The 140,159-nt window shown below is 47.4% G+C and overlaps 9 protein-coding genes across 15 annotated transcripts in view; 4 read left to right on the forward strand and 5 right to left on the reverse strand.

Annotated features, from left to right (window-relative positions):
* Positions 1-2,400: 2,400 nt before the first annotated feature.
* LOC120734777 (cullin-9) lies at positions 2,401-30,337 on the reverse strand. 4 transcript variants are annotated; one of them, XM_040033731.1, is made up of 45 exons: positions 30,136-30,337; positions 27,553-28,248; positions 25,743-25,897; positions 25,039-25,644; positions 22,574-22,715; positions 22,312-22,502; positions 21,787-21,973; positions 21,490-21,702; positions 21,221-21,413; positions 20,820-21,021; positions 20,553-20,743; positions 20,282-20,478; positions 20,050-20,198; positions 19,884-19,972; positions 19,569-19,674; positions 19,271-19,498; positions 17,659-17,749; positions 17,018-17,189; positions 16,831-16,936; positions 16,657-16,752; positions 16,411-16,586; positions 15,852-15,979; positions 15,298-15,483; positions 15,027-15,053; positions 11,036-11,178; positions 10,776-10,958; positions 10,534-10,691; positions 10,261-10,459; positions 10,016-10,187; positions 9,779-9,924; positions 9,551-9,677; positions 9,264-9,469; positions 8,928-9,184; positions 7,097-7,214; positions 6,761-7,009; positions 6,540-6,680; positions 6,303-6,467; positions 5,671-5,834; positions 5,491-5,584; positions 5,290-5,364; positions 4,901-5,011; positions 4,697-4,814; positions 4,483-4,616; positions 3,775-3,866; positions 2,401-3,689 (listed from the first exon to the last, which is right to left on the reverse strand). In XM_040033731.1, exons 1-45 carry the CDS (start codon positions 30,275-30,277, stop codon positions 3,467-3,469), a joined length of 7,944 nt encoding a protein of 2,647 aa, XP_039889665.1. In that variant the 5' UTR covers positions 30,278-30,337; the 3' UTR covers positions 2,401-3,466. The 4 variants fall into 4 exon arrangements, with proteins under 4 accessions (XP_039889665.1, XP_039889664.1, XP_039889667.1 ...); XM_040033730.1 differs by having other exon boundaries at positions 15,027-15,056; positions 30,136-30,336; XM_040033733.1 differs by lacking the exon at positions 30,136-30,337 and adding an exon at positions 29,001-29,805 and having other exon boundaries at positions 15,027-15,056.
* Positions 30,338-33,161: 2,824 nt separating this feature from the next.
* On the forward strand, positions 33,162-45,520 carry LOC120734798 (synapse differentiation-inducing gene protein 1). 2 transcript variants are annotated; one of them, XR_005696116.1, is made up of 5 exons: positions 33,162-34,190; positions 35,202-35,836; positions 38,100-38,237; positions 43,195-44,680; positions 44,871-45,520. XR_005696116.1 is itself a non-coding variant. In XM_040033786.1 (4 exons), the coding sequence occupies exons 2-4, from the start codon at positions 35,285-35,287 to the stop codon at positions 43,351-43,353; spliced, it is 849 nt and encodes a 282-aa protein (XP_039889720.1). In that variant the 5' UTR covers positions 33,162-34,190; positions 35,202-35,284; the 3' UTR covers positions 43,354-45,520. The 2 variants fall into 2 exon arrangements, 1 of the variants encoding a protein (XP_039889720.1); XM_040033786.1 differs by having other exon boundaries at positions 43,195-45,520.
* Positions 45,521-52,006: 6,486 nt separating this feature from the next.
* Positions 52,007-55,496, forward strand: LOC120734804 (cystatin-F). The gene is made up of 4 exons (XM_040033796.1): positions 52,007-52,231; positions 54,429-54,607; positions 54,751-54,870; positions 55,291-55,496. The coding sequence occupies exons 1-4, from the start codon at positions 52,186-52,188 to the stop codon at positions 55,372-55,374; spliced, it is 429 nt and encodes a 142-aa protein (XP_039889730.1). The 5' UTR covers positions 52,007-52,185; the 3' UTR covers positions 55,375-55,496.
* Positions 55,497-59,680: 4,184 nt separating this feature from the next.
* On the reverse strand, positions 59,681-67,086 carry LOC120734789 (adipocyte plasma membrane associated protein). 2 transcript variants are annotated; one of them, XM_040033761.1, is made up of 9 exons: positions 66,995-67,086; positions 66,568-66,684; positions 66,170-66,285; positions 66,003-66,095; positions 65,052-65,171; positions 64,664-64,838; positions 64,339-64,473; positions 61,830-62,022; positions 59,681-60,819 (listed from the first exon to the last, which is right to left on the reverse strand). In XM_040033761.1, the coding sequence occupies exons 1-9, from the start codon at positions 67,084-67,086 to the stop codon at positions 60,610-60,612; spliced, it is 1,251 nt and encodes a 416-aa protein (XP_039889695.1). In that variant the 3' UTR covers positions 59,681-60,609. The 2 variants fall into 2 exon arrangements, with proteins under 2 accessions (XP_039889695.1, XP_039889696.1); XM_040033762.1 differs by having other exon boundaries at positions 60,610-60,819; positions 65,052-65,168.
* Positions 67,087-70,286: 3,200 nt separating this feature from the next.
* On the forward strand, positions 70,287-74,198 carry LOC120734790 (girdin-like). The gene is made up of 2 exons (XM_040033764.1): positions 70,287-70,849; positions 71,139-74,198. The coding sequence occupies exon 2, from the start codon at positions 71,643-71,645 to the stop codon at positions 72,867-72,869; it is 1,227 nt and encodes a 408-aa protein (XP_039889698.1). The 5' UTR covers positions 70,287-70,849; positions 71,139-71,642; the 3' UTR covers positions 72,870-74,198.
* A 1,021-nt stretch (positions 74,199-75,219) lies between these two features.
* acss1 (acyl-CoA synthetase short chain family member 1) lies at positions 75,220-98,021 on the reverse strand. Its single transcript, XM_040033744.1, has 14 exons — positions 97,493-98,021; positions 92,733-92,829; positions 85,880-86,079; positions 83,236-83,411; positions 83,007-83,159; positions 81,814-81,961; positions 80,669-80,806; positions 80,421-80,513; positions 79,145-79,257; positions 76,840-76,966; positions 76,634-76,761; positions 76,330-76,393; positions 75,975-76,096; positions 75,220-75,691 (listed from the first exon to the last, which is right to left on the reverse strand). Exons 1-14 carry the CDS (start codon positions 97,794-97,796, stop codon positions 75,503-75,505), a joined length of 2,052 nt encoding a protein of 683 aa, XP_039889678.1. The 5' UTR covers positions 97,797-98,021; the 3' UTR covers positions 75,220-75,502.
* Positions 98,022-98,200: 179 nt separating this feature from the next.
* On the reverse strand, positions 98,201-102,565 carry LOC120734783 (zinc finger protein 136-like). Its single transcript, XM_040033749.1, has 5 exons — positions 102,408-102,565; positions 101,647-101,791; positions 101,465-101,526; positions 101,335-101,389; positions 98,201-101,061 (listed from the first exon to the last, which is right to left on the reverse strand). The coding sequence occupies exons 1-5, from the start codon at positions 102,534-102,536 to the stop codon at positions 99,605-99,607; spliced, it is 1,848 nt and encodes a 615-aa protein (XP_039889683.1). The 5' UTR covers positions 102,537-102,565; the 3' UTR covers positions 98,201-99,604.
* Positions 102,566-103,564: 999 nt separating this feature from the next.
* On the reverse strand, positions 103,565-107,724 carry vsx1 (visual system homeobox 1 homolog, chx10-like). 2 transcript variants are annotated; one of them, XM_040033779.1, is made up of 5 exons: positions 107,193-107,724; positions 106,890-106,965; positions 106,030-106,153; positions 105,419-105,614; positions 103,565-105,225 (listed from the first exon to the last, which is right to left on the reverse strand). In XM_040033779.1, the coding sequence occupies exons 1-5, from the start codon at positions 107,599-107,601 to the stop codon at positions 104,933-104,935; spliced, it is 1,098 nt and encodes a 365-aa protein (XP_039889713.1). In that variant the 5' UTR covers positions 107,602-107,724; the 3' UTR covers positions 103,565-104,932. The 2 variants fall into 2 exon arrangements, with proteins under 2 accessions (XP_039889713.1, XP_039889714.1); XM_040033780.1 differs by having other exon boundaries at positions 105,434-105,614; positions 107,193-107,723.
* A 27,250-nt stretch (positions 107,725-134,974) lies between these two features.
* Positions 134,975-140,159, forward strand: part of entpd6 (ectonucleoside triphosphate diphosphohydrolase 6) — an 11,659-nt gene continuing 6,474 nt past the window's right edge. Inside the window, 5 exon segments of the mRNA XM_040033758.1 lie at positions 134,975-135,102; positions 135,667-135,955; positions 137,262-137,338; positions 137,660-137,803; positions 138,385-138,460. Of these exon segments, the coding sequence (XP_039889692.1) occupies positions 135,697-135,955; positions 137,262-137,338; positions 137,660-137,803; positions 138,385-138,460 (556 nt within the window). The 5' untranslated portion in view covers positions 134,975-135,102; positions 135,667-135,696.

Below are 140,159 nucleotides of genomic sequence, written 5' to 3' on the forward strand. Positions count from 1 at the left end.
ACCGGCTGTTCAAACCCCCACAAGGCTGCCCGCTGGGATTGAAATGATGGGACGAGGCATGAGTTTCTCAAAATGGGCTCATTGAGTCAGCACGGATAAAATCTTGGAGAGGCTACGGCTGCTGTGAATACTCAGAATAAGACTTCTGACTGCAGACTGGATACATCTCGGGGAGGCACACTGCCATGACTTCTCAGAATTGGCTCCTTGAGCACAAGAAATGACAACATCACGGAGCGCAAGTATGGCGAAGCTCGCGGCTCTCCAACGGGAGATTGAGAGACCAGTGTTGGACTGTAGAACTGCTTTGAAATTCATATGAGCTGTTCGCACTAAAGTAAAAACCACCATCACTTCATGTGGAGACCCCTTCGGTGTCAGCTGCGGTCTCAAGGCTGGAGCCGAACAACAACACCCTGATAACGACTGTGTTGAGTCTGTTCCTTCCAATTCCATGCAAGGCCACCTGGGTTGGCTGGCAGACTGTTTACTTAGCCTGGCAGGGCGAAGGACACTGTCTCAGCTGAACTCTGGACACGCCCACACATACATATACACTGATATGCACACACTCATCCCCCCTCCCTTTCCAAACGCCTTCGATGCTTGTGCCCTCCTGGGAACACGGCGGGTCTGAGCCTGCGCTGGAATGGTAGCGCTGGGCAGGATGGCTGCTGTGTTTGCTTCGGATGACTCCTCACCCCCCACCCGACCCTGTTGCTCGTCACGTGTTCCATAATGTTGTGCTGTGGACATTTATGTGCTTTTTTTGTGCAGAGGAGTTTTTTTGTTTCCTGTTCTCATAGGCTGTATCCCAATTCAGGGTCTGCAGCCTTAAAGGCCGCATTTCAAGGCCGATTACGTCACAACGGCGCGCCGAAGGCTGTCCCAATTCAAAGGCTGCTCGAAATGTGGCCCTGAAATGCGTCCTTCATTTCCCTGAATTTTAAGGACGTGGCGGTGTAGACTTCGTGGCCCAACATATCCCAGAATGCATAGCGCGGCGATGGGTGTGGATGAATTAGCAGAAAAAAACGGCGGATGAGGGGCGGCCAAAGAGTAAACTTTAAGTACTGAATATTATGTCACTTATTTATGTGCAAATGTTTAATAACGAAGAACATTAAACATTACTGTTGGCCACATGTCGCCTCTGTCAGTGCGCCCCAGGGTGGCTGTGGCTACAATGTAGCTGCCATCACCAGTGTGTGAATGTGTGTGTGAATGGGTGGATGACTGGATATATAAAGCGCTTTGGGGTCCTTAGGGACTAGTAAAGCGCTATATAAATACAGGCCATTTACCATTTACCAAAGTTATGTGACATTAGTGACGTTTGTACTAACTTGGTTTTAAAGCCTTTACTTTAAAATATACGCCGTCCAATAGCTGAGCTTAATCTTACAGAGAATGATCAAAGCTCATGTAGAAACAAACTAATGAACAAAAGATTTTCTCCTTCATTCTGTCAAACAAAGCTGTATGACACGTTTCCAGTGGTTAGTATCATGGTTGCTAGGCAACCTGGGCAGCGCAACTGAGGCTTTTTTTTTTTTAACTTTATTGACAAAGAACAGTATCAGCGCAACGGAGGCTAGACCGTCCCATTACACAAGCCTCGCACTTCCGGCCTTAGCGGTCTTTGAGTACGCGGCCCTTGAGGATCGTTGAGGCTGCGTACTTTAAGGCTGCAGACCCTGAATTGGGATACAGCCATACTGTCCTCCCAGGAGCCCAGCATGAGTAGAGGTCTCTTTTTTTCCTCGGCCCTGAAAAGCTTAGAAATATGGTATCTAAGCAGATTCTTACTCTGGATGGCATTACCTTGGCCTCCAGTAACGCTGTGAGGAACCTTGGAGTCATTGTTGACCAGGACATGTCCTTCAACGCACATATTAAACAAATATGTAAGACTGCTTCCTTCCATTTGTGCAACATCTCTAAAGTTAGAAATATCCTGTCTCAGAGTGACGCTGAAAAACTAGTTCATGCATTTATTACTTTAGTAATGTTCCATGAAACAGACTTATTATGCAAGTTTTCCTCAGTTCTCATATATTAGGGTGCAAATACAGCAGAATGCTGATGGGTACAAAACAAGAATGGCACAAAAAATAATTACAGAATAACAGTGAGAGTGCCGAGTATCCTAACCCTCTCTCTCTCACCTCTCAGGACACTGAGATGTGGATCGTGTGGTTAGTGGACGACCTGAGGAAGTCACGACCTCACAGGTGAAACCTGTATCATGAGATTTTACTCTCTTACATTCTCTCTGCGTGATGTGGGAGGATCCTTGGTGTCCTCACAACACTAAAGACTGACAAGCTTTGAGGTTAAAGTGCAACTGCCTGAATCTCCCCCATCCCCCCCCCCAAAAAAAATACACTGAAGACACAGTTGGCATGTAATCTAATTACATTTGAAAGTAACTGAAGAGTAGCAGAAAAAGCTTTTATTTAGTTTTGCTGGCTGAAGTCGCTCGACTCCAATAAAGAAACCAGAAAAGCATCTCAGAACATCAATAATATGAATATAAGATCTCTCAAAATTACAGCAAAACTGGAGCTCAGGCGACATCCCAGAATCCCGCAGGGCAGGAAGTCGTCCAACAGCATCAAACGGAGCAGGGGACAGTCTTTGCTTAGCAAATGAGAAGCGATCGCTCGTTTATTGCAGTGATACATTAGAGACCAGTTCTGCTCGACCCATCAGAACCATCAGCATCGATTTTTTCAGATGCATAGAAACCGCAGACTCTCAGAACACGTAAAAACCTCCAAACACGGAGACAGGAAGTGAGTTTCTTCACTCGCTAACGAAGGCAACGTCCGTCAAACGCAGAACCGAAGGCAGAACGCGATGAGGAGGACGAGCGAGAGCCGGACCGGCAGTCCGACTCCGGGTCGCCGTCCGGTTTCTCACCTTTACTCTTCAGGAAAACAAACATATGATTCAGGTGCGGAAGCAGGACCGAGGCCGGCCGGAAAACAAACCAAAATCAGAGCCGGAAGCTCCAATCAGAAGTCGTAAAAATATCACGTGAACTATTTTTCTGAAGGGAGGAGAAAAAGGAAAACCAGCGTGAACTGGTTTAAACTGGTTTAAGTCAGCACAAGTTAAACTGGGGTTAACCAAATTAAAACAAAGACCTTTGAACTAATCCAAACGGGCTCGTTCTAGTTTTAAAGAGCGAACAAACAGGAAGTGGTCACATCAGGACGTAGAAATCTTTTTTTAAACTCAGAGCTCGTTCCTGATTTTGACCCTCGCCTGCTTCCGTACTCTGAATGCAAATACAGGAAGTGTGATACAGAAGTGAGAAAGCGGGTGCAGCTGTGTTCGGGATGAAGGAGGACGTCTGTCCCAGCGCCCTCGCAGACGTCCTGAGGTGGCGTTGGATGGCGGTGCAGAGGGTGCGGGGTCACGGCAGCACCTGGGTCGCCCTCAGGCTCTTAAACCCGAGTCAGTCGAAGGGGCTGAAGTCCCTCTCCAGGTTCTCGGACTCGTCGTCGTCGGAGAAGAAGTCGTCCTCGTCGATGTCGTCCTCGTCGTAGTCCTCGTGCCACTCTGGGACGTACTCTTCATCGTACTCGTCGTCGTCGTCCTCTGCTTCGTCGCCGCCCTCCTCGCCCGTGTAGTTGTTGTTGTCAGAGTCTCCGGAGTGGGACGCCCGGTCCGACTTGGACCTGCGTGAGAGAGCGCGCGTCAGTGTGTGCACGTGCTCAGTACGCACCTTCAACCTCGCTTTACGTTGCAGGAGGCGTTACTCACACTTTGTTGGCGTCGGCGTGGTTGGACAGGTTGGAGGACTGAGTGGACTCTGGTTCCTGGCTGCCCTTGGACTGGTATCCAACACGGAAGTCCTGGAGACAGAAACAGGAAGCAGTGCAACGATGACATCACAGAACATCCCATCGCATTTTGTCAAGAGGTCAGAGCAGCGCCCTCTGAAGAAACAGCTAAAGAAGCTTTTATTTTGATAGGTTTTATCGTTGACCGAGGCTGCTGACTAATGTGGTCATGACACGACAGCGCGTGGAGGCGGAGCTCGCCGTCACAGCTCTGACAGTAAACGCTGTCGATGGTTTACGGGCCGTGTATTTTCTGAGAGTAGTGAAGGCGTCTGCCTCAGAAATAAAGTTGAGAGTGAAGCGACTTTCGCCTGCGCCGTTCTTCACATGAAAACGCCACCGCAGGAAGTGTCAACAAATCTGCAGCACCAAACACGCTGAGCCACCGCCGTGGCGAGATCTTTCTAAAGCGTTGGATTTAATGTTAAAGACTGAAAACGTGCACAGCTAACTTTTTACAGCGTGCATGATTTTCACTCCGCCCACTGCAGGAGCATCTAAGCCTGTCAGAGGAATCAGCTCCGTGATGCGGGCTGAGGTGCGTTCCCAGTTCTGTCATCAGAGCCGTGACGCTCGTCGGCTCACCAGCTCGGTCTCACGTAGACCGAACTGGTTCTGGAGCGAGTACCTGGGTGGAGTGCTGGAGGATGGCGAGGAGGCGCTCCTGGATGCGGCGGATCAGCTCGAGTCCAGTGTTCAGGTGTTCGGGTTTCAGCAGCCGCACGCACGAAGCCAGGTCGGTGCACTGCAGCAAAGTCTCCTCTGAGGAGAGAAAACCAGCAGACACACCAGTGAGACCAGTTCACACAGGCCTGACAAGGATCAGAGGATGGGAGCCTCACCCAGCAGGATCTGCAGAGCGTTGGTGTGCAAGTCCAGAGCCTCGGTCTGCTGCTCCATCACGTCCATCTTCTCCGTCTCCTGGTTGTAGTAGCTGTACACGCAGGAGTAGGCCAGCACCTGCAGACAGAGCGGAGGGCACGGTAAGGACACGCTCCGACCTCAGCGGGAGCGGCTGAGGAGGAGGAAGACGACGGGGACGATACCTTCCGAGCCTGAGCGAGGACTTTACAGGCGTCGATGACGAAAGTCAGAGACTTCATCTGCAGAGCCTCATTGATGGACGACACTTTGTTCTCCAGGTTGATGGCAAAGTCCTGCAGACACACACACAGACACCACCCGGTCTGTCAGCTACGTCACTGTGTGATTAAATACAGCGGCAGCCTTAGCCTGGAGCTTTCCACAGTATTTTCAGAACCCCGACCCCTGAGCTGGGCCGGGGGTTTCAGCAGATGCAGGTGTGGGGTTCATTTGAAGCGCCTACATCACCTTGAGTTATCGCATTGACAAATTTATACTTATGCGCTCTTCGTACTGACCGCACGGCCTGTAGCGGGCCACAGCGGTGCTCTTTGATGGTCTGTAGTCATACCTTGGCCTGATGGTGGAAGGTGCATCTCTCGTTGTAATCCTGGAACTTCTTCTCCTGCCGCGCCGCTTTACTCACCTGCAGACAGATAACACCTTTAATGCCAGCAGCTCACCACAGCTGTCCATAAGGAACACAATGTTCACACTGTTTGCTGTTCTGATTGGCTGACTTGTGTAGTCACATGACAGCATGTGGACCAACCATGGCAGAGCAGTTGTAGTAATCTTTGTGTGTTGGTTTCCATGGTTTCAGGCAGCGCCAGCAGAAGCCATGGTTACATTTGGCACAGGTCATACTGAGGAGAGAGGTCATCGACATCACCGTTACCAGCACGTCTGTGCGCGTGCGTGTCTGTGTGTGTGTGTCTGTGTGCGTTCGTACTGCAGGCAGCCTTCGTTCTTCTCGATCTGAGCCTGGCAGCTCGGGCAGCGTTTGGAGATGAGCTTGGCGAGGTGTTTGCTCTGAGCCTCCATGCTCATCCCTTCGTAGTAACCGCCGTCGTCCATCCACTGGGACATGTGACTGCAGCTCGCTGGGTAGTGTGCCTGCAGGAGGGGTGGGGGGAGCGGTCGCATGTTTACATACCTGGCCTTTAAACAGTTTAACGCAGCAGCGGTCACCCGAAACCCAGGTGCTGCGACTCCAACACACAGACTGTATAGAGAAGATGGACATGCACCCACTGGTTTCTGTGCTTCGTTTGGTGCGATGAGCAAGAAGGTCACCTGATTATGGAGCCGCTCACTCATTGGCTAACGGGATTTGACTGACAAAGCATCCGCCAACAAGGATGCTCTGCATAATCTTCATGTTTTATTCAGTTAGACCTGGAAGGACCAGATCAGGTGACCAGGAGACTTTAGCCAATCAGACGTCAGGGGAGTTGCCCCCTGCTTGACACTAGGCAGAATGCAGGTTTAGGTCATCTTTTTATACAGTCTGTGGTAAAACAAGGTTCCCGTGGGAACTACAGCTTCACCTATAAACTGAAAGCATGTAAGGTGACCTCTGACCTCGGGGAAGTTGCAGCTGAAGCAGGAGGACCAGCAGCACTTTGAGCAGGTCGCCATGCTGCCCGTGTTCTCCTTGCAGAGGATCTGATCGCAGCCCTGAGGGTTGGTGCACCACGTCAGGTTGGAGCAGCACTCCACGTAGCCTCTGAGCAGGGCGTTCTCATACTGCGGAGAAGGAGGAGCTTAACACCCATAGACGGGACAGGCAAACCTGAGGGTGGTCAGGTGGTGTGTTACCTTGGCGATGGTGTCCTTGTCAGTGAGGACGCTGAGGAAGAACTGGGAGGTGGGCTGAGCCTGGCAGTCTGTGATTGGACAGTTGCAGTTCATGATCAGGTTCTGCTCGATCCTCGCCGTCAGGTACTCCTGCCAGCACGACTGCACGACACACACACACACACACAGTCAGACTCACGCCACGCCCACAGCAAACATCAAGAACTGAGAGCGGCGCTGACCCTGCAGCAGTAGTGCATGCAGCTCAGCGAAGGCACCAGCTCCATGCCGCAGCTCCACGGGCTCAGGCACACTGGGCAGGTGGAGGCGGGGCTCGGCGGCGTCTGAGGGTTCAGGAACTTGAGTCCGGCAGCCACGATGATGGCGTCAGGGTCGTCGGTGTACCGCTGCACCAGCAAGTCCACGTTCCACTTACAGTGAATGAGGAGGTGCTCGGCCCGGTCCAGGTCCAGACTCAGCGTCCCCGCAACCTGAGAGGACAGAGAGGTCATCTAACGCACCTGAGGGGGTGGAGACTACGCCCCATGAACCCCTGACCTCACTATGCAGCATCTCACCTGTTGAACCGTCCTCTGCATCAGCTGACGAACTTCATCCTGCGTCATCGTGCGACCCATCGAGAAAAGAACGGTATCAAGAACGCCATCCTCGAACCGCCGCGGCACAGGCACCAGACTGCAACACACACACCTGAAACACTCACACGCTGCAGGAGGACTCTTTGATAATCAATGAATACGATTATTTTTTAGTTAATGTATCAGTTTCAGACTCTCCAAACTGGTGTTTTTACTTTGAAAACTCACCTGGTTTAATACAGGTAACACTGACTCACTGCCCCCTCCTGTGGCACACAGTGGTATTGCACCTCGCTCACATCGGTGTTTAACATTCAATCTTAGTTCAGTTTTTATTTCACAGTGAAGAAAACTGGGAGTCATTTCGTTGAATGACTAACAAACGTAAAAACCAAAACGCCTCCAGCTCCAGACCATTTAACAGGTGACACCGAGACAGCGCCCCCTGCAGACCAGTCTGTCAAATTTACACTGTTTTAAAAAAGTAAAGGCGTTTGTGAAGGTTTACGTTCTTTTGAAAGTCTCCGTCTCTGATGGCTCCTTTGTAAAGAGTACGACTGTTTGTGTAACCTGTGCTGGGACAGGAGTGTGCGCCTCCACCGACTGCATGGCAGTGTGTGTAATACCTGTAATCAGCATGTGCGCTCCTCACGCTCATTATTCAGTTTCTGGTCCTGACATGTTTTGTCTCATTGTTATCGCCCTCACCGACTCTCATAGTCAGAGGAACGTGGAAATGACCCACGGTCTGACAGCAGCAGCGTCTGTCCATCGTTTCATTCTGCCGCCTCTCTCATTCGCGGCGCTGTGAACCGTAAGGGCCGGACCAGAAAACGTGCAGCTGATAAACAGCTGAAACCAGCCGCTGCAGGAGAGCAGCTCAGGTCCCGATACCCTCACAGTTTAACGTGGACGTGAAGCGCTACACGCAAAGCCTCATTTACCCCACGGAGCCCCGCCCTCAGACACTGACACAGGTGCAACTCTGTCTGTGAACCTGGGTTGAAGAAATAACAGCTTCAAGACAAAGCTTAAAAAGTTTGACATCATAATGTGCCAACCACACAACGTCATGCGCCAACCTGACAGAAGATGGCGCTACGCCTGTTTTTAAACCCAGGTTCACAGCCAGCGTTACAGCTGTGAGAGCCTGAGGGCTCCGTGGGCCTGCGTGTAGCGTTTCACGTCCTCTTTAATCCAACGATGACTTGTACGCACAGAGACGAGCTCTGAAGAATCACTGCAGCTCAGTTTGATCCTCATCAGTTTATTTGTCAAAGGTTTGCTCGTTAATCAGCATTTTAAATCAGAACAAACAAAATCAGCGTTTAAACTTCATTTTCTTCTTCTCTTTAAAGTCGAGTTCGGCTTCGGTGTGATGTGAACAGATGTCAAAGGTCAAACAATATTTACAACATCGTGTCTGATCCGTTTCAGCAGCTTTGTTTCACAGACGTCCGATTTCTGATCAATCGGCCGATCAGATAAACGTCGAGCCGATCAAGATCAATCGAAATTTACAGCCCATTCGAGTCTGTGGCCTCGTTTGAGGCTGGCAGACCGCCGCAGGCCCCAGCACCGCCCTTTTCTACAACTGCATTCCTATTGGATGATAATAAAGACAAAGTGCTATAAAAAAAAAAAAAGCTGACGTGAGTGAATAAAATAAAGTCAAAGAAGAAGAAATGAGAATTCTTCTGGTTCAGAAACGCCGTCTGTAAAACAAAGCGCTCTCCTGGCTAAGCAGGGCGTGGCTTAGCTGAGACTGACAGACTGAACCCACGTGTGAAGTCAGAGGTCGCGGTCACACCTGATGTCGGCCCGGCTGTCGGAGGTGGCGTCCTTCCCGATGTCGGCCCGGCTGAAGGAGAACTGGGCCTGGCCCTTCTGCGGCGTGGATGGGTCCTCGGGGACGAACTCCACAATGTGCGGGTTCTCGTCGTTGCGGCGGATGCAGCCCTTGCTGATGACGTGCATGATGCAGGACAGGACATCGCTGGTGCTGCAGCTGAAACGGCCCGAGCCCGGCGAGCGCGACGCCTCCTGCTTCTGACACGAGTCCAGCACCTGAAAGAGAGCGGCGCAGGTCAGAGCCTTGACATGCCACCACGGGCTTTTATTTTGAAGGAGGCAGGCAACCTCTGACCTTGAAGACGAGGTTGTCGATATGCATCTCCTTCTCCTGCTTCATGATGTGGACGATCAGGCAGTAGATGTAGTTCCTCTTCCTCTCCAGTGTGCCCGCCGCGTCCTCATCCACGTTCAGATACGTCTGTTTGGGCAGCAGCCACACGGACGCCGGCGCGCCCTCCTGGCTGCGAGACGCCACCTGCTCGTTCAGCTGCAGCACACCTGATGCAAAGAGATGCAAAGTCAGAAAAGACGGACAGCGGTGCTGACACACGCCGTGTGCGTTTGTGAGGCGGGTCTGACCTCGGGCGGGGTCGTCCGGGTGACTGCAGGACAGCGGCCCGCCCTCGCCAATGAGAGGCAGCAGAGCGTGCAGCAGCACGGTGGCGGAGAGGCCGCTTGCCTGCAGCAGAGCGTCAACTCGAACCTCCTGCAGACGCACAGAAACACAAACATCACACGCACATCAAACTACGCACTCACTCCTCCAATGCCACAAACGCGGCGGGCAGCGAGACCACGAGGACCTACCTGCTGGCTGTTGAACTGCAGCAGCACGAACATCTGCAGCGTAGAGACGTGCAGCGTCCAGCCGCCGAACTGCAGCTCGGCGTGCCCGAGCCACGTCCACTGCAGCCGCCGAGGCTTGGAGTGGCTCAGACCATATATGGACTGACCTGCAGACAGGAAGTAATATCCGTCAGTTAGCGTGAGGTAATACTGGTTGCTGTTGGAAATAGGGGTGCTGATGTGGGTGGAGGTGCTCACTGTGGGTGTAGAACTGGGTGAACTGGTTCAGGTAGGAGCAGAGCTCCGGGGGGAGGTGCTTCGCCGGCTCGTCCAGGTAGCAGAGTGAAGAGACGGCCCAGCAGCGCGGCGACAGAACCAGGACCTGGACCTCCGCCTCCTCCTCCAACTCCGCCCACTCCTCCTCCATCACCTGCAGAAACAAGGACACACAATGAGACCCTGCAGGCAGCGATGGGTACCTGGGGGCGGGGCAGACATGCAACCTGGTCGTGCTCCTGCAGGCTGCGGTCCAGCTGCTGCAGCCGGTACAGGTGGAACTCCTGCTGCAGCTCGGACGACTCGCTCAGGTTCTTCAGCATCTGCTGCGGGAAGCGGCTCGGGAAGCAACTGCCGATCTGCTCCGCCACGGCGTGCTCCAGCCACACGTTCCCCTGAGCCAGCAGCCGGTCGCCCAGGTAGTACCTGCACAGAGCGCGAGACGGTGAGTGTTAGAGACGCGGGACGCTCGGCGCAGCACGGCGCTCGTGTGATCGCACCTGTAGAAGTGCTCGAAGGTGCTGGCGAGCTCCAGGCCTGACAGGAAGAGCATCGGCTCCAGAAACTGCTGCAGCCGCTCCAGAGTCTCCACACAGCCGGATGCCATGCCGCTCGCCTGGATCATCTGATCGATGTACTGAGCGAAGCGCTCGCTCACCTGTGTGCAGCAAACACAACAACGTCACACCATGCACCGAGAACACGAGAGCTTGGACGGACGCGCAGCGGCGCAGGCACTCACGTGCATAGCTCTGAGGATGGAGAGCTGCAACAGGGCGGCAGAGAAACCGTGCCGCAGGGCAAGGACGAAGGCGGTCTGCTGGCCAAACAGCTCCTCCATGGCGTTCTTCAGCCGAAGGTAGAGCCGCCGATATCGCTCCACGAAGTCCGGCAGAGTGCAGCTCGCCTCCAGGAACTTCTTCACCTGAGGGGAAAGAGTCACGTTTAGCTCATTAGCATCTAAACCCTCAAACAGGAAACAACACTGAACAGCTGACTCACCTGGCGTTGTACCACTCCCTGCCAACAGAGGGCGATGCCCGCGATGCTGCTGCTGCTCTTCACTTTGGGTTTGGCTGAGGACGATGAGGAGGAGGAGGTGGAGGCGGCTGCGGAGGCCTCTTTGTTCTTCCCTTCTTTACCATCTGCAAGAAGACGACATTTCAGACGTCGGATTTGGGGAGCGCACGCTCGCCGGCGATGAGTGACGGGGAGGTGAGATGAGAGCGCGGCAGCCACAAACGAAAAGTGAAGCCGAGCGTCGGTCCTTCTTTTCCCACTGAAAAGAAACCGCATCAGGGACTGCGATGGGAACAGGAAGTAAACAAAGAGCGGCCCAACTGAAGGAAAACGAGATGGAGGACGGGCGCGTCTGAAGGAAGCCGAATGTTTCAGTCGGTTCAGATGAGGACGAGGAAGGTCGCTGGGCGCCGCCTGCTGGAGGCGTTTCTAACAAAAACGGGTGCTTTTGGGCTGCCTGTCAGACTCCTCCCCCAGCATCAGCAGCTACAAACATGTGGCAGCAGCCAGCAGGGGGCGACACCAGCTTCCTGCCCTCATGTGGACGCATGAAATGTCAAAGCGTAAAAACCAAACTAACAGGGTCCGACTGCAGCGCCTCCGCCCTCTCAGGCACGTTTTAGTTGCCTCTGCTGGTGAGGAGGGGGTACTGCACCAAAACAGAGCGCCACGCCACCGTTTAAAAACCGAAGGGTTCACTTTAAATCCGACTCACAAACGCACCACAAACAACAAGCTTCACCTCCTCTCAGTATGTTCTGATCTGACGGACAAACAACAGGCGAGTCTTTGATGTTTCCTTTGTGAGGTTTTAAACAGCAGACATGTAAATTCAATGCAAATATTTTATCTATTCGTAACACAGCTGTTCACACCGAACGCATCACTGTGCACAACGAATCTGTGGCATTTATTTTTCAGATCAAGGTTGATGTTTCAGATACGTATAAACACATCTGACCAATCAGATGTATAAACACATCGGATTGGTGCTGCTGCTCAAAACGTACGCCGGTGCTGAAGACAAACAGTGAAACCGACCCGTTTTACCTCAGACGCTCACCTACACCTCAGTGTCACTCAGGTGCCAACAGGAGCTCAAACTGCTGACATCCTGAACGTCTTAAAACCATCACGAACACCCTGAAACATTAAGAAACCAGCGTGAAACCATCCAGCTTCAGCTGCAGGATCAAACCAGGAACTGCTGCTGCCTGCGTATGAGAGCTGCATGAACCCAGAATCTGTTTCTTCCTTTTCTGGTTTAGTAAAGTTGCGACCAGCTCGTCATCGCTTCATGTCGATTCCTCTTTTGTTTTTGACGACGCGCTCGGCGAGTGCAGGTCACGCAGCCGTTCACATCCCGAAAGTATTGAATTTCGTGTCGATTTCATGCAACACGTTCACTGTGACGGCCTGGAGGTTCCCGACAGTCAGGCTGAAGCCTTTAACCCTCTGGGGTCCAGCGTGTAATTGGCTGTTTTTGACCACTTTTGATTCTACCTCTATATTTCACCTTTAAAAACTGTTTATCTTGCCTTGTTTGGTATCATCATTTTCAGCACCACCTCAGATATTTTTTGAGGTTATTTTTTCCATTTTGACTATATTAGCAAAATTGACCCACAAACATGTTTAACGAATCATTTTCATAACTTGAAATGCAAATAGAAATTGTACATTTCTAAAAATTATGCACAAGTTTTGCAAACAACAAAGTTATATGGTACTATTTACCTAAAAATGCAGCCGAGGTCTCAGGCGTGTTTTATATAACCGTTTACATCTATTTACAGAACAATCAGGTGTGCTGCATCAAAGAAGACGGCACACAAATTATTTGTGCCAGTCCAAAAAACTAGTTTGTGTTCAGTGTAAGAGAGGAGAACAGCACAGCCTAAACCTGCAGGTCTGACAGCAGGAGGTGCATCAGTCCAGTTCACACTGGAATCTGCCTTCGACGGCTTTTTTGGAGCAAATATGAAATTCAGCAGTCTAACTGACACACAATATAAAACAATGACTACACAACACACTAACTACAGCCTCCAAACACGCTAAACGTCACTAATCATTTTTTGATTGGCTGACATGGTAAACTAACACCAATAGGGAAGGGCTGTTTTTTTCTGTTTGCTAGCGCTGTCCGTGAAAACGCCGTTCTTCCCGCTGTGAACGGTTTTGTTCAGGAAAAAAACATCGCGTGTATTTTTTAATCATAACTCTGGTTTTACGTGGCCCATCGACACAATTCAAAAACTGGTATATAGTTTGACGTCTGCACTTTCGACTAGAGCTGGGCGATAGAACTTTTTCTCTATAGAAAAATTAAACTATTGTGATAGACCTCACCGCTCTTGTCCTCTTAAAAAACAAAAAAAAGAACCAATCACAGCCGCAGCGTCACGTCACGTGACTTGTTACGTACAGCACAAGTGCCAAGCCGCACACGTGTATTTGTTTGGGAAGCAGCCAGCGACCGTACTGCCCGGGTAACGGAGGAAATGAGTGCGCCGACTAGAAAAATCAACCGAGCGTGACCGAAGGTTACCGAAGAGAAAACAGATGATGGTTCCGATGCCGGAGAGATTGTCGAACGGAAGAGCCACAGAAGTTCTGTAGTGTGAAGGTATTTCTGCTATTTCAAGTCTGACAAAAAACAGAGTAGCGTGCACTGTAAATTGTGCCGAAAGCAAGTCTGGAAATACAATAAACTGGTGCAGCTCAGTCTCTGACTGGAAGCGCTGATTCGTCATTCGGCTTTTGTCAGACTAACGTAACTGTTACAACTGTTTGAAAAGCTCAGCTATACAACAAGGAGAGATTGAGAATTTCCTTTTAGTTTTAGTTTATTTGAAATTGACAAAAGTTAGTCAGTTTTGTCTGTTCTTCTGTAAAACAAAGATTTTTAGAATTAATATTTTGTTTCTAAGTGGAATTGACAGTTTAGTCTGTTTCGTTTGTTCTGTTTTCAAACTTAAACGCTTTAGCGGCTGCCTTTTGTGTAGTTTGCAATATTTGCCTTTATTTATCTGAAAAAGTCTCATGTTAAGCACATCTACCCTGTTGAACTTATTATGGGAAATAAATATTTAAATCAAAACAAGCTGCTGATTATTTCACATTTTACTTGTGAGCAACGGCACATTTAAATCTTACAAATATAGTTATTTGGCTGATATCGTGATAGATATCGTTATCGCCTGAAATGAAAAAAAAACATATCGTGATATGAAAAAAAATCGCCCAGCTCTAGTTTCGACCCAAGTTGAAATGGAGACTCCGAGTCGCTGCATTTTGTAGCTGTGTCGTCTTAAATTGGTCATGTGATTTTGACGCACCGAGGTGTCCGTCGACCCCAGAGGTTTAAGCTCCGCCCAATCATCAGCTCTGTGGGATGTTTGAATGCCGACAATGATAACTAAAAGGACGGCACGAGATCACCGTTTTTATGGAGACTGAAATCTTTTTAAACTCTCCCCATGAACGACCTGCGACGGCGTCCCCGTGGCCTGAATGGCGGGCGGTCACCCTCAGAAGGCGTCAGGTTGAGTCTGCGTTTTCTTTTGTTCGGGATGAAATACGACGGCGTTACGGTCCAACCCGGAGATGGCGGACGAGCTTGCGTTTTCCTTTTGTTTCAACGGCAGGAAGAAAAGTGAGATCGGTCCGACTCGTGCCGACCCTGACGTGCACTTTGACCCCTTGGACCTTCAAGCCCAGCTGTTTTTTTGGAGTCACAGGTGAGTGTGAAGCACGGCTGACATCAAGCAGCCATCATCGCCCTCACTGTGAGGTCACTTAAACTGTCCTCACAGTCACCGTGACGACGCCAGACTCAGGATGGCAGATCTGAGACTGCGGCCGAGGTCAGATAAGAACGCTCAACCTGATTGGCTCAGAGAGGAGGAGGGAGGAGGAGCGCAGCTGGACCCTGGAACAGACGTGGCCTCTGAACTTTGCTCTTACTTACTCTTCAGCTCTTTGCTTCTGTTGAGACCTTCTGGAGACAAAATAAACTCCTTTAAGTTATTAACATCCACAAAGGGTCAAAGGTCAGCTTTTAAACACACATTGCTCCTGAAACACAACTTCCTGTTTGTATCATCAAAGATCCTCTGACCCCGACCACCACTGACACCTAAAGACAAACTAATGCACTTTAATCCCAGGATCAGACAAACCCAACAGGAAAAACACGAGGAAGCTATCACAATAAAAGCCACGAACATGCGCCGACTCACTGGATTTGACGGGCGGTTTGAGCTCCTCGCCGTCCACTCGGCTCGTGTCCACGTGGACCAGCAGGTGCGTGAGCCGCCTCACTCGGGAGTTAAAGATGGTGGCCCGACTCTTACAGCGGCGAGGCGCCTCCGAGTTATCCAGATATTCACTGAGCAACCAGGACAGAGGGCTGCACGCAGAGGATTCTGGGAACACACAGACATCGCGCCGCTTTAACGAGGTCATAAAATAAAACATTAGAATTCAATAATTAATAATGTCATCAACGAGGACGACCTGCGGCTGTAACGGGACAGGAAACCATGTTTCTACAGACACGAATCCAAACGCTTCGATCAAATCAACAAACACAGAAAACGAACCTCAAAATCTCCGACAGACATAATACACCAAGACAACGTGAACAACTACACACAAAAACCACAACAGATATATTCATGAAGACACCTGTGTGTGTGTGTGTGTGTGTGTGTGTGTGTGTGTGTGTGTGTGTGTGTGTGTGTGTGTGTGTGTGTGTGTGTGTGTGTGTGTGTGTGTGTGCGCGCGTACGTACCTGTGATGCTGTGAACGATGGGGGTGATCAGAGCCTCCCAGCAGGTTCGACCCAGGGCTTCGGCTGCCTCGGCGTCCGGCAGGAAACGATCGGCGAACATCTGCTCATGTCTTAGAGCGCTGTTCAGTCTACACACACACACACACACACACACACACACACACGTTTTTCCAGATACTTGTACTGGACTAGATGCAGTAATAGAGTATTTACTAGTACTCTAACAGTATTTTCAGTGAGTATTTGTACTGCAGCCGTTCACCATCACGACTGAAACGCCGTTAGAGCGGCTTGGCGAGTTTCTCGTGGTTGCGCAGACACGCTCACAACGAGCTGGACTGTCATTGGGCACGCCCACAGTCTGAGCACACGTGAACGGTTTGCATGTAAAACTTTGTGCTCTAACGTTTCCTGCAGGCTTCTGCGTCCATTACAGAAAACATCATCTTTGCTTTCTGACACGCCGTACTTTACAGTACTGTCACGTCATTTTAACAGTATTTCCTGCAGTACTTGTACATGCTAGAGAGCGGCAGTACTCTGTATGCAGTATTCATACTTGTTGAAGAGCTGCAACAACTGCGTCTTGTCCTCCATCACCTCCTGACACCAGGTGTGGGCCTTGGTGCTGTAGAACAGGTAGGTCCGGCAGCACAGCTGCTCCTTGAAAACGGGCCAGAACGTCGGCTTCGGACCGAGAACCTCGAAGCCGTGGACGCGGGTGTCGATACCGCCCTGTGACAGAGAGGGAGGGGTCAGCGAGAGCACGGGAAGCTGAAGGAAGCTGACGTGAACTCTGTCTGACCTGCTGGCACCGCTTGACCCTGATCTGGACGATGGGCCAAAACCGGGTCATGTTCTCCAGCAGAACCACGCGGCTGGCCGACGGCGGCACATTCACCTGCGGAGACGCAGACGGGACGGGTGAGGGAATGCTCGGAACGAGCGCAGCACGAATTGTATGGAGACTCGCACTCACCGTGTTGAGCTCCGTGTTGATGTTGGTGGGCTCGTCTCCCCCCAGGACCAGAATCCGGGCCGGCATGTAGCTCGAGTCCTCGCTGGCCACCAGGATGGCGAGTTGCCTGAGCGGAGACACAGACTGTCAGGTGTCAGCGTTACCCAAGTGGCGGGAGGAGACAGCGAGGAGCTGGGGCCCCGCCTACCTGATGATGACGCCTCTGTGCATGAAGATGTTGATGAAGTGCGAGCCGGTGCAGCCGTTGGACTCCCAGTAGGTTTTCGGGTTCTTGTCGGTCAGCTTGTTCGCTCGATGGTGATTGGACGACACCTCCACCTTCTCCCAGCATTTGTCCTCCTTCAGCTCCACGCTGGACCCTGGACGCAGCACAGACAGTTAGAAGCACACCTCCCCCAGTGCGCCAACAGCCCCTCCCACTGCAGATCTAAGGTAGAAAAGCACCACCGGAAGGCAGCGTGAAGCGGCTCTGCTCACGGAGCTCAGCGAGCTGTGAAACCAGAGCGACGCCGATTATCAGCAGCCTTTGAGGAAACACACCACCTGATGCCATCCTCCACCTGTGACACTCAGGGCTGGATTTAAATCTGCACCAACAATAACACACACTGTATATAAAAGATGGACACCTGTTCTCCAACCTACGGTGAACACTGAGGGGGCGGCTCTGACTGTCACACTGCATGCTCATTGGTTACTGAGACGTCAGTCATGAGCGAGCTACGCCCGTTTCGCACGGCGGCGGGTGGCTGCCACGCCTAACACTCGACCAGGATTGGACGTTCACTATTCTTTTGTTTTGCGGTGAAACGTCAGGATTTAACCAACCTTGGCACAGATTCCTGAGAAACACGTCGAAGAAGGGAATGTTGATTGGCTGGTGGCTGCGGCGGTGCTCCTCAATTTGCCCCAGCACCATCTGACAGGAAACGGGAAGACGTTGCTTTAGAATCAGAACACTTTATTAATCCCGAAGGAAAATAAGGTTTCAGCAGGCAGCACGCTAATGGCGCATGCGCACTTACAAAGGAACCTTCTGACCTACTTTACACAAACATCACATTGGGGAGACACGTCAGAGGTCGGCTGATAGGAAAAAACAACAAAAATACATAACATGAGGTGAGAGGAGGAGAAAAAAAAAAAAAAAAAAAAAACCTCCACTCAGACTGAGAACAGTTTGATAACAGAAAAAACACCTCAGCACAAAAAGCACATGACTATCAACACACCACAGAAACACAAGACAAGCAACAGGGGCGGGTAAAGGGTGAGAGAGAGCCGGTGTAGACCGCGCATCCGGTTCTGCAGCATGTCTGCGCTGGTCCAGTCGACCGCCATCTTCCCCGGGAGGGCACAAGCATCGAAGGCGTTTGGAAAGGGAGGGGGGATGAGTGTGTGCATATCAGTGTATATGTATGTGTGTGTGTGTCCAGAGTTCAGCTGAGACAGTGTCCTTCGCCCTGCCAGGCTAAGTAAACAGTCTCCCAGCCAACCCAGGTGGGCTTGCATGGAATGGGAAGGAACAGACTAAACACAGTCGTTATCAGGGTGTTGTTGTTCAGCTCCAGCCTTGAGACCGCAGCTGGCGCCAAAGGGGTCTCCGCATGAAGTGATGGTGCTTTTTACTTTAGTGCGAACAGCTCATATGAATTTCAAAGCTGTTCTACAGTCCAACACTGGTCTCTCAACCTCCCGTTGGAGCGCCGCGAGCTTTCTATGATGTTTTCCAAACTTACGCTCCGTGATGTTGTCGTTCTTTTTGCTCAAAGAGCAGGTTCTGAGAACTCACGACCGCAGTGCACTTCCCCAAGATGTGATCCAATTTGCGCTCAAAGGTGTTGTTCGATCTAGCCCTTCCAGATGTAATCCAGTCTGCAGTCAGAGGTCTTATTCTGAGTATTCACAGCAGCCGTAGCCTCTCCAAGATCTTATCCGTGCTGACTCAATGAGCCCATTTTGAGAAACTCACGCCTCTCCCATCGTTCCAATCCCAGCGGGCAGCCTTGGGGGGGTTTGAACAGCCGGTTCTTAATTCTTCGATAAGTCAGGGCCAAGCCAGCTCCGATCAGCCAGAACCCTGTTACCATGGTTCCGAATAGGTAGATATCTTCAGCACTCAGGCTCACCCGAGCCCAAACTTCACATTGAGAAAGGGGTGTCAATTGCATTTAGGGACCAGTTGATCCAATCCAGAATTCCTCTTTTAGGTTTTAGAGAGCAGACTGTGAGAGAGTGTTCCAGGGAAAAGTAATACAAAAAACACCAGACTAGACAAGGACACAAGAGGCTAAGCAGGGAAGCTAAGGGAGAGGAGGAGGAGAAAAGTGCGACCGCCTTCGCTGAGAGCCAAAGACGAATGTTTGCGTTTGAATCTTTACGTTTGCTTTCAACCGAGCGAGGGTCGTCTCCAGGTGACAGAAGCCCCACCCCCGTGTACCTGGATGCATCCTGCGAGGACGCTGGTGGTCATCTTCTTGTAGAGGCTGGCGTACTTCTCGCAGTCGGTGATGAGGTCTCGGAGCTCGGTGACCAGCAGCAGGTTGGTGCTGTGCTTGTCCAGCGCCTTCACCAGCGCCTCCTTTGTCCCCAGGCGGCACATGACCACGGCGTAGTCTTTGTTCAGAGACGCCAGCCGGTACAGGAAGCGGATGAAGAGCTGCACCACCTGCGGGAGGAAGCGGGAGGTTAGCGGATGTTGGCAGCTTTACCTGTGAGCGCGCTCGGAGCTAGCTGACCTCTCTGTCATTGATGAAGGCCGTCATGGAGGAGAGGCAGGGCTCGATGCTCTCGTGCCACGGCAGCACGTCCTCCTGGTAGTTGTCCAGGAACTTGTTCAGGATCCTGCGGGAGCGTAAAGAGCCAATCAGACAAGAGCATCCTCATCAATATTAAACATATTACATCCACTCAGGAAGAAGCTGCACAACGTGACTAAGCTATAAACGTGGGCGGCGGTGGGAGTGCACACCCCTTTACCAGCACCTGTTGCACCTGAACGCAGCATTTTGATCAATCATCATCAAGGTGAGCAGGGTCAGAGGTCAGCATACCTGAGGATGGACAGCTGGACGGCCCGATCGCCTCGGTGCTGCTCAATCAGACGGACCAGGTCCTGGTAGGTGTCCCGACTGTGAGTCACCTGCACGGAGACAAGACCCGGGGTTAGAAAACACACCTGCGGCGCGTGCACGTGTGCTCATGCGTGCGTCACATCACCTGGCTGCGCTCCTCCTCCAGCTGTGAGGCGTCGTCACACAGCAGCTGCTCCAGCGTCTGGATCACCTCCTTGGTGGCCGTCATCTCCTTCAGACTGACGACCAGCATCTGCAGCTCCGTGTCCTTGAAGTCGAGCTGCTCGCGGCTCTCTGAGCGCGCAGGTTAACGAGCACGAGTTAAAATTAGCACAAATCTGAATGGACTTTGGCGAGAGTGATCAAAGCGCACGTACCTTTGCTCTCCAGCTTGTGCACCATGGAGATGTGGTTAAGCGCAATGATGGCGAGCATGGTCTCGGCGCGGGACAGACTCAGACACTTCTTCAGGACGCTGGTGACGTCGCAGGCGACCAGCTGCTCCGCGAGGCTCTTGTGGTTGGAGATGAGCATGATGATGACGAGTAGCCCGTTCCTCACCGACGGCACGCAGCTGCACAGAGAAGGCAGTGTCAGCGCGGCGAGCACACGCCGTTAACTGTACTCGCCGACCCAAAAGTCACTCACCCTTTTGTGGTCAGCATGAGGTCGATGGCGGCCGGAATGGCGTCCAGCAGGCCTCTGGATCCCTCGGGCGTGGCCGAGCCGATGCTGGCAAAGATCTCCAGCATCATCTGGGTGCCTGACTCGGAGAGCGGCGGGCTGCTGCCTACGCTGCGCAGGTCGTGTTTGCTGGCGCCCGTGATGACCTTCAGAGTCTGAGAGGGGGAGGAGCCAGTCAGGAATCATTTCACAGCAAAGCGGCAGATGAGCAATGAACAGAAGTTTTCTCACCGCCAGAGCCAGCTGCTGCACATGCACCACGCCCGAGAACTCCTGCATGCAGGACAGGATGGCTTTGACCCCACCCTCGGTGGCGAAGGAGACCCTCCACTCGTACTTGAGCATGAGGAGGTGGGTCAATCGGAGCGTGCTGACGACCACGTCTTTGGAGGCGGAGCCGAGCAGCTCCACCAGCAGCTTCAGCACTTTGTCCCTATGAGAGTAACACGCCGTCACCTTCTACTTCCTGCCAAACACTATCACAACCGGCGCCCGCCAGCGCAGCAGGTCAAGTTTTTACGGTAACGCCACAAAGAAATAAGGCAATCTGACTTGTGACAAGACTCCGCCCACATACCGAGGGTGAAGGTTAACATCGGGACAACACAGGAAACCGTTTGGCGGTGTCTCACCGTACAGTCTGGGCCGAGTCGCTCCTCGTGGCGTTCTTCTCCTGCGTCCCCTCCACCAGCCGGGTGAGGAAGAGGACGGCGGCGAGCTGCTGGGCGTGGTCTGAGCCCGACCCGCCCTTCTTCAGGACGTCCACCACCTCCCCCAGCTTCTCCAGCACAGTCTTCTTGCCTTGAACCCGTGGGTTGTTAAACACTGCAGGAAGAGAACACAGGTGAGTAACAGCTCGCTCCGATACCTGAACCAAGTCTGGAACAGGCCCCGCCCCCACCTTTCATCTTGTCCTCCAGGTCGTCGGGGTATTTGCTGACGTCCTCTGTGGGTAGGTCACTCTCCGTCTCCGAGTTGCAGCAGCCAGAATCCACAGGAAGCTCTTTCTTGGCCTTTTTGGAGACGGAGCCCATCGCTGAGGACGAGGAGGTCGAGGCAGACGAGAAGCCCTGTCCTCCTCCGCCACCTCCACCCAGCCCGGACGAGCTTTCAGCTGCAGAGACGCACAAACGAGCACAGTGAGACAAGGGTGTGTCGAGGACGCGCCTTACGACAGGCGTGTTGTTTGTTTTCTTACCCAGCAGCTCTTCGTCCTCTAGGCTGGCTCCGCCTCTCTTCAGGTAATGTTTGGTGAAGGCGTGGGAGCACAGCAGGTCGCCGAGGCACGACGACGGCAGCTTCTGCTTCAGGTAGTGCAGCAGCTTCTTGGCCACGTCTCCGGGCACCGACAGGCCGATGAGAGACGAGTCGTCCAGCTCCGCCTCCTGAGGACAGACGTGGTGACAATCAGGCTTTTCAAACCACAAACCCGGATCACATTTCACTGCAGACAAGCCAGGCGGCCGCCGTCCCGCCCTCAGGCTCAGGTTGTACCATGTGACTGGGAGGCGCCCTCGCTCACCGTCGCTGCGATAAACTCTGCAGACTGATTTTTATTTTCAGAGAATGTTTCAGCTTCTCGCGCAGCGACTCTTATCAAAGGACATCAGGTGATTTAGCGGCACTCTTACGTCACAGGCAGCTGACGGTCAGATCCTCTCACCGCAATGATCCGCCTCCCCGCGCTCTGACTTTAAACCTCAAAGACGAAGGGGTCTCCTACCTGGTCGTCGAGGCTCTGCAGCAGGACGCCGTTGACCTCCTGCTGCTGCTTCGGCTCCAGTTTCTTGATGAAGAAGAGGATCTCCCACCACTCGGCTCTGCTCAGAGTGACCGGCTCCGTGTTCAGACCCTCGGACAGGTAGGGTAGAGAGTAGAGACCGCCGGGAGGCTTCGAGAAGAAGGTCTGGCTCACTGAGAGAAGAAGAGACGTGCTCAGACTGCGGAGGAAAGCAAAGGAGCAGCGGACGGTGCTCGGCTCTTACCTGCTGAGAGTTTGAGCGTCTCTGTCAGCGACGAGGCCTTCTCCTGTGTCTCCTTCTCAGCCTGACTGCTGCTGCCGCTGCCCAGGATCTCCACCATGTGCCAGTGGACCCAGTAAGTCCTGGACAGGGAGTTCCAGTACACCTGAACACAGCAGAGAGCGGGTCAGAAGCAGGCTCAGGTTCACGCTGACCCGAGTGCAGTTTCTAACTCAAAAATAAGAGCACGAAATGTGGATGCACCTCTGTGTATTCCAAGTGCTTTTATTTTGAAAGTATTCACAGTATTAAGCAAGCAAGCAATTTATTTATATAGCACTTTCAGATCAGCTGAACACAAAGTGCTGAACACTTGACATGCCAAACATGATACATTGAACATGTTAAAGAATAAGAAAAACAATAATAATAAAAAAAATTAAAATGACATTTAAAACAATAAAATCAGCACATTAGATTCAAACAATAAAATCAGGGTCAGACTGTGTCATAAGCCAAGGAGTAAAAATGGGTTTTAAGACGTGTTTTAAAAGTGGACAGTGAGGGGGCCTCTCTAATGTGCTGGGGCAGAGAAGGCCCCGCCCCCTCTGAGCTTCCTCTTGGACCTGGGTACCTCCAGGAGCAGCTTGTCAGCTGACCTGAGAGACCTGGGGGGTGAGTAAGGGTGCAGAAGCTCAGAGAGGTAAGTTGGGGCAAGACCGTTTAAGCATTTAAAAACAAACATGAGAATTTTAAATTGAACTCTAAGATATACAGGCAGCCAATGGAGTGAGGCGATGATGGGAGTTATGTGCTCTCTTGTACGAGTTCTGGTTAAAAGTCGTGCAGCAGAATTTTGGACCAGCTGCAGACGAGAGAGAAGTCGCTGACTAACTCCACAATACAGCACATTACAGTAATCCAAACGAGATGGAATAAAAGCAACGATTACCGTTTCAAAATGCGGCCTGGATAAAATAGGTCTTATCTTTGCCAAACGCCTTAAATAATAAAAACTGGACTTGACAGTAGCCCTAATTTGACTGTCTAATTTAAAATCACTGTCCATCTTAAAACCCAGGTTAGTAACAACAGGTTTAAAATACTCTGCCGGGGGTCTCAAATCAATAGACGAGGGTTCACGAGGTCCACTGAAACCAAACAGAATCACCTCAGTTTTGCTTGAATTACATCTTAGAAAGTTTAGGGACATCCAAGATTTAATGTCTTCTAGAGATGCTAGAAGTGGCTTAATAGCAGTGGAAGGATATTCCATGCCTTCTGAGGATGGTTCCCAGGGGCTGTAAATATAATGAAAAAAGCAGAGGCCCTAAAATTGAGCCCTGCGGGACCCCAGACTGAAAGGCGGCAGAGGAGGACTCATACCCTGAAAGGTTAACACTAAAAGTTCTGTCACAAAGATAAGACCTAAACCATTTCAAGGCAGTACCACGAATGCCTACAAGATGGTGCAAGCGAGACATTAAATGTTGTGGTCTACAGTGTCAAAGGCAGCTGTTAGGTCAAGGAGGACAAGAACATCATGATTGCCAGAGTCACAGGAAAGGAGGATATCATTAAAATCCTTTAAGAGTGCTGACTTCATGCTATGAAGGTTTTTAAAACCTGATTGGAAGACCTCTAGGACACCATTCTCCTTTAAAAAAAATCCATCAATTGGCAGTGTACAATTTTTAGACAAAGGACAACTTAGAGAGAGGCCTGTAGTTAGCCAACACAGTGTGGTCCAGGGCAGGTTTCTTAAGCAAGGGTTGTACTATTTATTTATTTAATTATTTATTTATTTATTTATTTTCCGCCTTCGTTGTATATTGGTTTCTCTTCTTCTTACTTTAGCACCTTTGTGGTTCAGCTACCCAATTTCACTGTGCAAGAAACTGCACAATGACAATAAAAAGCTCTACGTCTACTACTGCATGCTTTAAATTAGCAGGGACTACACCAGCTATTAAACTGCTGTTTATAACAGTAAGAACAGCCTGGCCTATGCTAAGAAAATCTCCTTAAAAAATTGTGGTGGGACAGGATCATTTGGGGAACCAGAGGGCCTCAGGTGGCCGACCACATCCTCTAAATAAGAAAGAGTCACAGGCTCAAACTGGTTAAAAACAGCAGAGCAAGGGATCGAGACAGAGGGGTCGGACTCAAACCAAGCACACCATTGTTTTTCTTGTGACATTGCCAATAAGTTTGATGTGTCACATGGCCCTCTTCCTATTGGAAAAACAACAGTTATCCAAGATGGCCGACTTCTAAATGGCCACCATGGTCACCGCCCATCTTGAGGAGTTTGCCCCCTCACATATACTAATGTGCCACAAACAGGACTTTAATATCACCAACCATTCCCATGTTATTACGCTGTATCCATAGAAACGGCCCACCCTGTACACTGACAGCCAAATCTTCCTCTACACCTGGATGAAGCCCCACCCCCTACTTCAGCCGACCTATACGGGTTTCCTCACCTGTACAGGTGGCGAGCCGTCGTTGCTGTAGCGAAACTCTCCTTCGTCGCCGGCGCTCACCTCCTCGTAGTCCTCCAGCATGCGGACCATCATGCCGCTCTTCAGGTTGTCCTGGACGTACTCCACGTAGGCGGAGCGGCAGGTGAAGTCCGAGCGTGTTTTGAAACCATTTGCTTTCTTCTTTGGTGGTGTGGCGGCGGGGGCCGCGCCACCGGAGCTGGTGGTTAGAGTGACAGGGGAGGCACAGAATCGAGGCTGAAAAATGGACCTGAGGACAGGGCGGGAAGCCTCCTCCCCTTGATCCTCCCCGCTAACCACAACTCCCGTGAGGTGGGCAGAGCCATCAAGCGGTTGGCGGTTACGGTCCCAGCCCATCACTCGGACCAGCTCCGAGATCAGGTTGGCCATGGCCATGGTGAAGTCAAACTCCCGCTGGACACGGAGCTGCTCCGTCTGGTGGGCGGAGCTGCTGGAGGAAGAGGCAGGAGAAGGGCAAGTGTCCAGCTTTTCAGAGCCTGACTCCACCCCCGCCGTGTTGAGCTTGTCCATCAGAGACGTGACGCACAGGTAACGCTTCACCAGGGAGAAGAGCAGCTTCCCGGGAATCTGAACACACACAGTCAAGCAGGTTTACTGCAGCGGCGCCCCCTGCTGGGCGGGGCCACACAGGCACACCTCTGACAACATAAAGAAATGAGTCTTACCTGCGGCAGGTGAATGCCCTCGAAGGAGATGCCGTGCTCCTCGGACGACGTGGTCTCGGCAAACAGCTCCAGCAGCGTGTAGCGGTTATCGAAGTCCATGTGTTGCTCGATGCCGTCCTGCTGGCTCAGAGACAGCAGCACGTACGCCCGGCTGCCTGCGGGCGACACGGCGGGACACGCCCTCAGCGCCTGACACTACTCGATAACAGATCAATAGTCGTTCCAGGAGGCACTGGCCCATACGCACACATTTATACTTTAAACCATTTACACTGTCAGCAGGGGGAGGAGCCAGGAGGGTGGAGGCAGTGTTTAACAGGGGCTTAAAACATCTGATCAACTTATTGATTAACTGATTTTTTCAGACCGTGTCAGATAAACGCGGCATCAGGCTCGACCGCGTTAGCGCTCAAAGCTCTCAGCTCTGAGGTGAAGACGAACGAATGAGGCGGAGCTTTAAGAGACGTCGAGCAGCTGAACACAGAATAAACCTGAAAGAATCAAAGCTTTAGACAGATGTGGACCAGAGTCCATTCATAAAAACGCTCATTTTAGCCCGAGTGTGGAGCTGCTGCTGATTGGCTGCCTGCACCGACGAGTGCGTTTCTGGACCCTGACCGTAACAAGTGACAGGACGCACACTTCAACGTGGCGGATGTAGACAGAGATAAAATAGTTCGTCAAAAGCTCCAGTGACTGCTCGGCTTCGACTCCAGCTCTGACGTAGAGAGACGTGAGGAGCAGTGTTGCTTCTCCAAGCAGGAATCAAACTGTTCCACGCCTTTGTGGCGTGTAAACATGGCTGCTGTCCCTGCCTGAGGCCTGTTTAAAGGTTTGAGTCATCACCCCTCGACGCTCAGGCGGCTTCTCCAAAGTCCAGATCTAAATCTTAAGGCGACCACGATCTCGGCGTCTTAACGTCAGCTTCACGCTTCTGTCTTTGATCATTCTGCTAACCTCGGCCTGCACGCCTCAAACGGCCGACCGCGGTGACACAGTACTCTGAACGTCCTGTACGCGAGGGCTCGCCCAGTTTTTTCTCGAGTCAGCTGAACATTTCTGTTGCCACGGTGACGTGATGTAAGGCTGTCTGAGGGTTCACAAACTAAAAACTTTAGTCCCAACATCATGACCGCCTCTGATTGGACATTCTCCCCGCTGGAAAACGCTTCTTCTCCCGATTCACGATCTCGGCAGCTCGATCTTTGTCGCGGTTTCCCGCTGAACGTTCTCACACGCTGACCAATCAGCAACACCTAAACACTGATGCAGCACTGGAGCACGCCGCCGACCTCGCCGAGCTCTTGTCGTGTATCTGAAACCAAACCCACTGAAAAACACCCCTCTGCTCCGATTGGTCAGCTGGTCAAAGTTTTATATTTTACGCCACATTTTAGAGCAAGTTGGGAGGAGGAGGCGGCGTAGCCTCGGTCTATCAGCTGATGGTACTCAGCACAAACAGCTGTGACGCAGAGCGCACAGACGTCATTATTCTGATCGCTCCTCACGCTTCACTTCCCATTTCATTCATCACTTAAACTCCAGAGCGCCGCCGCCGCCCCAAACCTTAAAACACAACTGACCGTCACACAGGCAGAAGACCCAGTCGGTCCTTTTTTAATATTCTGATGATTTTATCTCCCACAGCAGCTCCAGCTGTTAATTCTGTCCAACTACCGCTGAGAGTGTAAAAGAATACCGGCGCCTAATCCACCTGAGGACTCTGAAACGAGCCTGCAGTATCCTCACAGCCCACCGGGGGGGAACTAAACCCTGTGTCCGATCACAGCGCTGTTTAAAGACTGCTTACCTGCGTCATGCGAGGCAAGCGCGCGCAGCATCTTCCCGGCGCTTCGCCTCGTCTGAGTCTCCTTGTTGCACAGCAGCTCCATCAGCAGGTTGAGCGCGCCCGTCTCCTTAAAGACGCCAACGAGCGAGCCAATGCTGGCGTAGGCGCTCAACACGTGGATGGTGTGCATGATGTTGATGGAGAAGTCGCTCTTCTTGGCCATCTGCTTCCGGGCTCGGCACACCAGGTTCTTCACGTCTTCCTTCATGTCGGACAGCTCCACCTCATCAAAGGTGACGTCGGACGGGAACTCTGTGCCGCTTGAAATGCCCGAGTCGGAAGCCTCGCCGCCACGCTGCTTCTCCTGCTGCAGGGGGCGCTGGGAGTCCATCTTCCTCTTGCCCAGCAGTGTGGGACAGTTGGCGTACACATCCTCTGTCGACATCCACATCAGGATGTTTTCCGGTTTGGTTTCTCCAGACACGGCGCTCACGGACCCGCCCACTCCGGAGCTGACGCCGACCACCACGCCCGCTTCGTTGGCACCGCCTCCAGAGGTGGAGCCATCGTCGATGGCGACGAGGCACCAGCGAATCAGGTATTCCGTCTGCCCGTCGTGGGTGCGTCGCTGGCGAATCAGCTCCTCGGGATACGCCTGCAGTTTCGGGCCGAGCTGGACCAGCAGGTTCCCATTGCGGCGTTCGCCAACCATGGTCACTGATGGGAGGAGCCAGAAAAGGAGAAGTGGTTATTCAAAGAAAAGAAGGTCGCTTATTCATGTTTCAGTAAACTTACTTTACTGCATTCTGATGTCAAGATGTTCTAAAATGACCAAAAAAGGGACTGGACTTTGGCTTGAGGAAAGTGGCAACCAATGATCTCCAAACCAAACTCCAGTCAGAAATCTGCAGATTTTATAATCGTTATTCTTTCGGGTCCTCTCTTTAAAACAATTACTCTGACTGAACATGTGTGTGAAGGAGGAGGACTTCTGAAATGAAAGTGAAAGAGTAAAATATGCAGGCCCAAAGAGAAATGCCTCAAATTTTAACTGTACTTTTGTGGCGGGAATAAAGTCATGCAAGACCACACCGAGTTTTATTGTATTCTAAAATGATCAAAAATGTAACTGGAGTTTGGTGTCAGAGTTAAAACAGTGTACAACCAGCAGGTCTTCTATGACTTCTCATATAAAGAAACTAAAATTAACCAGAATCCGACTAAAGTTTCATCAGGAGGCCACGAGAAAATGACATCACTTGAAGTATAACTCCGTTTTTGTTGAGAAAGAGGAAAAAAAGGAAAAGTTGATCAACCCAAAGAAAATCGTGAAAATAACTAAAAGGACCAGAAAGTGAATGGAGCTGTGGCATAACGACAAGTAATACATGTGACTGTAGTGTGATGTCAGCGGTCACATCTGCACATTTCTCACTGGATTCTGAAGAATGTGCAGAAATCAAACTCACTGGACTTTGGTGATGGGGTGAACTCCATCACTCTAAGAGGATCACAACTCCGAGTGGATGTTGGTGTGAAATAAAACAGATGTGACGCTAGTTTGATGTCAGGGCAAAATTTGTGGATTTCTGACAGGAGTTCACTGGAAGCACAAAGTCGGCTGGTTTCCAGCTGCGTTTCGGCCCTGGGACGATCCCAGTGCGTCTCCCCGCTGTCAGCTGAGCGTGCGCTCCAACGGCTGCTAGCTTCATCGGGCTACGTCTAAAACTTGGGTAAGAAGGGGACTAATTTCTGGAGTCACCCGTGCTCGCCGCTGCCCTGCCTTTAGCGTAGTGTCATTAATGAAGTCAAAGTGACTTTTCATTGCATTAGCTCACTGACAGTCCTGTAGATTCAGGAATTAGCCGGGCACTTGATTTTTTTTAAATCTGAACGCAACAAGCTAACACGGCTGCTAAGGCTAGTTTGCTGCCGCAGTTAGTTTCACCTTTAACCGCAAAAATCTGCGCTTTGTGCGCACTTTGTCAAAGCTGCGGTACGCTTTGTTGGTTAACCTGCCAGCTAACTACCCATCACACCTAACCAGCCAACTTTTACTCATGGTGAGCCATATGGACGGAGCACTCAAAATGTCACACCAAAGCCCGTGTAAAAAAAAGCTCAATTTAACCTTAAATCGCCCGCTGATCAAACTCACTCACTCTTTTTTGCTCTATATAATATTCTAGTAAATTCGGCGCCTCCAACTTCCCGTTTTTAAACACAAGTTATAATGAAGTCTACATCCACAGTCTTGCGCTCTGCATCATCGTCACCTCAGACATACTTCAGAGGACGAGCCAACAGTTCCCGACTGAGCCCTGGTGGCGATAGCGTGCCGTATCAGAGTGCCGAACCGAAGCTCGCCACCGACAAGCCCGCCACACGTCTCAGACACGGACGGGACTGTGCGTGTTTCTGCTCTCCGAAGAGCGTTTGTTCTGAATTAGCAGTTTTCTGAAAGGAGTTTGGTGCGCCGCTCTCAGGGCGGCTCAGGGTGGGCTATGTGGATGTGAACGGAGGGCCTCCGGCAGGAAAGCGGTTCCGCGGGCATCCACGGCCCGGCCCGTAGGACCAGCCGAGTGTCAGGTAAGTCCGGCTTACCTACTGCGTCACAGGCCTTCCCCCAGCTCTGAGTGCCCCCCCTGGAGCGCTGTTTTCGCTTCCTTCCTAAGGTTTCGTTTCTCAGCCCGCCGGTGTGGCTCTGCTCGCTCTCAGCCAGAGCTCCGCACTCCTGGATGCGCATTTGCGCACTGTGACAGGAACAGCGTCACTAACGGCCTCTTCTTGGACGCACGCGCCGACACTTTTCTTCTTCGCTGGGTTCAAAACTACGATTGAATGAGCAGCGCGCACCCCGCTGGACGGCAGTGAGACATCAGCCCAACGAGTCCAACAGGGAAGGCGAAAACATCAGAGAGGTCTGTGTAGGTGTAACTAACAGGTACACAGGTGCAACAAATAGGTAAGTGTAAGTAACAGTGTAAGCGCAGAGGGTCAGGTACAGGTGATATATATTAAGCTAAGGACTCAGTGTGACATGGAGGAAGGGCCTGGCTAACCCTTGCACATTAATATTATTATTGCTGTTTGGAGAGGAAAGCTCCAAAAACAAAAGTGTTCTGTTTTCTGGGTTACAGACATGGCAGTAACTCCTCCTGTCCCGGGGTCCTCCTCCGATGTACGAGCATCCCATTTCACGCTGATTAAAGATTAAATATCAGTTTTTAATTTCTTGTATTTTCTTCATTTTTCACTACCTGATGCTTTCCCCTCAGTCTGCAGGGAGGAGCGCCTGGAGGCTCACAGGTGTGTGTGCTGCAGTAAAGCGTCCACAGCTGCAGGGGGTGCTGACGTTTAATCTGTGAACTGCAGCAGGAACTGACCGAAGAATGAAAACAGGAAAGGAAGTTTGAAGTCAGCTGGAAATTTGGTTGTAAAGAATTTTGAGTGGTGAAGATAAAAATGAGTAAATTCAAGACAAAATCAGATTTTCATTTTGTTTCCAACATTCAGACCTCAGCGTGAGGGTGTGACTGTGGGCCCTGAGTGTGGTCTGACATGAGGTGTGCTGCATCTTTTCTTTTTTTTTTTGCATCTGTTAGATCTGCCCTGGACCTGTGAGGTGGATGAAGCTGTGCAGGTCTCCAGTGAGCGTGAAGGTGATGCAGCATTTTTCATTTGTGCTGATTTATGTTTCCCTCTGCAGGAGTGACCTGATGTTGTGATGTGTGGATCACTGAAGGCACTTTTACCTTTCAGCTGCTTCAGCACTTCCCTTTTGTGCAGCTCATATTCAACATGAGGACAAATCTTACACAGTAAAACACACAAAAACACTCCTGCTTGCTTTAAAAAAAAAGGTGGTGTGGGTGGAGCGGGATAACAGGGAATGAGGACTCCATCATTGCGTACAGCGCGCCCTACATCCTGTTTCGTTTCGGTTACTATCCATGAATTTATTTTGGAGCTTATTCTTCTGCTTTGATAAGTTCTTCTCACTCAGATGTTTGACGTTTTTTTTCTCAGCCTCCTCCAAAATTCTCTGCTTCATCCTGATCTCCCCTCCGTCACCTCCTCCCTCCTGAGGCTAACGTGTGGTCTGTTCCTGGACTCTCTGAAAGCAGCTGTGCTTGAGTCCCTGTTCAGAATAATCCTTCTTTACCTGACACCGGCCTCTCTGCAGTTCATCCTCTGTCTGAAGCGAGATATTTAACCCCTCCCCATTTTCCACACAGCTTACCTCTGATTGGCTACCCCACACAAACAGCAGTTGGGCGGGGTTTCAGCAGGTCCCAAGAGTTCAAATCCAACCCAAGATCTATAACACCAACGTTAATGAATTAACAACTGCGTGGAAACCTGACTCCGTCCCCAGTGCTTCCACTGGAGGTACGGGGCTCGGCAGCAGCAGCTGATCAGCTGCATCGATGACCTGATCCGATGCATTGATGACCTGATCAGATGCATCGATGACCTGATCCGATGCACTGATGACCTGATCAGATGCACTGATGACCTGATCCGATGCACTGATGACCTGATCCGATGCATTGGTGACCTGATCCGATGCACTGATGACCTGATCCGATGCATTGGTGACCTGATCAGATGCATCGATGACCTGATCCGATGCACTGATGACCTGATCGGCTGCATTGATGACCTGATTGGCTGCATCGATGACCTGTTCCGATGCACTGATGACCTGATCGGCTGCATTGATGACCTGATCCGATGCATCGATGACCTGATCCGATGCACGGATGACCTGATGCCTCCTCTCTCACGGCAGTTCTGCTCAGGTCTGCAGAGTCCTGACTGCACAAATCACCGGACATCTGGAACAAACCAGAACAAAGTGGAGATGTTTGTCCATGATGCACAAAAGCAAACCGCTCAGACGAGCTGTGACAAACCATCACTCATACCAGGTTTAATGGGACCTGATGAAGTTTTAGTGGGTGTACTCTGTCTGAAAAGTGTTTATGACAGAAAGTGTGGTTCATTTTAAAATGTCGTGTTTCCATGACGCCTGATGGAATATCTCACCCTGACATTCTCTCTCTTGACTCTTCCCTCGTTTATATTTTGTTTAGTCTCTACAAGATTGTTTCTGCATGAAAAGCAGCAGGTGGAGTTGAGACATCTAAGGCTACGTTCACACTGCAGGCGAAAGTGCATCAAATCCGTCTTTTTTGACCCTATGCGACCCATATCCGATCATGGTCTAACAGTGTGAACGGCACAAATCCGATCTGGGTCACTTTCGTATGTGGTCCTGAATCCGATACATATCTGATGTTTTAGAAAGCGACTGCTGTTTGATGGTCATGTCGCATTAAATCCGTCTTTTACGTCACTGACACAAGACAGACGCCATTATCAGCGCTGGAGAAGCGCCCGAGATTCCTGGCCATCCAGTGTAGATGTTAGTGAGACTGTTGGGAAGACAACGTTGGAGAAACGTGAACATTTTATTTGTACTGTTTAATCTGCAGATTCTGACAGAAATCTGCAGCTATCCTTTGAAGCACCGCTCCTCTAAAACAGCAATAAGGATCATTATTAGGCCAAATGTAGATAACAAAATAACTTTATGACTTAAAGCAAAATTGGGAAACGTAAAGTCCGAAACAAGACTTTATATGAAGACCATCAGTCAAAGAATACTGTTTGGTCTGGGTCTAAACAGAGCGCGTTGTGTGTGACGTCTTCGTTTTCGCATGCGGGCCACTTTGAGGGTTCACACTAGAGCGCATTTGCTGTCGCATTTTATTTGTAGACAAAAAAAATCGGATTTGAGCTTTAAGACCTGCAGTGTGAACGTAGCCATAGTTAGAATTGTAGGGCTGGCTTCCCTGACGACCAAAAAGATATCCAAGCACCCCGGATGTTCCCATTCCAGTCCCAGAAGCCTCCTCCTGTTCCAGGAGCTGCCTGGCCTCCTGGGTACTGGTGCCTGTGAGTGTAATCACTGTGGAACATGCATGAACTGAGTGTGAAGGAGATCTGGAACAGATTCGGTTTGTAATATTAGAACATCAGGACGATGTCTCCCAGCTAAAAACAAAATAAGATGGCAAAAATTCAACATTAATTGAATTTCTGAATTTTTTGAGAAATTCCTGGATGCAGATCAGGATCAACTCCAAACTAAAACCAGTTCTAAGTCCGAGCAAATATCTTCAGATGTTCTTTAGATCATTGAGAAAGATGTCCCACGGGAGAGGCGGAGCCTGCGATTGGTCAGCAGGTCTGACTTCAGGAGTCCAAACCTGGACGTTTTCAAGGACGATTTATTCAATTCTTCATGTTTGACCTGAGGGGCTTTAGGACCCTGTGGAAGAAGTCTCTGCTGACACACACCTCCTCTGTATTCAGCGCACATGCCTCTTCTCTCCTCCTCCTCCTCTCCACCTCCTCTCTGCAGGAGAATCATTCTCGGAGCGGACGGACACCTGCCTGCCCGCCTGCCTCTCTCCTCTTGCGGCTTTTTTGGAAATACGGAGCTTCGCATCGGGAACCCGCCGCCTCTCAGCCCGCTCAGAGCGCACCCAACGCGGCTGCGGGACGGCCGCGGGGGTCGCTGTCACGCCTGGATGCGCAGATGGATGGACGATGAATGGATGGACGGCTCTCGTGTCTCACCTTGGGAGGTGAGTATGTGCGCGTGTTTGTGTGTGTGTGCGCGTGTGGCTATCACTGTGCTGACGTCAGAGCCGGTGAGTGTCGGTATTCGGGTTTACGATGAGGGTTTTTCTGTAAACATCCGTGCGCGTGCGCGTGCGCGCTGTCCATGCACGTGCGCCTGTTGGTGGTGGGGGCGCAGCTTTGAAGATGAGCTTTATTATTAATGTGCTGTGGATTATTTGATGTGAGCCGCAGCTCACAGAGTCACAAATACACCAAAAACGTCAGGAACACCTCCAACACCACAGCCAAGGAAGCACCACAATATCTGAAGGCTGTAGGGAGGGAGGGCCGAGGCACAAAATCCTTTATTAGAGCTCTAATATACCAGGTGCTTCAGGTGTTTAAGGTTTCACACACGCTGCTGACGCCAGATATTCCAAACAGACCATCATCTGGTCCAAATATGAAGCAGCAAACACAGCAGTGCAGAAATGTCCCCGTATGTCAGATTGTCCTCCTGCTGATGGTTTCCTGCCAAAACATAAAAGGACCTCAGGTGTTTATCAAGGCATCTCATTGGATGCAGGATGCAGCTCAGCAGGTGAATCCTCTGACACACACACCACGTTTGCAAACACACGTCACACGGGTGCATGTGTCCGTGCTGTGGGGACAGCAGGACAGGCCTCTTCGTGCTTTTTCCTGGATCGGTTTCACAGAGATACCCCTCAGACCCCTCCCACTACCTGTTTGACCCACCACCCTCTGCACCACACCTTGGGTCAGTCAGGTCCCACACCTCCAGGCTCCCCTGGGCCATTCGGACTGTTACCCTGCCCACTCGCCACACCAATCTGAGCCATGTTCTGAGCGACCGTCACACACGGACCAGCGCCTTTCGTTGCACTTCCTGCGTTGTTCTCCAGTGTGTGCCTCTATCTCGTTTTGTATTTATTCCTGCTGTTGGTGTGGAACACCAGTACAATGACATCAATGGGCTATTCTATTCTATCTTCTCTTTTTCTATTTTCCAGCAAAGTTCAGTATGCAATGCCTGACCCTTGACCTCTGACCTCTCTGAGAGACCCCTTGAGGAGGAAACGAGTTCTGAGGAGAGATGGAAGGTGGAGGAGACGAGGAGAGCCGAGGAGAAGAGCCTGAAACCTCCTCCGGACTTGGGAGAGTCTCACGGAGAGGAGGAGGAGAAGCCTGCAGACAAAATGGCCTGATCAACACGCACAGGCTGGGGGCGGAGCCTCGGGAGGTGCTACTGTCAGTGTACTCTGCTCCTCAGTATCAGGGTCACGTGGTAGTGAGCACCTCCCCTCAGCAGGAGCACAGCAGGGGTCCTCCCCAGCTTCTGAACCCCAGCACTCTCCTGCCCCAGCATGGGGTGCCAGACCCTCGCCTCAGGCCGGCCCCCGGCCTCTTCCTGTGCCCGGAGAGTGTCCTGCGTGCCTGGGGGGAGGCTGGGGGAGGCGACTGCTGTGAGACCACCTTCATAGAGGGACTTGGACCAGAAGCCTCCTCTTCTTCTGCCGCCGCCGTCTCCACAAAGGAGGTGCTGCTGTTTGCTGATGGGAAGTATCTGGAGTTTTCTGGTGAGGAGGCAAAGATTCACACACTGTCCTATGACATCGACGATGATGACGACTTCCAGGAGCTCGAGGTAAATAAGCTCTTTTCACCTCATGTTCAAACACTCACACTCTGATGATGAGTTGGGGAAAACTCTGGCTTCAGAACCCCAAATCCAAGCACCGACCTTCTGATTGGTGGATGACCCACTCTGCCTCCTGAGCCCGAGGTGAGGGCAGAGGTCTGAAGAACGAGTGCCGGGACTCTTTTTCTAGTTCTGATTGAAAAGTGTCATCGACACATATTCACTGAGGGAAAACAGGCACTGCAGTTCCTCTCATGTCCACTAGATGCTGCTGTGAAACGTCTCTGCGGTAGTCAAAACGGGCTTCCTCGTGGGTGCTACCACACCAAGGAAGCATGGCTGAAACACCAATGTTTTTGCCATTTAAAGTCATTGCTATGACAACAACAACCGCATCACAGTGGAACGATGTTAACAAAGTTCCCACATTGATTAGTGGTCCAGTCAGATCTTCTCTAACAGAGGAAGAACCAGACATGAGAGCCACTGTGAGTCAGCTCGTGAGGCTTGGTTTGGTGATCAGTGAGCTCACCACGATGGAGGTCAGGGCATCAAATCGAAATATATATAAAATAGCGTGTGAACACAAGCCTGTCTGTGCTGTAGTAGGTGACATTCATGAAGCGCATCCAGCAGAGTTTGGAAATCAGCTGATATCTGCTTTCATCAGAGACATCAAGAAAATCAAGATTTAAAGTGTCTGCGGTGTTACTGTTATAGCTGAGCTCTGAAGGAGCTTTTGTGGCTGCCGGCTCATCGTCTTGGCTTAGTGATTTCTGGTCATCATCAGTCACTCACAGATGCTCTAACACAAAGTTTTTCAAGCGTTGCAGATGTTCTGACTACTTCAGACCTCCTGGGCAACAGCTCGTTGCTCCCCTTTGGGTAGAAACGTACATTTTTACTATTGTGACTGTGAGCTGTGGCATCCAAGGGGCAGAAACAGCTTCCTCTGAAGGGTGTCTGGGCTCTTTAGAGATCAGGTGAGGAACCTGCACTTTGAGGGATCTCAGAATGAAGGAGGTGTTTCAGATCTGATCTGATCAGGATCAGGGTTCCTCCTGGATGCTTCTCTTTGGAAATGTTTTAGCCATGCCCAGAAATATGGAGGACCACAAGAGCCCCGCGCATCGAAATAAAACATTCTGTGGTTAATTAATGAATTGTAGAATAAAATCTGCATTTGTAAATTCATTTTTGAATTCAAATTTTATAAACTGCATTTCAAAATCCATTTCCCTTTCCTGTTCGCTCAGGGATTAACATGTGGATTAGCAGTTGGATTAACAACTTCATTTTAAAAATCCTGCTGCTATTCAAATTAGCCACACCGTGTGATGTAAGGAGCTCTCTGATTGGTTGGTCAGACACAGACAGAGATTTTGAAATGCAGTTTATAAAATTTGAATTCAAAAATGAATTTACAAATGCAGATTTTATTCTACAATTCATTAATTAAGCACAGAATGTTTTATTTCGATGCGCGGGGCTCTTGTGGTCCTCCATACAGAAACCCCACCGGATCCATCCAGAACTAGATGGAACGATCATAGTCTAAGGATGTTGAAAAGAAAAGGGACCGGGCTTCTTTCAGTTACTTCAAGACGTTGCGTTACTTCAAGCTCCTGAGATTACCATGACCTGGACGACTGAGAACATACAGACACATGGAAACGTTAGACGTTCTGTCCGACCTGGGAACACCTCTGGATAACAGGAAGTGAAGCTAGTAAAGAAACATCTGGATCTGATTTTTGAACAGGGCAGGTGGGAGGATGGATGGAAGGAGGGATAGAAGGATGAAAGGAAGGATGAATTGAAGGCTAGAGGGAATTACAGACAGACAGGTGGATGGATGGACGGTTGGAAGTCCGTCCATCGGTCCATGCTGGGAGTCAGAGTGCTTCCTGCAGAATGAGATTAGCACTCAGAGCTGCAGCTCTCTGAGCGACACGTTTGACCTCCTAACAGCCAATCGCATTAGAGACGATTAGCTGAGATTTTGTCTCACTGAAGTCCAGCGTTAATCTACTCTGCAGCTCTAATGGGTGAGTGTGTGTGTGTGTGAGTGTGTGAGTGAGTGTGTGAGTGTGTGTGTGTGTGTGAGTGTGTGAGTGTGTGTGTGTGTGTGTGTGGTGTGTGTGTGTGTGTGTGTGAGTGTGTGTGAGTGTGTGTGAGTGTGTGTGTGAGTGAGTGTGTGTGTGTGTGAGTGTGAGTAAGCGTTTACACACTGAAAAGCTGCTCCTGATTGATTCGTGTTTTTGATCAGAGCGATTACTCCAGCGAATCAGAGAGCGAGGACGCCTTCCTGCTGATGCCTCCCAGAGATCACCTGGGCCTCAGCGTCTTCTCCATGCTCTGCTGCTTCTGGCCGCTCGGCATCGCCGCCTTCTACCTGTCACACGAGGTGAGGACTCAGATCAGCTGCATGTTAACGTTTCTCTGAAATAAGAAATCAAAGAGTTCTCGTGTTTTGAAGCCAGAGGCTTAGCTGCAGTGAACCCAGAACACTTTAACCTGCAATGTGCATGAATGAGGGAAACAATAGCGAGTGCACAAACTGAGACTGTAACCCCTCGAAACCGACGGGAGCATTTTAGGTCAAATTACTCTTGAACATGGCAAAATTGCAGCGGTTTCTGAAAGCACTGACTCTGTGCGTTTCACTGATGTTAGGGCCATTATGGTAATCCCAGGCAGGGATTCAAATCTCGGCAAACAGCAAAAACAAAACAATAAAAAAGACGGTCAAAACTCTTCTCTCCACCAACCTTCGTCTTTACGTAGTGTGCCTAGGTTTACCATAATAACCCTTAAATCACTGAAAAAGCACAGACCACTGGAATTCTTTCAGTTGAGCAAATGGTTCAGATTACAGATGTTTGTTACAGCAACAGGTTAGGCTTCAAAGCAGGGGTGAAGAACTCGAGGGCCGGTGTTCTGCAGGTTTAGACATGTCAGCTGGTTTAAACGGCTAAATGACCTCCTCACCATGTCTTGAAGTTCTCCAGAGTTCTCCTGGTAAAGAACATGTGAGTCAGCTGACCCAGGGTGATGTCTAAAACCTGCAGGACACCGGCCCCTTCACCCCTGCTTTAAAGTGTTAAATACATCTGTCCTTAACAGAGCTACCAGAGGGCGAAATGCAGGGTACACCCTGAACCAGTCTGTGTAAGGCTGCGTCCACACTGGCCCGATAGATTTGAAAATGGCGTTTTCGTCTGAAAACGCTCCGCGTCCACACTAGCATGTTCAGTTGTTTTCACAGAGTTGTGCGTCCACACTGAAATGGCCGTAGGCGCTTACGTTCCAGTGCTGCACATGCGTGAAGCGCAAGAAGATTCGCCCTGCCTCATTTCTGTCTGCCGCTTATTTACTTCCGTCTCGTTGAAACGTGGCGGCAGAATGTTGAGGAAAAGCACCGAGTTTGTTAAATGGACTCACAATGAGGTGGAGTCGTTGCTGCGAGTAACACAAAAGTACAAAGTTGCAAAAGCGAGTGAGAATTAAAGAATTTGAAGAAAAGCTCTCTGGAGCGCAAACAAAACAACTGCTGTGTAACGCCCTCCGCTATCTTAGCTTAATTGGTCACATGACTGCATCACATGACTAACACGCGTCATCGTTTTGGAAAGTCTCGGTTTTCGCTGTCCACACTGCGACGCATGAGCACCTTCTTCAAATGTGTGCGTTTTCGAGAGCGTTTTCAAAACGCCGTCTCAGTGTGGACGGGCGGCCAAAACGGAGAGAAAACAATGCGTTTTCAAACAAAGACGCATCAGTGTGGACGTAGCCCAACACAGAACCATACAGACACCTGTTACTGCATGTGAGAGAAGCCACACAGCCAGCCTGTCAGCCGCAGCTTCTCGCTGTGAGTGTGCTAACCACCGCACCACCGTACAGGGACCACAGAGGGCTGGATAAATGAAAAGACTAACAATAGAACTCAAGTCGTCCTACAACAGAGTTTAGACTAAAGCTCTGGAATAAAACGTGGCAAAATTAACAAACTGCAGATCAGGTAACAGGCAGACATGCTGAGTGCTCAGAATCTATTGGCTGTAAACTGCACATGCTCCCTGTGCACGTCCACGTCCGCCTGCAGCCTCGCTCTGCTCTCTCGGCTCTGCTCATGAGGCCTGAAAGCGTCCGATTGGCTGCTCTGCCCTCATTGCTCTGATTGGTTCTCCGCACTCTGGACTCTCTGTCCCGTTCGGCTGCTTCCGCCGCTACTCTGCACAGCATCAACCCCCCCGCTTCTCCGCGTGTCTGTACTCTGCTCTGACACGGATCGATATTGCATCCACGACCCGTTCAGCTGCGATAATTATTCATGTTTGTCTAACTACAGTCTGATAACTGCTACGTTAATGGTAACAGATGGCCAATGTGATGATGGGGTCACTGCTAACAGTTAGCAGCTGTGGTTTGTCTGTTTGTGGGATGGAGACATGATTCCCTCCAGCTGGAATAAACTACCTGCATGAAACAATCACGTGACCTGAACGTGTCAAGTGACCGTTGTGTATTTACAGTAATGAGTCAATGTGTGTGTGTGGATCATTACTTCAGAGCTGCGTCTACACACACTGACACAGTTCACCTTATATAACTGATCTGCAGTCAGCTGGAGGAGGAGAGATGCTCTCACTCAGCTTGTTAAAAGAATCAGGAGTGGGACGGATGCGGCGCCTCCTGTGACCTCACACAGGTAGGATCCAGGAAGGAGAACAGGTGAAAGGGAAAGCCCGTGAAACATTCAAACGAGAGGAAATTATGCATAAACGCAACGCAGACACAGGAAGAACAGAGAAAGGAATAAACCCACGAACCAGCAGACAGCTACACACAGACCAGGAATTTCAAAATAAAACAGGAAACAGTCACACTCTCTGGTTACAGTCCAGTCGTGCTTAAAGTGGCGCTGCGTTGAAAGTTCCAGAATGAGAATTAAAACAATCACTTGATTCCAGCATCAGTCTGACAGTTTGTAGACGAGGTTTGAACTTCCTGTTCCAGACTCTCCGCAGGCTTTTGACAAAAAAATGGCGGCTGATGACTGCCGATTGCTGATTGGACGGCAGGAAGTCTGAAGGAAGCGGCTAAAAATGCTGAAAAGTTTAAATGGAGCTCTGGAATGTGCACAAAGCAGGACTGATCGGATGCGGAGGGTTTTGGCAACAAGCTTTCTGGTTGTCACATATGTGGTTTCCATGGCAACTGCACACCTACAGCTTCAAGGGAGCCTGGGCTGGTTGCCACTGACAACCCTTCCCACACTGAAATCCGTCAGTGAGAAACAACAGAAAGCACTGCGGCAGGAGGAAGAGGAGGAGGAGGAGCATGGTTGTCCTTTCTCTGTCAGAGGTTCATCAAACCAAAATCATTAAAAAAGGAATATTTGAAAGGTTATGAGCGCGCAGGAGAGGATCCTGCTCACTCACAGAGGGAGCTTTACATCATGTTTGAAATACGAGAATCTTCTTTGGTCCCAAACCTTTAATCGTAACACTAAGAAGTCCCACAGCCTTTCTAAGAACGGGCGCATCATTAAATGTACGATGACTGTGCCTGAAAGGTCGGAAACATGACACTCGTCAACATGTTCTCAGTAATAATGCTTATTTGAGTCGCGTGGAGATGTTACAGCTCTAAACGTACTGACATGACTTCTTATTGAGGAAAAGTAACTGAGCGGCTGCAGCCAGTCGACCTGAGTTTATAATGAGCAGGTCGTTGGACGTGCTAATGCTAAACGGCTGTGTCTGAACCATCTGCTCCACAGTGAGCTTTAGTCCTCAAGTTTCCTTTAACTAGTTTTTATTGTATTTACTGCAGTTAGTTTACCTAACAGGGCAGTCAAACACCCTGGACCTTCAGGTTAGACGCATGTCAGGTACAGAGGGTAAAAATGTAAACTCAGTCTGATGCTAACAGAGGCAAGCAAGTCAAAACAGAAAAGCACCCCAGGAAATAACTTTTAAAATCAAGGACGATACAAGCTGAACTCACATATAACAAAGCTGGCTTCACACACACACACACACACACACACACACACACACACACACACACACACACACACACACACACGTTCTTTATTTGGGCCGAGTGGGAGCATCTCCCCACTGGACCAGTCACAGGAGGTCCTGAGCTCACTGGCGCCCTCTGTCATGTGGTATGACATGGAAACTAATTAAATCTTACTGGAAACTGTGGTGATTACAGTGGTTATTTCCTGCCCACGAGCCAGTTAATCGGGTTTACAGAGTTAACTCAGCTGTCACCTGACACAGAGATAGATGGTCACTGTCAGCACACGGCGAACACCAGCCTCGGAGCTCTAACACATACCAGACTCCACCGATAAAACAGAACAAACAACCTGCTGTCTCAGTCGGGAAGTTTGCTTTGATGAATTTGGTGTTTTAACCTGTTACTCGCCCAAGTCACACTGCACAGTGTTGTTATGTCAGTCAGTACCAGCTCTGATAGCACATTAAAGCAGTAAGAATATTCAGATTCAGTCTGACTCAGTCAGGTGGGAGGCCTGGTCCCCCTGTGTGACGTTTGGGTTACTGTCAGAATGGACCGCTGCAGCACATCGCTGTCATGTTAGCAACATTTTTCAGGTCCACTCATTCAATAAGTGGAATCCAAGTAGAAGCTGATGAAGCAGATATCTAATAGAGCCCCTGAGGTCAAAAACCAAGCAGGATGCTTTGCTCCCTGATCACATCATCTTTATTAAAAAGCGATTAAAGAGCAGAGAGACTGATGGGTCCTCTCTACTGCTCTTCCTCTGCCTTTTAATCTCATTTCTTCTGCTGCTGTTTTGCTCAGCATCTCTTTGTAAAGCTGATTATCTGCCGTCGCACGTGGAGTCTCCCCCTAAGCTCGGAGCTCCGCGGGCGAGTTCAGACCTGAACACTGCTGGTTTCATCAGAGAGAAGATGGAGACAGATCTTCATCACCTGATTGAACCAGAGGAAATATTCTGATCGGTAACAATTACTGAGGCGTACCTGGACTAGAGACTTGAATCCTCCTATAACATCAGCAGGGGTTGGCGGAGTTGCCTTACAGTGAGAAGGTTTGAAGCCGTCAGCCTGCCAGACTTTTCCATGTTCTTCTTGTTCCTGCATGGTTTCTCTCCGGCTTCCTCCCACAGTGGATGGATGGGTGGATACTTCAGCCCAGTTTCCCACTGTAACTGCCGTTCTAGCTCACCTTTGTTGGGTGGAACGTTAGTGCAGTTTTCTGTGTTTTGTGTTTCTTTTCCCAGCTCGTGTCACACGGAGAGCGACGAGATAAGGAGCTAACCTTTGTCTGACTTGTGTTTACGTCTCTGTCCCTCTCAGACCAACAAGGCAGTTTCCAAAGGAGACTTTCACCTGGCCAGCTCCAGCTCCAGGCGGGCTCTCTTCCTCGCCGTCCTGTCAATTACCATCGGGACAGGTATCTATGTGGGCGTGGCTGTGGCACTCATCGCCTACCTCTCCAAGAATCACCACTGGTAGCCTAAGATCACGGAGCGAACCCTCACCTTCCCCTGGAGTTCAGCTCCCCAGTGAGTGTTTTCAGCATGTTGGCCGTCATCTCGAACTGGAGAACTTCCTGTGAGCGCACGATGGCGTCGGACACCCCGCTGTGCTGTTCTGAAGGGCCAATCGGATCCAAGGAAAGGAGATGTGTGAGAAACAAAGAACCAGCAGCATTTTTTAAAGCTTCTGCTGGCGTTAGTTTGTTTAAAAGAACATTTTTGGTGTGATTACTCTCATTTCCATCATCCAAACTGCACTGAATCATCACTTTAACTGTATCTGCATGAAAAGTTCTTCATTACTGTTGGAGGACGTGAATCAAAAAGCTCGAATAAACCCTGGAGGTGATGTTAACGTTCAGGGTGTAACAGTTTCTCTCATAGGAAGTTTTTAATGTCCACATCAGATGTTCAGCCAGAATAAAAGGAGGAGGAGTTTAAAGGAATACCATCAGCAGCACTAATAAGCATTTGTGTTATTTATATCCTGCTCTGTGGCAGGAAACTCAAAACCATCAGCTTACCTGATTTAGCTCTGGACGTTACCTGTTGGCAAACACGGCCTCCATTTAACACCTGTGAGACTTTTTTGGATGTAAATGTAAATTTACTCTCTTCACACTTAAACAAAGACATAAAAAATGGGACCAAACTGTAACATGATCTACAGTGATGATAAACACAAGGAGAGTGTGAAGGGAGAGATTACCACACACCTGTGCTCAGGTGGACTCGGGTGAATGCGTGAAAGTGGACTGGCTGCGTCCTGTTTGCATATCAGGACAGACACAAAGACTTTTTATTTATTTATTTATATTTTTGGACAAACTCTGGACTTTTTCATGTGATAAAAGAGAAACTGCTGAACTCTGTCAGCTGATCCGATGACATTGACCTCATCGCGTGTCCTTTTGGCTTTAAACCAACACAGAAACGCCAACAACCCACCAGCTGGTACGCCGGTGTCGAGGGTAGAGACACATCTTTCACCTGTCATGGTCTCTGCAGGTTTAGCATCTGGAGGTCAGGCTGGGACTTCATTTAACATCTGTGTACAGTTTGGTTATGAAATTTGGACATACATTCATTTATTATTCTTTCTTATTGTCTGTTTTGTTTTTATGCACACTGATGTCTTCTCTTTGAAAGTCTACAGACTTCTGGTCCAGAATCAGGACATCTCAGTGAAAACTGAATATTCAGCAGAAAACCTTAAAAGACTTTGGAAGTGTTGTAATCATGGTTCTAATGCAGGACCCTGTTTGGTGGATGTGTAAGACAGGTACTCGGGTCCTCGTCTACAGGTGAGCACTGGGTAACGAATTGTCATAGTCATGTGTGGACAGTCAGAAAATGTTATGTAAGACTATCGGTGTGGGAACGTTGTGGGAGGTTTTTTCCGTGGTGTTTCTGATGTTCAAGTCCAAATAAGTTTGTCTGGATGTCCAACTGCAGATTTTTGTCTAGAACTTTTATTCTTTTGTTCATCCACAGATCTGATTGTGATTTTTGGGCTGGCCTCTCTTCTACACCCTTGGTACTGCAGGTCCAGTTTGATGGTGGACTTTAAGTGAAAAACAAAACTCCTTTGAGTGATATGGGAACATATATGAGTCTTTAGATGTCCACTGATGTGTAAACGTACTGTGGATTCTACATCTGTGTCAAACTTAATTCAGAGGTTTTAAAACATCCACTCAAGTTTCATTTTGAGGGCATCAATCCAGGATTGTTATTGAAAGTCTTTAAGTCTCAGTCTCCGTGGTGCAGACCACCTTTATCTTTTGGTAAACAAAACCTTGCGTCTATCTCTTTGGTCCTGATCTTTGTTGGACACAATGTCCATTCACAATCTTTGCTGAAGGCCTTCAGAAATCCAAGAGTCTCAAAACTGATGTTGAATCTCCACTAACATCTGAAACCAGTCTGGTGTTTGCATGTCTGCACTTTTTAGGAAGTCCACCCAGGTCCACCCAGGTCCTATACTGAAGGCTGTACATGTCCAAAACAAACTGAGTGCTCATGGTGATCCTTCATAGAGAAAATGTTAAACCAGGGGTGGGCAACTCCAGACCTCGAGGGCCAGTGTCCTGCAGGTTTCAGATGTGTCCTTGATCCAAACAGCTGATTCAAATGGCTAAATGACCTCCTCAACATTTCTTGTAGTTCTCCAGAGGCTGGGTAATGACCTAATCATTTGATTCAGGTGCGATATCCAGGTTGATATCTAAAACCTGCAGGACACCGGCTCTTGAGGCCTGGAGTTGCCCACCCCTGTGTTAAACACACATATCAGCTATACAGGCTTTGTGAAGGTCCAGGGTCATTGACTCAAAGTCCATCCAGCACTCGTGTTGGAAGTGTTTAAATGTGAAACCGACTGTGTATCCATGATAGAGTCATTATTTCCCAGTACAAACCTGCAGAGCTGCAGTGAAACCAAACAGAAGAACACATACACATGTTCCTGAAACTCTGATAACAATCACTGCTGTCAGACCCTGAAGAATTATCTGTTTAATGACTCCGCCCACCTAGGAGGACCATCCACCACACCTGATTCACTGCTAAGCTAACCTTCAAGCTAATCGGGCTCTCTCTGACTTCAGACCATCGGATAGAGTCTGCAAATACTGAGTGGATAATAAAGCCCGTTTTTAATGATAGTAAAGTCAGACTGAAACAGTCGTTGGCTGTTATGGATTTCTAAAATTAACGGGATGAGTCTCGTGCATTTCTTTACTGAAATCAAGCAGAATGACCCTTTAATCAGAGGTTCACGCAGTCTTCAGGTTTAAGCTGCAGGTGTGGCTCTGAAGGTGTTCAGATGGGTGCTTTTGTTTGGCGTGTAGGAGTACAGTGACGGGTGTTTAAACCCCCGATAACAGAAAGGCCGTGCAGCCACTGGGTAACGTAGCGGGGTGTTGATCGCAGAATGTTCATGATTCTTAAAAAGCTGCGGTGCGCTTTATCAGCCTGGACTGGAAACAGGAAATGGTTCATCCTCGGCAGCTTCAAAGTCTGGGCTAAAGGGCTGCAACCGTCATCACACATGCTGTCCGTACACGCTCACTGAATGTGTTTGACTTTCACTGAGATTAGCATCTGCTGAATGTTTCAGATTGAACTCTTAATAAAAGTCAGAATTAAAGGAGCTTTTTGTCAAACCTCCCTGTTTGCTGTCTGTCAGTTGTTTGACTCTTAGCCTAACATGCTAAGCTACATGAGCTTATAACTTCCTGCCCAGGTACAAATCAAACAGAGCTGCTCCGGTTAGCTGTTTTTTTAAGACTTGCTGGACTTTAAGTGCTCGCTAATAAAAATGTAAATGTTTGTGTTTGAGGTACTTTCATTGGGTTGTTTGCAGACAGTTCAGCCTCACACACTTCTCCACCTAAGATGGTGTCCCTGCTGCAATCTTTCCAACCACAACAATTCTCCTCTCAGGAACAATTCTGGAGAGAAAAACACACGGGAGACTGGATTAAATGGTAAATTCACACAAGCACTTTTCTATACTTCAGTGGTTTCAAACATTCACACTCAGGTGCATGCACTGGAGAGCAACTCAAGGTTCAGCATCCTGCCCAAGGATAGATTGGCATGCAGAGTGAAGCAACCAGCAATCAAGCCAACAACTATCCGATTAGTCTTGAGTTATACTTGGGAATATTTCTTAGGAACACCTACAGCAGGTAAATAAATATCAGTAAATATATTTCTAAAGATGCACCGGATGTCAGTAACAATCCAAATCAACGGGTCGGTGCTGTTTCTCCATGCCGGTCACGTGGACTTTGATGGAGCTGTAACCTGCACTGGTGGACGGCACGCTGAGCTGCTCACAGTCGCCGGCTTCTGGAAGTGTTCCTGAGCCGTGCGCTGATTTATCACACAGTCGTGTTTTTAATGCAGCGCCACTGCAGTTATCAGCCTCATCTCTGCATGCACACATTCCTCCAGGTTGTCTTACTATGCTGATGATACTCAGTCTTCTCCCAGCACGACATCCCAGTGTACTTCAGACCCAGACACACACTCAGACACACACTGGTTCATCACAAACTCAACAAACCAGCTGTGCAGAGAGGGGTGCTCGGACATCTACACTGGACACACACTTCATAAACACACAACACAGAAGAGCCACCTCGAGGGGTCAAGACTCGGCTGTTCATCTACATCTAAAGGTCAAAGGTCACTCTTTGAGGACGCCAATGTTTACATGTTGGACAGAGAAGACAGACGGAGTGAAAGAGGAGTGAAGGAAGCATCTATGTCCACTGTGAACGACCATCTTTGGACAGAGGGCGGGGCTTAGCACACCAACTGTCTGCCATCTATAATCCAGTCTGAGATCCTTCCAAGACGCCTTAATGCCCACTCACATCCTGCATCAGGTGACCTCAATAGGTCACATGATAGTGTGGGCAGGGTCTCACAATGGTTTCACCTGAAACCTTGGCTGATAATGACCCGTGCCCTTTTTCACACCTTGGCTCATTTGATGAGTCACATGATCGGCAGTGGGTCAGCGACCCTCTCAGGGACATGCCCACTAGCGCTTAAATACCTGGGACCCTCCACCGTTTGGTGTTACAGCTGAAGAAGCTGAAACTTCTTCTTAAAGAAGAAGAAACTTAAAGAGCTCCAGCTCACCTTTCCAAGTTCCTTAGAGTACCGATTATAGATGCAGCTTTTTCAGACTGCTGGACCTCTGCCTCTCCAACATGCTCTTTTTATACCTCATCATGTGACTGACCTGCTTCCAAATAACCTGAGTGGTAGCCAAATCTTCCTCCACCTGTTCTGTTTTAGCACCACCTCCATTTCCACTCATCCTTCCCAACTTTTTGAGACATGCCTCTGCCATCAAAGTCAAACTGAGGGCTCATTGTCTCCCACATTTATTATGAGTTAAATGTGAGTTTATGATATGTGCAGATCATTGTATTCTGTTTAAATGTACACACAGTGCTTTTAGGAACTGGGTTGTACACGAGCAGCTTACGGTGCATGGCTGAACTGTTCAGATGCACTTTACTGAGTTTAAAGACAGATATTCATCCTCACACTTCATACTAAATGAATGAACAATGCAGCAATGAATGTGTCGTGAATTGCAGAGTTTAGGACCCAAATGCAAACACATGGTGATGGATAAACTACACTTCAATTTTATTTGTGTAGCACAAAATGACAACAAAAGTTGCCTCCAGGTACTTATAGTGTAAGATAAAACCAGACAATAACACAAAACGGGGGTGAAAAGTCCATCAGATGCTAACGCTGAGAAGTGACCACAGCAGGAATAACAGACGTAAAACTAAACAAGACAGTGGAGACAAGAAACTATCAGAATAAAACAGGAAGTGAGAACCAGGACTAGTTGAGGAAACAGATGAATGAACTTTAGGATAAGACAGCAGCCACAGAGGGAAGAAACTGTAAAATACAACCAGAGCTAAACACTCAAGGAAAGAACGATTAGAGAGTTCATTTGAATGAGCTGCAGGACGTCCCTGTAACAGGCATGATCACGTCTGCAACACATGCACAGATACAACAGACGACAGTCGGCCACAGAAACGTTCAGGAGAGCAGAGAGGAAGACTACAGGGCGGACCAACAGGATGATCGGCAGACGATGCAGCTGTTCACAGTAACACCGGTATAATGTCGGGCAAAGAAAATGAAATATGGCGATAGGATATGGGTAAAACGCGCATGCGCAGTGCCTTTGTTTTCATACACACATGGCACAAAAATCATGGCGGCGACGGAGAATGAGAAGGGCGAGAGCAGATCGTTGAATGAAACAGATGAACCAGAACTGGTTTGTAAAATTGCTGCAACTTTAGTGGTGTGGAACTGGTTTAGCTTTCAATCAATTCAATAAAACTTCAATTCAATTCAATAAAACTTTATTGATCCTGAAGGTTGACCCCAAAGGAAATTGGGTTAAGGCTGCCGACCTTTGCCAGCGCCGACTTACCCTTCTGACCATACATACATTACACAAACATCACATGGGGAAGACAGGTCAGAGAGGTATAACAATGGAAAATGCACCACATGAGGAAAGATAAGGAGAAAAAAATAACTCCTCCCAGACTGAGCTCCAACAGGGAGATCAGTTTGAGAACAGAAAAAACACCTCTGCACATGAAAAACTCTTAATACACCAAAGAAACACATGACAAGTAACAGGAGGGGTAAAGGTGAGAGACAGCCGAATTAGACAGTACATCCGGGCCTGCGTACGCTGGTCTCCTTGATCCACCGTCAGCATCGGAAGGGAATAAGCGTTAAAGGTGTTTGGAAAGGGAGGGGGGATGAGTGTGTGCATATCAGTGTATATGTATGTGTGTGTGTGTCCAGAGTTCAGCTGAGGCAGTGTCCTTCGCCCTGCCAGGCTAAGTAAACAGTCTTCCAGCCAACCCAGGTGGGCTTGCATGGAATGGGAAGGAACAGACTAAACACAGTCGTTATCAGGGTGTTGTTGTTCAGCTCCAGCCTTGAGACCGCAGCTGGCGCCAAAGGGGTCTCCGCATGAAGTGATGGTGGTTTTTACTTTAGTGCGAACAACTCATATGAATTTCAAAGCAGTTCTACAGTCCAACACTGGTCTCTCAATCTCCCGTTGGAGCGCCGCGAGCTTTCTATGATGTTTTCCAAACTTACGCTCCGTGATGTTGTCATTCTTTTTGCTCAAAGAGCAGGTTCTGAGAACTCACGACCGCAGTGCACTTCCCCAAGATGTGATCGAATTTGCGCTCAAAGGTGTTGTTCGATCTAGCCCTTCCGAGATGTATCCAGTCTGCAGTCAGAGGTCTTATTCTGAGTATTCACAGCAGCCGTAGCCTCTCCAAGATCTTATCCGTGCTGACTCAATGAGCCCATTTTGAGAAACTCACGCCTCTCCCATCGTTCCAATCCCAGCGGGCAGCCTTGTGGGGGTTTGAACAGCCGGTTCCGCTTCCTTAATTCTTCGATAAGTCAGGGCCAAGCCAGCTCCGATCAGCCAGAACCCTGTTACCATGGTTCCGAATAGGTAGATATCTTCAGCACTCAGGCTCACCCGAGCCCAAACCTCTCGTTAAGGGGTGTCAATTGCATTTAGGGACCAGTTGATCCAATCCAGAATTCCTCTTTTAGGTTTTAGAAACAGACTGTGAGAGAGTGTTCCAGGGAAAAGTAATACAAAAAACACCAGACTAGACAAGGACACAAGAGGCTAAGCAGGGAAGCTAAGGGAGAGGAGGAGGAGAAAAGTGCGACCGCCTTCGTCAAGAGCAAGAGCAGTCCGTCAGATACACAACAAAGCACTATTTTTGGTAGCACATGCTAGTGGGCCGTCGTTATTACCGTGTTGTTTGGAAAATACGGCACACTTAAAATCAATCCTTTGATTTTTCTGAAAGTCGACAGAGCCCCTTATAATCCCGTGTGCCTTATGTATGAACTCTGGTTGTGTTTACTGACCTCGAAATGTACACAGCGCTCGAAAATCTGTCAAATGTTTCAGTACGACTTTGCTAAGCTACGAAGCCGCACCGCTTGATGGATTGTCGGAGCGTTACGGCTATCGTAGGCGGAGCCTCGCGGAGTGATACGTACTGTGCTTCAACATAATATTACCGTATTGTGTGTGTAGAACCTCTTTTTAAGTTTTGTGGATATTATACATGGTTATGCTGAGGATGTGTCGGCCAGTTTCCACTGAAAATGCCTTTTGGTTAAACTGTCAGCGAGGAATTTGCACTGTTACGTTTTTATATAACTTTAATGCACATAAAAAACAGCTGCTTGTTTAAGTGAAAATGCATTGATGGTTGTTTGTTTTTGCTCTAATAAAGTTGTGGCGTTGTAAAGTATATAGCCTAGTGTCAATTATATCGTTATCGCATATTTTTGGTCATATCGCCCTGCTCTGTGTACAGGTATTACACTTTAACCAGTCGCAGGCTCTCGTCTGCAGCTCAGGAGAACGGTTCTGGTCTCCTCCTCCTCTCGACACGGAAAGTTCTCCAAACCATTTATGGTAAATGGTCTATATTTGTATAGCACTTTACTAGTCCCTAAGGACCCCAAAGCGCTTTACACATCCAGTCATCCACCCATTCACACACTGGTGATAGCAGCTACGTTGTAGCCACAGCCGCCCTGGGGCGCACTGACAGAGGCGAGGCTGCCGGACACTGGCACCACCGGGCCCTCTGACCACCACCAGTAGGCAGCGGGTGAAGATCTCTTATTCTTTCTAGAATAAGATTTGATATTGTTGTCTTATCAAGCTCTGTGAGGTTTCCTGAAGCTGAGTTTGTTCATTTTTATTCTAACTGGTCCCGCTGGTCTCAGCAGGACCAGTTCTGGGTTTAGTGGAACATCATTAGGAGTCACTTCCTCTCCTTTGTCTCTGAGCTTGTCTTCAGCACGTTCACCCTTTGAAAAAAACTCAGTGAAAGCCAACAGGAAGTGCAGTCACACAGAGTCAGGAAGTCCTCATTAACCCTTCCTGTCCCCAGCCTGCGATAAACTTTCACACATGTGCAGAGCTGCAAACGTTTTGCACGCCCACAATGAGCCTGTGACTGCTTCACCCTCATCTAACAGGAAGGAGGAGAGGTGAGAGAGGAGGAGGTGGAGCCTGAGGTGACTGATTAGTATCAGCTGAGTCAGATCTGAGAGTGCAGCAGGAACCCTCGCTAATCTAAACAGGTACAGGAGGTGACGTCAACGAGGCGGCGGACGGACCAGTTCTCTGTGGTTTGAGACTTGACACTTTGCAGGAAGCTCAGTGAGAAGGATGGAGGTGAAGATGCTGCTGCTCGTGTTTGTGCTCGCCGCTCTGGGTAAGACTCTGTGTGTCTGTCTCAGCACAGTCAGAGGTTAAAGCTGAACTCAGGTCTGTGCAGGTCGGGGCCCTGCAGCAGCTCCACTTTCTTTAAAACAAAAACTATGCAACTTCAACTTCAAAGCGGCGACTTGTCCCAGACATGAACATGAGCTTAATGTGGTGGAAATGAAGATGAAGATAACTGCTCTGCAGACAGTTTCTGATTAATGGAAAATGCCCAGATATTTTAGAAAGTTGATCAAATATGTACTTCTTGTGCTGAGCGTCAGCTGAGCGTCGTCACCACGGCCTGCATTTATCGTCCTGATCAGTGTTGGTTTACATGTGTGGGATGGCTGCTGTGTTGTCAGCTTCTGATATCTTAAAACAGTTTAAAGTAAACGAGGCCACGCTGTCGTCACTGAAGTCCACCTTTGGCACATTTCAGACTCGATGGTCACGATCCTGCCTGCATGTTTAGACGTTGTTGAGGTCACCACACCCTCTGCTGACCCACTGAGGTCACCTTCTGCCAGACTGACATTTCTGCTGCAGTGACGCTCACTTTGTCATGTCAGCAGATTTATTGGCAACCTTCAAACATTCATCCCACATCTTAAAAACAGAAACGCTGGACTTCTGTAAGTCTGTGGATGTTGCTGTGTCCCATACACCGCACCGTTACTGGTTTCATTAACGACCCGTTAATTGCTGTAGAGGTTCGCTCACCATGACCTGTTTACAACTTCAGCCTTCACACCCAAACACCGGAAACCTCATCAGCAAGACTCAAACAAGTGAAAACAGAAACAAAGATCGCTGCATGACTAAACTAAAAACTGTCTCAGTTTATGAGTGTCGTTTAAACGAAGTCGGGTTGCTGTTTGCGCTCAGAGCGAGGTGGCTGCAGACATGATGTTTGAAGTAATGTATATGTTCAGTCTGGCGTGTTGAGCTTGATTTTCATCAATATTAGACCAGAGAGGCGGTGACACCACGAGTGCAGCGGGCTGATGGGAAGGAAAGATTTTCATGTGAATTTCAAGCTGCTGCTCTAGACGAATGCCATGTGTAATCATCATTAAAGATCAGAACCAGCATTGTTTCATTAGAAAATTACTGTGATGCCTTAATCTGATGAACATATTTGATTTATAAGCATTTTAACTGTGATCAAAGCGTGTATCCATGCAGGTCAGACCTACAGGTACCTGAGACCTGTACACCATAAATAAACTACAGGCACAGACAAATGAACGCTGTTAGTTTGGCCTTCAAAAACTAGGTGTCACAGCCTGTGCAATGCTCCGGCTCGTCGTTCCAGCATGAAAGGTAAAAACTGTTTAGACATCTGAGCGTGTCAGAGATGCTGAGACCACGTCTGCCTTTATGTCAGCCGTTTTTCAAAAGGCTCTAAAAATGTCAAACTACTTAAAAATTAAAAGATGCCTACATGATGTGTGTTATTATTATTATTATTATTATTATTAACTCGGTGTGTGAAACGAGCTAAAACACAGTGCAGTGTCTTTAAATGCAGTGAGGCAACAGGAAGTGCTTCTGTCACCACAGAAAAATGGTTCTTCCTCTCAGACCACGTACCCTGTCTGACTCACCATCCCCACAGCCAATCACCACAGAGCGTCCCCCTGACTGATCCACTCTGTCTCATCAGCCTGTTTCCTGTGGCTGTTTTGACAGTTTGACACCCGCCTAAAACTTCACTTCTCTGAAAATGTCTTAAGTTTATACCTAAACGTTCAGCCTGAGTATTCAGAGTTGTACAACATTCAAACATGAAGCTGAACTGATCACTGTTCTGTTTGAAAAACCTTTATGGAAACTCTGTGTTAACTCATCCGTCCTCTTCTGCGTATCGCTATCAGGGCCGTGGGGGGGCTGCAGGCTATCCTAGTTACCATAGGGCGAGAGGCGGGGCACAGATCGCCAGTCTGTCTCAGAGCTAACACGGACAGTCGGACGCATTCACACCTGAGGGCAACAATATTAATTCAATTCAACTTTATTTATACAGCACCAAACCACAGCAAGAGCTCAAGGTGCTTTATATTGTAAAGACCCCCAAATAACACAGAGAACAATCGGACGCCCCCCTGTGAAGAATGACTTGGTGACAGTGGAAAGGAAAAACACCCTTTTAACAGGAAGAAACTTCTGACACGTCTCTGACGGTAGGTGCTCTTCTCTTCCAGAGGTAACGTTGGTGTCTGGCTGGCATCATCGCCCCTCCATGCCCGGATCCCCACACAACATCAGCAAGAATGACCGTGGCCTCCAGCAGGTTGTCCTCAACGCCACCTACTTCTTCAACAACGAATCAAATGACGCCTTCCTCTTCAAACCCGCCACCATCGACAGAGCACAGAAGCAGGTATGACGGGGTCAGAGTTCAACCACTGCATCTGCAGGAAATATGCCAGGCGTGGGTTCATGCTGGCGTAGGGGGCGGTTCCATGTGAGGCGCTCGCTAAGTGTGTGTGTGTGTGTGTGTGTGTGTGTGTGTGTGTGTTTCAGATTGTTAAAGGAGTTCGGTACATGGCAGATTTTCAGATTTCCAGAACTGTGTGTCGTAAACGGGACAAGAACAACGACCTGTCCAGGTGTGACTTCCAGCCACCCGGTCCGCTCCACCAAGTGAGTCTGAGCCGCCAACTGTAGAGGAAAGACTAACCCTAACCCTTTCTTGCTTAACTTTGACTCCATCCAAACTCTGAGAAACAGGATGTGTCATCTGTTATAATAAAACCTTTAATGAGAGCATTACAGGAGCAGAGAAGACTCTGTCAGGACGAAGATTGAGGTCGAGCCTCCTCGTCTCATCAGAGAGTCTATACAGTTGCTCAGTACAATACTGTAAAGCCTCAGAAACAAACACTGTGAGCTGCAGTGCATCATGGGAAATTTGATGCCAGAGACAGTTTGAAATAATTTGAAATAAAATGATTACATAAAACCATTTCCTGCAGTATTACTGGAAATCCTGGCAGTGGAAGTACTGCAGTAAAACTTGCAGTAGTGCATGTTGTACTGTAAAATGATTCTTCTGTTTTTCAGGTGTTTCAGTGTCACGTGGATGTTTGGATGATTCCTTGGGAAAAACCACAGAAGAAGAATTTCAACTTACTTTGCAAACAGTGAATGCAGCAGCTGACTCCTCCCCCTCCTGCCGCTGTCGCCCGTCTTCATCCACTGAATAGAAACTGTCAGTCGTCCACGTTCATCTGTTCTCTGAATATTTCAGTATTAAAGATGAAACTGAACTCTGCGTGCGTGAACGTCTTTATTTCAGCCATAAATCGACCCATCGAACCGTCTGAGTTTTGAGGTTTCTCAGTCGAACATCTGTCAGAGCTCAGCGACGCTCGTGGATTCATCAGGACTTTAAATCCTGCTGTGGCTGATGGAGGACGAGGCCGCCTGCTGGTCAGACTGTGAACGCCTCTGCTTGCTCCATTAAAACCGTTTGTCGTGAATCCATGCAGAGAGGAGCATGTGGCTCATCTTTCATTTAAACGTGCTCTTTGTTTCCGTAGCTTTGGGGTGTCTGTGGCTCACGAGGACCAGCTGAAGGCTGTAACTAGAAGTCTGGCTGTTCCAGGCTGCAAGTCCAACACCAGGACAAGATTCAAATGTGTGAATGAAGAACGTGCTGTGGATCAATAAGCAGGCACTATTAACCCTTTAAACCCTAACCGGTCGCCAGCGATGGGTTAGGGTTTAAAGCTGGGGTGGGTTCTCCACGCCTCGAGGGCCGGTGTCCTGCAGGTTTTAGATATCACCCTGGGTCAGTTGCCCACCCCTGCTTTAAAGGGTTAATCACTCTGAGGCAGAGCAGAACAGCATGATGTAGGAACCAGACGCTTGGCCTCAGACTGCAGACACAACCAACCAAGGGGCTTTGATCAGGGGTCATGACAATTTGCATATTAATGATCCTAAACTGACCTCCTCGCCCATTGTTAGTCAGCGTCACTGTGCAGATGTGCTGTTTATGAGGTTGGGGACCTGCAGTCAGCTGAGACTGAAGACGTCACCTGATGATGATGAAAAACGTCCAGATGGACAGAATAGACTTTTTAGGACGAATTGATCATGTTTGACAAAGAAAGCCGACGATGCTTCACGTGTTCTAGGAGCACGCCGTCTCACAGCAGGTTATGTTGTTATATATTACATGTGCATGCTGTGTGGGATGTCTTTGAGGTTCTGTCTCCTTAACCTGACAAAAAAGCCTAAAAACCAAGAAGCTGTGATTCTTGCAGGTGTGCTCGAGACATCATCGGATGCATGAAATAAGGACTCTGGAGCTCTGCGGTGGGAAAACCGTTACTTGTTCTTTGGCCTGTATTTTCGGTTCTGCACCTGTCGAGGAGCATGAGGAAGTTGTGCATGGACTCTTTTAGTTCTCTGTGACAGAGTACCGTACAACAAAGTATTTGACCTCTGACCTCACAGCTACCTCTCTGTCACGCTGACCTGCTGTATGTGTAAAGACTGTCAGGAGAAAAGCCGAGCTGCAGAGTCGGTGACAAACTGTATAATGTAATATTTTATAAGCTCGAGTTACTCACCGGTAATCTACACAATCTGTGTAATCAGAGTAAACCTAAAGTATGGATGACATCACGCGTGGAGCTACAGACACGGTGGCTCAGCTGGGCGGTCCATCCTCACCCCCCCCGGGGGGGCTTTAGTCTCAGTTTCTGAGCTTGTGTTTCTGTAAGCTGCACCGTCACTGGGTATTCCTTTTCATCACCACCAGGTGGCAGCATCACACAAGCACAGAACCTGAGGGGAACTTAACCTCAGCTGGTGCTTCAGGCAGTTTGTTCACGTCCTGCAAGCTCGTTTCAGTCTGAGCATCCTCTCAGCCTATTGCATCTGTTATCAACACAAAAAACAAAACACCCTCCACTTCAGTCTGTCTGTGGGAGTCTGCCTCTGGATTACATCACTCATGGAGACTCAGTGTGATCTGTGAGGAAGACGAAGGCTGCGATAACAGTTCAGTTTTTATTGAAAGGCTGCAGGACATTGGTGTGAAAAGACGCAGTGCGACTGAAATACAGAGCTCATCACAGAGAGAGAAACACATTTGGCACAAAAGAAAATCAACAGAAGCACTGCTCAATCATCACTGTTCAGGTAAAAAACAGAAACGCCACCAAACTGGACGACTTCACAAGATCACCGTGAAGTTCTCCGGCTGTGAGGAAACCTGTGGCTCCGACGTCACACTGATGATGTCACAGAAACGCTGCTTCTCTACACGGATCCGAGTTAGAGATAATGACACGCTGATCAGGAATTATTAGGAGGCCAGTGCGTTTCAGCCTCGGGCTCCTTCACCGTCTCCAATCTCAGGTTTTGTTTGTTCGGCTCGTCCGTCGTGCTCTGACCTGCACGAAAGACGCTGCACGACCTAACGCTCTCCTGAGGTCAAAGGTCAAACAGGAAGTCGACAGCCAGCTTGGATCATTCGTCACATTTATAAAACAAAATGATTCAGTTAAACGTCCTCCAGTGGTTCCCTCAGTTTTTACACATTTTCCAGTTTTGAAGATTAACGGACAAATACTGAAGAACTTCAACCCAAAGATTATTATAAAATCTGCTAATGCTAAGCAGCTCATTCAGTGCATGTGAAACATTGTCCATACTAAGCCACTAAACCGCCTGAATTATAAAATCAAACTAAAAAAAAAAAAAAGCACTTGTCAGTCTTCAGTGGATGATTGAAATGTCTTTACAGGGACCCATTCTGCTCGTTTCCAGCTGCTTATTTCTAATATATGAGCAGCTTTGCATAACTTCCAGTTCAGAATAATCCTTCTGTGTCTGTGCTTGGATCATCCTCTGTCTGAAACAAGCTGCTTCAGCTCCCGTCTCTTTAAGCCCCTCCTCCCTCAAAGCCCACTGTCCTCTGACTGGCCAGCTTCCAGAGGCCTGCTGAGGGGCAGCACGGAGCTGCTGAGCTGTACTGACTGCAGCGGCTCTGGCAGTCAGAGGAAATCTGTGGCGTAACGACGTCAGCGCATCAGCAAAACAGGAAACAAACGGAAACGTTTAAAGTCGGTGACGTTTACGCGGCGCTACGAAACCAAAGCTGCTCGTCTTTAATACACGAGCAGAATAAGACGTATTTGTAGGGTTAGACGAGTTTGTAATGAGAGAGAATATATATATATATATATATATATATATATATATATATATATATATATATATATATATATATATATATATATATATATATATATATATATATACACATATATATATATACACATACATACATACACAAAGGACAAGAGGAGGACGACGAGAGGAGGACGACGAGAGGAGGACAAGAGGAGGAGGGGGGCGAGAGGAGGACAAGAGGAGGAGGGGGGCAAGAGGAGGACAAGAGGAGGGCAAGAGGAGCAGGAGGGCATGAGCAGGAGGACAGCTCCTCATAACAGCTCAGACTCGCTCAGATGACACAAAGAATGTGAGTCCACGCTTCGCGACGTCCAACAGACATCAGTGTGAGGGAGGTGATCAGCGAGGACATCCGGCTGCGTCCACAACAGAAGCAATTTGCTCGCCACGTTTCGTGACAGCTGATCGCACCTGGTTCTGGTTACCCAGGTAACTCTACAAACAGGCCATACCCGTGTTCATCAGTGGTATCCTGCGCTCTCATTGGACGACATTTCAGTCACCTGTCTGGAAGTTGTGAAAAGAAAGGCTTGAAGTCGCCATGTTGCTTCCAGTGTGGACGTAGCTTCGGTGCCACAGGTCTGAAGCTTGGTCGCTAGAAAAACGTGTGCGCTCCCAGCTGATGGGCGAGTGGCAGCAGGAGGTCACCGACAGTCACCGGCGTGAAATCGGGACTCACAGAGGAAGCCGCTCAAAACGTCTTTGTGATCGATTTAGTCGCTAACAGAGGAGTCCTCTGTGGACACTTTCAAACATGTCGCTAAGCAACGGTGCCTTCAAAGTAAAAGGTGCTTATTTTGTTAGTTTCTGTGGATAGAGACAGCTTTTATTTTGAAGAGGAGCCATCACTGTTTCCAGTTTGTGCTGTGCTTTTTAATTTCATCAGTGCTCGCTCGTTACCTAGCTAACATCTGCAGCCAAGTCAGCATCTTCCACTATGGGAAACTGGAGCGACCAAAGCGACCAACTTCACACTTGTGACTACCAGCAACCTGCTGGGAGAACACATTTTTCCTTAGCGACCAGCAGTTGCCAGGTAATCCCTACATTAGTATTGTCACAAAAGATCTCCCCTATCCATCTATCAATCTAACCCTAAAGCAACGCCTGAATCCTCCCAAAGCACCCAAGCTAACCCGTTCAGACGCTAGCCCATCAAACTGCTATTATATAAATATTTCAGTGCTGTTGGGCAATCAAATCACAAAGAAATTACAAAGAAATCCTGGGAGGGGCAAGATGATTGGTTAAACAGTCTGTAATGTGACATCAATCACTGTAGCCTGAAGTACGTAAGCACAGTTACAGGTAGGGAGCTTAGCTCAGTCATGCCTGTGTTAGCCTCTCTCGTGACTGGTTGGTTGTCACGAAAGACACACCCACAATCACATCCCAACGTGTGTGAGATTAAAAAAAAAAAAAAAAAAAGTGCAAGCGCAGTAGTGCAGACAATAGCCAATCAAAACACATTAAATCGTCCCGAGAGGGCGAAGCAGTTACTCAAGCAGCCTGTAATCTGACATCAGCGTTAGCAGGAGGTTGATCATCACGGTGAGTAACCGCTCTTCTTCTGTGTAAACAAAGTTAGTCAGAGGCAGCTAGGTTAGCTCAGGCTAACTGCTAATCAAAGCATCTGTAAGCCTGCACTATGACTGAAGGGAACAAACTCCGCCCCTAAGAGTACAATTAAAAAATAAAAATAAAAATAGGCCACGAGCTAACTTGCTAGCTTAAATCCATTAGGTAGCGTATGCTTTAGTTAGCTTGAGTTAGCTCGCAGGTGAACGCTGTAGTCGCAGTGGTTTTCAGTGAAGAAACGACAAAAGCACAAAAACACAAACCTCGTTTCTCTGGACACTTTTGTTCTGAATAAAAAGTCTAAACATAGCAGTCAAACAAAATACCGTCGAAAAGGGAAGAAATGATCAAAAACGGTGATAAATCTAAAGCTGCATGAATCTTAAAAGGAAAAATCAACAGAGATTAGCCAAAAATGGGAACGCCGCCCAATTCCTGGGACAGCCTGTAGGTGGCGCTGGGTGAAGTCATTCTCGGGATATTTCCAAGGCTGGAACTCTAATTTGCGGAACGAGCCGGCAGAGACGGGTTAACGCCGTGTTAACATTTCAAAGTCACAAAAATGTCTGTCTGCGTGTCGTCTTTTTGAATCTTCTACACCTTGCTGAGGTCGAGTTTGGCGATGTACGGCGAGCGGAAGGAGCCCAGGTACAGATTCCCATCATGCTCGTGGACCTCGCTGATGTAGGCTGCAACCAGGCCGTTGGGGTCGTGGAAGCTCCGCGTGCACACGCCACCGTCGTGGAGCTCTGCAACCAAACTGTACCGGGGAACAAACTTCATCAGGATATCCTGGCTGAAGAGCTGCAGGAGGGTGGAGGAAAGGTGAGAGAGAAGGAGACAGACAGGAAGGAGTTAAAGGGAAATCAGGCGTGCTCTGTGACGGTGATGAACCCGGCGTGACCGCTGCTCATGTTTTCCAGTGTTTGATGCAACAGCGCTCGCTCCAGGTCAAAGTCTGCAGACAGAGCAGCCAATCAGATTACAAAACTCTGGGTTATGACTCATTCATGTTCCCGGACACCAGGACGAAGGAGAGGCGCTCTGAAACGCATCATCACTCCAGAGTTCACTGCCGTTTACCCCACAAACCAGTGGGAGTCGTACACGTGACGGAGTTTTAACTTTAGCAACGTCGTTAGTAACGATCATTAAATCGGTTGGGGGTCAAACTCAGCTGACTCGTGGCGCTCACTCGAGTGTGTGCCGAGGATAATTAAACCAAAGGTCAAAGGTCGAACACTCTGAATGAAGTTTCCTCCTAAACTAAACAGAAGATGACAGCAGACCCCCGGTGACGGCCGCTCTACGCGGTTTACGAAGCGTCTCATTAGCTGTAGCAGAGGCTGCTTCTGATTGGATCGCTTCCAAACTCGTGCCACCTTGCTACACAGCTCAATCATTTGTGATTGGCTCTCGTATCTGCAGATATTTTCATCTCGCTTTTATTCGTTGATGAAAACTTCATCTTCAGTTTTGTTCTCGTTCGCCATTTTTAAATATATATCGCCTGTTTTCATCAGATAAAAACTGACGGTCAGCGACATTAACACATGCTACACCCGTGCCTACGTCAGGTGACATCACAGAAATGACCCTACCCCGCTCAGGCGCCAACGGATGTAAGCCGTGCTCCTGCACAAACGGCACCTTTGCTCTGACGTTAACAGAATCCGCTCTCAGCATCCACAACGTGTCAGAGGCCATCACCTCCCCGCCACCATGTGACCGCCATCATGTGACCGCCATCACTGTCAGATTCCAGACATTTTAATCAGGTCTAATTTTAAATGTGTATAAAAGTCTGTTTTTACCTTGAATATGAACTTTTTGATCCAGGGTCTCTGGGACAGGAAGTCCAGCATTGAGAAGCCGGGGTTAGGTCTCACCGCCGACATGGCCACCCAGTAACCTCCGGTGGAGCTCGGGCGGATGTTGTCAGGGAAACCCGGCAGGTTGTCCACGAACGTGTCCATCCCGCCTTTATTCAGCCCGGCCACGTGGACCCTGGTGCAGAAGAGCGTCACGTGACAGACAAACGTACAAACTGCATCACATGACACCGATCAGCTGTCTGTGACGCTGAGCGGCCTCTGGGGGCCAAAACCCAAACGCTCACGTCACAGGGAACCTCACCCGGCAGCGGGTGATGTCACAGCAGATATTAGGGCTGCACGATTTTGCATAAAATGAGAATCACGATTTTTTGGCTTAGAATTGAGATCACGATTCTCTTTTCCAGTATAAATATTTATTGCACTTATTAACTGCACATCAACTTCGTAACAGGTGAGACTGAACATAAAAACAATAAATAAACATAAAAACAACAAATGTCTCACGTTTTGTTGTTGCAGCAAAACGTTGTCCTGCCTGAAACTCCGTCTCCACCGTTGCTCGACGCTGCGTGTATAGAGCAGGTAGTGCAACGATAGAAAAATAGTTGCGGGACGGCACTGTGTAGCGTTCGTCTAGGGTGTTGATCATTCTCCTAAATCCCTCGTTTTGCACAGTGTTGATGGGAGCCATATCTTTGGTCAGGTGATAAGTGATAGCCTCCGTAATTTCTTTGTGCCTGCGGGAGTTCGACGGGTATAGCGAAGCGCTGTATAAGGTTCCCGTTATTGATGTTTGGGTGGTTGACCGGGACGGATTTTCTCCTGTCACTTTCTCATCATCCCTGACGTGCTCTCCGCTGTTTTTTCCTGCTAATTTTAGCATCACACGGCACAGCTTCTGCATCACGTGGTATAAGGCTCCGCCCTTGTCATTTGTTGAGCAGGAAGAGTGAGCGCTTGTTTTCATGCAGAGTACGTCCCGGATCAAAATGCGGTACAATCGTCGTCTTTTTTTTTTTTTTTTTTTTTTTTAAATCGTTGTCATTTGGAAATGAGATCGCACATAAGTATGAATCGAGATCGCGATTTTCTAACGATTAATCGTGCAGCCCTAGCAGATATATCCATTTTTTATTAAATGTTTACAAATATTTTATTTATTTCAAAACAAAAGCGGCTTAAAAAACATTTTTCCAAACAGAACATTTATGTTTTAGTCTCTTTAATTAGAAAAGATGAATATGATTAAAGCTTAAAATCCTGGGTTAGCACAACTGCAGAGGTCAGACTGACAGCTGCAACAGAAACGCTCGCCAATGCAAAATATAGAAATATTGACTTAATGTCATCGTGACCTGAGTGTAATGAACTGCATGTTTCTGATTGGCTGTAACTCAAAACAGACGTGACCACAGACCTGTTTACTGTTCACACGCCGCTCAGGCCAGAGCCTGACAGGAAGGAAGCAAAACACCTGACACACACACACACACACACACACACGCACGTGTATTCATATCCTCGTGGGGACATCTCATTGCTTACCCTAAACATAACCGTGACCTAACTGTAACCTAACCTGACACCAAAACCACATTTTGAGTCTCAAAAATACTTTCAATCCGGTGGGGATGTGGATTTGGGTCCCAATAAGGACTGTTGGTTCCCACAGGTATAATAAACGTCCAATTTTTGGTCCCCACAAAGATATTAATACCTGTACACACTCACGTCTTTCTGTGTGTGTCAGGACCAGTGTGTCGCTGACATAACATATTATGTAACTGTGCCTGATTTCTACAAGCACGTGTGAACCTTCACTAACGGTCCTCACAGTGCAGACGCGTCCCCGTAAAACAGACGTCCTCACTGCAGCGGTCTCTAACATGTAAACCCCACAAACGCAGAAAGACGTGACTCCCTCTCTCACTCACACACTTGATGTAGGTTAAAAAAAAAAAAAGAAAAAAAAAAAAAAAAAAAAAAAAAAAGGGTTGGATGATCTCAGAGCCTGTTTCCACGGCAACCGAGATCCAGCATCAGCGCCAGCGTGCTCCATCACAGACGGTTGTTTAACATCCATCGTACATGAGTGGCTCACACAGGACGTTAAAGAACGCAGATGGCAGCCTGGTTTGATTTGCTCGAGATTTTACGTTAAATCTTTTTAACTCTGAGGTTTTTAGTTTGTCCCTTGTGGGGATAGGTTAATTGGAAAATCCAAATTGCCACTAGGTGTGAATGTGAGTGTGAATGGTTGTCTGTCCCTGTGTGTTGGCCCTGTGACAGACTGGCGACCTGTCCAGGGTGTACCCCGCCTCTCGCCCCATGACAGCTGGGATAGGCTCCAGCGCCCCCCGCGACCCTGGAAAGGATAAGCGGAAGCGAATGGATGGATGGATGGATGGTTTTTAGTTTGTGCTGGACGTTCTGAACTTCTCTGCCTCGGATGGTCTCGCAGGCACAGGTGAGTCGGGTGGGTTACCTGCGGATCCGGGCCATGGTGGTCTCCGCCACCAGCACCGACTCCTCGTCCGGCAGCAGTTGGATGCCATTTGGGAATCGCATGTCCTCCATCACCACCGTCAGCTCCTTGGTCTCGGTGTTGTACTCGAGGACGCTGAGGATGAAACGGCTCGCGTTAGAGAACCGCTGCCAGGCTTTTAATGTGACATGTCACAAACAGGAAGTAGTAATCACAATAAAGTGAACTGATACACAGATGTTTCGACGTATGGATGATTAATAAACGCCATTCTAATAAGACGTTTGACTGTCAGCGCTCTCAGACACTCGTTGGACGCAGGTACCGGCCGTCGGGCGTGGCCTCCATGATGAGGTGCATGTAGTCTCTCCGCTGCCACCTGCTGCTGGAGTCGGTGAAGTACACCTTCTTTCCATCTTGCGTCACCGCCACGTCGTTAATAAATGACAGCTTCCTCCCTGCGACGACCTGGCCGCCGTTCACCAACCTGGTCGCCTCACCTGCAAAGAAAAACACACAGTCCGCTCCACCTGATCACATGACTCAGCACGAATACAGTCCAGCTGTTAGCTTTGATCCAGATGTGCTACAGTAAAACCCAGAATTAGATTTTTGGGCGCCAGAACCTTTCAGTCACAAGACATCTACGAAACTCACCTGAGCCCAGCAGGCAGGAAGCGTGGGAAGTGGGATCAGGCTGTACGATCACTCACCTGTGGTGGGGTTGACCTCGAACAGACCCAGGTAGGCATCGGCTACAAACAGCGTCCCGTTGGGTCCGACTCGGATCCCCAGTGGCCTCCCGCAGTTGGGCTCGTCCTCTCTGGAACCTGCTGGACATCGACCAATCAGAAAGGGTGCAAGGTGTGCTTGGACACAGACGTGTGAGGAAGGTTAAAAAGAAATCTTTTCAGGTTGTTCGATTCTTTTATTTTGGCACAAACAGGCTCCAAACGTCAACGAGCACAAAGCTCAGAGCTTCTGCTTCCTGCTGGAGGAAGCACCACAGCGAGCTCACGTTACCTTCGCTGACCTGAACTTCCTGTTCAGGTTCTTCCTGACACACCTGGCTGAAAGTTTACACTTAAACCAGAGACTTCAGCTTAATCAGCTGGTTTGAGTTGGAGTCAGCAGACGGCGTGCTGTTACCTGCGTGTCAGGTGTGCTGTGACGCTGTGCAGGTTTGAGCGTGTCGCCGGGTTCATCCGAGGTCTCTCACGTGTTTGTGTTGAAAGCGGCAGATCAGGGCTGAAGGTCGAACTGTCAGTTATTTATTGGGAAACTCCAAAATGAAGCAAGCGTGTGGCTGCAGGCAGGCTGACAGTAACGCCTTGCTCAACACAGGCTGACGGTTTGATCCCGTCAGCCTCGCTCATTGTCAGCATGTGACAGAGCTCAGGCTGGCTCACCTGCAGCTCCGTCACATGATGTAAGGTTTAAAGCCCTGAGCAGAGGGAGGCGGGTACACCTGGACACAGGTGAGCACCGCGTCGCACCTGGACACCGGCCAATCATTTAGGTTTCGCCTAGCCGGCTAACACATGAAACCTGGACATGCTGAAGTGTTTCTAACCTGAAGTCCAGGCCACGCCCATAAACTCTGACAGCGCACAGGAAGAGGAGGCAGCACGTGAAGACCGGAAGCACACACGAGCACGACTCACCACACGGCAGCTTCCCGAGTCTCGTCACCATGTGGATCCTCCGACCGACCAGCTTCACGATTTTCCCGTCAGCTGTTCCCGAGAACAGAACATCTGCAGACACAGAGGGACAATCTGTCAGCTCTCGGCGCTCCTCGCCGTGGTCGCCGCCGACGTCTGACACCAACCTCCGATGTTGGCGATGGACTCGGGGCCGACGAGCTGGTCCTCAAACAGTCTCTGAGCTTCTCTGAGCTTCAGGTTGGGCTCCCAGCAGCCCTTCATCATGGGCGGCTCCTTCAGCCTGCAGCACCACGACCGACCAGCAGGGGCAGCAGCAAAAACTCGTTAACTTTTATTTCAAAAAGGATTTAACATGAATATTGTGACTTTCTCTGAACAGACAGTTTCAGATTACAGAGTTACTTTCTGTTTTTATTCATCTAGTTATTCCAGGATTGAAACTTTGGGATCTTTCACACGTTTTTATGGATTTTATTTTGAAAACATCTAAACTCATTTCTGAACGCGCTGATGTTTGTAGCCAAACGAATTATTCATTAAGCGGCTGACTTGTGTCACTCACGTGAAGACTTCAGGCTTGATGGGAGACTCGAGGATGAGGATGATGACCAGGAGAGGAAGAAGCAGGAGGACGCCCAGAGAAAGCAGCGTGACCCGGAAGATCTTCCCGCTGTAGGTGCTGAGAGCAGAAACAGAGACGTGACTGCAGCGCGGGGCTCCTCAGGGACCCACCCCGGAACCGGACCCACCTGACCCCACAATCAACCGCGTTCCCCACACTAGCTTCATTAATGCAGGCCGCCGTCCTCGTAAACACACCTGCACGATCACATTTACAGGTGCGCATCACGAGCTAACGAGGCGAGCGTGGAAAGAGTCAACGTGTGTGAGTGAGAAGACCCCGAACACGAAGGCTAACAGAAACACGCAGCGTGTCCCCGTGGGCTGCTCAACACCGCCTCGGTGAGAACAAACCCAGCGGCTCTTACCTGGACCCTTTGCGCCGCTGCTCCGGCAGCTCGTCGGTGATCACCTGCGGGCGGTGCAGCCGCCGGAAGCGCAGTCCCGCCGACTCGTTCATGTTGCGCTCGGCTCGGTTCGGTTTGGCTCGGTTGCAAAGCGCGCGGTCACCGTGTGCAGGTTCGGTGCTTGTTGGAGCGAGTGAAGCAGCAGCAGCCTGCTCTGAGAGCGAGCAGGGATTCGTCTTCTTCTAAATGTTGTTGGCGGTTGGCAAACAACAAAACGGTGCATTACCGCCACCAGCCGGTGTGGACCGGAACGACCTCTACAAAACCCTCCGTCCTCCCAAACATTTTACCCTCTTTTACAAAGTGGAACAAGGCCCGCTAACCTTCACTTCTCGAGTCCAGTAAATCAGTAAGATCCAGATTCATCTTCATGTCACCGAGGTTCTGGGTCAGTGGGTCAGTGGGCTTCTCTCCACCTGATACTGACATGATCCACGGTTTCCTCACATTTCCCTGTGTTATATTTCCCCACCATCAACACTGTAGTGTTCGAACCAGTATGTCCACATCTTATTCTTGAAATGTGACCATATTTTGATTTCCAAAAAAGAGGACACTTGGCCCAGTCATGAAGAACTTTAATAATGTTTACTTAAAGAAAATGCTAACATATTTAAACCATGCCTTCTCGGTGCGGTTAATGAATGGTGAAATAAAAAATGTCATACAGGCTTTTACAAGCCAACAAGTGCAAAAACAAAAACTTAAAAACCTCTGGAATTAAAATAATGGTACAGAAATAAAGCCTCATCTGTATAAGAAAGATGACCAGTCCCGCGACGGTACGAGGGAAATTTCTTTTGCAGTTCGTCTGAAAAGCTGCACTTGCGCTTTGGCTTCTTCTAAACATCATCAGCCGCGCCCTGTCCCGTCTGTCAGGCAGAACAACCACTCGCAAAGCAGCAGCTCGGGGATGATGTCACACATATGGGTCCTCTGTAGGCCTATAGAAAAACCCGGACATTTTCATCAGTCTCGAAAATCATGTCCAGGGAAAAGAGGACTGTCGGTCACCCCGCTCCTTCCTGTGCTCCTCCTCTCCATCTCTCCTTCATTTCTTGCCTTGCGACTCTGTTTCTCTGCCTGACAGAAGCTAACAGCCGGGTTACTAACCTTTGGTTTGTGGCTTCCTTCGCAGCTCTATCTGCCATTTCATTGGCTCTGACTCCACACAAACCCACCTGCAAGTCTGTCATCACTGTAAACTGGCCAACGACGAGCTTGAGTCTGAACAGACGACTGATGTAACGGTCTCGTGTCTTGTGTCCATTGAACAGCTGACAGTACTGGGAGCATTACTGTATACTCAGTCCATCCGTGACCCTTTCCCCCACTTTGACTGGCTCTGTTCTCTGATGCATCTGTGTATAAAATACTAATAATACTGATGTAAGCCTGTACTGTATGTGAGTTTAAAGTAAATGCCCTGTCCCTGTAATGTGAAACCTTCTGTGGAGGAAGTATTCATGGAGGTATTGCTGTAACTCTGACCCGATGCTCTCTGAGCCACAGTCCATCCAAAGCTCCTTGTACGGCCCAGGTTACATTTTCACCCAACCACAGCCCAAGAAACTTAAATTTACTCCCTCTAACTCCTGACTCTATAACTGAAGCTTCACTTCCTCTCCAACTCTTTTTCCTGTAAAACATTGTCTTGCTCTTATCAACTGAAAAATTTAAACCCCACTTATACCACCACTCTTCATCTTTCCCAGTCACTCCCAGCAGGAAAAGATGAATTGCTCCATGGAAGGGAAACCCCATCCCACCCTCTATGTCACATCATTTATCATTAAGGAAAATAACAAAGTCACTATGCTCCCGTTTTCTACAGGAAACCTCTCCGAGTGAATTCTCACTCGTATTTGTCTTAAAAATCTTTTATCCACATCATGAACATCCGCCCACTGGTTTCCTGAATTCATGTTCCAAACACACCAGATCCTCTTCTGAAACACTTTGATGTTTATGTACGCGTCCTTTACTTTCTGTGTAGTGCATTAGTCTTTCATTCATTCGCTCCATTATTTTACAGATGTATAATGATAACAGGTCTGTATTTCCCTGGTTCATGTACGGGGACAACCTCTGCCTCCTTCCAGCTTTGCCACAGTTTCTCCCAAACTCATATAACTCTGACAAACGACCATCATAAAGCAAACCTGAGCTTTTCCTGGTGCTGATTATTTGGATTTCTGGAGAAAAATGAAACTTCCTGTTTTCAATGCAAGCTGGAAAAAAAAAACAAGATGGGGAAAAATGAAAACATAATAAAAGTCATTAATGAATCCAAACTATCTGAAACTTCCCAAAATCAACAACAGTTTAAGGTATTTACGTATTCACTGAGGCCATTGTATGGTCCATTTTGGCTGCATTTCCATGTTTTAAACATGAAATTTGCTTATTTAAAGGGTGTCTCATGTATCTCTTATGCAGAAATATGTGTTGCCTAGCTGGACAAATGTAGCACAGGTCTACTATTATTGGCCTAATGTATTTTACCAATCATTTCAGCATCCAGATAATCTCTTTCATACTCCCTTAGATGAATTTAGCCTGGTTGTCATGAAATAGGCATTTGAAACAATAACTACCAGTATCTTCGAATGTGTGTGATTTCACTAATCCTACACATTCTTTGCAAGACAACTGGGTGCTTTTATGTAAAGAATGATCTGAGAACACTGAGGCTAATGAAGTAAGAAGAGAAACATAGTAAGTAGTCTTTCAGTTTGCATGATCAATTTTGATTATTGTTCATTTTCATTTACCATGTCAACATGTTTTAGAGCAACCTTTTCTGATTTTGAGCTCTTTTAGGTGTAAGTCATCGTCAGTGATTACCCTAAGCCCAAAGCAACACCAAACATGGGCAACCAAAATGCATCATTTTGTTAGCATGTAATTGTTCTCCCAATTCTTAGAAATCAGGAAACAACAAAAATAACAATTTTAACTTACAGACATGAAACACTCCCCCACCCTGGAAAAAAGTCCATTTTGCCTTTTACAAAAATATAAGGTTAGTGTAATGTTAGATTTTGCATTAATACCTATGACTGAGACCTCAAAGGTAATTCCTCGACTGCTTCAGTAACAGCCTGGTTGATTTTAACAAGTTAAGTAAATTTGCGGTCAATTTAGACTCAATTCAAAATCTCCTACTTGGGATGAACACTAAATGTAAATAGCTGACTTTCTAAATAAACCTATCCATCTTTGCAAGGTCAATTTTGGCTTTCACTAAATTCCAAATGTTTAGCCATAATTAGCTTAGCTGTCCTACTCTTGTTACTGCTCTTTCCTACTGCTGTTACAATCAAATGAACATCTCTGCAAAGATAAATTAGCTGAGACCTTAGGTTGATGGTAGTTACTAGCAAACACAGAAACTTACATACACTATATAGTACACTTCTATGATACATCACCAAATAGAACAATTTGTGGCAATGCAGACAAGCAGAGAAACAGTTTAATTAGTTTAATTTGTTCACTTGATCGGAGGTGTGTTTCCTGCAGATATACAACATCGGATCTCAATGATTTTAAATGAGTAAAAACCCTTGTGCGTTTAACCGGATTATTTATACCTTTAACATTCCAGCTTATAAAACGAAGAGCAGATGACTTTGCGAGCTTGCCATTCAGGTACCAAAATGCAGGTGCAGAAAAAATATGTCCCAACCTCTGGAATAATAAATCTTTCGTGCTTGAATCGATACGGTCCGATATCCTCTTTTCAGAGCTAGCAATAGCTCTCATAATCTCACTCATGTCATGGGGTGGTGCCTCCGGTCTGTCCTCAGCATGGTCCTGTCAGGATCTGACGGCGCCCTGACCGGTCGACCTGCCAGTGTGTGTATATCTGTGTGTGTGTGTGTGTGTTCACCCAGGGATTGACGGAGGATTTACGGACACTAAGGAAGCACTTGGAGGAGAGACGGGCACTCACTACCACGCACGGGCTTACACGGAAGGAGGGACGCACTATCACATTGTTGCACATTTGAACTGTTGTCACCTTGCTGCACTGTAAATAAATGCACTGTCATTATTTCTGAGCTCCGCGCCTGAGTCCACTCTTTAACAACCGTGACAGGTCCGAGGCTTTTGCGGCCTGCTCTTTCCCCGATCTAGTTTTGCTCATATTTCGTACACCGTAGCCTTGAAGATGTAAAAAGTGCCTCAGAGCAGCACACGGGCGTGTTATCGTACTGTTGTTAAAAGTTCGTTAGTTTTGGAGCAATGGAATTATGAAACAAGTTAGTCCATTGAGGAGCCCTGTACAACACGTCTTCACATGGCTACCAGACACGCCCCCCGTCATTTTGTTATTATTCAATTCAGAACTGCCCAGACCAGACACAGTGACGTTTCACCAGAATCCCTTTGATCTCTGATCTTCTTTATGACATCAGCACCCGAAAACCTATAAATAGGGGAGAGGTTCTCACTCTTGTCAGTCTTTCAAAGATAGTGGAAGAATTCACTAGGCAGGAAAACACTTAAACTACTCGAAACTTCCGTTTCTGACACAGTTGACCGTATTTTTAAAAAATCTTTTAGTTAGTACAGAGATTTAGCATCAACTTCAATTTGAAATATGAGTCTGTCAAATCCTGTTGCATGCAACATGAGAGCCGAGAACGAAAAACTTCAACAGCAAATCAAAGAGCTGAAAAATGAGAATAAAACTCTCAAACAACAAAACTCTACCATACGTGACCTTAAAGTCGAGAACGCCGACCTTAAGGAGCAAAAAAGAGAGCTCATAAATGAGAACAAGATTCTCCAAAAAAACATTGAAGTTCTCTTCAAACGAAGTGGGTTCTCTAAAAACAAGAGGAAAAGAGACCTGCAACTAGAGAATGAAACAATTCACTTCAAAATTCAAGAGCTGGAATATTGGAACCAAATTCTAAAGGATTTAAACAGCTCCAAAACCAAAGAGATCCAGCAACAGAAAGAGGTGATGCAGGAAATGGAGGCAGAAATCAGAGAGTTGCAAAGCAGCAAGACAGGCTTGGTTATAAAAGTGGGAGACATGGAAAAGGACAACCAGTCTTTAAGAGAGGAAAATGATGTGATGGTAAAACGCATGTGTGAGCTGAAAAGGGACTTTGAAAAGGAAAAAGATGACATGCAACAGGAAATACAGGCTGTTAAAACTGAGCTCCATCAGGCAAACACAGCCTTTAAAGAGTTACAAGAGAGTGAAGAAAGAAAAAGGATCATGAATGAGGAAAACAAAACAACGGACAGTGAACAGCTCAGACAGACCCTGGAACTCCAATGCTTTGCACATGAAATTGACATATTGAGGCGGCATAACGAACTTCTTGAACAGGACCTCCAGGAGCTTTCCAAAAGGAGTGGTGATTCTCAAAAAGAACTGAAACCACACGATGAGGGTGTGAAAGGAGAATCACGGATCTTCAAAGCCACTGAGAAAGACTCCCAACATGATTTTAACGTGACCAACAGAGAAAAGGAGTTGTTGTGCCATGAATTTGAGGAAAAGAAAAGAGAGCTTGAAGAGGTCAAGAAAAATCTGTGTGATGTACAGGAAGCCTTGAAAACAGAAGACATGGCGTTGCAAACCCAAGCTCAGACTCCCAAAGTTTCACAGGAAGAACATAACAATCTGATAAACAACTACGATGTCCAAGTTGACATACTCAAACAACAAAATAAGGCCTTAGAAAATAAGGTTAGTGACCTTACCAAAAAGATGTGGAATGGACGGGAAGCGATGAGACAAATGGAAAAGAACTTTCAAGAACAAAGGAAGCTACTCGAAAATCTCCGAGGAGAATTCGAGGAAATTTAGCACAACTACGACTTTGGCCCTCCCTATTAAAGCTGGTTAACGCAGGTTCAATAGGGCTATAACTTAGACAATGGAAGTTCATTTGATTTAATTGGCCCAAAATGAGTGACTGCACCCAGACACTCAGTAGCAAAAAAATTACAGAGATTCAAGAGAGAAAACTGTTTCTGCATAGACTCCTATAGTACTGCAAGTCGTGTCATCGCTTGGTGTCCTGCATAGAGTGCAGGTTTAAGGTATCTACGTATCTTTCAGAATTAGAAGCTATGCTGCGTCAGGGGTTATAACAGCTGTGCCCCCCCCCAACCGGTCGAGGCAGATGGCCGCCCCTCACTGAGCCTGGTTCTGCCGAAAGTTTCTTCCTGTTAAAAGGGAGTTTTTCTTTCCCACCGTCACCAATGGCCTTGATGACTGATAACCTTCACAGACACTGTCATCAAGGGTTTGCTCACAGGGGATCATCTGATTGTTGGGGGGTTTTCTCTCTTATATTGTATGGTCTTTACCTTACAATATAAACAGCCGAGAAGCGGCTATTTTTGCGATCCGGTGCTTTAGAAATACATCTTAGCTGAACTGAACTCCATAACATCTGGACCGAAATGCCTACACACAACGGTAGGCATTTCAATCAAGAGCTTTGTCCAAAACGTTCAATGACAAGCATCAGCACCAGGATTGTTTTTTAGCTCACCAACAGTTCATGTTCCCTACCCATTTTTTATTGTAACTGCAACTTTGTAAGACTGGGTTGGGAGATGTTCTTGTGGTGAGCTTTTATTCACATAATTGGTTTCTTTAATAGTGAAATAAAATAAATTTGTATAACTGGAAACAGCGTTCTCCTGTGTGATTATCACATTGTATTCTTTAAACCATATAACAGAATATATAATATATATAATTTACTCATAGTAATATTAATATCTAATGTGATTGAGTTTCCTTATCTCTACTTATGTGCTGATGTGTTCACTGAGGCCATTGTATGGTCCATTTTGGCTGCATTTCCATGTTTTAAACATGAAATTTGCTTATTTAAAGGGTGTCTCATGTATCTCTTATGCAGAAATATGTGTTGCCTAGCTGGACAAATGTAGCACAGGTCTACTATTATTGGCCTAATGTATTTTACCAATCATTTCAGCATCCAGATAATCTCTTTCATACTCCCTTAGATGAATTTAGCCTGGTTGTCATGAAATAGGCATTTGAAACAATAACTACCAGTATCTTCGAATGTGTGTGATTTCACTAATCCTACACATTCTTTGCAAGACAACTGGGTGCTTTTATGTAAAGAATGATCTGAGAACACTGAGGCTAATGAAGTAATTATCTTATTATAGTCTTATTCTTATTTTTATATCTTTATGACACTATGTTTGCACTGAAGCACCGCAGCAATTTCCTAATGTTGTAAACCTGCTCAACATTTGGCAATAAACCCCTTTCTGATTCTGATTCTAACAAGAGAAACATAGTAAGTAGTCTTTCAGTTTGCATGATCAATTTTGATTATTGTTCATTTTCATTTACCATGTCAACATGTTTTAGAGCAACCTTTTCTGATTTTGAGCTCTTTTAGGTGTAAGTCATCGTCAGTGATTACCCTAAGCCCAAAGCAACACCAAACATGGGCAACCAAAATGCATCATTTTGTTAGCATGTAATTGTTCTCCCAATTCTTAGAAATCAGGAAACAACAAAAATAACAATTTGAACTTACAGACATGAAACACTCCCCCACCCTGGAAAAAAGTCCATTTTGCCTTTTACAAAAATATAAGGTTAGTGTAATGTTAGATTTTGCATTAATACCTATGACTGAGACCTCAAAGGTAATTCCTCGACTGCTTCAGTAACAGCCTGGTTGATTTTAACAAGTTAAGTAAATTTGCGGTCAATTTAGACTCAATTCAAAATCTCCTACTTGGGATGAACACTAAATGTAAATAGCTGACTTTCTAAATAAACCTATCCATCTTTGCAAGGTCAATTTTTGCTTTCACTAAATTCCAAATGTTTAGCCATAATTAGCTTAGCTGTCCTACTCTTGTTACTGCTTTTTCCTACTGCTGTTACAATCTTGTTGCATTATATTTCATTTTGAAATGCAAAGATATATATCTAAAATCTTGTAACTAATAATAATAAAACAAGAAAAGTCTTCCCCTTACACCCAGAAAGCTGAGAATTCTTATTTTTGATCATATGTTTTGTCTGTATAGATATTTTTTATTTACAAAGTCAAATTTACAGAATCTGAAACAGATTTAAGATCTTTACTGTTTTATGGTTAAAACTAATTTGATGTTGTTCCAACCTTAAATAAATAAAAGCACACAGACCGATGTGAACGTTTACTGTTTATTTCTGTGTATTTACATCATCATTGCTTAATTGCACAGTTTGAGATTTCAGACTATAAATGTGCTGAATTTAAGATGACATGAAGAAATAAAATAAAATCATTTAAAAGTTGGATCCATTGGTAACGAGAGAAAACCGCCCTCAGTGTCTCGGCGTCTTTCTTCCTCCAATCAGCAGTGGCACTGACTGCCGCACTGCTCCTGATTGGAGCAGAGCCTTCACCTGTACGTGACACCCCGCCCACCTCCCTCCTAATTCTTCTACTTCTTCTTCTTCTCCTCCTGTCTCTGCTTTCTGTACGCTTCGTGGGCCTCTATGATCTCCTTGACAACGGACGGGTCGTCCAAAGTCGACACGTCGCCGAGATCCTCAGTTGTTTCCATGGCAACCTTCCTCAGGATCCGCCTCATAATCTTACCTGAGCGGGTCTTCGGCAGCCGCGTCACCACCTGACAGACAAGAGTGGCAAACTGAGCTCTGATTGGACGACATAGCTGAACGCCAGCAAATAATGTGATCAATAATATAATCAACCGACAAATTACAAATGAAGAAGAAGAAAAACGTTTTGGTTTTGTAAAACGGACCGAAGCAGGAAACAATCAGAATATATGAATGTAAATATTCCCGATCACAGCTAAATATTTATGTAAATCTTCCTGTTTGTTGTTGTTTCTGGTACTTCCTGTTTCCTACTGAGGGGTGTGGAGGCGAGTTCAGACACACACTGACCAGGAAGTGCTCGGGGACGGCGTATTTGGCGATCTTGGTGGCGACGAGGTCTCTGAGCTGCTGCAGCACGGCAGGAGTGTCATCACTGAGGTCCTCCTTTAAAACCACGAAGGCAAAAGGCACTGAGGGCGCGCACACACACACACACACACACACACACTCTCAGTGTAAACTTCGACAAACATCTGGAATCAGACCTAAATCTTCTGACTGGACAGTTGGACTGACTCTGTCCGCAGACTCAGTGACGGCCCAGCAGGGGGCAGCAGAGTCTCATGCGCTTGATGTCATCATCATTATACCAATCAGGCTTTTTCATCTCTCCCCTTCCTTCCCTCCTTCCTCGTGTCCTTACCTTCTCCCTTGATGTCATGTGGGATTCCTATGACAGCTGTTTCTGGAACAGCTGGATGTTCGTCCTGCAGGGAAGAGCACATGCGTGTCAGCCGCTCGAAATCACAAATATTGAAGATGCACCTGTGGTATCCATATCAATCTCCTACGTCACCGCGCTCCGACTGATGGCTTCCACGTGATTTTCAGAAAACTTGACCTGTGACCTTGACCTCGGGGTCAGATCCTTCAAAATCCTTCAAATGTGATCAAAGGTTTAAAGAGAGTAATACTCGGCACGTTTCTGAGGCCTGTGTGCGTCTCACCAGAGCGTCCTCGATCTCAGCCGTGCCGAGGCGGTGACCGCTCACATTGATGACATCATCCATGCGGCCCGTTATCTGGTAGAAACCGTCCTCTGAGCGGTAGGCTCCATCGCCGCTGAAGTAAAACCCTGAAATAAAAAAACGCGGCTCTCAGACGGTGACTCTACAAAACTACAGACGGCCAGGGTTTACGCTGTAACACTGACCAGGATACGGTTTGAAATACGTGTCGACGAATCTCTGGTGGTCGCCGTAGATGCTCCGAGCAATCCCCGGCCATGGCTGACTGATGCACAGCGCTCCGGTGATGTCGTTACCTGACAGCTGCTCGCCCTGGTCAACAACAACACAACAGCAGGACACACAAACTGATGACAGAGGCCAGTTTAAAAGCAGCTGATAACATGTGCTTCTTTGCAGTCTATGCAGTTTTATTTCTCACAGCCAAAGAAGAAGGAAGTCAAATCTCGGCTCACCCTCAAAACTGAAAAGAGCCACACTTTAAAAAAACTAAAAACAACAAACATCACAACAAGCAGTTTGGTCAGTCTACAAGCTCTTGACATCGTTCAAAGAAGGTTAACAGACCGAAGACCACTCAAGTTATTTTTATTTGAATTATTTCCATTTCTCAACCTCGTAAACCTGCAGTTTCTCTAACCTCCAGCAGAGGCAGGAGTGAGTCCCCACAGACTCCCGTGGTTACAGCCTGATACAAAAACTGTTTCATGAACCTGTTTTTTACTGTATGAAGGACTAAAGTTTGCATTATTAGGGGCGTGGCCTCTCTGACTAACAGGTGGATGCTAGCTCCACCCTGAACTGGACCTGTGGACCGTGTCTGTGCTGCTGGAGACTTTTTAATGACATCATCTGAAAATATTATGGCTGCTATGATGTCACTGTACTAACAGACCCTCTACAAGGCTGAGCTCCAGGTTTAGGATTTTGATTGGATGTCACTGATCAGCAGATATCTGAGTCTGCGTGATGCAGACGGACGACACCTGAGCGCTCCACCCTGAGAATAAATCCAGTGTGACATGCTCGCTGTGGGTGCAGGTACCCGATGAAGAGCCTCGAAGGCGTCGTGACGGCAGCTGTCGCTGAAGCTGCTTCCTGTGAGCTCGCCTTCACTCATTATTTTGTTTGAATAAAGATCTTGAATGTGGACTTACTGAGGCAGCGCGGGCGCTCAAAGGCTGCACGAGGCATAAACTTTGCATTAAATGAAAGCGTGTCAGAGAGACTCCCGCAGCAGGAGCACTTTTACTCATATACAGTGCTTTTGCTTCTGATGTCTGAAACACTGAATATTTGAACGAGCACAGTTATTGAACAATTTCCAGTAAACAACTCAGACACTCAGAAAATAGGGAACGGGTCCCCTCCAGTTCATTCTGCTCTCTAACGTCTCACGTCTCCACCCTGACAGCGACGCCACTGTAAGTGGTCCGGTTAAATCCCGGACAACCAGCGGCTAAACTCTGAGAGGATTGGAGTGAAAGTGACCTCGAGCTCCTCCCAGGATGAGGAGCTGAAGGAGGTCTAATCTAATTGAGTCCTCTCTGATGAAAAACCCTCAACATCCGCAGATTACGCCTCTTTAACGAGCGGATAATTAATTTGGAGACGTGGCGATCGGAGTCCGAAAGTCTGTTAATCAAAGCAAACAGATGCTGCGGCGCCGTCTTAATGGAGAGATTAAAGAGAGGGTGTCACTGGAAGGCTCGTCCATCTGAAGGTCTGAGCGCGGTTAATGAGACGCAGGATTGATGTGAGGCTGCAAACAGCTTCATCAGCAGGTCCGTCTCTGAACAGCTGCTTCATTCAGTACGTAATGATGCTTCCTGCTCCTCTCTGACTCTGACGGGACCATTGGCTCCAACATGGACTTCCTGTTTCATCATTAAAACGTTCGCTGAGGTCAGAGGTCACTCACAGGATGCTCACAGATGATCAGACCTGCGGAGCTGCCGCCTGCTGCTCATTGCAAACAGTTTTATCGTCACGCTTCATCTGAATCGATTCTGTTCTTTGTATGATGCTTCGAGTTCTGAAGGTCAACCGGGGTCACAGGTCACAGGTTCATGGGGCTCACGATGAGCCCACCTTAACCTCTTTGTTTGGGTTCTTAAAGACGCTTCCCCTCTCATGCCAGATACCTCCAGGTATGCAACCTGTAGTGTTGTCACCTCAGAGGTGGTCCCGAGACCCCCTCCCAGGTGACTGAGCCCCGACTCACACCTGGACCCATATGACCCTGACAGCTCCTCCCAGGCTGGAACGACTGAAGTCTGTGTTTTATTTATCTGCCACGTGACCCTTCAGCTCGTCACGCGTGCTCGTCTGATCGTTTCATTATAAGTGAGAGTTTCATGATAATCGCCTGTTTGAACTGTATTAGGCTGAACGTTAGCATGACTGGGGGCGTGGCCTCTTTGCCTGCCGGATGCATGGCAGTGTTAAGTCAACACAGGTACAATATAAAGAGCAGAGACAGCAGCTCACCTTCTCTCCCATCAGGACGGGCTGGATACCAAAAAACGGCCTCATGGCCATCGCTGGAACGATGGGCGCTCCTTCGTCAGCCGGGCGTGGGGCGATGCAGACTCCGCCGGTCTCTGGGGGGGACAGAAACATCACGCCGCTGTGAGGTTATCACAGAGGACACTGCTGATGCGTTCCATGCTTTCTATCCCCCGCCACCACCAGATGGCCTCAGAGGTCGCCTCTGACTGCAGCTTTAATTTCCTTTAATTTCTTAATTTATTGGGATTTTCCTCCTTTTAAGAGTCAGAAGCAGCTGGCAGAGAGTTTAAAGTCCGATTTAAAAACACACTCTCGGACACTCGGTGTCGTGATTGTCGAGGAATTAGGTCACACGCGCCCTGCTGTCGGTGATCCTGCACCGTCTCATCCCGGGGGGGGGGGGGGGGGGTGTTTCTGTGAGGCTGCAGGGGGGTCGGGGCATAAAGTGTGCAGGATTTGATCTTAATTCATTTTCTGCAGAGCTGCAGATGTTCCGCTGCTAATCGTTCAAATTAGGGTAAAGGCTTCACTAAAGAGAGAATCAGACGGACTTAGAGTCGGATCAGCGCCACAAACAAAGAGACCAGAAAACTTCCAGGAATTAAACCCGACCGCCGACTCCACAGCAAACACCCAGGCACGCTGTTTTTAATTGAATTTGGTAACGTTTCCGTGAAATCAACGGTTGTGGAGCCGTCAGTGAAACAGTCAGCGAATTTCGTCCTCGTAAACCGAGCTGAAGGAATCAGGTTCAGACGCTCTACGAATGACTTTCTGAGTTCTTGGAAATGAAACTTAATAATAAAGCTAGCGCATGTTTTCTAAATGTGTGAGCAACGATGCGATCAAGAATATTTCCAGTGTTTGTTGTCATAACTTCAGGACCCGCAGACGCTGCTCACACCTTCAAATCGTCGATTCAAACTGTAAATAAACAACGTGCCGTTTCCCTCCAAACCCTTGTGCAGCGAACGCCTCGGCTGTGACAGGGAACGCCCACTCGGCACACCTGTGTGTGCGACCTGGCCAGACCAGCCCTGCCTCTGGGCCGTCGAGCAGCAGAGACACACCTGAGTCCCATCATTCTGCTGCTTCTCACAGCTTAGGTAAGACTGAAGGCTTTATTTTTGCTACTAATCATTTTTATGAACCAACCAAAGGCCTGGAAACCCCGGCGCTATTGTTCGCCGACGATTAGAAATCATGCAAAAGTCAGGTGAGCACTCGCTGATAACAGTGTGTGGCTGAGTCTCACCTGTCTGCCACCAGGTGTCCACTAAAGGGCACCGCCCCTCTCCCACAACACTGTGAAACCAGTGCCAGGCCTCGTGGTTAATGGGCTCTCCCACTGTAAACGCACACACACACACACGTTAGTACTTCTAAGTTTAATAATGAAACTCAGGTTATAAAACTAACTTTGTTGACATGTAGTGCGTAGACATTTCTGCCCAGAACACTCAGATCTGATATTTTGGCTGAAATCTGATAAAACCGTCCAACCTGATCCGAGCGTCCTCAGAGACGAGCGGTCGTACTTCTTCACCCAGCTCTCGCCGTACTTCAGAAGCAGTCGCAAAGCTGTCGGAGCGCCGTAAAACTGGCTGATCCTCAGACGCTCGACGGTTTCCCAGTACCTGCCTGAAGGAACCACAGAAACGAACATGTGGAAATATGAAATACAGAATACAGGACATGCTTTCAGCTCAGTCACATGACGTTTCAGTCACATGACTGAGCTGAAAACATGCCGAGTATTAAAACTTTGTTTGAAACAGAGACACCAAACACCTGCAGTCAAAACCCAGGGGTAAAAAATCCACAGTAGTCTAACATCCATCACTCCATTAACATCCAACCATCCATCTGCCCGCCATCCATCCATCCATCCATCCACCCATCATCCATCCATCCATCCATCCACCCATCACCCATCCATCCGCCCATCATCCATCTGCACGCCATCCATCCATATTCCAAATGTCCTTCTCCCCAGAAGCTCCTCCTCAGAGATCCTGATGTGTTCCCAGGCCAGATGAGATGCCTGAACCCCTGATGTGTGAACCACCGCAGCTGACAACCAAAGAGACCAGTACAGAGGAGCCGTTGTTCTACTCCAAGGCTCTCCCCGTTCATCATCTGACCAGGACGCCTCCTTGCTGATTTCCAATGGGCATCCCCAACAGGAATTAAAACTGCAGAAATACCCTGAAAGATTATGTATCTCACCTGGATATTGGAGCACCTCAGGGTCTTTACCTTACAACACCCTTCAGGTGACTATTGTGATTTTATGCTATATAAATTAAATAAAATGTATTTAAAATAATTAAGAGGAATATGAACCACAGCTGGGGATTAAATGTCTGGAGTACTTACTAACACTTACACTTACTTCTGCACCTATCAAACAAGACCACAACATGACTATAAAATCACATTCACCTTGTGGCGCCTCTTTGAGGTCACAGATGTTTGAGAAAACAGAGGAAGTACGGTAATAAAACAATGGAGGTGCGATAAGCTGCCTGTGCAGGTAATAAAACACCTTTAATGAGTCACTAAAGCCTAGAACACCTGGTTGTACTTCCTTGAGGTCACCTGTGAGGAGAGGGCGGAGCTTCATGAGCTTCACGTGTTACTCTTACCTGGATTTGGATAAACAGGTGTGCTCTCAAACAGGACGGTGGTGGCGCCGTTGCACAGCGGGCCATACACCACGTAGCTGTGTCCCGTAATCCAGCCGACGTCTGCCACGCAGCCGAACACGTCACCGTCCCGGTAATCAAACACGTGCTGTAACAATAAGATTGGGGAAACCTGCAGTCAGCTGAGACTGAAGAAGTCACCTGGATGAGTGACGAAACGTTTCTCCCACAAAACGCTACGTCCTGATGAACAGAATCAACTTTTGGAGAATAAAGAAAAAAGGATAGTAGACACATTTGTTCTGTCATTTATGAGTAAATTTGGCACTTTTGGTGCTCCACATATAAACTGAGTGTGACACATTAAATGAAAAGTCACAGTGTTTGTAGCTGAGCGGCTGAAGCAGCTGATCTGAAGCGTTTCAACCACAAACACCCCCCCCTAGACACACACATTAGTGCTCGTCGCTCCTTTTTCACATAAATCAGCTTTTGTTTTGTTTCACATCCAAACAACCAGCGAGCCAAAAACTCTGAGCCGCTAAGCAGCTTTAGAAATTAGCACTGATAAATATTTGGCAGACATGGAGGTGTGTGTGTGTGTGTGTGTGTGCGTGCGTGTGTGTGTGTGTGGGGGGGGGTGTTATGTTTATATTCAATCATGAACAACAACATCAGGTCATCATGTGACACATGCAGAGGAAGCGGATGTCTCAATAAAGGCTAATTTAAAGCTTTTCAGAGGCAGGCTCGCTCTTCATCATCACCCTCTTCTTCCTCCTCGCCGGTGAGGTCATTGTTGTGCGGCCTGTTATGCAATTGCTCTGCTTTGTCTTCAAGGACACAAACAGCCCATTCAAAAACACGAAACTTTATCAAACGTCCTGCCAGAGGAGGGTGGGGGAGGAGGTGATGGAGGGAGGAGAACCCCCCCTGCCCCCCCCACTGAGAACAATGTCTCAGTTATTCTCAACTCTGCAAACATCGTTAGAACAGGTTTCAGGTCGCTGACATAGAAATCATGCCTGCAGCCAATCAAAAGTTGGCACCTGACGCCAGAGAGGAGAACCTGCACTGACCTCTGCACCTGAACTCTGCCCTAAAGATTTTTGCCCTGGAAATATGAAATATCGTTCTCCTGCTGACGTTCCTCAGAACCTCCATACAGAACATTTTAGGAAGAGGACGAGTACCTGGAGTGTCAGGGATGCGTACAGCAGGTATCCTGCCTGTGTGTGGACGACGCCCTTTGGTTTGCCCGTGCTGCCCGACGTGTAGAGCAGGAAGAGGAGGTCCTCGCTGTCGAGGGCCTCAGGGGCACAGACGGCCGGCTGAGAGGACATCGCCTGCAACACGACACGGAGCTCAAATGCTGATCAACAATTCAATATTCAGATTGTATCGATAAAGTATCGATCTCACGTCCTCCAGCTGGACGTCCCTCTCTCCCATCACCACCGGCGTCTCAGTCCTCTGACAGACGAAGACGTGCTGGACGGAGGGACAGGTCTTTACCGCGGCGTCCACGGTGGCTTTGAGCTGGATGACCCGGCCTCCTCTCACACCTTCATTAAAGGTGATCACAGCTTTACAGCCAGCTGGAGAGCAGCAGAGGGACAGTTTGTCATGATTTAATGATGAAGTGGAGTTCCTCAGGGCTCAACCCCAGGTCCTCTTTCATTTCACTTTATTGCTTCTTTTAAAAGTTTCCCCGCGGTCACACTCAGGAGAATCAGTAAAGTCAGAGATCACTCCCAGGTGTTTGACATGTGACGTCACCTGATCTGTTACCTGAGGAGCACACATTGAGCACTTCTTCTTCTCTTGTATGACTTTAGAAACTCACTTTTCACTCGTCAAACGTTGTTACTCATTAACAGACGTTCCTCTGAGGGGTATTACAGTTAATCTGCTTTATGAATGGACTGTGAGTGTGTGTGTCACAGACACTGTTTGTGTGTCTGACGTTGTGAGCTGCCTCATTTTGTTTTTGTGGAATTTCATCTCATTTGAAAGTTTTACAGTTGAATCCGAGCCCTGAGCTGCTTCACAGATGTTGGTTTTAGAGAAAGTTTGATCCTGTCAGCTTTAAAATGTTCATTATTGTCACGATTACTAATATCATAATTCTCTGAATGTGTACATTTAAATGTGTTTTTGTGTCCGACAGTGAAAATCTGTCAACAGGAAGTCAAACTGTGGCTGAAAACGATCCAGAGTCAACCTTTGAACTGCATAAAAATATAAGAGTCTGGTGATAAAACGTTGCTGCGTCTGTGCCAGAGGTCGGAGGTCAGGTTGGCTCTGACTAAAGCGAGTGTGTTCTGCTGCTGGTTTTGGTTCATGTGAAGAAACTGTTGAAGTCCAGACAAACTTCCGCTCTCAGCTCACAATCTGCAGATAATCCCAGATTTAATGCAAAGGAGCATCAAATATGCAATAACAGAAAGTTGCACTGCCCTGTTTGCGCTTATTCAGCCATCAGCCACAGAGGACGCTGGAAGGAGGCAGGGATTGGCTGAAAAAATATGTTTTGGTAAATTTACCAGCAGCATGAGTCTGACGAGGATTTGCTTCTTAAATCTGCACCAAGAAAAAAACTGAGAAATAACTGCAGAAACTCAGAGAAACCCTAAAAAGATTCAGAGGACAGAAGAATCGCTGGTTTGCTCATTTCCTGCTGCTGTCGGTTCAAACGACCGTTGGGTTTTATTGCTACTCCTGAAACGCCACGCTTCACTGATTTGTTTCCAAAACACATCCCTGGACGGTGAGGCTGACCTCCACGTCCCTGAACCCTCCGCCTGCTGTCAGACCAGACACACCACAAGCTAAAAATGACTCTGTGTGATTCTGCGGGAATCGAACAGTCAGAGCTTTAAATGTTCAGTCTTTGTGAGAGATTAGATCGCACAGAGAGCGTGGGGGACTGACATGCAGGAAATGGTCTGGCAGCATACAGGTCACCTGTTCAGCCAGGTGAGGTTCAGCAGCAGCCCACAGGGTAAATGTTTAACATGACTCCATGTGTGAAATACAGCAGCGGATGTAGGATGCCCTCGGGAGCTTTGAATTAGGGTCTCACACGGTTTATTACCCGTGATCATCCCATGGTCACCGGTGAGCGGTGCAGGTGTCGACAACAATATAGACGCTAGGAGACCGACACTCGTACCGCTCGCTCTGATGGAAGGATCGAGGGAAGCTCAGGGTTCAGTCTCTAACCCTAGCCATGCCCCGCCTCCTGACAGGGAACTTTTACCTATTTGGCATCATCGACAAATATGTGACCACAAAGGAACCGTGAGGCTGGAGAGACGCGATCTGAACGGGAACATGTTCTAGTTCATGAAGCTCTGTTGGTCTCACACACAGCCCGACGCGACTCATCATCTGCTTTGTTTCAGGTGCGATCCACGTTCCTGCTGCGAACTTCTTCTCTGGTTTCTTCTTTGTTCAGTGACTGAATGTGGAGCCAACGACGCATCATCAGGAACCATCTCTGTGGTGATGAAGATGATGACCTCTGCCCACAGCAGAGGTCACATGATGACTTCATGCACTGCAGGCGTGCTTACACCGACGTTTCTAATAATGAGGTGTTTGAGATTTTCCTCGAGTGGCAGAGGAATGGTCGCGATCCGGCCTTTCAAGCTGTGCTCCACATGCGTGCAGGTTAGTGACATCTATCAGGTTTCCTCTGGTCTGTGGAACAGGTAAGGACTGCTGAATCTGTAAGTTTGCTCAGAGGAATCGTGCAGTGCGTTCTTGGTTCATGTTGTGGATCAAATCATTACTCCCTCAGTGTGTCAGCGTTCCTAACATGAATGAATGAAGCACCTTTACATGTCTGTTTGTTGGTGATCTGCACCTGCTGAAACAACTTTAACATCCATTTTCACCTCACCTCCTCAAAGCTCATCCTTCCTTAGAGACCCAAAGAATTCATCATAATGAAAATATCAATAACAACAATGACTTCTGTGTGTTTCATCTCTTTGGCAGGAATGAATTTTCTGAGGGGCTGACATCAGAGGGCTGATGATGATGAAAGAGGTGTACTCACCATCTTGGATCCTTCCTGCTAGAGCATCAGAGCTGAATCCGGCAAACACCACGGTGTGCACCGCGCCGATACGGGCACACGCCAACATGGCTGCCACCGCCAGCGGAGACACGGGCATATAAATGGCCACTCGGTCACCTTTGTTGATCCCGTGACTCTTCAGGGCGTTGGCAAGGCGGCAAGTTGTCTCCAGCAGCTCCCTGCAGGTCAGACAGAGTGAGGAAGATGAAGGTGGCTGATTATTTCCAGCTTTGTGTATTTATTCTCAAAGGGAAGAGCGGCTTTGCATGACTCGTAGTTTGAAATAATCCTTCTTTGTCTGAGTTCATCATCTGTCTAAAACCAGCTGCTTTAGCTCCTCCCCTTACAGAAAACAGGACTAATCAGACAGCAGGACATGGGAGGAAACAATTAACAGCTGGTGAGAACCATCACCTGATGAGAGCTGAACCTGTGTCATGTTCAATGGCGCCACTCCGTGCATACCTGTGCTTGGTGTGGCTGTGTCAATGTCACCTCCAAAACACTAGTTGGCAGTGGAGTTCCTGTCTTCAGAAAGGATATCAGAAGGAGAGGCTGGAAACGGGAGATAACTAACTTGGAGGCACCTAACCAAAGGCCAATCAGTCACCACAGGCTATTACATTTGCAGACAGGTGTAGGTTAGGGTGGTGCAGGTTCAGGAGTGGCTACGACATAACGAAGGAGTATGACTCCTACCGTGACCGTTCTGAAAGCTGAACCTGTAAATTCGAGTGCAGCACCCTAAAAATATCCGGTCTTTAAGTGATGACGTATGAACCCTGGGTCCAAACTGCTCTGTTTATTAAGGCTGTTGTGTTTTTAACATGTTTTCATGTTTTGTATCTTGTTATGTTTAATCTGAACAAGCTACTAAAAACAGTCAGTGATCACTGTCGGCCTCTGTTTTTATCACCACTGTTCATTTTAAAGCTCAGTTTTAAACCCTTATGATGTAACTGCAGCCCAGCCCATGCAGCAGTATATTAATGACTAACCTCGTACTGTGGATGGATTATCTCAGTTGTTCTCCTGGCTGAAGTTTGGTCCGTTTACAGCATCCTGCCATGCGATTGCATTTGTCTCTAACCATCAGGAACCATCACGTTCATCCTCCAGCTTCACTGTGTTTTTATTTGCTAACATAGCTGTGCCGCTAGCGATCACGTAGCACATCATTATATACCAGCTAGCCCAACTTCAGTAACCCTTCAGTAATCCATCCAATCGATCCATTTTCTTCCGCTTCTCCGGGGCCGGGTCGCGGGGACAGCAGCCCAAGCAGAGAAGCCCAGACCTCCCTCTCCCCAGCCACCTCCTCCAGCTTATCCGGGGGAACACCAAGACGTTCCCAGGCCAACCGAGAGATAAATAAAGCTTTATTTAGTCTAATCTAATAACTTTATTCTCAGCCAAACCAATTTACTCCCCAACAAATAAAACACCCAAAAAGGCCCAACAATAACATTTTTAAGTTATCTAAGTGACTTATATATAATGTTTAACCTGAGTAGCCAAAGACCACGGGGGGGGGGTCTGACAACGATGTGCAGGGAGTTCGCTGTTGTCCTGGGTCAGCTATCGAGCTGGTGGGTAACAGACATGTCTGAAAACGTCGGAGCACTTTTGCAAATATCTGATGTCTTGATAAACCGAGCAGATATTTGTAGTTTACACAGCTACATTCTCGCCTGAAATATGTTTACGTTTATTTTGTGACCCAGAAAGAATAATAAGAGCAATATTAAAGCTAAGCAGCGGCCGCCATTGATAGAAACTGGAATTGGCGCTATGAATTCTGGGATATGGTGGGCCACGAAGGACACCCGACCCATCCTTCAAATCTGGGGAAAAGGAGGACGCATTTGTCGACCAGATTCAGAGGACTCTACGAATTTGGACAGCCTTCTTCGCGTTGCAGGTAGTGATGGGATTTCCGGCTCTTTTTAGAGAACCGGCTCTTTCAGCTCGGCTCACTAAAAAGAGCCGGCTCTTTCGGCTCCCAACCGGCTCTTCAGGTTGTTTTGTTGCTTTAATTAATTTATTATTAACAACAATATAAAATTATGCACAAAAGGAATTACTAATGTAAAAAAACAAACAAACATGTTTTTATTTATATATGTTTATATATAAATATATGCGGTGTTTTGGAGCATGTACAAACTGCAAAACACATTTCTAGCTTTAACTGAACTTCCAAAACAGCTACCTAGATCACTTAAATTACACAATTGAAAGCATATGTGTATTGTTTGTGTATTTATACACAAGCACTCATATATATTCAAATAATTAAAAAAAAAAAAAAGTTCATTTACCTGTTACTACCACACACCAAATCCGGTCGTTGGTACTTCCTGGCTTGTGTAGCCACTAGGTAACAAAAGCTCAGCACTGCCCCCTAGCATCCTGGAGCACTTCTGTTGTGTTTTGTATGTGTTTTGGAGTTTGTACGTGTTTCAGAGTTTTTACGTGTTTCGGAGTTTTTACTTGTTTTGGAGTTTTTAGGTGCTTCGGAGTTTGTAGGTGTTTTGGAGTTTGTACGTGTTTTGGAGTTTGTAGGTGTTTTGGAGTTCGTATGTGTTTTGGAGTTTGTACGTGCTTCGGAGTTTGTAGGTGTTTTGGAGTTTTTACGTGTTTTGGAGTTTGTAGGTGTTTTGGAGTTCGTACGTGTTTTGGAGTTTGTACGTGCTTTGGAGTTTGTACGTGTTTTGGAGTTTGTACGTGTTTTGGAGTTTGTACGTGTTTTGGAGTTTGTACGTGTTTCGGAGTTTGTACGTGCTTTGTCTGTAGGGGCCACCGTAAATATACTTTTATTTATTCACTCCACATAAAATGTAATAAATAAATCATATAATACAAAAATCAACTATTCACATTTCAACTTTTAACTATTTAAATTTTCAGCTTTTTCCTTTTAAACAAATTTAAAGTGAAACAACACAAAACACTGCAAACCACAACACAATTAAATATAAATTCCATCCATCCATCCATCCATCTTCATCCGCTTATCCGAGGTCGGGTCGCGGGGGTAGCAGCCTAAGCAAAGAGGTCCAGACCTCCCTCTCCCCAGCCACCTCCTCCAGCTTGTCCGGGGGAATACCAAGGCGTTCCCAGGCCAGCCGAGAGATATAATCTCTCCAGCGTGTCCTGGGTCTGCCCCGGGGCCTCCTCCCGGTGGGACATGCCTGGAACACCTCGCCCAGGAGGCGCCCAGGGGGCATCCTTGCCAGATGCCCGAACCACCTCAGCTGGCTCCTTTTGATGTGGAGCAGCAGCTGCTCTACTCTGAGCCCCTCCCGGATGGCCGAACTTCTCACCCTATCTCTAAGGGAGAGGCCAGCCACCCTTCGGAGGAAGCTCATTTCCGCCGCTTGTATCCGCGATCTCGTTCTTTCGGTCACTACCCACAGCTCGTGGCCATAGGTGAGGGTAGGGACGTAGATCGACCGGTAAATTGAGAGCTTCGCTTTTACACTCAGCTCCCTCTTCACCACGACTGACCGGTGCAGCGTCCGCATAACTGCAGCCGCAGCCCCAATCCGTCTGTCGATCTCCGGCTCCCTTCTCCCATCACTCGCGAACAAGACCCCGAGATACTTGAACTCCTCCACTTGGGGCAGGAACTCATCCCCGACCCGGAGTGGGCACTCCACCCTTTTCCGGCTGAGAACCATGGCCTCAGATTTGGAGGTGCTGATCCTCATTCCCGCTGCGTCACACTCGGCTGCGAACCGTTCCAGTGCGAGCTGGAGGCCCTCACCCGATGAAGCCAACAGAACCACATCATCCGCAAAAATCAGAGATGAGATTCTGAGGCCACCAAAGCGAAAGCCCTCCGCCACTTGGCTGCGCCTAGAAATCCTGTCCATAAAAATTATGAACAGAACCGGAGACAAAGGGCAGCCCTGGCGGAGCCCATCACCCACCGGGAACAAGTCCGACTTATTGCCGGCAATGCGAACCAAGCTCTTGCAACGGTTGTATAGGGATTGAATGGCCCGTAGCAATGGGCCAGACACCCCATACTCCCGCAACATCTCCCACAGGACACCCCGAGGGACACGGTCGAATGCCTTCTCCAGGTCCACAAAACACATGTAGACTGGTTGGGCAAACTCCCATGCACCCTCAAGTATCCTCGAGAGGATAAAGAGCTGGTCCAGTGTTCCGCGACCAGGACGAAAACCGCATTGTTCCTCCTGTATCCGAGGTTCGACTAGCGGACGAACTCTCCTCTCCAGCACCCTGGCATAGACTTTCCCAGGGAGGCTGAGGAGTGTGATCCCCCTGTAGTTGGAACACACCCTCCGGTCCCCCTTCTTAAAGATGGGGACCACCACCCCGGTCTGCCAGTCCACAGGCACTGCCCCTGATCTCCACGCAACATTGCAGAGACGTGTCAACCAAGACAGCCCTACAACGTCCAGCGCCTTCAGGAACTCGGGGCGGACCTCATCAACACCAGGGGCTCTGCCACCAAGGAGTTGTTTAACTGCCTCAGTGACCTCTCCCCCGGAAATTGGCGGGTCATACCCCTCATCCCCAGACTCTGCTTCCTCCTCGGAAGACGTGTCAGTGGGATTAAGGAGGTCCTCGAAGTATTCCTTCCACCGCCCGACAATTTTCTCAGTCGACGTCAACAGCGCTCCGCCAGCACTATACACAGCGCAGGTAGGGCACCGCTTTCCCCTCCTGAGACGCCTGACGGTTTGCCAGAATCTCTTCGAGGCAGTCCGAAAGTCTTTTTCCATGGCCTCTCCGAACTCCTCCCACACCCGAGTTTTTGCTTCAGCCACTGCCCAAGCCGCATTCCGCTTGGCCTGTCGATACCTGTCGGCTGCCTCCGGAGTCCCACAGGCTAACCAAGCCCGATAGGCCTCCTTCTTCAGCCTGGTGGCTGAAGAAGGAAGAAGAAATTAAAATGTGAAAACAAAAAGAAGATGCACATTCTCTGTCATATGAGCCTGCATGAATAAACTTTCTGAATCCTTTATCATCTGCAACTGACTGAGTTGTGGATGATTACTAGGGATGGGTACCGGTGTCCGGTGCCATGATGGCACCGGTTCTGACATAAACGGTAGTAACCAGACCGAAAAGCAGCGCACATTTCGGTGCTTTATTTCGGTGCTTTTTTTTCCTGAGCTGTGATACACTTCTAGCCAATCATTTTACGTTTCCGAGGATAGTAGGCGGGTCCAGGTACGTACGTTTTTTTAGAGCAGAGCTACAGATTAAAATGCCCAAGGCGAAGCGGTCAAAAGTCTGGCTGTACTTCACAGCAAAATATGCAAACTCAGCAGCCTGCAACAAGTACTTTAAGCTGATACTGTGATACTGTCAAAGAAGGTAACACCTCAAATCCGATGAAACACCTGGCGACGCATAGCGTTTTTTTAAAAAGCCGAGAAATGCGCCGTATTTGATAGCTTGCTGCGAGACCTCACACCTCACACATCAACTGCGGGTGGGTTGCCTGTTATCGGACCCGGAGTTAGCAACATCCCCCAAAAACACGAAGAGGAGAGTCCTGGCTCCTAGCCCTGCCAGTGTAGTAGAAATGATGACGGATGATGACGGCAGCAGCAGCCGTTCTTCTCTGCGTGAGTAGCTTAATGTTGTTCGGGTGCAATTTACGTTGAGTAGGCTAACCACGTTATTACATTAATGCATGTAAGGTGAACTAGCAAACATCATCATAGCTACATGCAGCTGTCTTCTTGTTTGATGGCAGATGCTCCCTTCACCCTGGCCAAAAAGGCTAAAATGACCAAAGAAAAAGAGGGAAACAGCTGAACATGAGAGGTTTTTGGACAAAGTTTGTGTTTTTTCCATTGTTTAAGCACTGCTTCCAGCCAAGAGTGATACCATATATGCCCCACAGCTGCAGAAAAGGCTAACATTGTTATCTTTTTACAAAAAACCAGCTGAACATGAGAGGTTTTTGGACCAATTTTGTGTTCTCCATTCTTTAAGCACCGGTTTGAGCACCGTTTAAGCACCGGCACCGTTTCAAAAGTACCGATTTGGCACCGGTATCGGATAAAACCTAAACGATACCCATCCCTAATGATTACTATACCTTTCTAATGTGACGCTGTTGTCTCTGGCTCTCTCTCTCCCTCCCGCTCTGTTCCTGTACTACTGAGTGTAACTACCGCCCCTCCCCCCTCTGCCCAGCAAAGCACAAGGCTAGCGTGCGGAGTGAAGCGGGAAAAAAGTGCGAGAGAGAGAGAGAGAAAGAAAAAAAAAAAAACAACCCACGGCTCGCATCATTCACTTCAAAGAGTGAACAAGTCGGCTCTCAGAGCCGTTTCGTTCGCGACCAACACATCGCTAGTCGCAGGACGTTTTGGGACACAGCTCTAGAGTCATTGTGGTTACTTCCTGTTTTACTTTGAAGGTTAATCTTCTGTTGTGCATCCTTCTAGTTTTACATCCTGCCTGGTGTTTCTTGCTGTGTAATCTTTGTTCGCTTTGAGATGATGTTATTCCAGTTGGACTTTGCTGTGTTTGGATTTGGTTATCTCCTTTGGTTAGCTCCCATGCTGTTGGCGGAGAGACTCTCAGCTGAATATATCAATCAGACCATCACAGCTGTAACTGAAACCCTGCAAAGTGAAGCTGCTGACAGCTGAGGTTTCTGGAGCCAGGTGAAGATGCACAACACATCAGAAACACCTGCTCCACCTTTACGTTGCTCTAACACCTCTGTGGCTTTGCTGCGTGCTGATAAGATAAAGAGCGGTGTCATCTGCATAGAGGGAGGTCATGGCTTGATTTCTATCAGTACAGCTGATTAAATGATAACAGGTGTTCTTACCTGTAGGTGACCTTCACCTCAGTGCCGGGTTCATCTTGCTCCCAGATCAGAGCCACTCGGTCCGGATGTTTTTCCACGTGGACATCCAGGCAGTTCACTGACAGACAGACAGACAGCGACTCAAACTGAAGCTTCAACAAACTAAACTTTTTATCCAACATAAAAATCAGATTCAGATCACACAGTGCTCACACAGATTTACACAGATCTGTGAACAATATCTGAGAGTCATGGGTCTTTGTTTTTGTAGAAAATGTTTCAGATCTTTGAGTTCAGCTCATGATAAATGGAAGCAAAAGCAAAAGTGTTGAGTTTTTGTTCAGCACCAGGAGAATAAGCTTTAAACATTTCATGCACTGTCCCAGTATCTCCGATCATTTCCAGGTCCCTTGTCATCATTTAGCAGACTGGTGACTCCAAATGTGAGCAGAAACAGCACAAAGTGAACCTTTTAAAGCCAAAAATACAAACGTGTCACAGACAAGGCAGCTGCAAAAACTCGAGGCTGGACACAAATGAGGACGGCAAACAGAGACAACGGCACGGGGAGACTGAGCCTATTTATACAAGAGACCCAAGGAAAACCCAGAACCAACACAAAACAGGACGGCACTGACCACAGAGACCCAAAACCCCCACAAGGGAAGGCTGGGAACTACAGGGAATAAACCCTGACCACAACACGACTGGAAATACGCGGAGCTAAAGAGCAGTGACGAATGTGGAAATCAAATTCAACTAAAACCAGAGCAGAACGCAAGTTCACAACCTCAGAACTCTCTAACGCTCTACGACCTGAGGCACCTGTTAGTCAAAGAGGCCACACCCCTAATAATGCTTTAAGCCTCAGTCCTACATGCTACACCTGTAGAGGTGTTATGGGGGTAAATTATCTACAGAAACCAGAAATGTTTGTGTATCAGGCTGTAAATACTCACCGCTGCCTCTGCTGGACACTAGAAAAACTACAGGTTTAAGGCTTTCTTTTTCAGCCCTGGATGGCTCAATGCAGCTCCAGAATTCAGAATCCAGAATTCCTCCTCACGGCTGCTGAGTCCCGTCAGCAGCTACAGGAACGTCTGATGGAGGTCTGAAGGTTACGCACTGATAGATTTACAGACCGGTCTGACTCTGAGTGCTCCCAGAGTCTCAGAGATGGTGTTTGTGGTGAAAATCACACCGCCAATATTTCACTTTACTCACTTTGCTTCTGGATTTTAAGCCACGGAGGTGGATTTCATACAGAAACTGACTGAATAAAATACGATCAATTCTACTAAGCAAACGTTTGAAGCTGAGGAAACAAATGTTTCTCTTCATTGTTTAATAATCTTTAAGAAGACAGGATTCAAGCCAGTGTGCCAAACATCATCACACTCCTATATTTACTCGTTTTATCTCATCAGGTTTCAGTTCATCGTGAAACCTTCAAAACCTGCAGCTGTGTCCTCTATCCCTCGTGTTTTGTGGCGTCAGCATCTCTCAGATCCTCTAATGATTAATTCTGTATCTGATGCAAAGTGCTGCAAACACATCGTGTGATGCAGAGCGTCTTCATTTATGTTCTGATTGAACATTAATCTGAAAATGGGCTTAAATCTGCAGATCCTGTCACGCAGCAGCTTTACAAAGTCATTTATGTAACAAAGAGCAGGAACAGAAAAGAAAAGCATCCAATCAGATTGGAGAGAAATCCTCCAGCCGGCGTTATTGGAATATTATTGGATTATTATTGGATTATTATTGGATTATCATGAGAGAGAGAAAAACAACAGAGGAGGATAAAGAGAGAAACGCAGTCAGGTCACACCCTGCAGAGAGGCAGATACTCAGTAAACCATTAGTATTGTAATTACTCACAGCACTGTCTCAGTTACTTACTGTCATGTGTTTACACACTAACATGCACACAGTAAGCTAACATATGAAACTTCCAGTCTGATCGATGACTCTTATTTAACCCAATAAACAAACAGTCCACTGACTTTAAATCTTGATTTCCATCAAATCGTATCAATAAAGATCAACGAGCACAGCAGTGACAGCAACAATAACCTCTGCTGCAAACACTGAAGCAGAAACATCTGAACATCAGAAACTTCAGCACACAGACCAGAACGCCACATAAAAATGTCCCAACAGGACGCCAGCTCCTCCCCCTGCCCCTGCAGGTGTGTTACTGATCAGGTGAAGTGGCTTTATTGTAATGTTGACCGTGTGCAGTGGTTCAGTACACAGTGAACTGAGACAGAGTTCCTCCAACACCCTGGTGCAGACAATCAGCACGGGACTGCATGAAGTGCAAGTGTGCAAAAACACAACAACAGTGCAACATTAGACACAAGCGTGCAATAGAAATGTGCAAAAGACTGAGCAGAATGTAACTGTGTCAGTCCAGTCACGGAGTGTTCAGGAGTCTGACGATTTGGGGGAAGAAGCTGTTCCTCGGTGAGGGGTGTGTGGCGTCCTCCACGATGCTGGTGGCTTTGCAGATGGAGCAGGCGTGATAGGTGTCTGTGATGGAGGGAAGAGAGGCTCCAATGATCTTCTCAGCTGTGCTCACTATCCGTTGTAGAGCATTGTGATCCGATACGGTGCAGTTACGTAAGTAGAGACGCTGCTGGGGCTTCTTAGTTATGGAGCTGGTGTTGAGGGACCAGGAGAGGTTCTCTACCAGGTGGACACCAAGGAATCTGGTGCTCTTGACGACCTCCGCAGAGGATCCATCAATGTTCAGTGGACAGTGATCTCTCCCTGCTTTCCTGAAGTCAACAATCATCTCTTTTGTTTTGTCCACATTCAGAGACAGGTTGTTGACTGAACACCAGTCCGTCAGCTGTTGCGCCTCCTCTCTGTATGCTGACTCATTCTTGCTGATGAGACCCACCACAGTCGCTCAGTGTGGTGGTGTTGGAGATGCTGTTGATCCAGACTGTCTGAGGCCTCTGCGTCAGGATCCAGGTGCAGAGAGAGGTGTTCAGGCCCAGCAGGCTCAGTTTAACAATCAGGTGCTGAGGAATGGTTGTGCTGAAGTCTATGAACAGCATTCATCAGGTGTCTTATTGACAGGTGTGTTACTGACATGTGGGCTTGAGCTGAGCTTCAGGGGTCACCAGTTTCTGCAGTTATGGTCTGAAACATAATCATGTGACAGTAAAGGTGACCTTTGACCTGTTGAATATAAAACGGCACTACTTGAGGGTTTGATCCGGTTTGGATGAAGTCCAGGTGAGTGTGTGCAGAATCAGAGGCCGAACTGAGAGCTCTCGCTGTGTTATCAGCCATGCACATTCCTCCAGACCACGCCTCCTCCTTGTGCCAACAGCTCATTATCAGCTCAGTCAGCGGCGGTGGCTCCGCCCAGCAACATGGAAGTAACGGGTGTGGTAAAAAACGGAAACAAACGACCACGAGGAGATGTGCGTATTCATAAAAAGGTGAATACATGATGAGAGAAGACTGCGGCATAGGACTGAACTTTGCCTTCATTTTATGATCATTATATGTACTCACATGCATTAACACAGAAACAGACACGCCCACATGATCGATAACATGCGTTTGTTTAAAAGGATTCATTCATGTGCAAAAACACATGACTGTCTGCATGAATAAAGCTTGGTCTGAAAGCAGAGCCATTATTAACCTTTAAATGTGTTTCGGTCCGAGCCACAGAACAAACGGACACATTTCTGAATGACGTCTGGTGAGTCGTCCTTTTTTCTGGCCTCATTAGGAGCCGCCGTACAAACACTCAGACGGGCCAGAGCTTTAAACTGTGACTGATCAGCAACAAAAGAACACCCCCATCACACCCCCACCATCATTACACCAGCAGCTCCGACTGTGAGCAGGTTTCAAACTGAGCTCAGGCCTCAATGATCAAACTGCGTGACAACAAAACCTTCATTTAGCCTCTTCATCAGAGCTGCAGACCCACAGAGTCCTCTACATTTCCTGCAGGCTTTATTTTTTCACTAAAGCATCAAACACACTCCAGAGAAAATCAAGGTACAAAACTACTGACTTATACTTAATCAGATAAAACATTTAAACACATCAGTAAATGTAATTAAAGCAAGCAAGCAATTTATTTATATAGCACTTTCAGATCAGCCCCCAGCTGAACACAAAGTGCTGAACACAAAGTGCTGAACACAAAGTGCTGAACACTTGACATGCCAAAAATGATACATTGAACATGTTAAAGAATAAGAAAAATAATAATAATAATAAAAATATATATACATTAAAATAAAAAAATAACATGATTATTAAAATGACATTTAAAACAATAAAATCAGGGTCAGACTGTGTCATAAGCCAAGGAGTAAAAACAGAAGGGCTGCTAGCTGCAGCAGCACTGTTGTTACTGATTGATGGGAGATTAGTGTGGAAACAGCGGACGTTAAAAATGGTGAAAATCTGACTGAAGTTTGGCTCCGTTCGGCTTTTTATCGACTTTTTCTTCATTACAAACTTTGACTGAAGCGCACAAACAGCCGCACACACAGGCGAGTAAAATCAGGCACATTTTGAATGTAGTCTGGTGCAGACACTGGGTCCCCGCACAGAGGAGTTCAGGGCTCCTGCGCTCAGTATCGATCACTGATTAATAACACATTTATCAGCGTGTTATTGATTGGCACGCGCAGGAAACGTGACCGACTCTCCGACAGCGGGAAGTTTGACTGAGCACGACGGAGGACCTCGGATTAAATATCGGGATCGATCAGGTTATTGATCGACGGGAAACTCACCGGACACGTTGAGCTTTCCTCCCAGGAACCAGCCGATCCTCCCGCTGCTCAGGTCGCAATCCCGGACCCGGTGGAACGGTTCCACCCAGCGGAGCCTGTCGGCGGCGGCGGCCCCCCAGAACCGATCCGGGTCCGTGACGGAGAGGCGGTACAGGTCCCCGTGGGAGAGCCGGGACAGCTCGGTGCTCCAGGTCCCGGGGGCAGGAGCGTGAGGCTGGTAGGACAGACACCTGCCGGGTCCCGGAGCCCTGCGGCGGCTCAGCGCGGCCCAGAAGAGCCCGGACCCCCTGCTGCGCGCGGCCATGGCAATCCTGAGCAGTCAGCTGTGAGACCGGAACACCTCCGCTCCTCAGAGCCGGCCCCTCGGCCCTCCCACCCCTCAGGTGTGTCCAGGTGCAGCAGGTATGGAGGAACAGTAGTGCCGAGTTTCGGTGCTCCAGCGTCCGTTATGAACATAATTATACCTGAAGTCTGAGTTTTGGATTGAAGAGTTAAAATGAAATTCTGAACTTATTTATGAAATAAACGTTTTTTTGTAAAAAAAAAAAAAAAAAAAAAAAAAAAAAAAAGAATTCACTCATTATTACTTATTATTTTAGAGAGTTTGTCTCATATTTATTCAGAAACATGTAATAAAAATATGTTTGCATTTTTAATCCCATAATGATGTTTTTTATATTACATTTAAATTAAAGTCAGAACGTCAGCTTTAATCTGCTCGTGTTCACTTTTTATTGTCACATTTATTCATTAAACTACAAACAACTTCCTGTCTTGTCTTCTTATTGTTAACTGTTACATCACTTCCTTTGTGAACATAAAGAAACCATTTAAATTTGAACTAAGGTGTCCCCGGCTGAGCGTCCTCATGAAGCCGCCCGCTCACATTAAAACCTGCAGATATTTCAAAGTGATGGCACGCCTGTAAAGTCACACCTGTGCGAGCAGTTTGGGTGTTTTGCATTTCTAAAGGAAGCTCTGTGAGCCGAGCGTCCACAGATGTGGAAAAACCTGCAGAAACAAGCAGGGCGTGCGAAACACAACTTCCTTTCTGCGTGTTTTATTAAAATGTCAGAGCGAGGTCTGAAGATCGCACACAAGACCAAACGCGTCAAACAGGAAGGCCGTTTGTCATCGAGTGCGTGAGGTCGTACTTCAGACTCAGTTTTAGCTAAAGGAAGGAGGTGATTTGTCTTTCAGCCGGCGATGAGCACGAGGACGCTGAAGAGAAGCTGCTGGATTTGTACAAAATGAAATGGACAGATATCCATGGTTACAGCCTCGACCAATAAGGAGCACGGATGCTGTACCACAGGACGGCTGGTCAGCTGCGCAAACAACTACTGTAATCTGCACATTTCCACTTTTTTTATTCTCAGAATTTTCTTTATGTCTTTATGTTTATAAAGAGACGAGCTGAAACACGAGGCTTTCAAAGATTAGAGACAGGAAGTTACCGCCGAGTGTTTCCTGTGTGGATAACAACAGTAAAACATGACAAAAGACACGATTAATCTGACGTAAACAGCTGATTCCTGCTGTCAGCGACACTTCAGCTTTAACCCTGTGAGCGTCTGAGCGCCTGACCAGCTCGCCGACGTCCACGTTAAATCTGCGGCTCCTCGCATGCCTGTCAGCCAATAAGCTGTCACAATTATTAGCCCGCATCGAAACTGGGATTAACAGCTGCAGCTCTGACACGCTGACATGGAAAACATGGCGGTCTTTAACAGGTAAACAGAGACAACAGTAGCAATCAGCGGTCGCCACGGTGATTAAACTGTTCAAACACAAAGGGTCAGGATTATCTGCTGATTGGATCCTTTAATCTCACCTCTGTTCAGCTGGAAAACAGCTGGATTACATGAGCAGCTATCACAGAGGGGCACGGCCGACACAACAGAGGTCAAAGGTCACAAAGCAGGACAACTGGTCAGACGGGAAAACTCCAGGCGCTCTATTCTGAAAGTGCAGAGGAACTGGCTGGAATCAGACTGTATATAAAGAACGGTCATTCACCTGTCAAAGAGGCCACGCCCCAAATAATGCAAACGTCATTCTTCATTTATATTGAAATTCGGCATGGCGATCTTTTCTGATCTGAGTTTGTTTTCAAACTAAACAGACGTCACATGACACATCAGTAATAACTAAGTTATTACCAAACAGATACGAGTTTAACGACCACGCGGCGCCACGCCTCACAGCTCTGGTGCAGAGTGCGACTGTGGCCGCTGAGTTCTTGCAGTTCTTAAACACTGTAAACACAAACGGCGAGTTCTCCCACTTGCCGTTTGTGTTTACGGTTTCATCGTTTTGCTTTAAAGACTCGACACCAGCTGGGCAGCAATTATGGATCCGCCCGGGACCACCTCCTGTTCGATGCTGCTGATTGGCGGGGGGGGCGTTTCCCTGCGCTCCTGTCTGCTTCACGTGAGCTTTGGTCTGCAGGTGAGCCTTGAGAAAGGTGAACAGGCGGAAGTGTTTACCGCAGTCGCGGCAGCTGTACGGCGTCTCGCCGCTGTGGATGCTGCGGTGCCTCATGAAGCTCGTGGCGAGGTTGAAGGTCTTGGGGCACAGCGAGCAGCGGTACGGTTTCTCCCCGGTGTGTGTGTAGCGGTGGTCGCGCAGCAGCTCCTTCAGACGGTAGCTTTTCCCACAGATGTCGCAGTGGAAAGGTTTCTCCCCGGTGTGGCTCCGCTGATGTGCGCGGTACTGCGACGGGTTCGGGAACTTCTTGCCGCAGACCTCGCAGCTAACGATGGCGTCGACAGCGGGCAGCTCGTCGGCGGGCAGCTCGTGCGAATGTTTGCTGATGACGTGGTTTTTCAGACAGCGGAAGCTCTTGCCGCAGATAGAGCAGAGCTGCCGCTCGCCGGTGTGCGTCGCCTGGTGGCTGCGCAGGTTGGCGGCCTGCGTGAAGCCCTTCCCGCAGGTGGGGCAGCGGAACGGCCGCACTTCCTCGTGCACCAGCTTGTGGCGTGTCAGGTGGCAGGCGTGGTAGAAGCCCTTCCCGCAGACGTCACAGATGAACGACTTGTCGAAGTGCGTGATGCGGTGCGTCTTCAGCACGCTCACGCAGGCGTAGCCCTTCCCGCAGATGTCGCAGTGGCAGCTCTTCTCGCCGGTGTGCCGCGCCTTCACGTGCAGGTCGCGATGCGCCTTGTGGTTAAACCTCTTCGGGCAGAAGTCGCAGGTGTACGGCAGCAGCCCGTGATTTTTCAGCTCGTGTTCACGCAGTTTCAGGACACCAGTGAACCGCAGGCCACACACCGAGCACGCTGGGTGAGCCTTCTTCTTGTGGTCGGTGAGCCGCTCGCTGTTTGGAAACAACATGGCGCAGTGCGAGCACTGTAGGTGAGTCTCTGTTGCCTCACCAGACGCCACGATTCGAGGTCTCCTCCTGCGGCCGCGAGGCCTCTTCCTGACCCCACCCACTGCCGCTGAGGCACTGCTGGATGGAGGCGACGTCGAGCGAGCGTACTCGTGGTCATCGGCCTGAGGCGCAGACGAGGAGGGGGAGAGCTCTGTCCCCTGACCTGTTACATCACGCGTGCTTTCATTTCCACCTGTAACAGAGCAACAGGAAGTCTGTGAGCGGGACGTTACTTGTAGACGGGACAGTCGGACAGCGCTCGCACATCTTAAAAAACTATCAAGTAACCTGAGAAAATATGATGTCACGGCCAATCATGATGCTGTGATTTCACGCTACAGACAACACCTTCACCAAACAGGTGCCTGTCCGGGGGTGTGGCCTGCTGCATAACACCCACACTGTGGATAAGAAAATCACCTTTTTCAGGTTTAATCAGTGACAAATCAAAGGAGCGACTTCTCACCGTTAGCGTGACTCTCCAGTGACACCAGCACACACTGTGAGTCGGCGGCGGCGTTCTGAAAGACAGAGGACAGGTGTCAGTGCTCGCTTAGCGCTCGTTCTCTGGCAGTTTGCTGGACTCACTCACTGACCTCGTAAACCAAGATGTAGGTCTGCTCTGAGGGGGGGAAGGGAGCGCCACCGCCGCCTTCGCCTGCAAAACAGGAAACAGCAAGTACACAACCTGAGGCGTTTAGGTGGTGATGTAATCATTCTTTCAGGGACCCCGTCCCAGCTGTTCAATCTGCAGCCAATCAGAGGTCAGAGTACTGACCTCCGGCTGTCTCTGAAACATCCTCGCTCCCATCATGCATCTGGCCCACGTTCTCGCCGCTCTTCATAACGCTCAGATTGACCAGCTTCAGGATTTTCTCCACAGCTTCAAAACAGAGATGCTCGACGAGAGCGCCGAGTTTCTCCTGTGAGGAAAACACACACACCGTTTCATGACTCATGTTTTCTGATGATAGATGATGGATCTTCATTGGGAATGTTCTTGTTTTTAGGTTTTCTTCACTGTCACTCCGACTCAACAAAACTGTCTGCACATGATCACACATATGAGGGGGAAAAGGTTCATATTTGATTCAGGATATTTCCCAAAAACAATGCTGAACGCTAACCTATACTTGGAACCTGTGAGGTAAAAGCAGAAAAACAGCTCCTGCTGCAGGTGAATGTCTTTACCTGTGTGTTAAGTGAAACTTTTCTCTTTCCAACTTAAAACATGCCGAAATGTAGGCGGCTTAGATTTCAGTCACAGGTAAGAAGGAGGAGCCAATTTTCAGGCTCTAGGTCTAAGTAGTCTCGGTTGTAATGATTTGTGTCACTGAGTTAATAAATTATTGACGAACTAAAATTGGAGGATCTTTAAACGGAGCTCGGGATGATGACATTGGGACTTTGGGAGTGAGTAAACCACTTCAACACCTCGCGCTTCTTCTTCGTCTTCTCTCGCACGCACACCGTGAGCACGTGAAACCGGAAGAGCTGGAGTTGAGCTAGCTGTTAGCGACAGTTAGCTGGCTGGCTTACCTCGGCTTCGAGGCTTTGTCTGTTTAAAGAAGCTCCCTCCACAGCGCTGAAAATCTCCGTCACCACCGCCCTGGCCAGGCTGTTGACGACGAGCGCCACTTCATTCCTGAAAGTGCTTAAATCAGCCATTTTTTAGGAGTTCCCGCTCTCAGTGGCCAGTTAGCTTAGCAACCAAACCGCTAATGTGGATAGAGGAAGTGACGTAATTGGCTTATCCCGCAGGCACTGGTCGGGAAAGGGAAGCGGAAAGTGAATAAAAGTACATTTATTGATTTTCTGCTGAATCTACTGAAGGCGTCGCGCATTGGATAATAAACATTACGAAAAATCCTTAAATTACATGATTTTAAAATAGAGTTTGGCTTACTTCAGTGTGGAATATGAACGTAAATGTGAATGTCTTTAATGGAATAGAATAGAAATATCCTTTATTGTCCCTCACCGGGACAGGCGGAGCATGCAGATTCACACAAAAGTAAAGAATATGAAATTTAAAAAAACAACAATTAAGAGACTGTAGAGGCAGATTTCCAACATTAAAAAAGCAGGACTCACAGAAATGTGCAGCTGAGTAGGATTATTGGTGCACAAAATGCTGTATATTTGTGCTTAAAAACCAACAACAACAGACTATTTAGCAAAAATGGAAAAACTGCAAATACCAGCAGGATGTAAATACTTTATTGAGTTTGTTGGGAGCCGTGATGGAAGTCCAACAGCTGCTGGGAGGAGGGACCCGCGACACTCCTTTGTGCACTGTGGATGCAGCAGGGTGAGACCAAAGGAGCTCTCCAGTTCTGCCACAGCTTCATGCGTGGGGTGGAGACACCGTCCAAGGATTCTTCTGTCTCCTACCACCTGCACTGGGTCGAGGGGGCATCCTATCACAGAGCTGGCCTTTATGAACTGGTCCAACTGCTTCCTCTCAGCTGTAGATAAGTTGCCGTTCTAACAAACAACATCGTGATGGCTGATGATACACGTGTAATTTAATTCAGATAACACAGAAAAAGCAGTATTAAATGGTATAAAAACATTTTTATTTTCAAAGGTGCCTGTTTTTCTTCTAATACCGGCAGCAATGCCTAAAATGGAATTAAATCATATTTTCAATTCATCCTTCAGTTTCATTACATTTGTTTTATAACAGAAAGATGAAGATGAGTGAATCTCTTGGCCTTTTATGAATTTTATTTGTATTTTTTTCACCTGTCTGGTTAATTTGGGGTACCGCGAAGTAGATATGGAAGTCAGTAGGTGGCAAAAGTGATAGAAACAATTCACAAACCATTTGAATTAAACATTTATGGTACTCAAAGTTTCCTGTTAAAACTGAATATAGAATTTGGAAACTTTATAGAATGATGCTCTTTTAAAACGAGTAGTAAATATGTGCCTCTTTTTTTCAGCTGATGTGTAAAATTAAGTTTTAATGAGTGTTTGGTTTAATAAATCACAACAAAGCTCAGCTGATTCCAAAAATACTTCTTTATTTTCCACCCTGCTGAATCTCCACCTGTATAAGCATATACTACTACTAATAATAATAATAATGATAAAATGTTTGAAATCTTACATTTAAATTACATTCACAGAGTTTCAGTCAAGCAGGTCCAACTATAAAACACAAAAACCAACAGGAAGAAAACATTAGATATTCTCAGACTCCCAAAAACCATGGATATAAAACAAATACACACACACACACGTCTTTCACAGTCTTTTAGAAAAGACTCCAACCCCTCGAGGCTGATCTGAACATCACAGCATCGGTGTTCATCTTAACGATGAACATTAGTTTCCCAGGAGCACGGCGAGCACAGCAAATCACTATTTTGTTGTTTCAGAACATAAGTTAGCATACTTAATGATTAGCATGCTTAATGCTAGTGCTCTGTTAGTATCAGGCTATTTTAGCACACTAACAACACTTTGTCGCACAGTGCAGAAATTACCACCGTAGCATGCCACTAGCATGGTAAATCTGAAATGTTCAAATATTAATACAAAAAGTTAATAGTAGCAATTAAAGCTTTTTTGAAGTGCTAAAGTTTGCTAGCTGATCCTTATAGTATAACACTGGGTTTACATATATTAGCATGTTAGCTAAAAATAGCTTTAAGTAATAGCATTTTCTATCAAAATATGTTATCATGACTCATATTTTCCCATTATTTGTTTCACTGTTAACACTTATTGACAACTGAAACTTTTAAAATCATTGTTTTTCATCTAAAATCAGAACTTTTTTGTCGCTAACACTGAGAAAATAAAGTCAGCTACAAAATGCTTACATGATCAATCCTGCTGATATTTTAACAGGTAGTAGCACACCAAAACAATATTTATATTAGCTCTTAGCTTTGTTAGCAAACCAGCAGCTAGCGTTTGAACAAACTAACTTTGCATAGTAACAAGTAAAGTTTGGCTGTGTTTGTTTCAATTGGCTGTGCTTCCTGAAAGAGCCAATCCCATCACAGCGCTGCCTGAACAGAACACCTTCCTCCTCTTTGGTCAGATTGCCTTCAGCTATGTTCGTCTGATTCGCTGCAGCTTTGTTGCTGTGGTGAAGAGGCGGTTCTTATCGAGGCTCCGCCCTCCTCCTGCTGCTGCTGTTTAGATGAGCTGGACAGGTCAATGGCCACCTCCTCCTCCACCTCGTCCTCTTCCTCCTCCATCAGCTTGTCCTCCTCCGGCTCCTGGGCCTTGCCGGAACCTCGTCGTTCCGAGGCATCGCAGAACGAATCTGAGCGCGTCGAGTCGGACGCCGGAGGGCTGGAACACTTTTTGGACATTTCCAAAGACTTCTTGTGCATCCCTGTGGGGGCGGAGTCACATTCAGGTTCAGTCCAGTGCGAACTGCAGTGTTGTTTACATGTTTGTTCACTGCTATGGTAACATGAAAACATTCAGGCCCGTGTTACACGCAGCACTTCATTGTTTACTCTAAAGGCTTATTGATCACTGATCGGTGTGTATTGATGCTGCTGTGGTGCACGTGTGGCACTGACGTGCATGCGGCTCACCGAGCAGCCAGGGGGCGCACGATCCCATCATGCCGTTCTTGGCAGAGTTGAGGATGGACTCGGGCAGCGGGATGGAGTGTCGCACCATGGCGCCGTACAGACCGTACTCCGCCATGACGCTGCTGCGACCCCAGCACTTCTCACGCTTACGCCACTTGGCCCGCCGGTTCTGAAACCACACCTGGAAATAAAACAGGAAGTACAGAGGTCAGAGGTCGTGCCCAACACTTGAGCAGGTAAACGAATAAATAATGTGTTACACAAAGAAATAAAAACAACACGATTTCACATGTTCACAGCATTTCTCAATAAAATCAACAAAACAGAACAAAGTTCAGATCAGATTAAAGCCCAAATATTAAAAACCAAACAGCCTCTTCAAATAAATTCATTAAATCAATAATAAAAACAATTTGGAAAAAATACCTTTTTTTTTTTCAAATTGAGAAAACTTGTTTTTACGCTGATGTTTCCCCCTCACAGGAAATCTGTCTCTGATTTGAATGATTCAGGGTTTTCTCATTACAGATGTTCCTCGGATCAGTTCTCCACTCTGCCGATTGGTCAGATTGATGTCACCTGATCGGGACCCTCACCTGTATCCTGTCCTCGGGCAGCTCCGTCTTCATGGCCAGCATCTCCCGGGCGTACACGTCGGGGTAATGAGCCTCCTGGAAGGCCTTCTCCAGCTCCTCCAGCTGGTGGGAGGTGAACACCGTCCTGAACACAGCAGGAGACCCGATCATGTTTCATTCTTCATCACGTTTGATCTTCTTCATTACTGACATCACTGATTATTTTATTTACACGTCTAAGAATTGTTCATGACTGAAAATTAAAAGAAATCAGGTTAAAATATGAAATCTTTTTATTTTATTATTATCATCTGTCTTCTCTCCTTAATTACTGGAACCTGATTATTGATTATTATTTATTGAATTCAGTAAAGCAGCCACGGTTTGGTTTGTTCCTCCATTTTTTTTTCCTGTGATTTGATTGAAAATGTTTTCTGCTTTTCACTAATGGAACAATCACGATTCATCATCAACATTATAATATTTATGACAAAGCTTTCAATAATAAAATAATAATAAATGTTTTTAATAATCACGATGAATCAAAGTTCTTTTTTCTGCTAAAAACGAATTAATTCGTAGTTTTAACTTAATTAAAATATATTCAAGTCTTGCGTGAAGCTGAAATGTGTCTTTAAAAGTCATTTTTTCGTTTCTTCTTTTTTATTTCTTCACGTTGCTGAATTCAGAATAAAAATCTGAATGTGTGTTTGGGTTTTTTCACTTATTTGTATTTTTGTCCGAATTCAACGGAAACACCGAACAAACATGCAAAGAACACAGAATTAGAATTTTAAAAAGGCCAAATGTTTAAAAATGACCCTGAATTATTTCTTCGTTTTAAAAACATTCGGTTCGTTGAGTTCTGCAGTTTTCCTCACCGGTGTCTCCTCTTCTTCCTCTTCTGAGAGTTTCCGGAGGTTTTGGAGTCGTTTCGGTCCGACAGACACTCTTCATCTGCGACAGCAAAGAGAAAAAAATCAAATCTGAACGAAAAATCATCAGAAACAAAATAAAGTTGAGATAAAGGAGCCAATAAACTCGGGTCGGTGATGACGCTGAAGGCCTCGTGACTAAATCCATATTAAAAGAAGGCAAAAAATATTTTAGGGACGCGTCAGCACAGAACCCGAGCCGGAGCGAAGGGCTCGCATCAGGGACCCTCTTCCAGCCTGTCTCCGTACCGGAATAGGCCTCCCGCTGGGCCTCCAGGTTCTGCAGGTAGTGGCTGTCGGGCCGGGCCTGCAGCAGCGGCAGGTGTCCAGGCAGGAAGCACGGCGCCCCGGCGGGCTGCTGCGCCGCCAGGCTGCACAGGAAGCCGAGGCCAAGGGGCAGCGACCCCCCCGGGAAGGAGAACCCGCCGAGGCCGGGACCGGCCCCGTGCTGCTCCGTCCCGGGCCCCGAGGCGAAAGGGGCCCCGCCGGGCTGCTGCCGGGCCTGCAGGTCTGTCTCCAGGCCCAGCAGGTCGGTGATGGCGAAGCCTTTGGAGCGGAGCCCGGGGCCGTGCAGCCGGCTCTTGTCGATGCCGAAGCCCGGGGACATCAGCTTCACCCGCGGCTTCTCCTCGCTGAGCTCCTCCCGCCCGGTCATCATGGAGCAGAGGAGGTGATGATGCAGAGGAGGTGATGAAGGTGGAGAACAGCGCGGCAACGGGCGGCGGGCAGCTTTATCAGGCCCGGGATCCCAGCGGCGGCCAATCAGGGCACAGAGCAGGAGGGAGTGGGGGGGCTCAATCCCAGAGGATTAATTGCCACCAATTTCCCTCCAATCCGATCAGGATTTCAGAGGAAGAGGAGGAAGAGGAGGAGGAAGACTGTTTATCTTTGATGCGCCAAACATCACAGAGCATCCACCAATCAGCTGCTGCCATCAGCACCATCAGATTTCACAAACCTAATCTAGGCTCCATCAGGGCCGCTCAAACTGTGGGGCACGGCCCACGGGGCGTGCTGACAGCAGGATGGGTCTAGACTGACCGATGACACTGCGAAGGCTGCGGTCACGTGACCCTCGTGCACTTCTGTTTGTGCTCTTTTCATGACCCTAAAAATGACCTCTGACCTCTCTTCACAGGTGTTTGGTGCTTTGGATTTGCTGTAATCTGACTTCAGCTGCTGTTAAATGTACAAAATAAAGAAAACTGGATTTTAAAAGTGCTGAAAAGTCAGTTTTAATGATCGATGAATTTTATTTACAGACAGAAAAATCTAAACTCAGCAAAATAAACTATTAAATCAAGGAAGTGAGTAAAGAATCAAATGCACAGTTCCTACTTTATCCGTTGGATTTATTTCCTGGATTTGGTGCCATTTTATTTCTTTTTTTAAACATTGATTTATTTATTTTCCTTTCTGAGGTTTTGAACCTCCACACACAGCATGTTCATTTTTTATATTTCATTTATTGTCATTATTTTGACAATAATGCTAGAAGAATTGAATAAAAGTGAAAATAAAGATAATAAAGACGATGATCTGTGGGTGGAGCGGGTGGAGCTGATGAGGATAAACAGAGAAAATCAGCTGTTTGTCTCTTTGGGCAGAAAACGAAGCTCCTGCTGATGAAAGTCAGGCTGGAAATTAGGGCCAAGTTGGCGGTTAATCCCTCAGGATTGACTGCAGGCTTGCAGGCAGTGTGTGTGTGTGTGTGTGTGTGTGTGTGTGTGTGTGTGTGTGTGTGTGTGTGTGTGTGTGTAAGAAGGTAAAAATGGTCAACTGGTTTTAAAAGCAATTAGAGGAATCTGCTTATCAGAGATAATTAAAGCAAATTTGGGCTGTTTTTAAATCCCTCTCTGTTCTCCTTCTTCTTCTCTTTTTTTATTGTGGGCGTCACAGTTTGAGCAGATTACAGATTAAATCATCCGACGCGTTCATGCGCTCGTTAATGTGCTCGTGTTAAATTAGAGCAAAGAAGCTCATCGCTCTCACTTCATCGGGACGCCCGAGTCTCCGACATTCGAGCGCCAAACAAAGTCAGGGGTCGTGTCCAAATTCATGGGCTGCATCCTCCTGAGGACCCGGCCTTCGCGGTCTACGTGGGCCGGGTCCTCAGGAGGTCGGGTAGGCCGGAAGTAAACGGCTGTGAAATGGGACGGTCCAGCCCTCTGATTAGCGTCACCGCTGTCTCGGTGGAGTTGAATAAACTCGCCATCTGCTCCTTGCTATCTAAAATCTAACAGGACACTGGAGTAAACTCTCGACCGTCTCACACTTCTGTTTAATCAGTTTTCTGTCTGATGTTTATTCAGCTGTGTGAAAACCAAGGAGGAACCCTAACCCCTAACCCTATCTTGATAAACCGAGCAGATATTTGATGTTTACACAGCTACATTCTCGCCTGAAAATATGTTAAAAGTTTATTTTGTGACCCAGAAAGATTAATAAGAGTAATATTAAAATTAAGCAGCGGCCGCCATTGTTGGAAACTGGAGTTTGGCTGGGCCGCGCTATGAATTCTGGGCACGCTGGAGAGATTATATCTCTCGGCTGGCCTGGGAACGCCTTGGTGTTCCCCCGGATAAGCTGGACGAGGTGGCTGGGGAGAGGGAGGTCTGGGCTTCTCTGCGTGGGCTGCTGCCCCCGCGACCCGGCCCCGGATAAGTGGAAGAAAATGGATGGATGGATGGACGTCAGTGTGACGCAGCCGTTATCGCCCAGAAATCATTTTTAAAAAGTCAAACAAGAAACTAGAGAAACACGAGAGACGTACTGAAACAGAGCTGCACAGGTGAACCTTCACGTGCACGCCAAGAAGAGCAGGAGGAAGCTGATTGGATGAGCGGTGGAATTACTCAACCTCAGCTGAAAGTCTGTAGAGTCTGTCGCTGATTACTGACGAGAGCTGAAACATCTGTGCACATCTGTGTCCAGGAGGAAAGGGGGAGACCCTGAACGCACCGCGGCGGCCTGCAGAGCCCACGAAACGTTCACAGACATCAGAGAGTTTATCTGCCTGCACTGTATTTGAGCTTACATGTGTTTGATTTTTACAAAACTTCACCAAATTACAATTTATTGGTTTTTGTGTTCCTTATTTTATTCGTTCAGTTATATTTAATAATTTTTTTATCCTTTAGTGTTTTGCTTTTTATTGGGTTGTTTTACCTTCAGTGTAATTATTTTTTCTGTCTTAGTGTTCAAATCTGGTTTTAACCTTTAACCTTTGTTGCTGTTTTAATGTTTATGTTTTGTTCATCATTTTATTTTGAGGTTTAATGGTTTTATTTGTGGAAACATCACGTTTGAAATCTGAGACGGCTGAGCGAAAACACGATGTTCTTCTTCTCTGCCGCTTTAATCGGCCGCTCACATTTGCAGGAAGATGAAAACAGAGCTCGGAGGGTTCATCAGGAGACGCCCATCTCGTCCCGCCGCTCACAAACAAGATGATAACAACAACGAGCAGAGGCGACACGGCTTGTTATCTTCTTTAATCTGAAGGCGCTCTTTGTTATCTCACTGATAACAAAACTGCAAAGACGGCTGAGCATTCACACGGCGGCCCTCGGCGTGCTGCAGCGGCGCCCGCTCTGACTCAGTGGATCTCTGTGGATCAGTGTGTCCTGAACCAGCTCAGACACAGACTGTATATAAAAGACGGACAGCGCTTCTGTGAAACGTGAACTTAAATCTGAGTTTGTCCTGACAGACGCGCAGCGCTGCAAACGTTTCTTATCAGAGCTTTTCAATATCGATGACGTGTAGCAGACCTGAATGTTTACGGAGGAAACAAAGGGGGAGGAGCTTCAGGAAGCTCAGCACAGTGGCTCGCGCTGGGATATCCGTGCAGCAGGTGGTTTCTCCGTCTTCACCACGTTAAACCAAATTTTCATGGCTTCTGCTCGTGATGGCGGGGGGCGGGTTTGTTGATTTTTTTGGCGCCAAGCCCCTCTGGGTGAAAGGAGGAGGCGGGTTTCCCCTGAGAGCGTGGACACGCCCACATAAAGGAGCAGCAGGAGCATCCATTTGTCAGGCTGCCGTAACCTCCACACACCAGCCTGACCTCTGACCTCTGCATCAACAGCAGCTAAACGCAACAATAAGACTGTGAGAGGCACAGCCCTGCAGAGCAGTCATCAGATTTTACTTTTGCATCATGCTTATCAGCCGGTGTGATGGAGAGGTCAGAGGTCAAAGCTGACCGTTTTCTACTCTGTGGTGTTGGCGGCGCTCACGACGTGCTGACACGGGAGCGTCTGTGACTTTCATGAAGTCTCAGTTCTCGTTTCAGCGTAAAGAACTAAACCAACAGTGGAATAATCTGATAACATCGCTTTCTAAACTGTAAACAGAGCGCTCCATTCTGAGGAACAAAAACAGCTAATCGTCTGAAGACAGCGCGCGGAGGCGTGGTCTGTGACCACACCACAAAACACCTGAGAGCTGGGGCTGAGAGCACGCCGTAATTCTGTCTGCAGGAGGCGGCAGGACGGTGAGGTTAGCCAGGCTGAAGCACTGCGAGGAGGAAACCTGCACCAAAGAGCCGAGACAGCTTTATAGGCAGGAACGCAGCAAAGGGGAGGAGCTTCATGTCGAGCTGGGAGGAGCCCCAGCACACTGACACCGGCGCCGCCTCCTCTGAGAAACGTTCTTGATGTAACTGAACACACTTCCTGGACTCACAGTGATGTCAGTAAGCCCGAGAGCTTCACAGCTGACCTCTGATCAGCGGTGACGGCGACCAAAGCTGCGCGTTTATTACAGAAAGAACAAAATGATGAGGGATGGAGATAAAGTGATGAGAAGCTCAGAGAAAGAGAAATATTCAGACCTTAATCTGAAGATTATTTAGCGCTCGTAATCAATCAGTTTCCTCCGGCAAATCTTGGTAATCCACGCTGTTTGAAGAGTGAACATAAGTTTGTGCGGTGATGTTTAATCCAGCCTCAAACTGATGTTCTGCTTCAGTTTATAATCTGCACACAAAGAAGAAAGAGCGGAACAGAAAGCAGAGGAAGAAGAAGATGAAGAGGCGATTGAGGCTAAAATGGAAAAGATTAAATTATCTCATAATTCAGAGAAAAGCTTCCACAGCCGTCAGTAAAACCTCAGTTATGTTAACAATAAATCACAACAAGGTGATTAAAGCCTGCACGCTCGCTAACATCCAGCAGGGAGTGCATAGAAGTGTGTAAGGAAACGAGATGATCTCTGACCTCAGTAAACTGTGTCCTGATTGGTTTCTGCTCCAGCGTGCCTTCTGCTGCTCGTCTCTGCACTCCAGGGCTGTGTCCCAATTCAGAGGGTCCGCACGCTTGAAGTACGCATTTCAAGTGCGATTACGTCACAGCGACGCAACGACGGCTGTCTCAATTCAAAGTGTACTTCAAATGCGGCGTCGATTTCCCCAAATATCAAGCGTGGTCGGGTGCACGCTTCGTGGTCCCATATATCCCACAATTCATAGCGCGGCGGTGGGTGTGGATAATTTTGCCGCAAAATCCGGCAGAAGGGAGCGGCCGAAGAGTGAACTGTCAAAAGTAAGTACTGAATATGACGTCACTTATTTATGTGCGAAAGTTTAATAACGAAGAACATTAAAGCATTACTGTTGGACACATGTCGGCAAAGTTACAAACATTAGTGATGTTTGTACTGTCAGCGTTAACTTGGTTTTAAAGCCTCTACATATATATATATATATATGTTTGTGAAGGACTGCTAGGAAAGTTTAACATAACTGTCTGTGCTGAATCAGTCTTATTAGGTAATGTTCACATAATGTGATCATCCCAGTGTTTCCAGTGTGGGAGAAAGTACTCAGGGCCTTCAAGCTACACACTATGAAAGGCAGCAACAAGTTTAATGTTCAGAAACCTAAAGTATGTATCAGCAGCAGAATGGAACTAAAAATAAATGTTGGTTCCAGTTCTATGAAGCTTTGAGTATTTTGGATCAGTAGCTGCTGTGTTTGTTGCATCATATTGCTGTAATTGTTTATATGCCTTATATATTCTGAGGTAAGTTGATCTATAGTGTTACATCATATTCTATAAGGATGTTATGTGTTTGTAGACTTTCTGCCCAGTTTGACCCATTTAGCAGACGTCAGCCTGTTTAAGGCTCTGATGTCTATTCTGTGTGACTTACAGCAGTTATGACATGGTCTGATTTTCTCACCCAATAAAGGAATATTTCATATATCAGTCTACTCTTCATTCTATCAGACACAGTTATCACAGCTCGTACATTTGCTTTTTACACATATATGTAAGCATTGCAGCATGCAACCTGAATCTGTACTGAAGCCCAGTGAATAACAGAGTTCAAGTTCACTGCTGTAATATATCCTGTAATATATATATATATCATAATAATCTGACAATACTATAATATTGGCCATATTATATTTACATTACCACAGTGAGATGACTTTAGTCTCATGAACAACATTAACTAATTGTTATTTCCTAGCTAATCTTAAATGACTGTTCAGTACATAAATGAAGCCCAACTATCATGTTTTACAGTCCTGTGGTCTCAGCCTCAGATACTCAACTAATCAAAGTGATGTCATAAAAAAATGAATGACCAACAAAACATTTTTCTCCTTCATTTCTGTCACACAAAGCTGAATGAAACGTTTCTCGCGGTTAGTATCATGGTTGCTAGGCAACCTGAGCAGCGCAACGAAGGCCAGACCGTCCCATTTCACGAGCCTCTCACTTCCGCACCTCTCGTACTTTGTAGTACGCACCGTACGTAGTACACGAACGGCGCGTACTCCGAAGCGTGCAGACCCTGGATTGGGACACAGCCTCTGTCCTTCTTTTTAATATCCTCCTCTTTATCAGGTGTTCCTGACTCCTCCCAGAAGGGGGCGTGATCACCTCACCGGCACACCAGTTTCCCATCTTCATCTCGGTCCTCCTCTCTCCTCCTCGCTGGACCGCGAAGCTTCAAAGAGTCAAGTGCCGCTTTGTTACCTGCCTGCTCACCTGTGCCACGTACTGGCCTCACCCACCTTCAAACCTGCAGAAATCAAAGCATGCTGAGAAACTTACCTGCACCCGTGTTTGTGAAACTGTCATGTAACGGGCTGTGGGAGGCAGGAAGAGGGCCCAGTATTCTTTTGCTGTAGCAAGAATACTAAACACAAAAACAGGAAACTAGAAACCACGAATGAGGAACTAAGACACTGGGAAACTAAGCTAGGAGCGTGGACGACACGTGGGCTTAAATACACAGAGGAAGGAGAACCACGCGGGGAACACAGCTGGGAGAGATCAAACACAACGAGACGGGGAGGAAGCCAAACTGAATGCACTGACACGGGACGCGAGACTGTCAAAGTAAAACAGGAGGCAAGGAGACATGACTGACAGAAGGTGCACGAACACAGAGACGAGACTGAAACATGAAGAAGACTCACCTGTGCTAACACCTGTGGAACCAACAGCCACTCACCCGAGCCTGCAACCACACAGCCGTAGCTGGACGTGGTCGTGTGGAGGACTCCTTTCAACTGCTGCCAATACTCACCTGTTGTTCACCTGAAAGTCTTCATTAAACTGTGACGTCGTTGTTCGTCTTCAAAACGGAGGTTAGCGTCAATAAATATCCAGAAACACGACAAATCCTAAAGACGAGGAAAAACAGGCTGACGGCAACAGGGGGACAAAAGACAGGCAGGAAGTAAAACAAGCCCGAGCACACAAAGTAATGAGGAAATGACTGAAACAGAGACAATAGTGCTCTCAGTCTGAGAGTTCAGGGCCAGTACACAGATACCGATATTTTCACCCCATAAAGGAAGCTTACGTATGGGAAAGAGCTGTGTCCTGATTTGTGGGAGAAAATCATTAACTTGCACATTCTCATCACATTTTAATGACCAGTGTGATTTCCACAATAATGAGTTAATACAATAAAACAGCTTTCAGCTTTTATTTTGAAACTCTGTCTCAGCTTGTGTAAATGAAACAGCACAGACAGGTTCACACACTGAACTTAGAAGATAGAAACAAAGTATTGATCTCCTTGTACTGGCATCGATCAGATACCGTTACCAGTGTTGGTATTGATGATATCGATATTTGGATGGAGCCGCCTGCATCTGATGGACTCAGAGGGGGAAAACTAGGAGACGTTTTATCCGTTTTCTCTGGTTGAAATCCAGTCTGCTGAACACACCTGCAAATGTTCGCCTGCACCCACTTTACTCCGAGGAGGCCGGGAATGAAAGCAGACCATCACCAGAAGCAGCTCAAAGGTTTCCGGCTGCCGTGCAGTCTCACGGGGAGTTAATGGGACCAATTAAAGCGGCAGCTGTGATGAAATTAAGGGCGGCTGGCTGCTGGTGCGTGGGCTCGGCCGGCCGCGGCCTGTAAGCGATAGCAGTAATTCAGGCGGCAGACGGCTGCAGCTCCCCGCGGTTTTTGTTGTTCATTGTTGTTGCAGCTCCATTGTTTACTGCCGGCAACGGCAACAATAGTCTGGCCACACGTCGGCACCCCTCCCTCGCCCCCGCCACCCTCCACAGCCCTCTGTGTCCCACTAATTATTCATAAATGCACATTTATGCAAATAGATTAACCTAATTCAGAGATGTAAACAGCGCCTGGGTCGGGATTAAAGTTTTCAAATTAGACTGGAGTCTGTGTCTGGAGCTCTGAACCATATACTCTTATATGAGGCCTGCAACCCCCGACACACACACACACACACACACACACACACACACACACACACACACACACACACACACACACACACACACGGCCTCATTTGCATTCTGTAATCTCGGCCCTAAAGTGCATGAGGCCAAGCCAGACAAACAGCAGCATCCAGAGAAAGCTCCAGTCTGTCTGCTGCCATTAGCTTTAATGGCTAATGATTAAAAAATTTAATACTGTGCGGAGACTCGCTGCGTCTGGCCTGTTTCTTTAGCCACCCGCCTCAGGCATCACGCCACCTCGGACACCTGATGCCAACGCGTGCCGTCTCACTCAGTAAGCTAAATGCATTATGCTAATTTAAAAGCTTGACCTGAATGAGCGATTAAATGTCATAGAGCTTTTGTTTTCTTTGCTTTCTGAATACAATTAGCCAATTCTGCTCGGCCTGTCCCAGGAAGCTGGTGCCCAGTGAGACAGGAAGTGACAAAAGCACCTTCATGTTTACCTGCAGGAGCGCCAAAGAGGCTGCTGGCATTCCCTCTGCAGATTTACAGGAGATGGACACTGATGTGATCAACCTCTAACCCTGAGTCCTGGTGACCCTTCATTTCTAACCTCAACCCTAATCCTGACCTCAGCCTTCAGCTCGCCGTGTTGTGGGTCTACACCTCCTTTAGAAGGTCAGGGTGTAGTTTACATCTATTCGTGTTGCCTTTAAAGGAAGTCATCACTGGTCTGAGGTAAAGATGTTGTCCTGAGAATATTAAGATAAGATAAGATAACCTTTATTAGTCCCACACGTGGGAAATTTGTTTTGTCACAGCAGGAAGTGGAGAGTGCAAAAGTTATGAAGCAAAAATTAGAATACAATAAGAATAAATACAGTACAGAATAGAATAAAATATACAATAGGATAACAATAGAATACAAATGCTTAATACAACTGAGTAAAAATACAACTTTGTCAGAGGGTTTTGCACTTAGTCTTATTGCACATGTGTGGATGTGTTTGATCAGTTGGAGTCTTTGTTGTGGAGTCTGACAGCAGTGGGGAGGAAAGACCTGTGAAATCTCTCCATCCCACACCGTGGGTGCTGCAGCCACTGAAGGAGCTGCTCAGTGCTGTCACAGTCTGCTGCATGAGGTTGGAGATGTTGTCCAGTGATGACAGCTTAGCCACCGTTCTCCTGTCACTCACCACCTCCACTGGGTCCAGAGGGCAGAACAGAGCTGGCCCTGCGGATCAGCCTGTTCAGTCTCTTCCTGTCCCCGGCAGAGATGCTGCCACCCCAGCAGACCACAGTGGTAAAGATAGCTGAGGCCACCACAGAGTCATAGAAGGTCTTCAGGAGTGGGCCCTCCACTCCAAACGACCTGAGTCTCTGCAGCAGGTACAGCCTGCTCTGCCCTTTCCTGTAGAGGGCGTCTGAGTTATGAGTCCAGTCCAGTTTGTTGTTCAGATGAACACCAAGGTACCTGTAGCTGTCCACAGCCTCGATGTCCATACTTTGGATGTTCAGTGGTTGCAGTGGAGGATGTTTGTGCCTGTGGAAGTCTACCACCAGCTCCTTGGTTTTACTGGCGTTGATCTGGAGGCAGTTCAGCTGGCACCAGTCCACAAAGCCTTGGGTCAGTCCTCTGTATCCTTGTCGTCTCCATCAGTGATGAGGCCGACTATTGCAGAGTCATCAGAGAACTTCTGCAGGAAGCACTGGGTGGAGTTGTGGGAGACGTCTGCAGTGTAGATGGTGAAGAGGAACGGAGCCGGAACCGTTCCCTGTGGGGCCCCCGTGCTGCAGACGACCCTGTCCGACACACAGCCCTGAGCCCTCACATACTGTGGTCGGTCGGTGAGGTAGTCCAGAATCCAGGTAGTGAGGTGATGGTCCACTCCAGAGTTCTCCAGCTTGTCCTTCAGGACCGAGGGAAGAATAGTGTTGAAGGCACTGGAGAAATCAAAGAACATGATTCTCACAGTGCTCCCAGCGGTCTCCAGGTGAGCGAGGGAACGATGTAGGAGGTGAATGACGGCATCATCCGCTCCAATGCCAGGCTGGTAGGCAAACTAAAGTGGGTCCAGTGATGAGCTCACCAGGCGCTGAAGATGAGCCAGGACCAGCCGCTCCAGGGTCTTCATCAGGTGGGATGTCAGAGCCACCGGCCTGTAGCTGTTGAGGTCCTTGGGGCGTGAAGTCGTTGGCACTGGTACAACACAGGAGGTTTCCGGAGCTGTGGGACTCTCCTCAGGCTCAGGTTGAAGATGCGCTCCATCACCCCACACAGTTGGTCCGCGCAGGACCTGACGACCCTCGAGCTGATGCCATCTGGGCCCGCTGCCTTCTTGGCTTTAATCCTCCTCAGTTCCCTCCTAACCTGGGTGGTTGAGAGAGGCAGGCTGGAGCCTTGTGTTGAGTGTGTATTGGATGCTGTTGTTGGGGGTGGGGAGGAGTGAGCAGGGTGAATAGAGGAGGTGTGAAGTGTCTGAGGTATCAGAGGTGGAACAGCAGCAGTGGGGGTGGGTGAGTCTGCAGCCGATGTTGCAGACTGCCTCATGGATGAATCAAATCTGTTGAAGAAATGATTCAGTTCATTTGCCCATCTCACATCCCTCCCAGGCAGAGAGTTCTGATGTTTGTGGCCTGAGATGGTTCTGAGGCCTCTCCAGATTTCACCAACGTTGTTTTGCTGAAGCTGGTTCTCCATCTTCTGCCTGTAGCTGTCCTTCCCATTCCTTATCAGTCCTCTCAGCTCTCTCTGCACCCTTTTCAACTCCTCTTTGTCTTTGGATTTGAAGGCCCTCCTCTTCTGCTTGAGGACGGCTTTCATTTCTGGGGTAGTCCACGGTTTGTTGTTAGAGAAACACCGCACAGTCCTGGTAGGTACGGTGTTATCCACACAGAAATTAATATAGTCAGTAATGCATGTAGTAAGGCTGTCGATGTCCTCTCCGTGGTCGTCACAGATCCCGTGGTCGTCACAGATCACCTCCCACACAGTAGATTCAAAACAGTCCTTAAGAGCCTCCTCGCTCTCCTCCGACCATCTCTGCACTGTGCGGGTGGCTCCCTGCGCACTAAGGACTCGTACACAGGGACCAGGTGCACCAGGTTATGATCAGATCTGCCCAGTGGAGGGAGAGGTGATGAGCTGTATGCCTCTTCTGCATTGGCGTACAGTAAGTCCAGTGTTCTATTGTCTCTGGTTGGGCAGGTCACATACTGGGTGAAGGTGGGCAGTGTAGAGTCCAGCGAGGCATGATTCAAGTCCCCTGATATTACGAGAAGGGCTCTCGGAGATTGTGTTTTCAGTCTGCTGACCACAGAGTGGAGAGAGTCACAGGCTGCATCCGCGTTGGCCGAGGGGGGGGGGCATACGCTGTTATCGCGATAACATGCGAGAATTCCCGGGGCAGGTAGTACGGACGCATGCTAACGGCTAACAGCTCAATGTCTCTGCTGCAGAGTTCTTTCACAGTGATGTGCCCGGGTTACACCATCTGTCATCTCAAACAGATGTGACATAGAGATGTTTCAATAAAGTTTCATATGGTTTATTAAGCTACAGCTGTACAGATGAAGTACATCAATACAAAAATTCACACGATAAAAACAATCAATTGCATGAATATAGGAAACGTTCCTGTCAGTGATCGAGCTCATTGTGTGTCCTCATTGTTATAGATGTACGCCAGAGTAACACAGGCCTAAAGTATTCATTAAGGTCACATAAATATAATTCCATATGAAGCAATGTTTAATTATTATTTATATATAAACATATGAAAGAGATTATTTTCACAAAGATGAGAGATTTGGTGGGTGTTAACCACAGAGTCCTCGGCTTCTGTAAACATGTTGTTGTTTTGGTTTATGACCTGTGTATTGTATATGAGTGTAGATGTGTCTATAGTTAAACATGTGCAAGTATTCATATCGATAATCTGAGGTAAAAATGGAGTAAAGTTTATGTGATGCAGGTATTCTCCACGTGTTGAAGTACTCGCTGTACTGTAAACATGAGCTCAGTCTGTGGGCTCTGTAGGCTCCAGGTTCATCTCTTCTCCTGGATTAAGTCTGATTGTAATTTTCTCTCAGGTCAGATGTTAATTAATTAATTATCAGGCATAATTGTGATGTGTGTGGTCGCTCACACTCTGCTCCACCATGTGGCTGCCCCCTCCGTTTCACCCTCCCTTCCCGCCATCTTCACCCCTCCCCATCCCTTTCTTTGCATGCCTCACTCTCCTCCTCCATCTGTCCTTCCTTTTCCCTCCCTGATCCTTTTCCTCCTCCAGTTTCCACCCATGCTGGGATAACTGGGAAGGAGGGAATTCCAGGACTCACAGACGAAGGCCTCAGTCAGACCTTCATCAGCCATTCTCCATCATCTTCACACCTGTTAGTAAGAAAAAGCACTCAGAGGTTTTTTTGAAACATTTATTAATATTTGACGGTGTTTGGTTGTTGCAATTTCTTAATATTTTCAGGCATTTTTAAAATATTTTATTCTGATCTTATGAAATATTGAATTATGAATTAGTTATAGTACATAAATAGTTACGTTAATACTGTGAAATCATATACATATGAATTATAATGAGCTGACTGAGGAAGTGTGTGTGTGTGTGTGTGTGTGTGTGTGTGTGTGTGTGTGTGTGTGTGTGTGTGTGTGCCTGTTAACAAGAGGAAAGTGTGCTGGGATTAACACAATGAGGCTAAGAACAGATTGGAGGACAGAATAAGAATCAAATCGGTTTAAAAATGACAAATATTAATAAACAGTTGAAGATGTTCACCTTCACACAGACTCTGTGTTTCAGCTTTGGACCTAGAACAAACTATGTTCAGAGTAGAGGACGTAGCATGACAGATTCCTGCTAATGATTGATCAGCAACATGCAAATGAGAGCCTAAAACTGAAGCTCCGCCTCCTCAGGTGGTCTGTTAGTACAGTGACCTCACAGTGGCTATATTATTGGTCACATGATGTCATTAAAAATGCTCCAAAAGGCTCCAACAGAACAAACACTGTTGAGAGGTCCAGTTCAGGTGACCCTACCAGCTGTGTCACCATCCACCTTTCATTCAAAGAGGCCACGCCCCTAATAATGCAAACTTCAAACAGGTGAGCTATAAGGAAATCCTCCCTCTGTACAGGTGTTATGAAGCAGGAGATTATCTACAGAGGCTGGACCTGTGGACATCAGCCTGTAAACATGCTTGTCTATGGGAACGGACTCACTGCTGCCTCTGCTGGACGCCAGGGAAACTGCAGAAAAAACTCCTGCTTCTTCTAATTGGCTCCGAACTCTGAAGCAAATCAAAAGTTTTTTAACAACTGAGGCGGGGTCAGAGGTCAGGTTTGGGGATTTTATTTATTGCTGATGTGAAGACAAAACGATATGGCTCGTGTTCAGCGCTGAATATGAGATAATCCACAAACAAAGAGTGATGTGCAGACTTCCATCTTGGTCTTCAAAGCAGGTTTCAGGGCACTGCATCCATGCATCCATCATCCATCCATCCATCCAGCCATGCATCCATCATCCATCCATCCAGCCATGCATCCATCATCCATCCATCCATGCATCCATCATCCATCCATGCATCCATCCATCCATCCATGCATCCATGCATCCATCCATCCAGCCATGCATCCATCATCCATCCATCCAGCCATGCATCCATCATCCATCCATCCATGCATCCATCATCCATCCATGCATCCATCCATCCATCCATGCATCCATCCATCCATCCATCCATGCATCCATCCATCCATCCATGCATCCATCCATCCATCCATGCATCCATCATCCATCCATCCATGCATCCATGCATCCATGCATCCATCCATCCATGCATCCATCCATCCATCCATCCATCCATCCATCCATCCATCCATCCATCCATCCATCCATCCATCCATGCATCCATCATCCATGCATCCATGCATCCATCCATCCATCCATGCATCCATCCATCCATCCATCCATCCATGCATCCATCATCCATCCATCCATGCATCCATCATCCATCCATCCATCATCCATCCAGCCATGCATCCTTCATCCATCCATCCATCATCCATGCATCCATCCATCCATCCATCCATCATCCATCCATCCATCCATGCATCCATCCATCCATCCATCATCCATCCATCCATCCATCCATCCATCCATCCATCCATCATCCATCCATCATCCATCCATCCATCCATGCATCCATCCATCCATCCATCCATCCATCCATCCATCCATCCATCCATCCATCCATCCATCCATCCATCCATCCATCCATCCATGCATCCATCATCCATCCATCCATGCATCCATCATCCATCCATCCATCCATCCATCCATCCATGCATCCATCATCCATCCATCCATGCATCCATCATCCATCCATCCATCATCCATCCATCCATCCATCCATGCATCCATCCATCCATGCATCCATCATCCATCCATGCATCCATCCAAGGGTCCCTTTACGGTTTTACGCCTTTACGGTTCGGAGCCGCAGACCTGTTTTATATACGCGCGGAATAGTTTTCTATACGAGATCACTGCAAAAAGTGCAGCCTTACCTAATGTCCACCTACCCTTACTTTACTCTTTGTATGGAGAGTAACCTTCAGTAATAGTAATAAATCACACAGCAATAGGACATTCATGTAGTTGTAAAAAGCATGACAATATATTAAGTAATCCAAAGTATTCAGAATACGTTACTCTCATTGAGTAACTTAACGGAAAACGTTACAAAATACATTTGGGGGCAGGTAATCTGTAATCTGTAGTGGAATATATTTTAAAAGTAACCTTCCCAACACTGCATATAGTTAGGGCTGGACCAGGTGACTCTGAATCCTCCCTTAGTTATGCTGCAATAGGTGTAGACTGCTGGGGGATTCCCATGATGCACTGGGTGCTCCTTCTTCACTCATTATGGCCCTTTCTCAATTCTCAAGTACGCGAGTCTGTGCTCGCGTTCTCGGCGAGTCCGGACTCGCCGAGAACGCGAGCACAGACTCGCGATTTGTACAATTGGAACACCAGCGTACTTGATGATGTCACAGGTCCGGAGTTTTTATTAATATGTTAGAAAGCTTAACTTTGATCTCAGCCAAACTGATTTACTCAGGAACAAATAAAACACTGAAATAAACCAAACATTAACATTTAGAAGTGATCTAAGAGACTTATAAATCATGTTTAACCTCAGTAGCGAAATCTCTATTAATAAAAATAGTGTACATGTATGTCTTAATAAAAACAACCAGGTGAGATGTTAGAACGCCTTTATTTTTATTTTAGTAGACACTCAAAAATTACAATAGACAGCTGCTGGGGTTTGGAAGAGAACTGAACAAATATTTAAATTATAATCTGATCATTTTGAAACAGCCTTCAGAATCTCCAATATTAACATGCTGTTTTTGTTCCCGGTGAAAATGTTTCCTCCTGAATTGAAATATATCTCAGCCAGAATGATTTACTCAGGAACAAATAAAACACTGAAATAAACCAAAAATTAACATTTCGAAGTTGCCTCAGAAATTTATATATCACGTTTAACCTGAGTAGCGAAAAGACCGCGGGGGGGTTGAAAACGATGTGCCGGGAGTCCGCTGTTCTCTAGTAATCCTCGACCTCCCGGTCAGCTATCGAGCTGGTGGGTCACAGACGTCTCCGAAAACGTCGGAGCACTTTTGCAAATATGTGATGTCTTGATAAATCGAGCAGATATTTGAAGTTTACACAGCTACATTCTCGTTTGAAAATAACTTAAATGCCGCGCCTATCCGCCATTGCCGCGTTTGAGTTTTGGACGAAATGCATTCTGGGATATTTAGCTGTACCAAGTCCACACAAGTCACCACTGATGCATGCTCGATAAAACGGGCGGAGCGAGAACACATCCGGGAATTTTTTGCGTTCTCGGCTTGATGCGTACTTTGAATTGGAACAGTACTTGGTCTCCGACTGATGACGTATCACGGGTACACGAGAACACAAGTACGCACAATTACACATATTGAGACAGGCCCTATGTGTTAACAGACCTCTCTGCACTGACTCACACTTGTTATTAACCTCTGTCTCTCTTCCACAGCATGTCTTTATCCTGTCTTCCTTCTCTCACCCCAACCAATCACAGCAGATGGCCCCGCCCCTCCCTGAGCCTGGTTCTGTCGGAGGTTTCTTCCTGTTCAAAGGGAGTTTTTCCTTCCCATTGTCGCCAAAGTGCTGCTCATAGGGGGTCATATGATTGTTGGGTTTTCTCTGCATGTATTATTGTACGATCTACCTTATAATATAAAGCACTTTGAGGCGACTGTTGTTGTGATTTAATAAAATTGAAAACTTTAACTAATCATGAAGTTATTAAAAAGGGAAAAAAAGAGGACTCAGAAATGATCCCTGAGGAACCCCACCCCAGCCTTTGCTTTGTCCAAGATATCTGATGTGCTGATGAGGTGTTGAGCTGTGAATAATCATGCCCACAATATTACTGCATGTATATACAGATATTGTAGTCAGCATGTCACCGTTTTACTGTCAACTGTAAATCCTGTTGTTTCCTGAAAGATATTGCGATTTGTGATTGCACAATTTGCTGATCAATAATCCATCAGGATCAGTGCTGCCTTCAGGCTCTGTGACACACTGCCAGTCAATAACCCTCAAATTAAGCAAATTGCAGGCGAAAGAGAAAAACAATCATTGTTGGATGAGATCAGACGGGTCCTCCTTCATCTCTTCATATTCACTGCTTATCTCATTGTTGCCTCCAATCCAAGTTAGCAGGGATTATCTCCATGGAAAGGGCATTAAGAGGCGGATAACCTCAGCTTGGAGGCAGTTAATCTAGCAGCATGTTAATGAGTCTTGTAGTGGATTGCTTAAATGAAAAGCAAATATCAACAGTCATTTGGCTAAAGGAGCCCACGCGACGAGGGCCTGGCCTCAATAATAATGCATTAAGTGATTTGAGTCGCTGGGTCGTTGCAGTAATCGTGTAATGTGAGTGAAAAACAATAAAATTAACAGGTTATCAGGAAATTAAGGAGGCGAGGGGAAGAAGAGGGGGAGACGAGTTTGTGTGAGGATACAAACAGGATTTGATTCACCTGGATGAAAAAAACAGAAGGATCAGACAGAACCACACACACTTCACTCTGTGCGAGCTTCAAACAAACAAAAGACAATAGGAGGAAAATGTAAACACATTAATAAGGATTAAAGTCAGATTAAATGGAGGGAGAAGAAGAAAAACACTCAAATAATATCCTCCATCAGAAATAAGCTCAACACAAAAGCAGCTTCACAGGCCCCCGAATAAAGAGGAATGATTTCACCTGAGATGCACACAGACTTATTCTCAAGAGTTTGGATCCACGGCGGTCAGCAGAACCAGACGAATAGAATAGAATAAAACTTTATTATCACAAGGATGAGAAGTAAGGGGAATATAAAATATAAAAGGAAGACACAAAGTGGTCCTATAAACATAAGCAAATGAAGTTTGTATATACAGGTAACAATGTAGAGAAATACATATAGAACAACTGCCCGGAGATATGCATAAAATGTGCAGAGAACAAACAAGCTGGTGAGTAAGATGACCAAAGGATGTTAAGCTGCATTATAGAGTCTGACAGCTGCTGTAAGAACGACCTGTGGTAGCGCTCCTTCCTACACTGTGGGTGTAAAAGTCTGAACGAGCGGCTCGGTGCTCGTACAGTCTCATGCAGGGGTGGGAGGTGATGTCCATGATGGATGGGCTCACGGAGCTCCTCAGAGAAGAATCAGTGTGAACATGAAGCTCAGGATCGGGACTTTCTCCCAGCGAGTAATCCAAACCACACAGCGGCATTAATGAGTAACCTCGTGCTGTCGATGGATCAGGTCAGACAAGCTTGGTCCGTGTCGTCATCTCTGCTTTTCAGGGAACCTCAGCACGAACTGTTACTGAGAACACTGATTCCAGACCAAAGCCTGCAATGAAGCCAGAAACAGCCTGACAAGGACGATGCAGGTGGGTTGCAAAGCAGCTTTCAGATGTTTACCTGAGTGAAAAGGTAAATGCATTATCTTTATTAATAAATAGTTAAGTTTTCATAAATCCAAACCTGGTGTGATTGTGCTTCTCAGACCTTTGGAGTCCCTCAGGGATCTGTTCTTGGGTCCTGTTGTCTCTGAGATCCAAACGGTCAGATAACTGTGTCAGCTGATTAAAACAGGAAAGAACAGAGGCCCGAGAGCTGATCCCTGAGGCACGCCAAACTCCAGGGTGACGTAAGCACTGGTTTTCTCATCCATCCACTTTCCTGGAGATACGAACTCGAGGCTTCGGTTGCCGTGGAAGCGTCCGAAACGTGACCTGAATGTTTGAGAGTTACGTGGAAAAAAATGTTTTAATTTGATCTTCTGTAGATAAAACCATAAATCTCCAAACTCAGTTGAGTTGTCTGCTGGCTCTGAAGGTAAGAAATCCTTTGTGTTAGTGTGTGCGGCCTGACCTTTGACCTCTAAGCGATCTAAAATGATGTGAAAGTTTAGCTTTGATTTGATTCAGTTTGTGTTTGATCAGCTTTGCAGCCACTCCAATCGCTGAGCAGCAGATTGCCTGCAGGGTTTAAGCGTTTCACAGCGCTGATATTAAAGATCAGGAGGCTGTGAGACAATATGTAATCTAACAACCTCCAACAGCAGCTCACAGACATGATTAAGGATTCATCTTCACAGGCTTTATTTACTCTACAATATGTCACTTATTGTCCTTTTTCTGCACAGTGCGACCTTTGGGCTCATCTAGAAATAAACACGTGAGTTCAGGTTCTGCTGCAGCTGAGCCGCAGAAATGGGTTCAATGGTCAGCGGAGGCTCGTACACCCAACATCTCACACATGAAAGAAGGACGGACGAGTTTGTGAGGACGCCTTCGATCCAACAGTCAGAATAACTGAAAGTATGCAGCACAGAGGCTACTGCTATTATTATTGTTATTATCATTGCTATGCAGTGCAGAGGTAATTCAGATAAAAACATGTTTCCTGAATTTCGTGGGTTACTGTTGAGAAAAGGTTTTTCAGCCTGACGTGATTAATAACGACATGTTTGATCCTTGTTACAGCTGTAGGTCTGTGTTGCTGGACGTGTCTTTGCGTGTTTTCTTTAGGTTCATTTTTATTTTGTTGCATTTGTTTTTAACTTTGTTTTTTAACTTGCATGTTTTTGTTTGTTTTTGTCTTTTTTTCTTCATTTATTTTGTCTTTGGGGACTTCGCAGCTGTGCTCAGATTCATAGGCCGCATCCTCCTCAGGACCCGGCCTTCGCGTCTACGTGGGCCGGGTCCTCCGAAGGCCGAGAAGGCCGGAAGTGCGAGGCTGTGAAATGTGACGGTCTGGCCTTCAGATTAGTGTCACCACTGTCTTGGTGGAGTTTAATAAACTCAGCCGTCTGCTCCTTGCTGTCTAAAATATAACAGGACACCGGAGTAAACTCTCGACCGTCTCACTTCTGTTTAATCAGTTTTCTGTTTGACGTTTATTCAGCTGTGTGAAAACTAGAACTTTAATCTCAGCCAAACAGATTTACTCAGGAACAAATAAAATACCGTGGGGGGTTTGAAAATGATGTGCTGGGAGTTCGCTGTTATCCCCGGCTCTGGTGACCCTTGACCCCTCGGTCAGCTATCGAGCTGGTGGGTAACAGACGTCTCCGAAAACGTCAGAGCGCTTTTGCCAATATGAGATGTCTTGATAAACTGAGCAGATATTTACACAGCTACATTCTCGCCTGAAAATATCTTAAAAGTTTATTTTGTATCACAGAAAAATTAATAAGAGTAATATTAAAACTTAGCAGCTGCCGCCATTGCTGGAAATTGGAATTGGCTGGGCCGCGCTATGATTTCTGGGATATGGTGGTCCACGAAGGACACACCCGACCCATCCTTCAAATCTGGGGAAATGAAGGACGCATTTGTCGGCTGCATTCGGAGGAGTCTACAAATTTAGACAGCCTTTGTTGCGTCGCTGTGACGTAATCGGCCGACAGATGCGGCCTCAGGAGGACGCGGCCTTTGGACACACCCTGTGTCTTTGTGTCGTCCTTTTTAGTCATTTTGATCTCTTTGCTTTTGCTTTTAAAGGTTTTTCGTTTTGCTTTGTGTTGTAGTCCATTAATGCCTCTGCAGGTCATCGTTGAGTCTCTGTGTGTTTTACAGACTCAGTCATGTTCTGGTTGGATTTCTTTGACCATCTCGGAGCGTGCTGGAAGCTGAGCTGGTTTAAAGTGAATGAGCGAGCGCAGCGAGACGACCTGTTTTCTGGTCGTCGACACATACGTGATGTGAGCGCTGAGTGTGTGATTAAGTGTGTGTCTTTAGGATCCATTAGTGTGTGTGAAGGGAGGGCTTAGTGCTGCACATGAATTGTTTTCTGTCTCTTATACGAGCTGATTGAGGAGGAACTGCAGCTGTTGACATCTGGACTCATGCACGCTACATGTGCATTAACACATGTGATCACTGCCGATGAACTTGAGTTTGTGTTGTACGATGAGATCAGCTTAAAGGAAGCGATGCAGAGCTGCTGCTGGTGGATGCTGGTGGAGTTTAGACCCTCAGAGCTGATTCTGAGGTGGAGCTCAGTGCGTGGACTCGGGAACATCAGCATGAATGCAAAGACGCAGGAGAGCGGGGTCAAACCGCAGCTTTAACATCAGGCAGTGGTTCCTAAAGCAGGAGAGATCCCAGCAGGCCTCGCTCCGACGCAACCACCTCACAAACTGTGCAGCTTGGGTCGCTCCCCGGGTCTCAGGCCCGAAACAGTCGTTGGGAACATTTTAGGAAACAGGTGATATTTGGATTAGGTCAGACCTCGGGGGGGGGGGGGGGGGGGGGGGGGGATTAGCTGGTCGGACTTCCTTCATTTTTCAATCTATTTTAAACACTCCCTTTAGATTAGCCGTCAGAGTCAGAGTGCATCAAATCAAAGAAAATTGCATTAAATTATCCCATTAAGATTATTATATTGGGCTCCAACATTATATAATGGGACAAACTCATCTGCCTCAGCCTTCATCCACACAGGAGCCGTGCTGCTGCATGAAAATGGGATTGGCCCGTTATGATGCAGAAGCTGCAGGACGTCCTCATCCTCACTCTGTCGCTCCACAGGACGAACTACTCGGATTACTTACTGCAGTAAAAGTACTACACTACAGTGTAACAGTGCTCCTAGTGTCTCCTCGACCACCCGGGCAGACCCACCTTTCTACCTGCCTCTCCACCTTTTCGCTTTCTCCACCCAGTCTGTGTGTGTGTTTCAGGGGCGGAGCTTCGGTGTACCTGGAGTTATTCTTTGTAACTCTTCATAAGTTTGTTAACATTTTAGTTTTCTGACTGAAATTCTTCATTTGCGCTGTCCACGTGCTTCCATAATAATCCCAGTGACAGTTTCTGGTATCCTGGAGTTATTTTTATTGGTTCTTTTTATTATGCTCTGTTAGTTTGGGCTCCTCGTGTCATCATGTTCCTTTAGGCTCTTCCTGTTTTATTTTGATAGTCATTTTGTCACGGTCTGTGTGGCAGACTGTGGGGATGAGGGGAAAGGAGGACCCAAATGCTGGACTCTCTGTGCTTAACAGTGCATTTATTTACAGTGCAGTAAATCTGCACATAAACAATCCCCGTGCGTTCCCCTGACTCCCGTGTCGTGTCTTCCTTCCCAATAAGTCCGTGTCTTGTGCTCTCGGCTCCCGTGTGTCTGCACTCCCCGTGCTTGCTGCTCTCTGGCTTTCCACGCTCTTCGTGGAGTCTCATGCAATGATCCTGCGCCGGAGGAAGCTCCATCATTCTCTGCTCCCCCCGACGAGCCCGATCAGCAGCAGGTGTGTGAGGTCCTAGGCGTGACCAGCCATCCGGCAGGGCCACACCCACCAGGCCTGGAGTGTCACTGCTGCACTCACACACACACACGCACACACACAAGCAAGGAGAACGGGACAGCAGCACAGTCCAGAAAAGATAAAATAATAATATAAGTCCACAACTGCTCAGGGACCCTGGGTCGCTCAGACTCAGGACCCTGACACATTTATTTCGAATGCCTTGTATTGAATTCTGTTTCCTCCTCTCTGTCATTGTTTCGCTTGTACCTCGATCAGATGATTATTCCTCAGTGTGCCGTCTGTGCTTCCTCCCTTCCTCTCTCACGTGTTTGTCTGGACTTTTGGACTTTTACTTGTTGATATTTGACCCAAGTCACTTTATACTGTCAGGTAAAGAGCCTAGAATAAAACAGAGAAACAAGCCAGCACTTGGTGACAGCGGGAAGGAAGAACTCCCTTTTTAGAGGAAGAAACCTCAGTCAGAAGCAGGCCCGTCTGCTGTGACTGGGTGAGAGGAGGAAGGGTTAGTATATGAAGCTGTTTGTTGTTGTCCCTCAGAGGTCTTGTGTGAGGCCACGTCAGTGCGATGGAGCGTCCAGCCTGGATCTGAAGGCGTTGTGTTTTGAGCACGGAAGCAGTTCACCAAGGAATACCTGGAGTCCAGTAACGGATCTTCATTAGTTCCTAGGAAGTCCTGCAGCTCTTCTCATGCGTCGGTCTAAGAGCCGAACAGAAGAGCTCGGCTGTGAGAATCTAAGAGGGGCTTTGAGGCACCTCGGACACAAACGCCACATCGTTTGCACTTTACTGGACAATTCCCAGAAAAATCCATCCACGGGCTCTGAGGGGCGCACGGAGAGTCGGGAAGGTCTCGAAACATGAAAAGTGCTGTGTGTGTTAGAAACTCCTCCTCCTGCTGCTGGCGGCCCTCTGGGGGCCGGCAGAGGCCTCTGACACGGCGGCCCTGGGCCTGTTTCCTCCTAATCCGCCATGTCCTTGGGCCACGCAGGTTTTGTGTCTAATGACTTGTTTTGTGGCCTAAGCAGCAGAGTTAAGCCCCGAGAACAAGAGCGGGCTGAACAATAATAAAAGAATCGATAATAAAAGCAGTTTAATCTGCCTCTTAATGTGACCGCGGCCGTCTAATCCACGTCTTCCCGGCTGTGCGGCTGCGCCGTGTTTTCCTGCGGGATGAGATGGTGTTTAATCGACTTTGGGAGAATTAGTCATTCCTTATTACCGTCGTGGTTTTTACAGGACTTTCCTGGAAAATCCCATTCAACACACATTTTAATTTCATTTCTGCGGCTCAATCATGTTGAGGGCAATGTAAATAATCCAATAACATTAATCATCATTCCTCTTCTCCTCCAAAAATAGAGGCAGCAGCAGGCGGATTGGACGGGCCGAGACGCTGCCGTTCACTCTCCTTTATTGGTTTTTAGAAGCTCTGATGGTTTTATGAAATGTCATCATGACCCCAATTTACTGAGCGCGAGCAGAACGTTCTTTCTGTTAATCCGAGGGGCGCCCGAGCGGCGGTGCTCGCCCTGTTTCCGCTTCCCGATGATCCAAAATCACATTTTCACCTGAAAGTCGGCTCCTTCGCCATCGACCGCTCCGTGTTTCTTCTTCCTGTTTCTAAAGTAATCCGTCTTCCACCAACACGAGCAGCTCGCCATGCGAGCTCACCCCCAGCTGCAGGAAGTTCCAGTGGTTGTGCTACATGCTGCTTTGCTGCAGTTGCTGCACCTGTGCTCAGGTGTGTCTCGTCGTGATCAATCTCTGACGTCGTGCTCTGACGACTCATCGTGTTTTGATCGATGTGTTTAGCGGTCACGTTATTTTTAATCGATCTCTTTGTTTCGCAGCTCATTAGAAGCACTCCTTAAATAACTGTTGTCACTCCTGTTTGGGGTGCAGAAAGCGTTTCCCTCTGCGGAGACTCGACGGCGGCGGCGTGCAGCAGGTCGTGACCGTGCAGCAGCTGCAGAGTGCAGATGATAATCGGAGCTGATGAGCTGCAGACATGATAAGAGATAAATAAGATTCAGCCTAATAAGGCTCAGAAAATAAGGCAGCTCAGTCCAGATGTCTAATCCACGCTGAAGCTGCGTCTTACCAGATGAAAGTGGAATCTTCTATCAATTATTATCCTAACATGCTGAATTATATCCGCAGAAATCCTTCAAATGATTCCCAATAATCCTCCTGATGGGATCACGTGACCCAGAGCACAGGCGGCTCAGGAGCTCAGTGTTCTTACGATGGAAACGGGTTTTCATCCTGATGTCAGCACAAAAACTCAGAAGTCATCAGAAGAAGAAAAGGTCAAAGGTTAAACATTTAACCCTCTGCAGTGCGTTTATTACCTCTCGTAAATCACATCAGCTGTGCGTTGATCTCTGTCGTCACTAGGGCTGCCACAAACGATTATTTTGATAGTCGACTAATCAGATCATCATCCATTGGACGTAAAACGTTCAGCTTATTGCACCAGCAGCATCTGCTCTCATATAACTATCATTAGCTTACAGCTGTAAGTGTTTAAGGTGCTAACTAAAAATAAAGACAAGATGATAGTTTATTAAATTTTAATGAAATCTGCAGATTGTTTCGGTGAAGTTTAATAAACTCCTTGCTATCTAAAATATAACAGGACACCGGAGTAAACTCTCGAGCATCTCACACTTCTGATAATCAGCTGTCTGCTTGATGTTTATTCAGCTGTGTAAAAACTATAACTTTAATCTCAGCCAAACCGATTTACTCAGGAACAAATAAAATACTGAAAAAAGCCAAACAATAACATTTTTAAGTTATCTAAGTGACTCATATATCATGTTTAACCTGAGTAGCGAAAGACAGCGGTGGGTTTGAAAACGATCTGCCGGGAGTCCGGTGTTCTCACGGCTCTAGTGAGCCTAGCCCCCGGCTAGCTATCGAGCTAGTGGGTAACAGACGTCTCCGAAAACGTCGGAGCGCTTTTGAAACTATGTGGTGCCTTGATAAACTGAGCAGATATTTGAGGTTTACACAGCTACATTCTCGCCTGAAAATATGTTAAACGTTTATTTTGTGACCCAGAAAGAATAATAAGAGTAATATTAAAACTAACTAGCTGCCGCCATTGTTGGAAACTGAGCTGGGCTGCGCTATGAATTCTGGGACAGAGCTTCTTCTTCTTCGGGGTTTAACGGCAGCTGGCATCCTTGTACATGCAGTGCTGCCATCTTCTGTTTCAGTCCGTTATTACACTCTTAAATCCTGCTACTTATTCCTGCGTCTTTTGGGATCTTACAAAGCTTCAAATGACGCGTCGACTATTAAATCAGTCGTCAACGATTTTGATAGTCGACTAATCGTGACTAGTCGACTAATCGTGACTAGTCGACTAATCGTGCCAGCCCTAGTCGTCACACAGACGAATGTCAGTTTACCTGTCAGCCGCTTAAACCCACATGGTGTCCGCAGCCATGTGGGCTCTTTGTCCTCCTGTCAGGTAGTGCTGGGCCATCTCATCCCGTTCACAGTAACACCGGTATAATGTTGGGCAACGATAAGAAAATGAAATATGGCGATAGAATATGGGTAAAACGTGCATGCGCAGTTCCTTTGTTTTCATACGCACATGCCGTGATGGATTGTCGGAGCGTTACGGCTATTGTAGGCGGAGCCTCGCGGAGTGATACGTACTGTGCTTCAACATAATATTACCGTATTGTGTGTGTATAACCTCTTTTTAAGTTTTGTGGATATTATACATGGTTATGCTCAGGATATGTCGGCCAGTTTCCACTGGAAATGCCTTTTGGTTAAACTGTCAGTGAGGAATTTGCACTGTTACGTTTTTATATAACTTTAATGCAGATAAAAAACAGCTGCTTGTTTCAGTGGAAATACATTGATGTTTGTTTTGCACTAATAAAGTTGAGGAGTTGTAAAGTATTTTGTCTCGTGTCAATTATATCATCAGTTATATCGTTATCGTAAATTTTCAAATGTATATATTGATAAATATTTTTGGTCGTATCGCCCTGCTCTACTGTCAGGTTCATAAGACGTGTGCACGAACACACGCTGACATTCTGATATTCGTGGACATTTCTCACACATTTATGCTTCATAATGATGAAAAATCTTCGATTTGAACCTTGAACCCTCAGGGGTAGAAAATGAACGCCGCAGTTCCTCTGACGTCCAGCGGGGGCAGCAGTGAGTCGGTCCCATTGACCCCCATGTTACAGCCTGATACACAAACTGATTGGTGTCTAGAAATAATCCAGGTTGCTCCTGGATGTCTGCGTGAGCTCAGCAGCACGTCTGTATATGAGTGACTGTGTGACCATGTTTTCTTCTGTGACTGTTCACCTCCAGCAGTGTGTGTCTGCCTCACTGTCGTTTTCAGGCGTCATCATGATGTGTTTGGACTGTGAGGCTGAACACGACCGCAGAGAGGAGGAACTCTGAGGATGTTCATGCTCGCTGAGCTTGTCTTCCTCGCCGTGTTTCTGTGTCGATTAACAACTTAGTTGGATTATTGTCTCACGCTGACGTAATTGTCTCTAAATGTCATTTGTGTGTAAATCTGCGAGACGATTATGATCCACTCAGCGAGCTGCTTTTGTTCTGCTCGCCATCAGACTGATGAAAATAAAAAGGCACAGAAGATTACAGAACCATTAACGTCTCTGCCACCATTAACTGATAAACAGCTATTAGAGGCTTACAAATGAAATTACATATATGGAGCAGAGTGAGGAGGAGGAGGGTTAGGGTCAGACTTCATTCATGAAGGTTTGAAAGTGTGAGAGTGAAAACGATCTGCAGTCAGTTCAACTTCTGACCCTGAATCTTTCACTTGAAGAACACGTGCGTCTCTTTGCATCTCTGCATGTTTGTGTCTCTTTCTGGTGTGTTGGCATCTTTGGTGCATCTTAGATTTGTTATTTGTCTTTCTGCTCGTTTTCATCACTTCTGTCTCTGTTGAGCTGATCCTTTTGTGCCTTTGTTCTTTGTCTCTAAGCCAGTTCTGCTGCGGTATTTGTGAATCATGTCCAGGTCAATGTGAGCATCTTTCACATTTCTTCAACCTTACACACTCTTGTGGTTTTTCCTCTTCATCATACGTATTTTTTCATTTTTAAGGCTGTATGTTGTGAAGCAGGATTAGACACTAACGCACTGAAATGCTGCAGAGCACTGAATGGAAACTATGCTGTGGCCAATCAGAGCCTGAGCTCCTGTTTGTGATTCCAGTGATGCTGCAGTTCGCTAATTTTATAAAGTTAAAAACATTTTAACAACATTTACAAATTCAATGAATCGTTTTAATTCGATCTTTTTTATTATATATAACAATAACGTAATTATAATATATATAATAGAAAAGAATCATTAGCTTTTCTTTATTATTATTATTGTTGCCACGTCCACGCCGCACACTATGACGTCATCACACGGCGCCTTGTCGTTGACGGAAGTCCAGAATGAGTAGATGTGAAGTGACGAAGAGGAGGAAAGTGACCGGGTTTTTTGGTTAACGGGAGCCGCCGCTCACGGTTTCTGCTCGGTACGTCAACACTCGTTTGTCCGCTTGTCCCAGCGCCAGGACGCTGTTAGCCTGATGCTAGCCTGCAGCTAACCGGCTGATGCTAGCGGGCTCAGCTAGCTGTTAGTGTCTGAGAAACTGCTGCTACAAACACGGGAACGTTTATTTTCTGCCTTTTCTGTTTAAAGTGACTTATACAAAATGTGTTTCACCTAACAAAACAGCGAACGTGATTCCAAACCAAACTCCATTTAAAAAACTGCCAGTTTAACATTGTTTGCATGCCAGCTTAACATGCGTCCTGTTTTCCTGGCAGCTGTTCATTTCAGTAAGCTAACCTGAAATTCAAGTGGAAGCTGAATAACATGAACTGCTTAGAAATGACTTCACACTAGACTCCTTATTCCAGTAGAGTGTGTAGCTTTTAGCGATCTTGTTTGAAGTGGTAGATGTTGAACTTTATTCTATGTGTGTAGAGACGCTGTGAAAGGTCTGCTGTTAAATGTGATTGTTAAATAATTTCCCCTAGGGATCAATAAAGTATTCTGATAAATGTGGATATTTTGTGCTGTCTTTGGTCACCAGCTCCTGCATCTGCACACAGAATGAGAGGCGATGAAGAGACCAAAGCTGGCCGGAGCTTTCCTCTTCGTGTGCTGCCTGTTTGCCTACCTGATGTTCGTTAAGCATCACTACTCCACCTCCAAACCGGAGGCCTACAGACTACCTCCTCACCGCCAGCCCGACTCAGACCTCAGCGCAGATGACGGGCCCACCTCTGATGCTGGACGGCGCTTCCAGTACGGCATCATGTTTGATGCTGGGAGCACTGGGACCAGAATCCATGTCTTTAAGTTCCAGATAGAGGACAAAGGTACAGCCGAACAACCAGTGTAACTCACACCAGACCCCATTCATGTATCTGATGATAGCACGATGTAGTTTGCCTGATGTATCTTCAGACTCTGTAAATGTCAGAGTGCAGCTGTGTAGTCACATATCTACACTCCCTACGCCACATAAACTGATTCCCAACCAAAGTCCATTCAAATATCAGTGAATTTAACAATCTGTCGATAAATACACGGACTCAGACAGACTCAGGGTGCTCCTGTTTTTTAGATCTGTTTGGAAATTTAAAATACTGCAATCCTGCACCAAACTCCATTTAAAAACTGCAGTTTTTGCTGTAACCACTGTGGATTTATTTCTTTATTATTTTGAATTTTTACACAATAAATGCATTTTAACCATTTCGTAGGTAGCTTACATGACTTTTAATTCAAATATCTGTTAATCTGGAACTCCATCAGACTCTAACCCGATCAGAAAACTGAGAAATAGCGTGAATAATATGGTGGCTTTGAGAAACTCCTGACGTATCTGAATATTTGATGTTGGTATTTTCTACAGCAACCACTGTGTATGCAGCAATGAGACACGTTGATGTTGACGCTTTGAATCTTCTTACATTTTCGTTTCAATTTAAAGGAACTCGATGGCGTCCACTGTGACTCCAAACCAAACTCCATTTAAAAACCTTCACGTTTAAGTTGAGTTTGTGTGTGTGTGTGAATTTGAACGATGAATATTTAATGAGAGTATGCGTGTGTTGTTGTTTTAGTAGCAGCTGATATTAATGTGTATCAGGGGATGTGTGGGTGTTAAACCTCTATGTATACATCCTCTCAGATCATATAGTGCTGCTTTTAGTGTATTTAAATCCACATGTTGGCTCCGAGCATTAATTACCAGACGTGAATCCGTGCAGACAAGAGGAGCTTTCAGCCTTTAAGTCCTGCTGCAGGGAGCTGCTGCCAGTTCAAATGGACACAAACTCATTAGTGTGTTTTAGAGCTTTCTGGTTTATTAGGCTTAGAGAAAGTTTCCTGCAGCGCTCGGCCAAATGCCTTCGTTATCGCATTTAAGCGCTAAGCTAAATCACACAGGCTGAGTGCTGTCTTGGCTCCTTTGTTAGCATCGCAGCTAACTGGACTAATGGCAGCACCTGTTAGTTATACATGCTGGGATTGTCATTAAGAGCTTAATGACAGCTCAAATGTAGGCACAGGTCCAGGGTCACTCGGTCACTCAGTGAAATTCAATTAAATGCGCAGACGTATCGCCTCTTTTATCTGTTTAAAGCTCACAGTCACATAGTTTTATCTTTTTTCCCGCAGGAGCTCCAAAGCTGGCCCAAGAGACGTTCAGAGCCATCAAACCAGGACTGTCAGCGTACGCCGACGACCCGCAGCAGGTAGGGCGCACACGAGGGGCCATGGGAGGGCTGCACGGGTCCCACGCTGGGCTCAAAGACGCTCAAATGGGCCGACTGACTGAACCTACAGCAAACAGCCCCAGAGTGACATTCAAATACTGTTTGCTTAGGAATTGTGCAGTTATCAGCGCTGATGTTCAGCATTGGTTTCTCATCGTAACAAACAAGTTCCCCGACATGCTCACATTTGTGAGTGAATATTTCTAGAGTTGGTGCAGCGAGTGTAGTTTTGTTGCTCCGACTCAAACCTACAGTCCTACATAAAGACTGAGCATGCTCAGAGCCTCCCTCTGTGTCCAGTGCACTGCAGGGATCGTGGAGCTCTTGGAGGTCGCCAAGTCCAGCGTCCCCCCTTCGTACTGGACCTCCACCCCCGTGGTCCTGAAGGCGACGGCTGGGCTGCGTCTACTTCCTGGAGAGAAAGCCGACCAGCTGCTGGACAGAGTGAGACTCACACGTCACCTGATCTCATCTTTATTATTTCACGTTTCAGTTTTTCAATTCTTTTATTTATTTCGTATTGTTCAGACTTCGTATTTTATAAAAATCATTTAAATTTTTGAATTAATTTTTTCCCTCATTGCATTTTTTATTTTCCTGTATTTCTAAATGGAACATTTTGGGTTTTTTCAAACTAAAACGATAACTCCAGCACAGATGTTTAAAATGTTGTGATCAGGTATCGATCAGGTCAGACTGATAACTCCTCTGGCTGCTGCTCCTCCTCCTCCTCCTCTTCATCGTCATGTTGGAGCCAGAACAGAGAAAGTCTATTAAATCTTTTAAGTAATCAGTAATAACAGGACTACAGCAGCGAGCCAGAATGTGGTTTAATCTGAGGCTTTGCTCTTATTATCAGACGAGCTCTGATGCTGCAGATTACGGGGGGGGGGGGGGGGGTCATTTTTACAAAAATGCATCATTAAATATTAGATTATATTTAAACAGAGATCACTGATTGATGGGAGGCAGAAATAAAACTGTTTCACTTTGTGAAGCTCAAAGATCGTTCGCTTCGTGTCCAGGTGAGGGCGCTGTTCCTGGAGTCTCCCTTCCTGTCCACAGATGACAGCGTGTCCATCATGGACGGCACCGATGAAGGTAAGATGTTCTGATTGATCAGCCCGCACACTCCTACTTTCTAAAGATGACCTTTGTTCTGAAAATATTTCACAACAGAAGCCTCGTTTGCTGAGGGCTTTTAATGTGAAATGCATACAGGAACTGTTGAGTTCCTTATGCAGCATCTTAACGGTGTGGGATAGGCCCCGTGGGCCGGCTCTGGCTCCCGGGCTGAGATGAGGTCTTTTCTTATGAAGTGGTGCAGGAACCATGCGCAGCTGAAGAGAACGCCGCAGAGCATGACGGCACAGAAACAGGAAATAGATCCACCTGGAGCGATCTGAGGGGAGTTTCTGGAGGGTCGTGACCCCTCGCGAGGTCTCGTCCTGAGCGGGATCTTCATCTCATCATGACATTATTAGATCAGAGGGAATCTGCAAGTCTCCTCGGGTTTAATCTGTGACGGTGATGAACCGAGCTCCGGCTCTGATTTCCCCAACGGAAAGCGTCAATATGGAGGATTAAAGAGGAGATGACGGGGGAGGCGGAGCTCGGCATGCGGCTCAGCGTTTGATTTGTAGACACTTCCTCTCTACAGTTACAGGAACACATGATCAGGCTACACAGCGAGGCAGCAAATATGTTTAATTACTGGGTGAAAATCATCCAGTACTATAAACTGGGAGGGGCGGGGATAAACCAGGTTTTAGTTCAGGGCGGCGTGGGTATCCAACTTTGAATGCGAGAACGAGGCGATGGCGTAGGTGCGTCGGTGACATCAGCCATGTGACACACACAGAGGCGGCGAGGCTGGCCGTGAGGGTCAGACTCTCGCTCACCGCCACATGAGCCTCGTTCACACGGGAAGCTTTTTTCTGTGTCGAAATTCGGCCTTCAGTATCGTGCAGGAGCTGAACCCCCGACCTCCTGATTGGCTGACGACCCCACTCTACCTGCTGAGCCACACCCACGGTCAGCGAGGAGAGAGGCGGTGATAATGTTTGGAAATGGAAGTCCTTTCAGAGGCCTCTGTTTTTAAGAGTGAGGCGGAGCGCACAGTGTAGTTCATGTTTCACATGTTTGATTCCTGTAAATCGTCCAATCAGGATGCAGAGTGAAGGTTAACCAGTGAAGTCATTCACTGATCAGAAGTAAAGTGCATCTGCTTATTCAGGTCAACTCAAAGATGACTTTAGTGTCCGCGGTGCAGTATTTGCACTCAGCTGCATCCATTAGTGCCTTTTAGCAGCGACCTCTGACCTTTGGGCATGCAGGAGTGGGTGATTACGGGGCTCGGTACAAACTGTATCATAGGGGCTTTACCATAAAACTCTTAGCCCGATACGCTAAGAAGCAATTTCCTAACAAAACAAACAAGAGGCGGAGAAAGTCGGCTAAACACTGGCACTTAGCACCCGGCCGCCTCCCAGGAACCACTCAGAGGTCCCATTAACAATAAGTCGCTTCACTCGGGCGGGCCCAGGGTAATCTGAGCCGGGATAAGCATGCTGGCCAAGAACGGCACAACATCTGAGCCACAGTCAGGCTGCGGGAGTTCAGACAGACAGACTTCAGTTTAGTCGGGAACGCCGCACAGGACTCTGTCCATTAGAGGAAAAGCAGAGCGGGATAAACGGCAAATTCAGCGATCATTAAAAGACGAGCAAGGACGAGTAGTGATCCCGCTCAGGAGAAAGAAAAGATTTCAGCCTCAGAAATAAACGGGACACATAATCCC

Source organism: Simochromis diagramma, unplaced genomic scaffold, assembly GCF_900408965.1.
Source record: "Simochromis diagramma unplaced genomic scaffold, fSimDia1.1 OVJJ01000176.1, whole genome shotgun sequence".
In the NCBI taxonomy this organism is placed as follows: domain Eukaryota; kingdom Metazoa; phylum Chordata; class Actinopteri; order Cichliformes; family Cichlidae; genus Simochromis; species Simochromis diagramma.

Coding starts and splice junctions, on each gene's coding strand:
- LOC120734777 (XM_040033730.1), bottom strand. CDS start 30,277: ATGCGCATCCAGGAGTGCGGAGCTCTGGCTGAGAGCGAGCAGAGCCAC. Junction 9,185..9,263: donor TCGACAACCTCGTCTTCAAG/GTCAGAGGTTGC, acceptor GCTCTCTTTCAG/GTGCTGGACTCGTGTCAGAA. Junction 3,690..3,774: donor CACGCCGACGCCAACAAAGT/GTGAGTAACGCC, acceptor TCTCTCACGCAG/GTCCAAGTCGGACCGGGCGT.
- LOC120734798 (XM_040033786.1), top strand. CDS start 35,285: ATGGAAGGTGGAGGAGACGAGGAGAGCCGAGGAGAAGAGCCTGAAACC. Junction 35,837..38,099: donor ACGACTTCCAGGAGCTCGAG/GTAAATAAGCTC, acceptor GTTTTTGATCAG/AGCGATTACTCCAGCGAATC. Junction 38,238..43,194: donor CCTTCTACCTGTCACACGAG/GTGAGGACTCAG, acceptor TGTCCCTCTCAG/ACCAACAAGGCAGTTTCCAA.
- LOC120734804 (XM_040033796.1), top strand. CDS start 52,186: ATGGAGGTGAAGATGCTGCTGCTCGTGTTTGTGCTCGCCGCTCTGG. Junction 52,232..54,428: donor GTTTGTGCTCGCCGCTCTGG/GTAAGACTCTGT, acceptor CTTCTCTTCCAG/AGGTAACGTTGGTGTCTGGC. Junction 54,871..55,290: donor CACCCGGTCCGCTCCACCAA/GTGAGTCTGAGC, acceptor TCTGTTTTTCAG/GTGTTTCAGTGTCACGTGGA.
- LOC120734789 (XM_040033761.1), bottom strand. CDS start 67,086: ATGAACGAGTCGGCGGGACTGCGCTTCCGGCGGCTGCACCGCCCGCAG. Junction 65,172..66,002: donor ACTCGGGAAGCTGCCGTGTG/GTGAGTCGTGCT, acceptor GTCGATGTCCAG/CAGGTTCCAGAGAGGACGAG. Junction 64,839..65,051: donor CGAGGTCAACCCCACCACAG/GTGAGTGATCGT, acceptor TTTTCTTTGCAG/GTGAGGCGACCAGGTTGGTG.
- LOC120734790 (XM_040033764.1), top strand. CDS start 71,643: ATGAGTCTGTCAAATCCTGTTGCATGCAACATGAGAGCCGAGAACGAA.
- acss1 (XM_040033744.1), bottom strand. CDS start 97,796: ATGGCCGCGCGCAGCAGGGGGTCCGGGCTCTTCTGGGCCGCGCTGAGC. Junction 79,258..80,420: donor GGACACCTGGTGGCAGACAG/GTGAGACTCAGC, acceptor TGTCCCCCCCAG/AGACCGGCGGAGTCTGCATC. Junction 76,967..79,144: donor CCGTCCTGATGGGAGAGAAG/GTGAGCTGCTGT, acceptor GTTGTTGACCAG/GGCGAGCAGCTGTCAGGTAA.
- LOC120734783 (XM_040033749.1), bottom strand. CDS start 102,536: ATGGCTGATTTAAGCACTTTCAGGAATGAAGTGGCGCTCGTCGTCAAC. Junction 101,792..102,407: donor GACAAAGCCTCGAAGCCGAG/GTAAGCCAGCCA, acceptor TTTTCCTCACAG/GAGAAACTCGGCGCTCTCGT. Junction 101,062..101,334: donor ACTGGAGAGTCACGCTAACG/GTGAGAAGTCGC, acceptor GCTCTGTTACAG/GTGGAAATGAAAGCACGCGT.
- vsx1 (XM_040033779.1), bottom strand. CDS start 107,601: ATGATGACCGGGCGGGAGGAGCTCAGCGAGGAGAAGCCGCGGGTGAAG. Junction 106,966..107,192: donor CCAGCGGGAGGCCTATTCCG/GTACGGAGACAG, acceptor TTGCTGTCGCAG/ATGAAGAGTGTCTGTCGGAC. Junction 106,154..106,889: donor AGGAAGAAGAGGAGACACCG/GTGAGGAAAACT, acceptor TGCTGTGTTCAG/GACGGTGTTCACCTCCCACC.